Source organism: Amaranthus tricolor, chromosome 11 (genome assembly GCF_026212465.1).
Source record: "Amaranthus tricolor cultivar Red isolate AtriRed21 chromosome 11, ASM2621246v1, whole genome shotgun sequence".
Taxonomy (NCBI): Eukaryota; Viridiplantae; Streptophyta; class Magnoliopsida; order Caryophyllales; family Amaranthaceae; genus Amaranthus; species Amaranthus tricolor.
In genome coordinates this window covers 25,560,347-25,703,812 of record NC_080057.1, presented here as the reverse complement: position 1 = coordinate 25,703,812, position 143,466 = coordinate 25,560,347, and the positions used below count along the sequence as shown (strand labels likewise).

The following is a 143,466-nucleotide window of genomic DNA, read 5'->3' as shown; positions in this document are numbered from 1 at the left end:
ATTAAATTGTGTGAATAAGATTAAAAATAAAATTTTTTTAAAAAAATATATAGATAAGAATTCAAGAAAGTGATGAGATTATTAATCTCGTAAGGAAAGAGAGATACAATTTTTGCTAATAAAAATGTAATTTTATCAAATTATTTAAAGTGAAATATTTAAACTATTTCTTTGGACTTTGGTGTCTTATCTTTTCAAATGGATTTTATAAAATGTGGTGGAAATGGAATTCATGGTAATCAGCCTACTAAATCCCGCTTATAGGAATGATCAGGGAAGGGTGGATAAAAGTTAAATCAATACCCTTATTAGAATTTTATATTATGACAATTTTACGATGCTAAGTTTATTTTCATTTTCATCCGATTAAAGATAAATATTATATTAATTACTCTAATTTTTTTAAGGGATATTCTATACGGTAAGTATCAATTATTGCAAAAGGCGAGGAGTAATAATTCTTAAAATTTTTTCCACTAAATAGTACTCAACTCTTAGAAAATTAAATACAGTAACATTATAGAGGTAAAACGTTCAATTTTCTATAAGTTTCGGTAAAAGTCATAAATGCCTCTAATAAATTCCAAATGTAAAGCCCAACTTAGCGGAAATTAAACTTGACGAAGATGTTATTGTAGTTAATTTCAAGAGTTGAGTAATATTTTGTGAAAAAAATTTGAGATTTATTAGGGCATTTATGACTTTTACGAAAATTTAACGGAAATTAAATATTTTTACTTTCATAATATTACTGTAGTTAATTTTTCAATTGTTAAATACTATTTTATGGAAAAAACTCTGAATTGTTAACGCTCGCCTCTTGCCAGAAGCTTACCATATAAAATATTTTTTTTATTTGGCTTCGTTTCTCTTCAAAAAATCAAAAATCCAACCTCTTGTACCCAAATGAGAAAAAAAAAATTTAAAACTTATGTACCCATTTGAATACCAATTCCCTCACTACATTTGATGAAATTTGATCATTGCACTAATAATCTCAAACTAGGGATCGAATTTCTGAGCTTTTGTTCAGTGAGTAGCCTGGAAATTCTTGAAATTCTCTATTTTTGAAAGTGATTTTGCTTCAACAATGGCAGGCAATTTTAGGATTAGTGAGATTAACCCCATCAAAGAAGAAAACCCTCAAGATACTCCAAGATGTCAGTGGAATTGTGAAGCCTTCCAGGTATTGAAATCTTACTTAAAATTGTATCTTTTTTCTGGGTTTGATTTCTATTATCCTGCTTAATGTGCTTAATATTTAGCATTTTTTGGACTTTTTTTTGAAAACGATGCTATATTAGAGTTCGAACAACGTGTTTCAAACTCCAATATTGCCAAGATCAAATGTATGAGGTTTTGTGACAAACAAATTAACCTATGAATGATCGATGTTTGTAGGAGAAAGAAATGCAATAAAACGACACAAAAACTTTAACGAGTTTCACCCAACTTAGGCTACATCCTCCGGTGTGTAGTATCTCTTATATTATCAAAGGAGTTCAAAGAAGAACTCTCAAATATGGAGAATTACAATAGAGAAGAGATATAGGCTAGTGATTTTGTGGATAATTACAATGTGTGAGTGATAGCTCTCTATTTATAGGAGAGATCTCACTAAGTAACATTAAGTACATTAAAACTATGAATAAATGATAATGAAACATCCCCAAGAACTTGAAGAGTCAAAAGCAACATCCTAGGAGCATCAGAGACATCGCTCGACCAAAGGACCTGGTCGAGCGGGCTACAGGAAGTTTCTGGTTACATTCTGTCTGCTCGCTCGACCCATTCTGAAGCTCGCTCGATCGAGCGAGCTGGTCAAGCGGCACTTCAGTGAGCTTCTGACAGTTTTGCTCGACTTTGCATTGTAGAGCATCTTGAATTAAACCTTTACACTTCTTCATTAAGTCCCATAACTCTCATGATTAACTCATTAATTCATTCTTTAATCATCATCATGAACCACAAATATTAAGACAAATCTTAATACACCCTATCATGACATACTTATGGGATTCCATCCCAAGAGTCACCTCATGAATGCACCCATCAAATGTGCACTCAAGTCACACCATTCATAACATTTTTTTATAATTTAATTAAAGGATTTGCTGGACAATATGAAAAAAACTCTAATTTTGATCTGGATTATGTAGTAAATTCAAAGGAACGAATAATGATGCATCCTGTATTGGGCTGCCCTTTTATGTGTTCTCTTTTTCTTGTAATCACGTATGATGAACATAGGGATCATGACATTATCTCATTAATCATTAGTCGCAATTGGTGTAATATACTTTGCTAGCTAATCACTCTTTGTATTTTGTAATTCGCTCAAATTTGCCTAAGAATAGCCCATAACCGACTATAATTCGCTTTTTTGATTTGCAATTTGCGGGGAGATTAGCGAATCACGTGACATTGGTCAATATACTCCAGGAGTATTAAACATCAAAGCTATATTGATGTTGATTAGGAATGTGTTTGATGCTTAGAGCTAGTATTGTTAAGGTAGGGACATTAATACTCAATCACAACAATGCTTTGGTTAATCATAAAAGCTCTTCCAATCATAAATTGGTATGTATGGAAAGTCATAACATTGAACATCAAACTACAATCTATTAATACATGCTACACTCAATTAATCATCTTGTCGAGTCAATTTATTGGCATAGTCCTAAGTTTTTCTATGTAACCTTTCTATGTGAGAGAGTTTTGAATGTAAAAGCTTTACTCTAGGGGACAAAGTGAGCATGTAGTATTCCAATGGTCTATTTTATACTTGTAATATTTCTCACAAGTTAGTGAGTTTTTTAATGAATATTCGTACTAGAATGTCGATTAGCTTTGCAACTAGAAAATGAGGCGTAAGGCACAATATCATGTTTTCAAATATGACGCAAGTGTATATAATTTTCAAACATATTTAATGGTACAACAAACGATTTTGTTTCATGTATAAATTGTTTTGTCAAAGAAAACTTGAGTTCATATTGGTTAAATGATTTGAAGTGGCCGTTATAGAACAAAAACATTGAATTTCATGTATGTTGATAGCAAGCTGATCAACAATGCATATTGTGTGTGCGTGTGTTTGAAGGAATGTGTAATAAATATATTGTTATTGAACAATTACCGCTCTGCTGTTAAGTGATATGTTCAATGTCAGGATGACATTACTTTTGGGGCCTCCAGGTGCAGGAAAAACAACATTGTTACTGGCACTTGCAGGAAAGTTGGATAAAGACTTGAAGGTAATCTTTATATAGAAGTATTATTTATCAGAAAAACTACGTCTATTTTGATTAATATTTATTAATAAGTTGCAAGAAAACGTAAATATTTAAGCTTCGAGGTCACATTTACTTCGTATATTTCATTTGAACTAGTTTATAATTCAGTGGCTTTTCAGCGTATTGTAATTTTCCCGTTGCGTTTGGAGACCACAAATTACCATCTCTTAGGAGAAAACTGAATATAAGCAGAAGAGAAGGTTAATGTGTCCTTGGTGATTGTAAATAAACAGGTCAGTGGGAAGATAACATATTGTGGCCATGAGTTGACCGAATTTGTTCCCCAAAGAACATGTGCGTATATTAGTCAAAATGATCTTCATAACGGAGAAATGACTGTAAGAGAGACGCTAGATTTTTCAGGACGATGTTTAGGCGTTGGGACTCGTTATGAGTTGTTGGCAGAGCTTTCTAGAAGAGAGAAACAAGCAGGAATCAAGCCAGATCCCGAGATTGACGCCTTCATGAAGGCCACAGCAATGCCAGGCCAAGAAGCTAGTCTGGTCACGGATTATGTTCTCAAGGTTTGTGATGTACAAAATGGGTTATTATTTTGCCGAATTATAACCAATGAAGGAAGAACTAACATAGTTAAATTTCCATAGATACTTGGCTTGGATATATGCGCTGATATCATAGTTGGCAATGAAATGGCTAGGGGTATCTCCGGTGGCCAAAAGAAACGTGTAACTACCGGTATTTCCCTTGCATTAGCTCATTTTAATGAATTCGAAAAAAACTTGCTATTCTTTTGTTTTTAGTGATATTTTGTTATTTTTGTCGTAATTCAGGTGAAATGTTGGTTGGTCCGGCAAAAGTTCTATTAATGGACGAAATCTCGACAGGGTTGGATAGTTCAACCACCTTCCAGATATGCAAGTATATGAGGCAGATGGTTCACATAATGGACGTAACAATGATTGTCTCACTCTTACAGCCAGCTCCTGAGACGTATGAACTCTTTGACGATGTTATCCTTCTCTCGGAAGGCAAAATTGTTTATCAAGGTCCACGTGAAGAGGTCGTTGAATTTTTTGAATTTATGGGGTTTAAATGCCCCGAGAGGAAAGGAATAGCCGATTTTCTCCAAGAGGTTACTTCTAAGAAAGATCAAGAACAGTACTGGTATAGGAAGGACCAGCCTTATAGCTATGTTTCGGTTTCTGATTTCACTTGGGGGTTCCGATCTTTCCAAACGGGACAAAAGCTAGCATCCGATCTTGTTATTCCTTTTGATAAATTCAAAGCTCACCCAGCGGCTTTGGTGAAGCAAAAATATGGTATTTCCAAGTGGGAGCTCTTTAAGGCATGTTTTTGGAGGGAATGGTTGTTAATGAAGCGGAGCTCTTTTGTATACATTTTTAAGACGACACAAATAACCATTATGTCGTTAATTACAATGACCGTATTTCTAAGAACAACGATGCATCATAAATCAGTAACTGACGGTGGAAAATACTTGGGGGCCTTATTTTTCAGTCTCATAAATATTATGTTTAATGGTTTTGCTGAACTCTCCATGACTGTTGTTCGCCTTCCGATGTTCTACAAACAGAGGGACTTTTTGTTCTACCCTGCATGGGCTTATGCACTACCCGTTTGGGTTCTAAGGATTCCGCTATCGTTCATGGAATCAGCAATATGGACTATTCTAACATACTACACTGTTGGTTTTGCTCCAGCTGCAAGTAGGTGAGACTGGCATTCGATTTTTTAATGTTATGATTGACTATGTTACTTGGACTCGGGTACTGATGTCGGATAATGGTACATGTTCAAGTGTCAGATACGTCTAAATATTCAATTTTACGCCTAAAATGAAGTGTCTAAGTGCCATACCAATGTCCGAGCATCAAGGATCAAATACGGGTACGTGAAGCAAAATGAAGAGTTGGAGTAACATAGATGATAGACGTCTTGAAAGTATACACATTACTGAAATTGCGAACATTTATATTAACTATTGCGCCTATTCTTATCTCAATAAAATTTTCCATTCAATTAGGTTTTTCTGTCAGTTACTTGCGTACTTCTCAATTCACAATATGGCGTTATCCCTCTTTCGGTTCCTTGGAGCTGCGGGAAGAACCATTGTGGTTGCTAACAATGTTGGTATTTTCGCATTGTTGATATTCTTTGTCCTCGGTGGTTTTATCATTGCAAAAGGTTCGTTTATTTACCTCCCGACATAATTTGAAGATTTCAACCATTTGTATCTTGTGCTTAAACATTTTCTAATTACCTCTTATCGTTTTGATTTTGTATAGATGATATTGGTCCATGGATGATTTGGGGTTATTACCTTTCACCAATGATGTACGGACAAAATGCTCTAGTTATTAACGAGTTTCTCGATCAACGATGGAGCACTGTAATTCTATTACTCTTTCCGCCTCTCATGTGACCCTAAATTTTTTTCGATATTCATGTTTATATTGTAGTCATGTTTGTTATTACGAATATTTATGATGCTATATACTAATGCAGCCTAATACAGACCCCAGAATTGATGAACCTACCGTTGGAAAAGTCATCCTTGCTTCGAGAGGCTTCTTTAAACAAGAGTCATGGTTTTGGATCAGTATTGGAGCTCTTATGGGGTTTTCTCTCCTCTTCAACCTGTTATATATCCTGTCCTTGACGTGTTTGAATCGTAAGGCATCCACTTAGTTCGTTTTAGTGCTGGGATTTACGAACTCGATGGAAGCTGATATATCTCTTAAAAAAATATTTTTACAGCTTATAGTGATTTGAGAACTGTAGTAATGGATGATGAAGATGATGATGATGAAAAGAAAAAGAAGACGTCTGAGAAGAGACTTAAAGATTTAGGTACGGCGCTAAATTTGCATTCAAGGAGTAGTAATTCGGATGTCAATGCTCCCAGGAAGGGAATGGTTTTGCCTTTCCAACCGCTTTCACTTGCATTCAACCATGTTAGTTACTATGTGGATATGCCCGCTGTAAGCTTTCTGTCCTTCAAAAACATCTTATAACTTCACAATAAAAAGTAGTTAAAAACAACCTGCTGTTACCCCCCGTGCCAAGTGGCTCCCGCATAGGCTTGGTTTGGGGTAGTGAAACATAATTTGCTAGTTGGTTTGCCTTTTGAATTTCGCAGTTCGCTCAAAATGGTTAAAAAAATAGCCTAATACCGACCATAATTTGCTTATTTCGATTCGCGATTTGGGAGGTAGTTAGTGAATCATGTGACATTGGTTTTGGGGCGGGGGGTGTTTGGTGTGCAGAATCTTACCCTCATAATAACATAGAGCCATAGAGGTTTTTTTTTATTGACCCTTGGTTGCAACATTATTTGCCGCGTCAAATAAATAAGAAGTGCAAATGATTTAATGACCCTTTTTAATATAGCCTTTTGAAATTGTAAACCAAAGAATTATAAATCTTTGGGTACATGAAGAATGGCTATTAAAAAATACTCCATTTGTCCTTTTGCATTCCTACAACATAAAAATCAAAATGAATGCTTTTTGTATGTGTTAGAGCAAATCCTAAGGGGCAGAGGGAGTAGATAATACGGTTAAATTTGTATTTTTAATATTGATGACTTGGCTCTTCACCAGGAAATGAAAACCCAAGGTTACGAGGATCGCCTTCAACTGCTACAAGATGTCAGTGGTGCTTTTAGGCCTGGCATATTGACAGCCCTAGTGGGTGTTAGTGGTGCTGGAAAGACCACACTAATGGATGTCCTGGCTGGACGAAAGACCGGTGGCTATATCGAAGGCAGCATAAACATATCTGGGTACCCAAAAAACCAATCGACCTTTGCTCGTATTAGTGGTTATTGTGAACAAACTGACATTCATTCACCACATGTAACTGTCTATGAGTCTCTCATGTACTCAGCCTGGCTTCGTCTTTCTTCTGATATCGACACTAGCACACGAAAGGTTTGAATTGTTATGTTCCTACTGAATCCCTCGAATGTGTTTAGTTTCTTATGAATCTTTATTCAACTATATAATAGATGTTTATCGAAGAAGTAATGGAGTTGATCGAGCTTAAACCACTAAAAGATGCTTTGGTTGGCCTTCCTGGCATTCACGGTCTTTCAACCGAACAAAGGAAGAGATTGACAATCGCAGTAGAATTAGTCGCTAATCCTTTCATTATCTTTATGGATGAGCCTACTTCAGGGCTAGACGCTAGAGCCGCTGCCATTGTCATGCGCACCGTGAGAAACACAGTCGACACTGGTCGAACAGTTGTCTGCACCATTCATCAGCCAAGCATAGATATCTTTGAGGCTTTTGATGAGGTAAAGCAAAAAGATATATTTTCCATATTATCATTTTTTTTTAAGCTGTGAATCTTTTCTCTTCATATAAATAGTATGGCAATTCGCAATATATATGTTTCAGCTTCTGCTAATGAAGAGAGGAGGTCAAGTTATATATGCAGGTCCCCTTGGTGACCATTCCAATGAACTGATTGAATACTTTGAAGTAAGTCATTTCTTATATTTCAATTTTTATGTTTTAAATACGTACATAAAATTTAAATAGTTGCATGTATCAGTAAAGACCGCCCACTTTCCGAAGTAGGCCATGTATGTTGGCATAAGTTTATACAAGTTCGAGGGTTAAGTATTTAGAACTTTTGCGTATTTTGACGAAGAAAAAAAAACCCTATGCAAAGTTTATCAATATTAAGTTCAAGCCTTCTACTTTGAATCAGAAGGGGCTCTCAGAATTGTATTGTAATATTGTTTATCTTCGACTTTGTTATCCAAACATAGTGTTAGTGCAAAAGGAAACAGAAAGCCGAAAGATATGCCATCTAGAATCTAGACGTTTGCTAGTTATGAGAAATGTTATCAATGTTGGATTCTACTGAGATTGCCGAAAACAGTTTTTTCTCTGTTCGAGTCCTGTTTTTTAATCTGTTAAAGTTTGCAGGCCATTCCTGGAGTGCCAAAAATCAAGGACGGTTATAATCCTGCTACATGGATGCTCGATATTAGTACGTCTCAAGCAGAATCTCAATTGAATATGGATTTCGCAGAATATTATGCTAATTCCTCTCTTTACCAGTATGTGCAATTTTGTTCACAAACTCTCATTCTTCATTCAAAATTGCTCGAATTGTTTTCGCTTGTTTACCGAGACATTTTTCATGACACATTAGGAGGAATCAAGATCTCATTAAAGAGCTCAGCACTCCAACACTTGGCTGTAGTGATCTCCACTTTCCAACTAAATACTCGCAGCCGTTCCATGTTCAATTTCGAGCTTGCTTTTGGAAGCAGTATTGGTCTTACTGGCGGAATCCACAATACAATGTTGTCCGTTTCATTTTGACCATAGCCATCGGCATTATCTTTGGTGTTATATTCTGGAACAAGGGACATAAAATGTAAGTTTTGATCGTCGCTCTCTCTAGCAATTCTAATACGAAAAGGAACTAACTTTGTCGAGGCTTGATTCTTAAGTGAAACTTGTTGCTCGTCTACGACCCATTTTTCGTTTCGACTTTTATTTTCGTTCTATGGAATTTAATCTTTGTATAGTTTCAGGTTTGGCCATACAAGATATATCTCTTTGTCTATCGCCAGTGTCACATGATTCACTAATTTGATTGCGAATTGCGAATCAATAAAGCGAATTATGGTCATTTTTAGGCTATTTTTGGGTCATTTTGAGTGAATCACGAATTCAAAAAGCAACTTAATTGGCAAATTTTGTTACACTGGTCTATCGATATCTTACTTAAATCACTTTGTCAAACAGATCGAAAGAACAAGACCTAATGAACTTTTTAGGAGCTATGTATTCCGCTGTACTTTTCCTTGGAGCAACCAATGCTTCAGCTGTCCAAGCTGTTGTTGCCATCGAAAGAACTGTATTCTACCGCGAAAAAGCAGCAGGGATGTACTCAGCGTTACCCTATGCCTTAGCTCAGGTAACCAAACCTGAAAGTTACACAAAATTTTTGATTATGTTTTTTTTACTTGTTCTAAACGACTTAAATCTGTTTCTTTTCTATTCTACAGGTGGCTATAGAATCGATCTATACTGTGATTCAGACATTGGTTTATGCTGTTATCCTCTATTCCATGATCGGATTTGAGTGGGAGATTGGGAAATTCGTATATTTTTGCTACTTCATAACGGCTTGCTTCATCTACTTTGTGATGTATGGAATGATGCTCGTCTCACTTACACCAGGCCATGAAGTTGCCGGAATTTTGATGGGCTTCTTTCTCAGCTTGTGGAATTTATTCGCCGGTTTTTTGATTCCTCGACCGGTATGCTATCTACAACGCAGTATAAGCTCTACTTTCCCCTTTCGCTTTCTAAATTCTTATACAGAGTAGTTGTTTTATCAATTTTCACCAATCTAAACTTTTTATATTTTTGGCTTGCGGCCAATTATGTGTCCTTTTTATTTATGTGAAATTGTAGATGATGTTTGCAGCTATGGGTCAATTGGAAACAACCTCTTTGTATCACAAGCAAGGGTAAGGTTGTGTACATCTGATCCTGCGATGAATCCTACCTAGGTAGAAGCTAATGGCATTAGGGTAATGGGATGCTGTTGTAGATTGTCATTTTATTTTCGTGGTCCATGGTGTACTATCATGTGTCACATGACACGTATTTGATATACTTGTAAATTAACGATATAACACAGCAATGTCAAATAACCAACTTAACTAAAAGTGTGGATGCAACGCAAACCCTCTTCACACTGGAGCTAAATACTCTAATTAAATGATAGGTGGATGAAATTTGAACTACACCTTTCGCCACATTGGCTCTAATACCATATTAAGAAACCAACGCAACTAAAAGCTGAAGCCAATGGTTGTAGCTCCTTGATATGTTATACTCTATCAAACAATTCATTACCCTTGTGTCACGTACTCACGTGGGGGTTATTTTCCTTTGTAACGATATGTTAGGAACCTAGATAGTATGTGATTGATGCACAAACATGTAACTATTCTGGTATTTGTTGCAGCAAATACCAATATGGTGGAGATGGTACTTTTGGGCTTCACCAGTTTCTTGGACATTGTACGGCCTCGTGACTTCGCAAGTAGGCGATAAGAACACGCTTTTGGAAATACCAGGCGCTAACAGTCAATCCGTGAAGGATTACCTCAAAGAATACTTGGGTTATGACCACGACTTCCTCCCTATCGTTGTCGTTGGACATCTTGGTTGGATCTTCTTCTTCTTCTTTATCTTTGCCTACGGAATCAAATTCCTTAACTTCCAAAAGAGATGAAGATAAAACTCGAAAGCTTTTCGATATTCTTTTGTCATCCATAATGTTCATGTTGTAAGAAAGGTAGAATGTATAGGAAGTAAATTGTGTGATTAATCAAATTAAAGGTAACAAATACAGTTGATATGTGATATTCTTTTGTTTTGGTTATCAAAAAGTTTTGCATATTGCAGTAATGCAGTTCATGTATACATCAATTGGTAGAATTCCACTTTCTATCTTTTGTTTTGCACTTTAAAATGTTCGAAACGACACTATCTTTCGCCTTATAAAACTTCCACCATCGATGTCAAATATTGTGATTGCTCTGTGTTTTCAGTGAAACTGAGCTAAACTGCTATCTAATGATCGGAAAATCTGATTATTTGATCCAACATCCGATTATCGGATATTGGATATCACTTTTGAAATTTCGGGTATTTGAATATTCGACCTTTTGCGTAGTTGGATAGTATGAAAAAGAATCATTTTGACAAAATTTGGATATTTTGAATATTCGAGTCGGATTGGATTAAATATCAAATATTTGATCAGGCTGCATGTTTCGAATCGAATATCCGATTTTGCTCACCCCTCTTTTTACATATCATTATACAATCTAGTATGTCTTCTCGGTTTATTTGCACAAGAATTAAGAAATATTAAAACCCTTAAAAAGATAGAGTAAAAGATAATGGGTATGAGTTAGGAAAAAATTAGAGGCAAAATAGATGTTTACATATTTATTTTTTACCAAAGATAATAATATAGCAAATAATTAAAAATGGTTGAATAAGTCAAATATAGCAAAGAAAAATTTTTAAAAAAAATTCGTTAATTGATTTATTTTCCATATGAGAGCCCTAGATTTTGGAGCTAGTGTTGTGTCACAATCCCACACATGCTACTCAGCATGGATATCAGTAATCGATGTAAAAGCCTTGATTGTTGGATCTACATTTGCCAAGGGAAGCATAAATGAAAATGATCCATATTTTGGATTTGATCTTTTTATTTGATATTCTCTGTTACAAATTTTACAATTACTATAATTTGTTACCTTTCAAATTTTTTTTATTGAAAATAAATAAGAAAAAACGATTTTATTGCATAGGAAAAGACATAGTAGTAGGTATAATTGTGCATTATTATCATCATTTAAATACATAGTATTATTTTTGACACTATATAAAAGAAATTTCCATATCAAAATTCTTGTTTTCATAAATATTATCATATTCTATATATTAATAGAAATGGGATTTGATACATATTGCAAGTCTCAAGGAATTTGATATATTTCTATTTTCGAACATGATTAATAACCCTTTTTTAATTTATATTCAAATATTTCTTTTACTTTTTCGTAAGTCACATTTTTTTTAATTCACTTTCATCCATTTTTTTGGTTTGTTCATATTTAATACTTCCTCTGCTTTGAAATTCTCAATACATTAGGTTTATTGGCATTGCTCTATCATTCAAACTTTGTTATTTATTGTTGTGGCTAATAATATTTTATAATAAATATAGTAGTTGAATTTTGTCTAAATGGTTTGTGCATAATATTTTTTTTTATAATTTTTAGTCGTAATAGTTTAAGATATGTGTATTATTAAAAATACGCATTGAATTGCATAAAAAGTAAAATGTAACAACCATTATTAGAGGTAGAGGTGTTCATTCGGGTCATCGGGTCGATTTTGAGTCATATTTAAAATTAGGTCTTGTATCCACATTAATTTTTACATATTTGTAAATTTAAATTTTAAGTCGGTCAAATAGGGTTTGTTTACAAGTTTGGGCGCAGATTGGGTCATCAGCTAATTTCAGGTTGATTTAAAATTGAGTCTTGTGTACATATTGATTTTTGTATAATTTTTAATTTATTTTAAAATCGAATCAAGTCGAATTAGGTTATAAAAGCGGTAAATATCATATTGTTGATTTGTCAAGATCTCTAGCTATAATGAAATGGAGAGAGTGGTTGTAGCAAAATGTTACGAGACAGAGAAAGCATTGGAGAAGGTGCAGTGCAGAAGAAAGCCGGGTCCATATGAGAAGAGTAGCAGCACCTGATCAGCGTCGATTCTGGGCCGCTCGTGCAGTAAACACTACATCGTCGAGACAACACACTAAGAACCAACAAACAACGTAAAATTACTCGTTATAATTACTACCTATAAAACAACAAAAACAATTTCAATTTGTTTGTATGATGAATCTGTACGTCATGATATACTATCCATCCTTTTTAAATTAGCATAAAAAAATATAATTAAATTTTAAGTAAAAATAAAATATTTGATAATAAATAAAAAGAATGATGCAATTGTTTGGATGAAATCAAAAGACATAAACGAATCGATTTGACCATGGTTTACAAAAAGGTAAAGGTAAAGGATGATCTCAATATCTCGCACAAGATAGGGTCCGGGTAAGGGTTTTTTCATGAAAGATGCGGACAAACATTATATGTTCCCCTCAATGAGGAGTATAAAGAGGATGTGCGCAGTCAAGAAACTTTCCAGCTGATACGTGCGCCCAATAGGGATCGAACCCTAAACTTTCTGCTCAACATGCATATGCTCTATCCATTGAGCCACAAGCGCATTTGGCGATTTGACCGTGGTTTACATTAACGTAATAATCAATATGGACACAATACTCGAATTTGAATCAGCCCGAAATACTTAACCAGAAATCGATCCTAATAAATACCTCTAATTTAAATATATAAATAAGATTAAAAAAACATGAAATTATTATAAAAATAAAAATAATAGAGAATAAATAAAATGAATGTTACAGAATGAGCATAAGCGATTGCATGGATGTAACATTAGGTTGGCAGTTAGTTACATAAAACTTGAGAAAATTACAAAGTAACACTAATTACTTCTCACAATACAAGCTATCAGAATCCTTCCTTTTTGGCTTTTTAATTTGTTGTCATCTGTCTGATGACCTTTTTTTTTTTATAGAGTATAGACCCACCTCTTATTATACTTGCATCTTCTTTGACTATCTTCATCATTTTATATATTCATACAATATATATCTGTCTTGCCTTCATATTTCTAATTTAAAGGACTTTCCTGTGACGTAGATGAAATAATATAATACAATTACTTGTTAGATATATTTCCAAAATTAATATAGCTAAATTATGTATGAAAATGCTGATTTTCTACTTTGATTATTAGAAAGTAGTATATACTACATTAAGATAATAGAATATTGTCATTTAATCTATTGAAATAAATTTAGTTTTTAGGTATATGTTTGTAAATGAGTGTTAATTTTAGCTAATAGAGGAGAACTAATTTTGAGTCCACACAAATGAAAAAAAAAGTACATTTAAATTTTCTAATTTTTGTTTAAGAATTTTTTTTTCAGTTGAATTAAAAGTTATTTACAAAACAATTTTTTTGACGTAGCAAATATAATATTTCACTAAGAGAGTTTAATTTGGTTACAACACTACATCATGGGGCATAAACTTAAAGGATATCAATGGTAAATTAAAGAGCCATATTTTTTTTGCCATTTATTTTATATCATTTTGAATTACGGTTTGAGAAAATGAGACATTTAATTAGAAACGGGCTACAAAACAAAGTAGTATGATGTTGATTCCTACAGAAGGGTTGGAAGATACAATTACAAAAGTGGTATGGCCATGCACTCAGACTGGAATATGCAGAGACATATGAAGTATATCATATGCTGATATGATGCATATGCCCCAGCAGCTGATTTCTGAACCAGTTTCCTAAAGATATATATGTTCCATTGATGCATATGGATGATATTTGAAATATAAAGGTATATATGTATTAATTTTAATGGAACAAAATAAATATAATTAGCAACAAGTTTTGGATATTAACCATCAGCTTAAGTTTTGGTTAAGTTGGTTTTTTGATATGATATCACAAGCCAAGTACAAGGAAGGCGTGTGCTGCATTATCTATACTTCAGCTCATAGGGTTCTCATATGAGGGACGTGTTAGAGTATCCAACATACCTGAGCGTGTTTTTCTTGCATAACCTTCATAATTATATAATTTTTCTAATTGAGGTCTTTTTGTTATATACTCTAACACACGTCTTGTATGTACACGAGCTAGCTCTTTGGGTAGCATAGACTCTTCATATATCTGTCGCTGAATATTTCACTCTAGGGGTTGCTTGGATTGAGATCAAATATTTAAGGGGTAATCAAAGTCAAATTAAGAAAACAAAGTTAGTTAGAAAGATGATTAAAAAAATTGATTGTTAGAGAGGTGGAAGAATGAATTAGAAGGTAATCAAACTCTTTTTCTATTCATCTTTTTTAATTTACTCATAGTCGACCTCTATCAAAATTAATTCAATAACTTCATTTGCATCTCTACTTACCTTTATTATATTAGTTTGATTTTTTTTTACTTCCTTAAATATTTACTCTCAATCCAAGCGACCCCTAGATGAGGGTGATTGAGATTCGAACCCATCACTTTTTATCATATTGACTTCTGATATCATATTAAGAAACCAACTCAACTAAAATATTATGTTTATGCTCTTAACATTAAGTAACAAAGTGTTAAGAGCTAGAGAAGTATTAAAATGATGGTCATTTAGAAATGTTGCAAATCCGTTGGACATAGTTGAAAACATATTACTTTAGAGTTTAGACCTCAGCTTGATGCATTTATAAGTTAAAACGTACATCGTACTGCTAGCAATTAACTAATACAACGCTGCTCCAGTTTGTATATAGTACTCTTGTTTCTTACTCTATTCTTTTTGTTCCACTATCTTAACCCCATCCCACCTTCACTTATTTGAACCTTTCATTACGATTGTATCAGTCTGTTTGGTTATTGAAATATAAATTGTTTTTTGAAATATACTGTCATTTACATGGTAATGAAATATTGAACGTAATGCTGATAATATATTAAAATAAATTTTATTAAAAAAATGTGATGATTAAAAGTAGTATAAATATGTCCATTAAACTTGTTATAAATGATTTTCTTATTAATATTATACTAAATTTTTATTGACATTTTCACCATTTAATACTGACTATTAAAGGCCTATTGATCTCTTTGCAATGTCATACTTTGTTTGAGGGTGGCCCAAATAATTCAAGTCAACATGAACTATTAAAAGACCTCTTGGTCTCTTGTTGTTGTCATTAGGCCTCTTGGTCTTTGTTCGAGGGTGGCAAAAATAAACTAAGACAACATGAACTATAAAGATTTACTACTCAATACTAGTTATTATATATATTAAAAAATTAAGAAAAAAAATAGATCGTGAGAGTAGGTCACAAGTTTAGGACCCCTGCTGATCCTATTTGGCTTCATCATTGTGAATGATAATGATATGCAAAACTTTTTTTTTATGTGAGAGATTTTTTTAGAAAATTGTAGCAATTAAAAAAATAAATGATCATATTATATTTATAATGTGGTTAATCCGAGCTAAATTTTTGTTACAAAACTTCGCAAAATAGAGCAATGCATGTGCAAATCATATGCTAGTTCGAGCAACTTATGCTTTGCAACTATGCCTCATGCTGCCTTTTAAGCTTGTTCGACCATATCTCCTTTTAAGTTTTGACGCTATTTTTAGAACTTTTCCCACGTATAAAAATATAAAAATTTTTAATTAATCACCATAATTTGTAAATCACTACAAACAACAAAAAAAAAAACAAAAAAGGTAAATTAAAATTACAAAACTCCGACTCTATTAAATCCTACCACATAAAAATGATTTATTAACTTTACAAATTACCGATATTTACTATGACTTTCTGCATGACAATATGAGATTTGGATACAAGTTGGATCATACTTCTACTACCAAGTTAGACCACTTTATGTGCTTCTTATTGCATCTAAAACTACTAATTGAGGTTAATAATAGTGAATACTTGAACTTATGCTCTTTATATGAACTTAATTATTAGACCTTTTCAATTTATTGGTTCTATTCTAAAATAATTTGAAAGAAAAAGTCATGATTATTTAAAAAAAAATCCTTTAAATGAGAAATAAATGATGATGATCAAGAAGTTTAAATAATGATTATCAAAGAAGAAAGAAAGTGCACTTAAAAAAAAGAAGAAGAAAGAAAGTGAGAGGAGGCATCATAATTCATAAATGTGGGAGAGGAGACAGTGGAAGTTGGAAGAGACTGGAGAGAGATACTCCTATATCTCTTTTAATTATTATTTATGTCCATAAATATTATCATGTGTTATAAGGATAAAATATGAACAAGTTAAGAAAAAAATGAGTAAAAATATTGGATTTACGGGGAAGTGACTAATATGTATAGATGAGATAAAAAATATAAATTAAATATATAAATGATAATTAGAGAAAAAAATATGTGATATTATTAAAAAAAGTTGTAAATTTAATGAGACGGATAAAATGAAAAATATAGCATAAAATGTAAAGCAGAAAGTATCATCAAACATAAAATACGATGTTTTTTTAAGAAATAAGGTGAATATTTAAATTAAAACAAAAAAGATTGAGTGTTAAAATATGAAGTAAATAAACAAGGTTAAAAAAATTAATGAACAATTTTTTAAAAATAAAAATTATGCAAAATGACTAATAAGTGAAATAAATAATACTTTCCTTCGTTTCAAAATATTTTAATTAGCCTAATGCAATAATTCAATCCTTAATAGAGTAAATTTAATTATGTGTGATAAAAAATTATAAAAGTTTGATATTCATAATTTTTATGTTGAGACGAATCTAATAAAATCTCACTAAAGTATACTCCTAATTTAGTTGTTCCATTTGGTTTGGGCATAAATATTAAGAAAATGGGGGGACCATCTGAAATAGTAGATTCATGTGTAATATTGAGTGTTTTTAATATTAAAAATTAGAGGAAACCACATAAAATAGTAGATCATATGCAATATTAGGCATTTTTAATATTAAAAAAATAAAGAAACCACCTATAAATATAGGTCTTAAAATAAAAATGAAATAACTAAAATAAATTTATTCAATAAAAAAATAAGACAAGTAAAAAGGATGGAAGGGAGTATTTTTAATATTATGAATAATTTGGGATTATAACGTTTTGTAAAAGTTGTCTGTGTACGGGTCAAAAAGACAGGATCCTAAGCACTGTACACGCGTCACTTCTCCACTTACTTACTGTTTCTACTTATTCGTCTTTTTCACGCCATTTGTCATCCACTCATTCGCTCCTTCTTTTCTCGCCTACTTGTAGCTTTTTTAAAAAAAATAGCAGAATAAATAAATTTGTTAATTTTTTTAACAATAATACCAAATTTTGATTAACTATAAATAATAGTAATTTAAGGGTGTGTTTTTTAGAATAATACAAATATTTGTTTATAGTAGATAAAAAACAAAGGTAAAATTAATTGTTAAACATAAGTTTGTACTACCTCCATTTTTATATGTTTTTTTAAAATAGAATTTACGAATTTAGTTTAAACTTTGATTATGATTTCTTACAGATCTATATGAAAAAACTTATTCATATGGGATTTTCATAGAGTCGTCTCAATATGTATTTTCTAAATATCAAACTTTTTAGAATTTTAAAAACTCATATTAAAAATTAATATTATTGTTTGAAAATCAACAAAAGTTTCTATTCTTAAAGGATAATTTTTTTAATGAGACTTCTTGTTTATTAATGCTCCCAAGTCCCAATCCCATTTAGCTTTATTAGTTTTGGTATGTAAACTAAAAAATTGAATAATTTTTTTGTTCTTTTTAGATTTTTATTTTGAATTATATTTTTAATAAATTAAATTTTCTCTCTGCTACAGAGAAGTAATGTGTTAAAATAGTAAAGTATTTTTAGGAATAAGAGAAAGAATACAAATATTTATATCTGGAACTAAATACAATTAATTTATTGATTTAAGTATAGTTAATCTTTAAGGTTTTATCTTAAGAAAGATTAATGCTGGTCGCATAAAAGTATGTTTATGATATTTAGCCAACCTTAGAATAAGATCACTCCAAATACCAATATGTCTTGCACAAATAATACTGGTTAGAAGGCCCGGAATGGTTTTCCAGGAACCTTCTCCGTTGCTTAAGTCATTAAATGTCCCAAATGTGTGTCTAATAAACCCTTATACAAACACACAATAGTTTTTAGCTTGAAGGATTGATATTAAGGCTTATTTGTAGCGTGAGGACTAAGTTATTAAAATAAACCCTTACCCAAGGTGCACTAGCTACTCTGGACACACCGAGTGTCTACCCATTGAGGCTGTAGTTGTCCTCACAAATTAACAAGTCTTTGTAATGAACTTTAGCCTCATTCGTGCATACCTAGCTAGTTAGAAAACTTTCAAAGAGATCATACATTATGATCGCTCCCAACTAAGCACGTTTAACTATGAGTTTTTTAGTTAATAGACTTATTTGAAAAGAATATGCATCTTATTGATATGATCATTTTATCAATTCTTTTAAAGTTAAACTCAAAGTATTACTTTCTATCCCATAAAAACGCACCGTATAATTCAAAAAAAAAACGTAACACATTTAAGTCTTAGGGTGCTTTGTAGCAGTGACGGAGTGACTATTTCTCACTATTCTTCCCTTTTAAGTCCCACCACCATATCCTCCCTTCACTCTCCCTTATCTATCACTACACTAATCACCACCTTTGTTATAAAAAAGAACACGATCCGCCATTTTCGCTCATTTTATCTTCATTCTCCTTCTTCATCCACCATGGAAATGGAAGACCAATACACCATATCAGATCTACGCCACTTTATAAGCATCCCAACAACCCTATCCCACTTACAACAACCTTATCCCCAACAACAACTTCTTCCTCCTTCTTCATCCGACTTATTCTCATCCTCCCATTACAACCACCGTGGGATCTTACCCTCTGATGTATGTGTGCGTGGTGAATGCAATGGAATGGATTGGACACGAAGATATATGGAGGATATTCCAAGACTGAACACAGTGCTTTGTCAAGGGTTGGACTGCCAAGCCCCTTTTCAACGCAACAATGACAAATTCCTTTGATTAATCAAGGGAATGTTCAATGTTCTTGGATAGGTTGAAGTGCAATCTTGAAGACTGATCAAGAGGATGCACAATCAACGGAGGGCAAACTGGCCCAAGTAACCCAATTGCAAGCAATTGAAGAAAAACTCAAACACTTGAAGTTTTCTGAAATTTGGAAATTTATTCAATGATCAACGTCCCTTTACAATGCATGAATCATCTATATATAAGCCTAGACACTAAGAATAATTGAAGTTACATGAAGGAGCAACGGTCATAACGGTAATATACATCACGTGCACATACATGTGTTTATTAAAGCCAAAACAGAAACATCAGCAGCTGTGTGAAAGTCCTCCTGCTGGTCGTTGACTAAGCAACCTTGTGCTCTGATTTCAATGCCTTTCCGTTGACTTTCAAGAGGGTTCTTGGGTCATGGTGGCTAGGTCCTAGTGCAGAGATTCCAACCCTATGCTCCACGTCATCCAATGGATTCGGGTCACGCCTGGGTGAGCTTGCCAAGGTGGCCTGCTCAATGGTCAGAAACTGATGCATGTTTGAGCTTGCTGTCCAGGTTGACTGTGCGACCTTTGCCTCAAGTTTCCATGAGTTTCCAATGATCATGCGTGGAACCCTTGGACTATGATGGCTAGTTCCTAGTGTGGAGATTCCAATTATGCCCTCCACGTCATCACTTGGGCTCGGGTTACATCTGGGCGGGCTTGTCAAGGTAGCCTGGTCGCTGGTCGGTGTCAGACCTTGCTGTTGGTCAGACTTAGCTTGTTTTGTCCTTGTTGTTGGCTTTGCTTGTGTGTTCCTTGTTGCTTGGTTTGCCATAATTAAGTCATTGTCTTGGTCTGAATCCTGATCATCATTATTCAATGATGATGTCCTTAAAACAGGGCCAAGTGCAGCTTGATCCAAATTTTCAACAGAAACATTCATGTGTTCTTTGTTGTTTTTGATTGTATTGTTCCTTAGGTTGTTATTGCTTGCTGGTTCCCTTGGATCTTTATTTGAGCCTAGCTGATATGGCTCAATCCCCCCTTCTTGAAAAAGAATTGTCCTCAATTCTAAGCTCGTGTGGTAGGGTGAAACATGGCTGCTGGCTGCATCAGCAGTGTGTGCATCCGCTGCTGTCTGAATCTGAGCTGTGTCTAATTGCTTCCTTGTGTTCCATGTACTTTTGTCCTGCACAAGTAAATAAACTAAGGTAGTAGTATTCCAATGATTAAGGCCATACATGCATGCAAATGGAAAGTATTTAGAATGCAGATTAGGATATCTACTATGTGCAAATCCTCCATGAATATCAACACAGAATACATGTATGAAGGTTAGCTTGGAGTCCATGCCTTGAGGTATTTCATGTAATGTAATGGTCTCATAGAAGGGTAGCTTGGTTATGTGTCTATCACTATCATCTTTATCATCATACTCCTTCCTTCCTAATAAATGCGTAGGTGTTTGCGTGGTCGTTGTAGGAGGTATGACATCCTTAGGGTTCACTTCCTTTTCCTTTGCTGTGAGTTGTCTCGCTATGTAAGGACTAATTGATGCAAGGTGGGGTTGTGCACTCCTATTGTTAGAAAGTTGTGTAATCTCATCTTCTATGAAATAAAACCCATTCATCTCAACATTATCAACACATGTAGATGAAACTTGCAAGGGCGGGCTGTTTATTTCAACATGTATAGTCTTAACAATGGGTGCATGCTGCTGTGTTTCCCCAACTTTAGAGGAGTGTTGTGCAGTTTGCCTAAGGTCTTTGCTCTTATTACATGTGTGTGCAGGTCTTTGCTCTAATTTCAGAGGTGTAGCTTTCCTCTTTGCTGACTTCTCAGATGTTAGGGCACTAATGCATGCTCCTTCATAGGTAAGGTTCTGCATCACCTCAATTTTGTCTTTCAAATCCTCCCTTAACCCACTTAGAAACCTCCCAACCTTCATTTCTGCTGGCTCATCTATCCCACATAAGGCTATCAACCTTTCACCTTTTTGGCTATAGCTTGAAACTGACCTAGATCCTTGTTTTAAGTGGCTCCAGCTGGTGTATAACTGAGGTCTATAGTTGTGGGGAATGTACTTCCTCCTAAGGTGCTTCCTTAGTTTCTCCCAAGTGTTGATTTTTGAGCTATTCTCTCGTTGCCTTTGCCTTTGTAAACCTTCCAGCCATGTTGCAGCTAACATGGTCAGTTTTACCTTGGCTACTTTATATTGTTGGCCTGGGGGTGTATCCTTAAATTTAAAGTAACGTTCTACCCCTTTCTCCCATTTAATGTACACCTCCGGATCATGAGATGTGCCATCAAATTCATGTATATCAATTCTCATGGTTTTATCCTCTTTTGCATGTTCATGGTTAGGGTTAGGTTGTGGAGTTGATGGGTACTGTGGTGTGGTGTTCTTCAACTCATTAACAGTTAAACTCAACTGAGTGACCATATTTACTAATGCATCAAATTTTTCTTCTAAATTCATGATGATCTATATGAATGCAAACACACAAGGCTATGCAATATGCAAATATGCAATGATGAACTGAATGCAGCAAGCTGGTTCTGTGCACAACAAGCAACTGTTGTGATCTGGCTTCTGAATTTTTTACACGAATTTTCTTTAAATGAAATAGCAGTAAGTATCTTGTAATTATGATGAATTTTTGACTTAAACCCAAATATGCAAAGGAAAGAAATAGTGCAGCAACTGATGTATGTAAATGGGGTGAAAATGAATGCAGTAGCTTGTTCTGTTTTGTAACAGAACTCAGATTGAACAATTGTGTCTGTGCACAGTTTTGCTTTGAAATGAACAATAATAGTCACCTTGTACTTTAAATGAATTTTGCTAATTTTCAATTTGGTTATTTTACTATGTATTACAACAAAATATGCAAGAATTAGAAATGAATGCACAATGGTTCTGTTTTACAACAGAAAATCAGATTTTAACAATTGTGTTCTGTGCAGCCTTCCTTGCAATGAATTAACAGCAATTACTTAGTTCTTTATATGGTTTGTTAAATGCAAACTGTTTAGTTATTGTTAACTAAAGCCAATTATGCACGAGATGGTGTGAAAATCAAAGATGACTATCAATATCACACAAATCAGAACAACAATGTGATTTCTGTAATGGTATGCAATGTGCAGTCACAATCACAAACAATTTAAAATCAAAGATGCAATGATAATGTAAATGCAAATCTATTTTAACTAATTCAGAATGAAATTTAGACAAATATGCAAAATAAAATCACAAATTGCAATGTTACACAAATCAGAATTGCAGAAGTGTTCTTCTGTGATGGTTTGCAGTATACAGCCACAATTACAATCAAATTGCACGCAAAATACAATGAAACGTGAATGCAATCTTTTATTTACCAAATGAAATTTAATCAATTGAATTTTTATACAGAAATCACGAATGAAATCACCAAAATGCAGAAACTCCTTCAAGAACTGGGTTCTTTAGGGTTTCAGAACATTTTTCGTGAATGTCAGACTATGTATGCACGAATCACCAATCAAATTCAATTCAAATGCTTCGAATTACATCTAGGAACATTAATTCATGAAGTAATTAAACAAAAAGAAGAAAAACAACCGAAATTTGTAGAGATTCGCCACTGAAATCGAACACGAACAAAAATCGCCCTAGTTCTCTGAATTCTTGATTCCTCTGATTGTTCAAGCAAAGAATTCGTCTTCACCAATGAATGAGGATGAAATTCAAGCCCTACACGTCCTTGCTCTGATACCAATTGATGTATGTGTGCGTGGTGAATGCAATGGAATGGATTGGACACGAAGATATATGGAGGATATTCCAAGACTGAACACAGTGCTTTGTCAAGGGTTGGACTGCCAAGCCCCTTTTCAACGCAACAATGACAAATTCCTTTGATTAATCAAGGGAATGTTCAATGTTCTTGGATAGGTTGAAGTGCAATCTTGAAGACTGATCAAGAGGATGCACAATCAACGGAGGGCAAACTGGCCCAAGTAACCCAATTGCAAGCAATTGAAGAAAAACTCAAACACTTGAAGTTTTCTGAAATTTGGAAATTTATTCAATGATCAACGTCCCTTTACAATGCATGAATCATCTATATATAAGCCTAGACACTAAGAATAATTGAAGTTACATGAAGGAGCAACGGTCATAACGGTAATATACATCACGTGCACATACATGTGTTTATTAAAGCCAAAACAGAAACATCAGCAGCTGTGTGAAAGTCCTCCTGCTGGTCGTTGACTAAGCAACCTTGTGCTCTGATTTCAATGCCTTTCCGTTGACTTTCAAGAGGGTTCTTGGGTCATGGTGGCTAGGTCCTAGTGCAGAGATTCCAACCCTATGCTCCACGTCATCCAATGGATTCGGGTCACGCCTGGGTGAGCTTGCCAAGGTGGCCTGCTCAATGGTCAGAAACTGATGCATGTTTGAGCTTGCTGTCCAGGTTGACTGTGCGACCTTTGCCTCAAGTTTCCATGAGTTTCCAATGATCATGCGTGGAACCCTTGGACTATGATGGCTAGTTCCTAGTGTGGAGATTCCAATTATGCCCTCCACGTCATCACTTGGGCTCGGGTTACATCTGGGCGGGCTTGTCAAGGTAGCCTGGTCGCTGGTCGGTGTCAGACCTTGCTGTTGGTCAGACTTAGCTTGTTTTGTCCTTGTTGTTGGCTTTGCTTGTGTGTTCCTTGTTGCTTGGTTTGCCATAATTAAGTCATTGTCTTGGTCTGAATCCTGATCATCATTATTCAATGATGATGTCCTTAAAACAGGGCCAAGTGCAGCTTGATCCAAATTTTCAACAGAAACATTCATGTGTTCTTTGTTGTTTTTGATTGTATTGTTCCTTAGGTTGTTATTGCTTGCTGGTTCCCTTGGATCTTTATTTGAGCCTAGCTGATATGGCTCACCCTCCGCCGTAGAAACCACCCATCAACAACCACAAAATGGGTATGAAACCATGGTGTTGGCCCGGAACATGGGTTTAGGAGTAGATCATCATATGTTGCTTCATAATTCAACAAAGATTCTATCCACTAATAATATCATAGATGTTGTCCCTAATTCTAGTGGGTCCCATGGTGGTGATGGTGGTGTTGTTAGGTGGCCAAGACAAGAAACTCTTTGTCTTCTTGAAGTTAGATCTAAACTTGACCATAAGTTTAAAGAAGCTAATCAAAAAGCTCCTCTTTGGGATGAAGTTGCTAGGTATAGTCAAACTACCCTTTTACATTACTTAATTTTATACTTTTTATTTACATAAAATTATACTAAAATGGATTATTAACAAATATATATTATTATACTTCACAGGAACAACTTTCGGTGTCGTTAAATGACTTCCATTTTAGATGGGGTTGGGTCGGATGTATGTAATTTTGCCCTTGTTAATTAATAATAAAATTAAAAAATATAATGTTTTTGATTGACCCTCTATAGCAAACTTCATGTGCAACTTCACATGATATATAAGAATTCCAAATGATTTAGTGAGTAATGTTTTTATTAGTATAATGTATTATAATTGAAATACAAATTAAGAACTATATAGGAGTATAATTCTATAGTTTTATTTATGCAAAGAGGTTGGCTTTAATTTCTATACTATCATATTATACTCAACTTTTTGAACTTAATTAGAGGAGTTATTCTCTTTGTCTCTATAAATTTACTAAGAAATGGTATTTATAATATAATTGTGTTTTGGTTTGAAAGTCATAATTACTAATTTGGACAAAGAATTTTCAAAAGTTTGTTCTCAATAGTTAATTTTGAACTATTGAATATCATTTTGAAATCAAACAACATTGCTATGAGTTTAATTTCTATATTTTCAATTTTTTACACTAAACAAAACTAGGGTTTTCAACATTCCTAAAATTATACTCAAGTAGATGATTAGCTACTATACTATGTAAATATGGAAGTATGCTTATATATATATTTCCATCTATGAAAGGAGCTGACTTTTTCCATAGTGATATACTCATAATACATATCAACTCTCATCTTAATCGGATTACTCTCTCTTTCCTATGAATTTGTTAATAATACTTCTAATTATATACTTGTTTTTGAAACAAACATTACTATTGGGTTCATTTCCAATATTTCTAAACTATTCTTTCTAGTTTTTGAAGCCTATTAGTCAATTTTACACAAAATTCAATCTAGGGTTTTTTACATACTTATATGAATGACATTGCTAAGTCTTTTTTTTCCATCATAAACTACACATCTCACTGCAGATAATTACACATGTTATTCCTCCATTCTTGACAAATAGATATAGAGCTACTAAAAAATCGTCGATAACCTCAAAATAATGCAAGTAGCTATATGCTTACCATATGCTAATAATTGTATTAATTGAGTTATTTACGGTGAGATGGTCTCATATAATAATTTATAAGAGACATAATTCAATTGCTTACAATGTAAACTATGGCTATTTTTTGCTCTCTTTGAACATAAAAAAATGCATTGAGAATCTATGCCAGAATCTAGCTAGGCCATAACCAATATTGTTATATGATTAAAAACTCTATTAATTTTAAATTGAGTAACATATAACACATACAAACGACAGCTAGACAAGACCTTTCTATTTGCTTGCAAATATGAGTGTTTGACCCATTCTTTACGGGCAAATTTTAATCAATTTGGTGATTGAATTAATGTTGTAGGGTAATGTTGGAGGAGCATGGATATCAAAGAACAGGCAAAAAATGCAGGGAAAAGTTCGAAAATTTGTACAAATACTACAAGAAAACTAAGGAAGGTAAAGCAGGAAGACAAGATGGAAAACACTATAGATTTTTCAAACAACTTGATGCACTCTTTGGAGAAAATCACCCATTAAATTCAGATAATACCCACCAAATTTCTGAAATTATTACTTCTTTTAACAAAAACCCAACAATCCCAACTAATTTGGGAACATTTGAAAACCATCCCTTAAGCTGTCCTCCAAGTGTAAGCCTCTCAAATTCATCAAATTATGATACATCCTCTTTAGATGATATTATAAGAGAAAAGAAGAAAAAGAGAGGAAAGGGTAGTTGGAAGGCTAAGATAAAAGAGTTTTTAGATCATCAAATGAGGAAAATAATGGAAAAACAAGAAGATTGGGTTGAGAAAATGATGAAAATAATGGAAAATAGAGAAAAAGAAAGGATTGAAAGGGAAGAACAATGGAGGAAACAAGAAATTGAAAGAATGGAAAAAGAATATAAGTTTTGGGCCAATGAACGGGCTTGGATTGAAGCCCGAGATTTAGTCATCAAATCTGCATTAGAAAAGATAAGCAATGATCATCATCATCATGGTTTTGATCATGATCATGATGAGAATCAATGGTTGGAAAGTGAGGTCACACGGCTTATCCAACTCCGGAGTAGTATGGAATCAAGGTTTCAACAATGTGGGTTTTTAGAGGATGTTTTGTGGGAAGATATTGGTGCAAAAATGTCATTTGTTGGGTATGATAGAAGTGGGATAGTGTGCAAAGGGAAATGGGATAGTATTATTAATAATAAGTATTTTCAAGAGAAAGATAATAATCTTATTATTAGGGATATTAATGAGGTTAAGAAGAAGAGAAAGGAGAATTATGGAGAGGTTAGTAATACTAATAATGATTATAATAATAATAATAATAATAATAATAATAATAATAATAATAATAATAATAATAATAATAGTGATCATAATAATGAAGGTTGTGGTGGAATCGAAGGATTATACATGAATCATCATTTGGGAAGTTTAAGTACTAATTGTGAGTTTAATAATAATAATAATAATCCAAGGCTTCAACTTAATGAAGGTTCATCTTCCCTATCTTCTCACAATTCAAACGTTAATCAGAGAATTATGGGTTGACATAGTGGTTGAAAGACGGGTTTGATTCTGACTACTTAAAAAATGATTAATTTTTTTTGTTTGTAGGGGATTCTCTAGGCTTACCTCTATAAATAGAATGTTGATCATGTTATTGTTACTATTAATGCTAATATTAATGCTAACGCTAATGCTAATGTTGGTATTGGTAGTGATAGTAGTAGTAGACTAATGCTAATGTTGGTATTGGATGAACCTCAACAATGGAAGAAATCAATTTTCTTAATTATATTTTTATGGTGTAATTAAATGAATAACTAGTCAGCTAATATTGGTGGTTCTGAATATGTGTAGGATGTTTGATTGTATAGGCCCTGAATATCAGTTTACATTAGTTTTTCTTTAATTTACTTACAAGTTTTTAGGCTCCAAAATTGCAAAAAATAATGTAAGATGATTAGGACTTTAAAAATTATTGTGTATTTTTGCTCCGCTCCTGTCAGTTAACTAAGCTAGGTAGAGTTTGATGATGATTGTTTCTCTTGTTTAGCTGTGATTAATTTTTTTTTATTATTATTTTGAAATGACATGATGATCATCAAGGATAATCTATGTGTCCAATTAATTAGTCTAACTTTTTGTATCTTAATTGTCATAATTAGTGTAAATTATTTGTTTCTATCTTGCTGGTTGTTTATTTAAAAGGTAGAATTGTATAAATTCGATGTTTAAAATCTCGTTTAATTAAGTTAACAAATGTGATATTTAGTAATGATGTTGAGTTGATGGATGTTTTATTTAGTTTGTTAGTTATATTCATAATGTGCTTAATGATTATTAAGAGGTCATCATTATTAGCAAGAAAATTAATGGAAAATTAAGACTTTTTTCCTTGTGATTATATAATGTTACATTCATACTTCCCTCAAACATGGCTATGATTTAGGTCTAGGATTGATCATTTAAATAGGGAATTTTGATTAGCTATTGTTTTCTTGCCTAGATATATATTTTAATACTACATCTGGAAAACTATTGAATGTTTTAGAGGAACAAAAAGGTTGTATTGTACTTTCTCGGTTGTTAGATTGTTAGCTGATTTGATCAATAAAAAATATTACCTAGAAAGCTACTTTCTCCATTTCATAATAGTTACTACTAAGTGTAATATATTGTGTGGGAAAATGTCACTATCAGTAGCAAGTATTATGGAACGTAGGAAGTAATTGTTATGAGGTAGTTATGAAGTTTTTTTGGTAAAGTTATTTGCTAGTTGTTTATTAGTAGAAAAGATAGGCAAACAGCTGTACTTACGAGTAACTTTTTTGTTTTAGCTTATAAGTTAGCTTTTCAAGTGACTTAAAAATATTTTATCATATACTTCCTTTGTGGGAAAAAAAATTAAAACTACAATTAAAAAAAAGCAGATGGAAGATGTTCAAGGTGAAGCAGATGAAGTTATTAATCCAAATATTTATTTCTTACTTTGAAAACCTCAACATAGATTTTGAATTTGACATTAATGAGGAGTATACAAGTGAAATTTATGGAAACATTGATGTCAGTTTGACTTTAGAGGATGCCATTAGCCAAAGTCAATCAAACTCACAAGAGGAAACAGTAACACAACCAAACCAACAACCAATAGGTCAGAAGAAGGAATTGCCCACACAAACTAGAAAATTAATTGTACAACAATTAACTTGTTTGTCTAAGGAACCAGATAGACGTTTGCCATGGGGTACAATCAAAAGAATTGCATTGCAACATAACACATCTAGGTGGATAGTAGCAAGGCTTTGGGAATCAGCCAAAACAGCAATGCAAAATGACATTGTAATTGATGTTAATAGTAGAAAAAGGGAAAGGGTTGGTAGGAAACCAAGAGTCTTTGATATGACTCTCCTTAATGTTGTTCCAATTGAAAAGAGGACCACAATTAGAGCAATAGCAAGTACATTGGGCATTGGGCATTGGGCATTGGGTATTCACAAGTTTATTCTATCCCAAATAAGAAGAATGATGAAGTCCGGTAATATTAGAGCTCATACAAATTCAATTAAACCAAAATTGTCTCATGACCACAAAATAAGAAGAATTAACTTTATTCTTTCCCAAATAATACCACCTACTATAAACAACCCACCAAAGTTCAGTTTGATATATAATGTTGTACACATCGATGAAAAATGGTTCTACATGAGTAGGGAAACACAAAGGTATTATTTATTCCCTTAGGAAGAGGAAGAACCATATAGGTGTGTGCAAAACAAAAATTTCATAGGTAAAGTAATGTTTATAGCAGCTGTTGCAAGACCTTGAATTAGTTCTACTAAAGAAGTGTTGTGGGATGGAAAAATAGGAATTTTTCCATTCACAGAGACTTATTATGCAATGAGGAGGTCAGAAAACAGACCAACAGGTACACCACAATTAAGAGCAATAACAAAAGTTACACGAGATGATCTTCGAGACAAACTAATCAATGAAGTCCTACCAGCAATCAGATCGAAATGGCCAACAAATGGGGTCAAAGATATTTGGATTCAACAAGATAACACCAAGCCACATATTTTAACAAATGATCAAGCATTCAATAAAGAAGCCAACAAAGATGGATTTAACATAAGACTAGTTTGTCAACCGGCATCCATGTATGAACATCTTAGAATTGGGTTTGTTTAGTGCACTACAATCAATTCAATTTAAGTCATTCCCGAAAGACCTCAATGATTTGATCAAGGCGGTCAATGATGCATACGACACTTTTGAACCAAAACTTTTGAACTACATGTGGATACAATATCAACTATGCATGATAGAGGTGTTGAAAGCTAGAGGTGGTAACAATTACAAGAATCCACACATTGGAAAACATAGATTGGACATGTTGGGTATGTTGCCTAGACAATTAGAAATTCCGCAAGAACTTATAGATGCAGCACGTCAATTTTTATCTCATGGTAAAATTAATCTCAATGATCTTCCACAAGATGATTGAAATTAATTATCAATATGTAGACATGGATTAACACCCTTACATTTTTGGGTCACAAGGGTTGTCTAACTATAGTTAAGTAGACATTTTGTAAATCATTACAATGTTATGTAGACATGGATCAACATTTTGTAAAGGAAAGAATATTAATGACAATATTTTGTAACTATGAAATTATGCACACCTCTCCATTTAGTCATTAAGGTGGTTATTACACACAAAAAACTAAGCAAGTTAAATATCATTCATCAATCCAAGTTTCACTCGTGTATGTTCATTTAACTCTCAGATTTTATGTTTAACATCATTTGAAATTGTGCAAATGTAAGTATTTCAGCCTCATCTTAGGGCTTGAAACGACATTGAGACAAAAAACATTAACAATTGCCAAATCAGTAACTTTATTAAGTTTCAGCCTCATACCAAGATATTGGTGTGGCAATGAATGGCAAGTTATAAATATGTTAATATCTCATGCTCATATCAAGTAATCTAAGGTGGCAATGAAACATATTACAATAAACACATTTCATCAAACAAATAACAATCATCATTGAGAAAGCATTTAAGTATGAGACACACTGCATAGCATAGCCAACAAGACAACATTTTCCATAAGCATAAACATCATCATAAATAATTAAATAAAAGTTAGAATGCTCATGTGTTAAGACCATGGATTGTCGTCTTGCGTGGCCGCTTTGGCTTAGGTTCCACCTTGTCAAGTAGTACATAATCCTCCTCATCTAGTAAACCATAGTACCAAGGTGGGGGTTCTTGTTCAGGATCATCAAGAGAATTTAATTCCCAACAATTCAAATAATAATGATCATACCACGAACCAAAGATATTGTCATATTTCATATATTCTCTTTGGACATCAGATAATGAGTCGAGCGAATTTTCCTTTGTTTCCATCTCCAAAGTCAACGTATTCTTATGTAGCAACAAAAACTAAACAGATGAAGTAGACATAATAAAAATCTAATCAATATTAATAGACATGATAAAAAAACTGATCAAAACTCAACCATTTACATTAGTTTAACATAACTAAAAACTACAGCAAAACAGATCACACTCAATAAATAAAGAAAAACTTCAAACATTTTAACCTCAAAAGGATAGGAAAAATCTGATCAATATTAGTAAACTTAATAAAAATCAGAATTTTATTAACAGACATAAAAAAACTGATCATAAAATAGACGTAATAAAAACTGATCAACATTAGCATACATGATAAAAAAACTGATCAAAACTCAACCATTTACATTAGTTTAACATAACTACAAACTACGGCAAAACAAATCAAACTCAATAAACCAAGAAAAAAAACATTTTAGCCTCAAAAGGATAGGAAAAATCTGATCAATATTAGTAAACTTAATAAAAATCAGAATTTCATTAACAGGCATAAAAAAACTGATCATTATTAAAATAAACGTAATAAAAACTAATCAACATTACCATACATGTTAAAAAAAAACTGATCAAAACTCAACCATTTACATTAGTTTAACATAATTACAAACTAGAGCAAAACAGATCAAACTCAATAAACCAAGAAAAACAACATTTTAGCCTCAAAAGGATAGGAAAAAGCTGATCAATATTAGTAAACTTAATAAAAATCAGAATTTCATTAGTAGACATAAAAAAAATTGATCATTATTAAAATAGACGTAATAAAAACTGATCAACATTACCATACATGATAAAAAAAACTGATCAAAACTCAACCATTTACATTAGTTTAACATAACTGATCAATATTAAAATAGACATAAGACTACAACAGAGCAGATTGAAATCAAAAAAAAAATCAACATAAAAATAACATGCAAGATTATCATAAATAAAGTAAAAATTACAAAAAGTGAGTTAAAGTAATAAAAAAGTTTATTTGCAGAAAATTGAATAAAGTATGTAGATATATAAATTAAATATGTAGATAAAAAATAAAAAATAAATATAGATCATGATGAAAAATATAGCAAAATCGAGAGATGGAGTACCTCTGGTTAAAAGTTGTTTTCAATTAGTGTAGCAATGCATTCCACTGAAAAAAGGTAACTAAGTTTTACGTGAGACCGTTTCATCATGATACGAGTCTATAGAATTAATAAATTTATGTAATTAATCATTTTAAAATTATAAGTAATGTCATGTCTTTAAGATATAAGTGCGCATTAGACTAGCCCCATAAAAACGGTCTAACAAAAAGACCGTCTTATTTGAAAATTGGTGATATTTAAAATAGTCACTTTTATAAATATATATAATACTTAATATGTCATCTTCAACGTTAAAATTAACGCTTTAAATATTAAAACACAAATACTTTAGTTATTTAAACGATATAATTTAGACATGTCTCACTTTCAATATTAAAATCAATATCAAGACTTCTTGTTTGATGGGTCTCGCTACAATGCCATAGCCTTAAAAAACGTTGTATTTTAAAAGAAATAGTGTATATTTTAATCATCATTATTATAAAAGGAATTTTGTAATTATAGGCCCTATTAATCACTTTTGAGATGGGTAGTCTACTTTAGCTAATGACTAGATTTAACATTAACGTTCCATTTGGTTAATGGTACTAAATAGCGGTAATAGAAATAATTTATAGTGTAAAATTTTATCAAAAGTTTCATATCATTCCCATGATAATGAAACTTTAACCAAAAAAAGTTTTTTTGTTTACAAATTTCCATTACTACCTAATACCACCTATCCCAATGATAATGCATTAAAATGAATTTTATGAAGAAAAATGAGATGATTGAAGTTGCACAAGTATGACTATCAAGGTAACCAAGAGAGTTTTCAACCAAAATTACACTTATTTTTCATTCTAATTACTACCGTTTATTACCGCCTATTAAACGGGCGGTAAGGGTAATAAGCTATGCTCATCATGGAGTTAAGTTTTTTAAAAAAATCAACCCAAAATCTCCAATTAGTGTTTTTTGGTTGTTAATCCTAATCACATAAATATTGATGATGGTAAATTTGATGATATATAAAATAAAATTAATTTTGACAATTTTTTGTTATTTGGTGTGTTGAGACTTGGGACTTAAAGAGAAATTTTGATTTAGCCTGGCTAGGTTTTTCACGTTGTTCTTAAAAATGAAATTTATACGTGTTTATTCAGGTTATCAAGTGGATTTTGAGTCAGGTTTTCCAGCCGGTTTAAAATTGAATTTTGAATCCACATTGATTTTCACATAATTTTAAATTCATTTTAAAGTAAGATTAATTTCAAATTTAATTACAAAGTCGGGTAAATATTGAATCGTGAAATATATACTAACACTAATTACTTATAAGTAATAGCTTTTTGTCATACTTTTGCACAAGAACCATATATCAATGATCCTGAAATCAATTATATTTCTCATATTTCTAACTCACCCTTTGAAATATTTGTATGTAATTGGATAAATGATAAAAAAAAAAAAAAAGAAAAATTCTTATGATCAGTTCTTGTTCTTGTTAATATGATGAAAAGGCAAAAGTGGAAAAGTAACAATGTATGAGTAAGGAGTAGATGAAAATGAAATCACAAGGTATCCTTAGACCATGTTTTTTTACTATCAGATAGGACGAGAAAGAAAGACTATTAATTACGTAAAAATTAAATTTATAATATTATCCATAAATTAAACCTTTAAGTCTTTTTTAATTTTATTTATATAATTTTTTATTTATTACTCCCTCCTATTCATCTTAAATGTCTCATTTATTTTATGCACTTTATCCAATGCACTTATTCAATCCTTAATATATCGAGTTATGTATAATTAAAAATTATAAAAAGTTGATATTTATAATCTTTACATCAAAACAAATCAAATAAGATCTCACATGACTATATTTTAACTTATAGATTAATAATAAAATGCAATTTAAGAGTGATAAATGAATAGTGTCTCAAAAGTAAATGAGACACCTAAGATGAATAGGAGGGAGTATTAAATTCTACAATTTTTTCTAAAAAATAATATTTTCTTTTGATGTTGATGCAAAGGGACAAATAGTAAAAAATACCCTAGCTAAGGTGTAAATGTTGTAAACATCATCATAATGGAATAGCATTAACTCGACTGAGATATCAAAGTAGGTAATTTCTCTGGGTTGTAAGAGTATATAAGTGATCAAATTTTCCATCTTCATAATTAGTTTCGCAAATTCTCATATGAGATGATTATATAATAATACTGTTTTTATTAAACTGGCTTAATATATATTTATTATCTTAAAATAATTCCTTATAATTTTATAATTATTACTTTTTAAAATTTTAAAATGATTACTTATAGCTTTAAAATGATCATTTACGATATTAAAGTGAGCACTTAAAAAATTAGATTAATTATATGCATATGTCTCATGATAAGACAGTCTCATACAAGAAGAGCTGAGTTAGTTTATTAGTTTATTTACTCTTAATTTACATTATTTTCTATTTAAAATTATTTTGCATAATTTTCTTATTTAAACAGAATAATACTCATTTCGTGCCTTAAAATTTATACTACATGACTCAAAAATTTGTATGGGGAACCATTTGATCCGAAAACAAAGAATGGGGAGATTAAAGAAAAGTGCAGGTTTTGGATGAAATACTGAAATTGGAGTATTGATTAGACACAACATTCAGAAACCCAAATCCCAACTAACCCTACAACTAGAAGCTACACACACTACAGTTTCGACTGATTGATTTTAAGTAACAAAAGAGCAATAAAAAAATTGCATCAGTAATAATATTTATATATTTTTTGCTGTCATTCGAATTGACAACGGTAGCTAACTACTAGTCATTACACTCGCTTCTTCTTCCTCCTTATGATTTTTCGTTGGTCTATCTCTACTTCTTTTTGGCGTGGTATGTACCTATAGTGGCCTGTTTACATGTAAAAGGGTGTTGTCAACGAAAAATATAAAAAAAATGGAATATTCAGAAATAATCAATAGCACGGATTATTCAATGTAAATAAGCAATAGGTCGGATTAGTCAGGATAATTTTTTTAACAAAAATAACTCTTTAAATCCAAAATCATACTGCTTTAAAATTATTGATCACCAAAACTTGGCCGAGACCGTCTCAAATTGAGATTAAGAGTGGGCCGGCCCAATTCACGCGTGTAACAACATCACACGTTTTCTTTTGTTTTTTCCATTTTCCGGGCATTTATCAATTTTGACCTTAAAGGTATCAATTTCAACGTAAAGTAATACTTAAAATATCAATTAAAGTAAAAAATTTCAATTTGAACCTATAAGTGATCAATTCTAACGTTAAACTAATCAAATTCTACCTAAATATGGTTCTGTTTCCCAATTTTAGGACGAAGTTATATAAAATAGTATTATTCTATCATTCTATGGATGAATTTCAAACAACAAATTAATAGTCAATAAAATTATCAATAATAGTGTTAAAACTATTAACATATTAAATTTGAACTAAATGCTATACAATATATCTATACAATTTGAATACTTATTTTTAAAACGATAAATGAAGATTAGAAGTTCAAAATTGAGTTAGATTATAAAATATCATTGTCAAATTATATGTCATAATTTAACTATTAACATATTCAATTTGAACTAAAACCTAAACAATATTTTTATAGACTTTGAAATACTTATTTTGAAAACGATAATTGAAGCTTATACGTTCAAATTGAGTTAGATAATAAAACATCAATTGTCTATTTATGTGTCATAATTTAACTATTTACATATTTAATTTTAAACTATTTACAAATATGTATAAACACGTTGAGGAAGGAGTAATATCACTATTATTAATCGATGATTAAAGAATACAAGTACTCTTAAGTTCCATTAGAGCTATCATGTTGCATTGAATAAAAGTACTTGTATTGTACAATGTTTTAACACTATTATTGATAGTGTTATTGATCATTCATTTGTTGTTTAAAATTCATCCATAGAATGATAAATAATACCATTTTATTAACTTTGTTCTCAAAATTGTGAAACAAAACCATATTTAGGTAGAAATTGATCAGTTTAACATTAAAATTGATCACAAATAAGTCAAAATTGAAATTTTTTATGTTAATTGATCTGTTTAAAGTTTACTTTAAGTTGAAATTGATACCCTTTAAAGTCAAAAAAGATATCTTTAAGATTAAAATTGAAAAATGCCCAGAAAGTGCAAAACACAAGAGAAAGCATGTAAAATTGATACACGCGCAAATTAGGTCGGTCCACTTTTGGTCTCAATTTGAGACGATCTCAACCAAGACCAACTGATTATTAATTTTCAAATACTAATATATTGTAAGGAAAGTTATTTCTATTAATAAGAAAGTGCAAAACACAAGAGAAAGCATGTAAAATTGATACACGCGCAAATTAGGCCGGTCCACTTTTGGTCTCAATTTGAGACGATCTCAACCAAGACCAACTGATTATTAATTTTCAAATACTAATATATTGTAAGGAAAGTTATTTCTATTAATAACAAAATCAAATAAATGAAGGAATAGACACTACTACATAATATGAACTTTTGAGCAACATTAATCACCCCCGGGCTCAATGTACAAAGAGATACGAAGATTAAGTAATTAATTTAGGGTTTCAACAATGCTAGTATAGTCTTGTAATATTCTTGGGGAAATTTGCAAAGAAACACCTTTTAAAACCCTTTTTTTGTAAAGAAACACCTATTATAATTTTTTTTTGTAAAAAAATACCTTTTAAGATACTTTTTTAAAAAAAAAAAACACCTTAAATCAGTTTCCGGTGACTTTTGTCAACTTTCCGGCGTTGACTATGCCAGTCAACGCCGGAAAGTTGACAAAAATCACCGGAAACTTATTTAAGGTGTTTTTTTTTAAAAAAAGTCTCTTAAAAGGTGTTTTTTTACAAAAAAAATTATAAAAGGTGTTTCTTTACAAAAAAGGGGTTTTAAATGATGTTTCTTTTAAATAATAAAAAAAAAATTTTAAAAATTATTATTTTTTTTATTTTTGTTTTTATTATTATTATTATTATTATTATTAATTTTTTTAAAAAAAATTTTTTTTTATATAATAATAAAAATAAAAATTTTTTTCAAAAAATAATATTAATAATAAAAATATAAATAAAAATAAAAACAAAAATTTTAAAAAAAGTTAAAAAAAATTTAAAACAAAATTAATAATAATAAAAAAAATAAAAAGTATAAAAAAATATAAAATAACAATAATAATAATTAAAATAATAATAATAATAATAAAATTAAAAAGAAAAATAAAATTAAAATTTTTTTTTTAAAAAAAAAGAATTATAATAATAATAATAATAATAATAATAATAATAATAATAATATTAATAATAATAATAATAATAAATATTATCATTCTTTTTTTTAAAAAAAAATATTTTTAAAATTTTATATTTATTTTTAATATTATTATTATTATTATTATTTTAATTATTATTATTGTTATTTTATATTTTTTTATACTTTTTATTTTTTTTATTATTATTAATTTTTTTTATTTTTTTTAAACTATTTTTAAAATTTTTGTTTTTATTTTTATTTTTATTTTTATTATTATTATTATTTTTTAAAAAAAATTTTATTTTTATTATTATATAAAAAAAATTTTAAAAAAAATTTTTTTTAAAAAATTAACAATAATAATAATAATAATAATAATAATAATAATAATAAAAACAAAATAAAAAAAATAATAATTTAAAAACACCTTTTATAATTTTTTGTAAAAAAACACATTTTAAGATACTTTTTTTAAAAAAAAAACACCTTAAATCAGTTGCCGGTGACTTTTGTCAACTTTCCGGCGTTGACTGGCATAGTCAACGCCGGAAAGTTGACAAAAGTCACCGGAAACTGATTTAAAGTGTTTTTTTTTTTAAAAAAAGTATCTTAAAAGGTGTTTTTTTACAAAAAAAATTATAAAAGGTGTTTTTGTGCAAATTTCCCATATTCTTATTTACAAGATTGACATTGGCGAAGTAAAAAAATTAAGGAGACTATTAAATTTGGTCAAATTTCTAAATATTTCACAAGACTAAAGTATGTTGAGTTTGAAGGAAATCTAATAATATATAAAGTGAGGTAAAAAATTCTTGTATGTGTCTTAACAACAAATTAAATAATATTAAGAGTAAGTGAAAATTCTAATTTGGTAGAGTATGATTGGAGGTTTGAGTATGAGGATATTCATACTTAAGTGTTAGGTTATGTTTATCATTTAACTTTTTAGTTGGTTTGACTTTTTTGGCATTTGAGACTGTCATTAAATAGGTTTTAAGTCAAAATCAAAATTACAATATTATATGAGTAGCTACTTATTGAAATTTTATTTTTAGTCTGTTTTTTCTATTAAATAGCAAACAGCCAACAACAGATTTTCACCGAATATCTTCATAATAACTGATTGAAACAATTAGGAAATGAACCAATAATGCAAACTAAGCTCCCTTTGTCACTCTGAGTTTGTACCTTAAATCTCAAATAAATAAGACCTTTTTGAGTTACACAAAAACTTGGACGAGACGGCCTCATTATGAGACCACCAATTTGGGCCGGCCCAATTCACGCGTGTAACAATATTTTAATATTCTGGGCGTTTATCAATTTTGACCTTACGGCCCGTTTGGTTAGTGGTATTAAATGGTAGTAATAGGAAGGATTTATAGTATAAAATTTCATTAAAAGTTTCATATCATTCCTATGACAATGAAACTTTGATCACAAAAAGTTTTTTTGTTCACAAATTTTCATTACCACCTCTCCCAATGGTAATGTATTGGAATGAATTTCATGAAGCAAATGAAATGATTGAAGTTAGACAAACATGACCATCAAGGTAACAAAGAGAATTTTCAACTAAAATTACACTAGTTTTTCATTCTTATTATCACCGTTTATTACCACCTACCAAAAAAGCCGTTAAAGGTATCAATTTTGAAAATTGTTAACTTTAAAGTCAAAATTGATACCTTTAAGATCAAAATTAAAAAATGCTCCGAAAATGAAAAAATACCTAGGTTGTTACACGCACAAATTGGGCTGACTTAAATTGACGGTCTTATTATAAGGCCGTCTCGTCCAAAACCAACTATTTAAGTTATAGAGTGCAAACTCAAAAATACTGAAAAAATATATAGTCAACAAGCCAATAGCTAAACCAAATGCAATATGCCAAACAACCCTCAAGTTTGTAGTAAAACACTAGCTCTCTGTGCTTATGTCTGATGATTTAGTAATCTTAGAAAACATTTAATAGAAAGCATGCATGTATAAATAGATTCATAAAAGTGTTTATTCAAGTCATCGGATAGATTTCAAGTGGATTGATTTCAAGTTAGTTATTTTGGTTGGTTTAAAATCGAGTTTTGCTTCCATAATCGATTTTGCATAACTCTAAAGACATTTTTTTGGCGGGTCATCAAACCAATTACAAGGCCAGATGTATATTGTCGATTCGTCGGATCTGTTTTGAACTCCTCTAAATGAAGTGATGGATGATGGCACCCATGATATAATCAGCATTAATACTGAAAAGTAAGAAAAAGGAAGGTAATAAACTAAGAGTTGAGACTGGATTCTGAAGCTTTCTTAGACTTTAATGGTGAATGAAGCTGAGAATGGAAAAATAATGTCATGCTTATGACATTGTTTATCTGTATCATCATCTGATCTTCTGAATTCTGACCATAAAAACAAAATAATATATGAGTCTAAGTATCAGTTTCAGTCTGTCTTGAGTCCCTCTTGGGAAGCAACTCAAGAGTGAAAATTTAAACTTATGAGTTTTACTCTGCCTATTTCATTTTTTATGAGACATCAACAGTATGTACACACACATTCCTAGGACCTTTTGGGAATAAATTAAGGCTGAGTTTATTATTAATGTCAATATATTATCGTGAAAATACGAGGTACGTACTTTATGAGCTAAAAAATATCATCCCAAAATAATATGGTAACGGGAGGGAGGACTTCAATGACTTATAAAATATTTGCACTATCTTTAATTCGAATCATCTCATCACTTTTTTTAGAGAAATGTTAAGAGAAGGAGTAAGGGCAGTGAGAATTGAACGTCGAAATCTTATTTAGAGAAAGCGGGGTATTATGCTTTCTGAAAGAATTAGATGTTCTTTTATTAAGTGTGAACATAGTTGAACTATAAAGATATATTACATTAAATTATTTTAGGTAATTGTACTAAAAACCAATTTTGATTTGTATGATAATTAAATTAGTTTACTACTAATATAATCTGGTACTATGAGGTCACACTTATAAGTACTTGGATAAAATTATACTAAATATCATAAAATGCTTATTGGTATTATGGTGGTAGTATATTGCATCTAAGACATGAAAAAATATTCATTTTCATTATATAATTTGGAACTTAAATAAAGCATATGAAGGTATATGTATCTTAAAAGTGTAGTTTACTAAAGTAACACAAATGAATTATAACATAGCTTTGTGTATATAAGATACATTTGCTCATAAAATCATATGTATGTTATTTTTTACATTTGTCTTTTCTTTTCAACACCTTTTCTACTTCTTAAAAGTAATAAGAAAGTAGTTTTCTTTTATTTCAATCTAGTATGCCTGTTGATTTGGTCGGTTCTTGTGAACCAACGTTAGAGAAACGACATATGACGTTCTATTCTTGATTTTGGTATATTTAATACTCAATCATGTAACACGGAATTCACGCATCAATGGCATCATGATATTCTACTATATTGGATCATTGATATTATGATATGCATGTGATCATGTTTAGATGCTAAGAAATAGTCATCAATATTCCAACACTTTCAACTGAGACAAGAGTGGATGTTGTTTTTGGATTTGTGCTTTTGATTCATAAAACAAAAACAATCTTCGATGCCTAAGTCAGTACTTTGTAACAATAGATTATACATATAAAGTCTCGATGTGTGCGGTGTATTCTACTCATGTCAAAGTCTTGAAGTCAAAATATTAAGATCAACACATATCCTGTGATCGTCCATATGACTTTTTTCTTCTCGATTCATTTCAATGTTCAACCATCTCACCCTATAATCTCATGTCCACTTTTAAAGATTTTTGAGTTTTCACATTTTAATTTTTTTTAATCAGTTCGTTAATATCCATCTTTTTAAAGATTAATTAATGCATAAATTTGTCCAAGAACATGTTTACTACTACACTTGATGAGCATAACATGAGTTAAGAATAATAATTGTTCTACTATCCTCTAAATTTCTAAACACGATTGCACTGTACTCACCAGAAAAGCTATTGCACTTAAGCCCACGTCTAGTGGACCTGGAAAATTTGAATAAAATAAAATGATTTAACAATTTAATTTCAAAAATAAGTTTTGTGAAAACTTAATTCCCAAAATAAGCGTCTGTACATCCAAAACCTAGCCTCGAGATCATTTGCTATTACTAACAGCGACTTAAATAATAATAATAATAATAATAATAAAATAAAAAATAATAATTTTTTTTAAGTCGCTGTTAGTAACAGCGACTTAATGCATTTTAAGTTTTCAATTCTCACTTACTTCCTTATTCCAGCCGATGAGATTAAGGATTTACCAAAACCTTAAAGTCGTTGTTACTAATAGCGACTAATCCTTTTTTTTTTTTTTTTTTTATGTTTCGCTGTTAGTAACAACGAATGTTCCCGAGGCTAGGCTTGGATGTGCGGATGCTTATTTTGGAAAATAAATTTTCACGAAACTTACTTTTGGAATTAAATTATTAAATAATTTTATTTTATTTAAATCTTCGTGGACCTGCAGTGCAGAAATGATCCAATATGGACTTGGCCCTAACAGCTAATTCTTGCAACACAACATAGATAAGGCCCCAAATTTCAGAAAATGGTTGGGAACACAAGCCTATTATTCGCTCACTAACATCCACATTTTCTTCCCAAACTGTTGTACAGACAATTTAACCATGAAACGCACATTATATATGTAAAAGTGACTTGATTCAAACGATTTTTTTTGGACTTACAGGTGTAACAATTTATGGAGCGATAAAATGTTCATGTCAAAGGCTAAAGCCTAAGAACATCGAGCACAAAGTGATTAAAGAGGAGCAAAATCGTAATGCTTTTATGGAGCAACACTTTCCATATATCTTAAAAGAAAAAAATAATAATGCCCTCACTTCCCAAGGACAAATTTATCTTATAAATCCTTTAATTAACATTATTAATCATCAAAACTAAGAAATCAAGTAAAAAGAAAAGAAGTCTCTAATAACACACACCTCTACTACTCAGATTAGAGCGCACTTCCCAGGGAAAGAACTTGCAGATTTCCTGCAGTTTCGAAGGTGGGAAGACGAACAAAACGCGGCTTAGTACTTGTAGTCCTTGACATGAAGGCTTTCGGACGCATCAGCTCCTCCAGCTCCACCTTGGTATTTTCCAAGAGTAGCTTCAGAGTTGGCCTTAGCCCTATTAAGGAAGACCTCCTGAGCCTTGGCAACATTCTCCTCTTTACCTTGCCATGCCTTAAGGGTACTTTGCTGAAGGGCACGACCATATGAGAAGGACAAAGTCCATGGCTTCTTGGTCTGGAGCTTGTTCATGGTGTTGAGGTTAAGGGTAGCCTCCTCCTCACTCTGCCCACCGGACAAGAACATGATGCCAGGAACAGCTGGAGGAACGGTTCTCTGCAGAGTACGAACGGTGTACTCAGCAATCACCTCGGGGGAAACTTTCTTAGCTTCTGACCCGGGGGTAACCATGTTTGGCTTCAAGAGGGTACCCTCAAGGAGAACATGGTGGTCATTGAGGGCCTTGTAGCAAGCTGCGAGCACACGCTCAGTCACCTCAGCACACCTGTCAATGTCATGAGGACCATCAACCAAGATTTCGGGTTCAACAATGGGGACCAAACCATTCTCTTGGCAGATGATGGCGTAGCGAGCAAGACCGTTGGCGTTCTCCAAGATAGAGAGAGGGGATGGCTCATTTGGACCAATCTTAAGGACAGCACGCCATTTGGCAAAACGAGCTCCAGCAGCGTAGTACTGGGCACAGCGTTTACCAAGATCATCAAGACCTTGAGTAGTTGTCTCACCATCGGTTCCAGCAAGTGCTACGACACCCTTGTCAACCTTGATTCCAGGAAGAACATTGCCTTCCTTCATGACATCGACAAAAGGTTTACCTGGGTCACAAATATTTGACAGCATTAATGAACAAATGAGGAAATTTGTTTAACAGCAATTCTAAAACACATCAAAATAAATGAAACCAAAAATTACCTGAGGCGGTTTTCTGGTAAAGAGTTTCCTCAAAGAGGATTACCCCACTGAGGTACTGAAGAGCACCGGGAGTGGTGAAGAGAAGCTCACGAAGAGCCCTCCTGTTAGGCTCTACATTCTCAACATTGATGCTAGCAAAACGCTTTCCAATGGTTCCAGTTGACTCGTCAGCAGCAAGGATACCCTTGCCTGGGGTAGCAATATGGGCAGCATTGGCAATGAGCTCATCTGAAAATGATTCAATTTGCTCAGATTACAGCTTTCATGAGATTTTTGTTCTAGCTTTCTTCGATAAACAGAGCTCAATGCACGCAACAGGCAATTAAACAAAAAGAAGCATCAAACGGGAGATGAAAGACTTTAAATGATCATAGAAGTTTCAAAAACAAAAATACAATCTAATATTGCACAAACATAAAAAGAGTGAGCACATATACTGTAATTAACTTCTGTTAGGCTGCTAGCACTCACTTCAACATTACCAAATACAAATGACCTCAAAAATCTAATTCCTACAACCACTTGTCTTCCTTGTTTGGCAACCCTCCATTATTGACAATCAATATGCACTGCTCACGAGATCAAATAAACACGTATTCAATCACATCCTTACTCGAACACTGCCAATTACATTCAATCAAACTGGTAGCACTAGTACTTCACAAAGAATAAAAAAACTCTGGCCTCCAAATCCTTAATAAGAGAACACCAATTTCACACACGAGACTTAAATTTTCAATATTCACAACTATAATGCACATAATTCCACCTGAACTCCCACTAAAGCCAGATTCAAAAAATCACAAGTACAAAACCATAAAGAATAAAGATTTTTTTTCATGCACTTGCATAGCAAACATAATCTTACGAAATTCACATGATTTGAGTTATTTATAATCCATTATGACCCAAACCAGAAAAATATACTTTTTCACTCCAACAAGAATGGACAAAGATCAATCAAAATGCTAACACTTATCTTCATACGATACCAATCAATCAACCTATAGAAAAGTAAAACATATAATTCGTTTTTCAAACTTCGCATGCACATAACAGTGCTTCACTTCTTATTTTCAAGCTAGAAGTTTATATACGAAACTAGAGTCAATATAGTGATGCTGAATAGAATAATTAAACTTCTAGAGACAATCATTGCTTACAAACTCTAAAGAATTATCGAGTAAAAATTAACACTAATAAGCACAATCTCACAGAAGCTCAAGCAATGGCATACCAAACAATTACAATAAAATGATTATAATTAATCACGATAATTTTTTTTTTTTTTAAAAAGATAATTCACAATGATTAAATACAATCTATATGTTGAATAATTAACACTAATTAGCAAAAAAAAAAAAAAAACGGAAGCTCAAACAATGAAACACCAAACAATTACAATCAGATGATTATAATCTCGCTGATTAATACAACCTATATGCCGAAAAACTACCAGTAATAAGCAAAATCTTAACACAATCAAAAAATTACAGGGGTGTTTGGCAAACAGCTTATTGCTGATAGCTACTCAAATAACTGATTTGACTAGCTAATATTAGCTAATTTTATTAATTTATTTGACCAATTAATTTAATTGGCTGGTTATTTAAGAGGGTTTGGTAAAATTTAGTTGATGGAGTAAGCAAATTAGTGTAAAAAGAAATGTAAGGACATGATAAACTTATAATTTTAGTTTAAATTATGTCCTGATTTATTTATGATAATTAGTGAGAAGTATCTTACTTTAGAAATAAAATGAACTTTTTTTCATGTTCATAAAAATAAATAGAAGTAAACAAAGATTGCAAAGTTATTTGAAAATCAATACATATGCAACCAAGTAAAATTGAGAATAAAATTGTAAAGCTTATTTATTGGTATTAGAAAAATTACCATAAATAATACAACCATTTACTTAGTACAATACCAACTTTTGGTTATAAATAAATAATATAATACTACAACTTAGATACGTGTTTGCATAAAAAATCCCTAACATGTTTAAAAAAGTTAAATTGGTGAATAATCAAAAGCATGTATTATTCTAAGAAAAACACTCCTTAATTTGTATTATTTATTAATCTAAAGTTGGCATGATAGTAAATAAACATTTATGATAAATTTTTCTTAGTTTTAAACTCTAACTTAGAATTAATACACACAAAGTACTAAATAAACATTCAACACTCATTAGTAGAAAAAAATGAGGGTAATATTGTCAATAATATTTGCATGTTGAATAAGCTCGTTGAACATGCTCATTTTAGTAGCTTCTTGTAAATTAGCTTATTGAGGTAAATAAGCCGTTTGAACAAGCTATTTTACCCAATATTATTTTAGCTTGTTTGACCAAACAACAAGCTAATTCACCCAACCCACTAATTTTTCCCCAATAAACTCTCTCACCAAACACCCCCGCAATCTATACCTGAATAATCAAAAACATAAAAGTATCAATCTTTTAGTATCTATCAGCATTCCGGCAATAATTGTAGAGGTTACGTAAATCATCATAATTATAGCGTCGATCTGAGCTGGAAACAACACAAATTCCAAATTTGATAACAGAAAACAAATCTAACCTAATTTCAAACAAGAACAGATCTAACTCAGAGAAAAACAAACGATGATCGTAAAACCAAAAAATACAACGAAGACATCTAATAAGAGCAGATCTGAAAAGGAAGAACAGAAACAGAGGAAGAAGAGAAAAAATTACTACCGGCGTACTTTCCTCTGTAGGCAGTCATGGTTGCGAGAAATTCGAATGAGAGAGAAAATGGTAAAGTTGGAGAGCGTGAGAACGATGGAGAAAGGGGAGTTATATAAGAGAGAAAATTTCCGGTAGACCCGGTTTTTGATCCGTATTTGGGTTTTTCACCACGGGCCACGGTAGCCCTTTTCTAAGGGGCTTTTACTTTACCAACCCATTACCCAAATATCTTTTCCACTAAACAAATTCTTGTAGAGGATGGTGAGACCGTAACATATATTTCATACTTAGATTAAAGTGTCTAATAATAAAAATTTTTAGCTAATAAATCTATTATTTTGAGGTCTTATTATTACACGGTCGAATAAGATGGGTTGTTTCCACTAACATTTTGAGTTATTCTTGTGAGAGACTGTTTCTCAGTGAGATTATCTCAAATAAAAAATATATATACTGATAATTTGTATAATTAAATTTTTTAATTTATGTATGAGGCGTGTCTTATGGTAAGACCATCTTATACAATAATTTGTGTTAAGGTTTTCAAAAGGAAAATGATAAATATTTGGTTAAAAGAAATATTAATTATATTGTTATTCATGTAATTACCATTTAAAATTATACGACAATTTTATAAAATAAAATAAATATAATTCTTATTTATAATTCTAAAAATAGTGTCTTTGCGCGTCGTACATGTGTATATCTTTTTTTTATTTATTTTTGTAATTTTATTTTGTTTTAAAAAAAGTGGATATAAGAGAGTAACTATATTTAGGGTTTTGGTGACATTAGTATTAGTATTAGTATTAGATTGGATTCTATTTGAATCTTTTTTTTAAGATATTTGAATCTTTGATCATTTACAAAATTTAGAATTCTAGATTTTGTCCTATAATTTAGTTATAACACCCTTCTAAACGTTTATGAATATTGTATTAAAATAAAAAAAATTATAACAAACATCTATATTAATGAAAAATAAACGTATCTTAATTTATTTAATCCTCACTAGAATACAAAAATATTACCACTAGGCACCAATCAAAAAAATGTCAAAATAAAATCCAAAGTTGATATTTTACATTAGTGGATAGTTGAATCCAAATTCTTTGGAGCCCCAATTGAAATATCGGAAAATTTTGTAATCTAGTAATTGAAAGTTTTGCATCAAAATGCTTGTGGCTCAATAAATAGAATATTTGCATATGGATTAGAAGTTTTGGGGTTCAATTCCTACTGGACGCATGTATCTATTGGAGGCTTCTTGACTGCGCGTATCTCTCTTTACTCCCTTCTTGGGAGAACAGGTATGATTTGCCCGCATTTTTCAAGAAAAATAAAAACTCCCTATCCGAACCCTACCTTGTACGAGATAGTAGAAGTGTCCTTTATCTTTACCTTTAATTGAAAGTTCTCCGATGGACACCACTAACGTAGGACTTAAGGATATCCCTTCAAATTTGGGACTTCAAGTGTTTCGAGTCAGCCAGGCAGCCTCATATGTGTAATCTGTTGTTAGTGGTTAGCAAATATAGGAAAATAAAATTATCAAAATGGTGGGTTTTAATGGTATTTTGATTTTTTGAATTATCTTCACCATATTTATTGGGTGTGCCTTAGCTTTCCAAATGTTTTTAGTGGATTGGTTCATCCTTTACATTAGGTAAGTGACAACTAGATCTCTGTAATGGGTCGGATACGGATCGAGTGGGCTCAAATAAAAATAAAACACTAATTCTCAAATGAGATGATCTTACAGACACAGTGAGGTCATTTTTATTGGGCTGATCTGAAGTACATATATTATCTTAAAGTGATTACTTATAACCTTATAGTGAACACTTAGAATTTTAAAGTGACCATTTTTTATAATTTTAAAGTGATCATTTACAATCTTAAAATGAAGCATTAGAGAATTGGGCTAATAGTAATAGACTAAATTTACTTATGTCACCTAATAAAAATAATTTTACTATGAGACCGTCTCATTTAAAAATTTGTGTAACTTTAATGAGTTGGTTTGTTGGGAAAGTAGTGGCCAAAACCCCATTTGATCAACTAATAAAATGGGCATGTAGCATAGCAATTTCGGGCTGTACGAACGAGAAGCGCCGCCCAGGGTTTGTTGGGCCCACAGCAATACTGGGTTTTAAAGCAAGTAAGTAGCCCATGTTCAAGAGTGAAGAAGAAAAGACTATCAATCAATTGATCTTCACAAATTTTTAGTTAAAGATGGTTTCAATATAAGACAGCCTTAGTTTGAGCTAAATAGTCCAATTAGATAAAAATATTCACATTGATTATTAAAATATTCATTTTCTTTTTTAATTTTGATTTCTTGTATGAACAGTCTCACAGTAAGACGGTTTCATATAGGATTAGAAAATAACTAAAATCCCTAACTTATTCGGTCAATCCAAACTTACTTAAACGGAAAATGACCTAATCTTAGTCAAACCAAAAACAACGAACCAATAAATAACTCAACTTAAAAATCCAACAAAAAAATGACACAATCTGATCAAACCACCCAAATAATGATTTAGATTTTAAAATGTAAGTATTGTATGGTAGTGAAGAAAAAGAATTTTGATAGAAAAAGAAAAACTTTCTTATCTTAAACATAGTATAACTTGACTAGAAAATTATTCTCCATGGTGATCCAATCCAACCCTTATCATATAGTGTAATTTATGGAATATGATGCTTCCAATACTTACTTTCCAACCAAACATACCCTTAAATAAACAAAAAAGTGTTACAAATGCTCATGAAAAAGTCATGGGGAGGGAGCAGGAAACCTATACGTTAAAAGATGCTCATGCTTGGCGGTAGCTTGTGCCCAACTTCCCCAATGTTAGTCTTGTTATGAAGTTAGAATATTCCTTGATGTCGTATTGTTGTTAGACACAACTTCTAAGCATTTATCTGTTCAGCGTAAGATAGTTGTAAATATTGCAGTTTGTGATTGTAATTATACAGTTGTTATTGTTATATATTTAAACATCTAATTAATGTATAAATTTATGTCCATTGCTTGGTAAAAAGCTAGTAGTTTGTGATAGATACTAAAATGTAATTTGTTGAGAAATATGTCGATAAATTCTTAAATCACTATATTAGTTTACAAGTTTTAAAGTCTTATTAGTTATTTAATCGAATAGTGATGTTTTTATAAAGTAGTATTTCAACCTCATTAAACCACTAACAACTACTTAAATCGTGACTTACACCAAACACACCCTAGTATAAATTTGAGGAATTTTGTACACTGACTCAATAAAATGTGAAGCACAAATTTCTCCCATACACGATAGTACTTTGGGTTATAAGTGCGGATGCAGCACAAGCTCTCTATTTCACTTGAATTTGATGTGTAGTTGATATTTAAACCTGTAACTTTTTTTGTCACGTACACTTCTGATAATGTCAAAAAATTAATTCCACCAAAACTTAAGCTGATATTCAAGATCCTTAAATTAATTACATGCTCTATCAATTTCGTTTCCTCGAATTCAATTCCTTAATAAACATAAAGCTAGATATGAAAGGGGATGTTTACGCCTCAAATTAGGAATTTTAGCTTATATTAAACTTTAATTCATCAAAAATACCAGTGGACAAGTATCATGAATACATCAAACTTTGATCAATGAAAAAAATAGAAAAAGAAATGCAAATAAACTTTGCAAAAAACGGAATTTTAAATTTTAATATTAAAAAAACGATAGATTCGTCAATCGACTTTGTTTACAATAACAATGATATCTTCCTGGCTTCATTACTTGATATCCTGTCAGAATGGAAAGTTCTATGAAATCTTCCGTCGTGCTTAAACTTACTAACAATACAAGAGCTTTTGAGATGATACTACCTCAATTCCGTAGAAAATGATTTCATTTACTTTTTATACTATTCAATTATTATTTTTAATTTTTATTTTATTTTTAATCTATAAATTAAAATATAGATAAATGAGATTTTGTTTGATTCATCTCAATGCAAAGATTATTAATATCCATTTTTTTAATATTTCGTTATGTATAATAAAATATATTAAACATTAAATAAATGTATTGGATAGCACGAAAAGTAAATAAGACATTTTCAGTGAAATGGAGGGAGTATGTTACAACATAGGGTGGAGAAGTACCAAACTGCATTTTTGTTTGACATAAGGTTGTTTTTGACTCTATATGAGGTAGGTATTTGCCTAGGATTCAAAGATATAGAAGAGGGCTCAATATCTGAATATTCAGGTTAATTAAGTAGACATTTAATAAATTTGCAATTTATGGTTAGTTTTTAGTCAAATATAAGGGTCCGTCTCTATTATTTTGCCATACACTCGTTAAAAATCAAAATCAAAGTCAAAACTGTAACATATTTGCTTAAGGCCATAATACGCTAGGAACAACACTGTTTGACATGATCTTAAATATTAAATATACTCTCACTGTCTTTTTGAATTTGCATTATAAGTAAAAACTGTAACATATTTGAATTATATGGTATAAAATTAAAAAAGACAGAACAATTATATATTATGTCAACTTGTAAAATAACCATACTATACTAGCTAGTATTGACCTGGCAAAGTCAATGGATCTATTTGAGAAAAATTCAAATTTAGAAACCAAGCAGGAGGCCAATTAGTTTTTTTTTTTTTTTTTTTTTTTTAAAAAAAAAAACATAGGTTATAACGACTTACAAAAATACACAATAAATAGATAGAAAGAAATAACATCCAATGACAAACAAGTAAAATAAGTAATACATATAATTAAAACGGGTAAAAAAGTGTCACTTGTGCCACAAAATTGTCCAAATGTTCTTATAGTTGAAGACGACATTTTTGGATGATTAAATAAAGGGAAATTTGCAAAAAAAACACCTTTTAAAACCCCTTTTTTGCAAAGAAACACCTTTTATAATTTTTTTTGTAAAAAAACACCTTTTAAGAGACTTTTTTTTAAAAAAAGACACCTTAAATCAGTTTCCGGTGACTTTTGTCAACTTTCCGGCGTTGACTATGCCAGTCAACGCCGGAAAGTTGACAAAAGTCACCGGAAACTGATTTAAGGTGTTTTTTTTTAAAAAAAAGTCTCTTAAAATGTGTTTTTTTACAAAGAAAATTATAAAAGGTGTTTCTTTACAAAAAAGTGGTTTTAAAAGGTGTTTCTTTGCAAATTTCCCTTAAATAAAATATAATCTCTAGCATCCTTAAGAGCATAAATTTTTAAAAAGTAAATTTTTAAAAGTAAATTTTTAAAAGCCAATTATGCAAATCAACACATTTTAAGAAAAAATTTGGTTCACCTGGTCAATTAACTATTTACTATTAATAGATAAATAAAATATGTTTTTTATTGATTATGAATACTTTATCTGGTGGATAAATCTTGTTAAACTTTATTTTAAAGGGTATTGGGTTTGTTTCTTCAAAAAAAAGTCTGTTCAAGTTTAAAAACATCATTTAAGATTGTCTGAATGTGTATTCATTTTGATAATTAAGTCGTTTTGGATAAAGTATTTAGAATCAAGTTAAAATAGAATTTTGTACTCATATTAGTTTTGACATTATTATAAATCTACTTTTAAAATCAAATTAAAATCGATCAGTTATTATGAATGACTCTTGAATACCTTTATATAAAAAATTAACACATAAATGGAATAATTATTGTTTAATGATCGTTTTCATCTCCTTAATTAGGGCGAACAAGATCACCATTAAAATACGAAACTGATCAATTTATGGGCTTCTCGTCTCTCTCATAAGGTTTCAATGGGTTAACGACATTACCATTAAAATAATTTTTTGTATAATTCAAGTATTTGTCGTATTCGATTCCTAAAGAAAATTTATTTTGTCCTTCTAAATTTGGCCTATAATTCCGTATTTGGCTCATTCCTATATTTATTGCCTATAAATATGAAACACATTATACTTATTATTATTATTATTATTATTATTATTATTATTATTATTATTATTTATATATAATAATAATTTCAATTAACAACTTTACCAAGTTAAGCCCAAAACCAAGGATAATATACGTAGCATTCACGCCAGCAATACTAGAAGTTATTGATCGAAAGCAACTCAAAAGGAACAAGTCAACATACAAAATGGATAGCTCTCCACTTTATGATCAAAGTGCAGAATTATAGATTGACTTAGTGATTAAAAATTTAAATGCTTTTTTTCGTAGGCTTATAATTATGTGACATAGATTCAATTTTCACTATTTATAGACCGCAATAAGATCAATTTTATTTCCTTTTTTTATCTATAATTAATTGTTCTTACCTTAAAATAAATTGACAAAAGTTTTTATTTCACAATTTCGATTGTTTTAAAGATGATCAATGTTTGAAAAAAGAAAATTAGTATGAACCTGAGTTATAGGAATCTGAATATCTAATAAAAGTATTAAGCTAACTGAACTCAAGCTGAATCGATCAAACACCAACTTAAAAATTAAAATTAACATTTTCAATCTCTAATCGAATTATAACCAACTCAACTACTAATCGACTTAGAGTAACACTAATCCACTAAAAAACAAATAAAATGAAACTTAAATCCGATGTTAATTAAAATGACACTGTGTCTATAACATATATGAAAATACAATTTTTTTACTTTTTGAATTTAGAACATGAGTGTTTATACTTAACGGCCCACATTTAACTTGAATAAAAAGGTAAGAGCCTGACATTAAACCTTTTATCAAATGCTTTATAAACTTGCATGTAAGCAAAACTTCTATCATTACGGCACTCAGTTGATTACCAATCGAGCTCATTTTTAATCGAATTAAATTTAAATTGATATTGAACCCAATTTAAACAAGAAATGTAAACCCCAAGTCAAATCTTACCCGACTATGACTTGCAAAGTTGTAATGGTAATCGACTTTTAATGCAACTTACTCCAAATTGAACTAAAAGTTTCGTCGATTTAAATATCAATCAAATCGAAAAAAATAAAAGCTAATCGGCTTTACAAACAAAAGCTAAAAGTAATTGATATCATTTACAATTTTCCATTCAAAAAAAAATTCAACTAAAAATTGTTCCTTAAAAACACCAAACCAAACAACCTCCGAACCAAATCTTCCTTGAAATCCAAAAACTGTAATTCACAAATAATTACTTCATTCATTATATTATGGTAATTGGTATATAATTTACAAAGAAAAAATCATCTTAAAAACTAAAAAAAAAATACTAAAAAAAAAAAAAAAAGAAACAGAGTATGATCAACATTCAACTAGGATTCTTATTAGATGCACAGATAATCAAAGAAAAATAAGATTTTTCATAATTTTTATCAACTAAATTTCTTTCTTCTTCTTCTAACCAAAGTCTACTATCCAACCCACTTCTTGTTCTAAACATGAAAATCCCATTTCCACCATTATTAAACCTACCAACTGTTTGATCAAAATCCCACATTACATCTACCAACAACCCATCCACAAATATCACCTGATTTCCTCTAAAGTTCCATTGTAATCTCTTAATCTTAATTACCCTTTTTTTATCAATCAATATTGATACAATCGGGCTTCTTGGCCCGTCTTCTTCCGGCCCGGATTTGATCATGATTTCATGTTCTTCACCTGCATCACTAAATCTTGCTTTGGTTGATATTTGATTCGACAAATCCCCATTAAAATTCTCACATTGAGAGATTAATCTAAGTTTAGGAGAAATTAAACCTTTGATCATGTTTTTTACTATTGGATCATCTTCCATATCTCCTATTACAACAGAAAATTTTGAATCTACCATGATTAGTATGTAAAATCCTTTGATGGGTTTCGGGCCGGCTTCAAAAATTGCTGAAGAAACATCCCAATGAACCCTAAATTCTTCAAAGTATTTGGTTCCTTTCATTTTGGGAAATTCATGAAAATCATTTGGATTTTGCCCTGAATTTTTTTCACTGATTTTGATGAAAAAGCCCTGACAAATTAGCTTATTACACCATGAAATTGTGATGTAAAGACATTTTTGGTTAGAAATCTGGGTTTTGTATGTACATGAGACAACATTTTGGATTGAAAATGATGATTTTGGAGATATATAAGACTTGTTTAATGGTCCTGAACAATAAGAATCTGAAACTTTTACAGCATGTTCACTGTAACAAGTTGCTATATTTCTCATTTTTTATCAAAACCCAGAAAAATTAAACCCTAAAAAATTAATGGGTTTGATTGATTTTGAGCAATTTTAATAGAAAACAATAGGATTTGATTATGGAAAAAGAGGGAAAAAAAATAGGTTTTTTGGGCTTGAGTAAGGATAGAGGGGAGAATAAGGGCTAATTGGAAGGTTTGAGCAAAAGGAAGAACATGGGCATCTATGGAGGAAAATGAAAGGAAAACAAATCTTGTAGTTAGACAAGCCCACTACATTAAATAGAATAAAAAATTCACCTGATCAGTTTTTAAAAATCTCGTATTTTATTAATTTAAGAAAAATTAAATTTTTATTTCATATTTTCTTTTAAATGATTGACCAGCTTTTAAGAATTTTGTATTTTATTAACTGAAAATTAATTAAATTTTTGTATCATATTTTCTTTTAAATGGCTAAATGACCTTAAAATTTGTCAATAGATGACTTTAAATTGGTTTTCTAAAAGATGAGTAATAAGGATAATAAAAGGGAGAATAAGGGTAAATTAAAAGATTTATTAAATTGGGTTTTCTTATTAAATAAATAAATTATGTTTATTAAAAAAATATTTCAAAAAGGAAAGAATATCTATGGAGGAAAATGAAAGGAAAACGAACCTTGTAGTTAGACCAGCCCACTGCATTAAATAGAAATCAGTTACACAGAGAATTATTTATTTCTTTATTAAGAAGATTGAGAGAATAAAATTAATAAAATTCATACACAAGGATGGAATAATAAAGGAGTTAATCCTTCTCTGACACGGGTTTTTTTTAAGTTTTTTTATTTTAGTTTGTTTAATGAGAATTTTTAATTTTCCATTTTTGTTTATAACACATATTTTTACTTCAATTTTCTTTATTATATATTTTTTTATCTCATCAACAAATTTATCTTACTTTTATATTTAACTTAATTTTTCTCATTCTCATTAATATTCAAAATATGTACTTGAAATATTATAGAACGAAAAAAATATTATAAAAAAATATTGCCATATTTTTGTTATTAATACAATCATGTGATAGCATTTGTACTTGTATAATACAGCAAACACCATGCGATCCCAAATTAATATTGCAGTTCATAATTTGTACAAATTCAACACTATTACAAGGTACATATATTCTCTTTCAATTTTCAAATATTTGTTTGTTAGTGGCTAAGCTAGAAGTGAAGTTGAGATAAGCTAAAAGATTAAATTATAATTATTTAAAAGTCAAAATTTAAATAAATAAAAGTTTTATATAGTGTTGCCTTCGTTTCAAATCACTTGTAATATTTACTTTTTTACGAAGTCTAACACACTGATTCAATCATTAATATCTCAAATTATATATAATAAAAAATTATTAAAAAAATAATTAATAATCTTTACATTGAGACGAATCAAAAAAGATTTCACTTGACTATGTTTTAACTTATAGATTAAAAATTAATCACGTATTAAAAGTGATGAATAAATAATGTGAAATCTCTAATATTGCAAGTAAATTAAAACGAAGGTAGTATAATATAAAAAGAAGAATTTTTAAAATAAAAAGTTGTAGGGAATCCTAACACCCTCTAATTGTATCTTAAAAGATTTAAAAGTTAAAAGTCAAATTTCTAATCAACAAAAAGAAACACCCCAATGTAGTATAGCAAGTAGGGCCATTTTGTAATCAAGCAAATTAAATTATAACTTTTCAAAATATGAGTGCCTAAATAATGACACTATGAGAAGACAAAGCTTAAAAGGGCGAATTGACCAAATAAAAATAGTACAATAGCTTAGGATACTAATTTTGTCTCTTTAGAACTGCACTAAATTATAGTTGCACGTATCCCTCAACTAGCCAAATAAATATTTCTTTTATCCTTTTAAATTTACATTATAATATTTAAATATAAATTTTTTTTTTTATTTTTATAATGCAAACTAAATAAGATAAAATAATAAATTAAATTTATTCTAAATTTAAATATTAAAATAAAATTTTTATATTATTATATATATTGTGTAGCAAAATCAAACAAATAAATATAGATACTAAGTTAAGAATTGGACAAGAATGGGTCCCTAGAAGTAGTAGTTGTTAATAGTATTATTTAAAGTAAGTGATGGGCATGTTTGTGGAGAAAGGAATCAAATAGTTTTTTTAGTAAAAATAGTTTCTTTTAGTTATTGAGTTTGCTGTCATTAATATTTTTTATTGGAGATTTATAGCAAAGCAAGAGAGTATACAAAATACTTGTCCGTCATATTTGATTTTCAATTTATCATAGAGATTTAAATATTAATTTATAATTAATGAATAAGATAAATAATAAGTGGAATAAAAATTAAGTAGATGAATTTTAATATAATAGGCAACTGTTCTCTTTTCTCTCCTTTTTTCTCTCAAAATATCCTAACTCGTGTTGTGAACAGTTGACAATATAGTCAACAACTCTTATTAAAAATAGATTTATTTCAACGTTTCTTACTATATTGCATGAGTAGTAATTAGTTAGAACCAATAATACAGTTTCTAAAAATTACATTAGGTGATTCCCAAAAAAAGTAAAATAATCAATAATATCAATAATTTTATAGTAGAATTTTTTTTAAAAAAAAAAACTCATACAAATTCAATAAAAATTCAAAGAAGCGTGATAGTAAGAATTTAGGTTATCTATAAAACATTAGTTGAAATAAAAATTCAAATAAGATTGAATTCAATCACCAAGTCCCATGCATATAGCATGAACGTGATCCAAGCAGGAGCGCACGATTGATTGTTACTTCCTCTACTCCAATTTACACACGATTCATTGTTCCTCTATTCCAATTTACATGTTGCTTTTTTACACAGTTTAATGCACTAATTTAATTTTTAATATCTTTAATTATGTATAATAAAAAATTATAAAAATCAGATATTAATAATCTTTGCAATGAGACGAGTTAATCAAGATCTCACATGACTATATTTTAACCTATAGATTAAAAACTAATTACAATTTAAGAGTGATGAATGAATAGTGTCATTTTTACCAATGTTGTAACTAATTTGAAATGGAGAAAATATTAAAGAATAAAAGATACTCTTACATGGAATAGACCCTCCCTTTTATAGTTTTTAGATTCATTTATATTTTGAGTTCTGTCTTACATAATTTACTTCATTTATATTTATGACTATTACTCATATCAGCGGTGGATACAAAACAAAATCAAATATCATTTATGTATTAAGTATTATTTTTAAAAAATATTAATAATAAGATTTGAACTTTGAAAATTATTATTCCCCTAATATTTAAACCAATTTAATCAGTGTACTTTTTAGCATATTAATAAAATAACTTGTTAAATATTTTTAGTTGACAGCATTAATAAGGGCTATATCCACCCTTGACTCACACTCTTTTCGTTGATTTTTATTCACACATTTAATTTGTCATTTTATCTTATTCATATATTTATCCTACTTTCCTATGATATACTCCTTTTTAAGAGCTTTAACTAATGTCTAATGAATGAAAATGACACCCACTTTCAATTTAACTCATTTTCTATTTTATTTTGTTCTAATAATTTTACTCCATTTTCATTTTGGGACATAATCCTAACATTTTTACTATTTTGTAAATCCCAACATCACATTGACCTAAAAACTAAACTCTTTAATCTTCCTTTGGAGGGTTCATCAAGATTATGATAGCATAGAAATTTGAAGTTGGACACCACTTGGATCCCATTTTATCTGTTATTCAATGAGAGGAGAGGAATGTTTATCTATTATCTTTCTTGAGCCGGGAGACTCTTTTGGCTGCGCACTTCTTTATGAGTATGAGTTGCCGCCGTCTTTTCCTCTTCAGACCCTGATCTTAGTTTTCTATAAGCGGGATATACTGGGTAGGATGATGATGACTACTCTTCAATTTAGCCGCTCCTTTTCTTTTTAAATTGAGGCTCCTAGTGATTACTAATTTTTTTTGTCTTGCTAAAATTGTTTTATTTATACTTGGATGTGCACTATATTATATTTTTGTGTACTTTTGAATTTGAAATAAAGAAAGATATATGAAACAAAGATTAATGAATACGAGATAGTAATTATGTTGTTGGTACTAAAATAAAAAAATATAAAGGTTAAACTCTTAAAAAGTGATGGTCCTATTTCATAAAATGAAAATATGGCAAAATAAAAAAGATGAGATTATGGACAAAGACATTAATAATATAAAAAAGTAAATGTGAGAAAAATTATAAGCAATACAAATAGCAAAGAAAAATATGCAAATGATATTATCAATAAGAGAGTGTATATATTTAAAAAGAAAAAAAAGAGTGTGTGTATATATAGATGAAATGCAAAACAAAAATATAATCTCATTGTTAATTTAGAAATGTAGGAACAGAAATGTAACAAAATGAATATGATATTTACCCTAAATTTCCTTTGGTTGAACTAAAATGCCCTTCTTAAATTACACTTCATTTGTAGCAAAGGTCAATAACAAGTTGAGAAGCATTGTAAATAATGTCTTTGTTTGTCAAATGCTGTTTTTTTTTTCTTGTTCGCTGTTAGTAACAATGAACAAATTTGACCTTAAACTTGTATATAAAGACATTTATTTTGAAAAATTGAATTTTCGAAGCTTATTTTGGAAATTTTTATTATAAAAAAGCTTATGACCTAATACCATATTCTAAGCAGCAAGTCTTGTACCAGACTGTGTCATTGTAAGACGAGTCTATATAAAAAATCCATTAGTATTAAAAAGCAACTGTTTTTTAAATAGTTTAGGCTGACGCAGTTAAAATAGTCGTCTCACGATGAGATCACCTCAATAAAGAATTAGCTTACTGTAAGACCCGGTCATTTCCTAGACCTAACAATAGAATGGTTGGTTCAGGTACCTATTATGTGTCATTTTTTAAGCCCAAAGTTGCTATGTTTAGGTCTCATATAATTAGACGGATTGTTTTTCATTCATGTTCTCGATAAACTATAACATCAAAAGATATTGAGTAAAAATTTATACATGTATTGGAATCTTGTTATACTATTCTTGATGTATAAAATTATGATATGTAATTTTTATAATATTATAAGAAACGTATTCAAAAAAATATTTTTTGTTTTTTTTATTACGCATAGGTTGAGTAGGAAAATGAGGACTAAATGAAAATCGAGCCACGATCCTATCTGAAAAAAGTAATATGTATTTTAACTAAGATAAAACCCGAATCTCATAGTTATAGATATTGTTGATCGAAATGCATTTTAAAAATTATGCAAAAGACAAACTTTTAGAGACTCAATAAATTATTGAACAAATAATTAATGATTGACATTAGATTTAGTAACAACGAGTATTTTTTTTGTAAACAAAAAATTATTATAAATAACAATATCAAAAAGTCAATTTTCTCCCATCAATTCCAATCCAAAACCCTAACTCAAAATCTCTTACTCCAATAAAACCCACCAAAATTATGGAAAATCAAGGATAAAACAATCAAGAAACAAGCAAATTATGCAAAGAAGATTTATTATCTTCATTATTTGGGCAAGAAATTGCATTAGGACTTCTCAATAACAATTCAATCAATCAAGAAAGCATCACACAAACATGCCCACATCCTGTTTTTTAGAAAAAATATGCACAAAATGTGGCCAAGAAAATAATGGTATGATTTAAATTTACCCTAATTTAAATCTTAGTTCAAATGAATTATTTGTATTCGATATTTGAATTTTCAAACCCTAATAACTCAAAACTATTACACTTTATTATCGATTTGTATCAGAGAAAGTTTTATAAATTAAGTCCGGAAGATATGATTTTTCTTAGGTACAAAAAATTTAAAGTTGATTATAATGTACATGGGGATTTGTGTAATTTATATAAGATGTTCTGGTGAATGGACAAAATTAAGACCATTTGTTAGAACTTTTCTTCTAGAAGCAAGCAAAATGTTTGAAATGACAATTTATACTTTAGGGTGTAAAACCCATGCATGGAATTGTGTTAAATTGCTTGATCCTTATAGGAAATATTTTGATAATTGGAGGGTTATTTCTAGGGATGATTGTGTATTGTTGGATAAGCATAAGAAGTTTCTAGATGTTGTTTTGGAACATGAAGAAGTTGTTTTTGGTAATGGATGACAATAGAGAAATTTGGGGTGATTATAAGTCGAATTTGTTGAAAATACAGCCTTATAATTTCTTTTTGTATTTTATCCCTGAAGATAAAGTTCGCAATGCTTCTCCTCCGAAGGATTCATGGTCTCAAATGGATGGGGATGAAAGTGAGGAAATTGGGGTTTTAGCTAGGGTTTTAGAGATTGTAAAGAATGTTCATGCTGAATTTTATGATGATGATGGGAAAGGGGATTATGCAAGCAAAGATGTGTGGCAAATACTTCAAAGGGTATTGGTGAATCATAAGTCATTGAGTAAGAAGCAAAAGAAGAGAATTGATAAGAAGGTTAGCTAGTGTTCAAAAAGTACCTTTGAATTGCAAAGACCAACTCGAAAAGAGCTATTCTTGTGCTAGACCGTCTCTCGGTGAAACAACCTAAAACAAAAGGCAAAATGCTTATAATTGTATTTATTAGGCTATTCAACCCATGGATGAGAAATGTCGTCTCACGTTGAGACCGTCTTACACAAAATTTTGTGACATGGAAAGGAAGATATTTTTGCAATCAATTTACTTTTGCATACCCATTAAAGCCTAGAACTCTTTTTTTTTTAATAATTTTTATCAATACCCTTATTAAATTGGTTTTTACACCATTAAAATCTAAAAAAGAATGTTAGAAACAAGATCTAGTACCACCCCACACATGGCAGCCCATATTACATGGAAATAACCTCCTGCAAGCAAGCACATAATTGGGAATTTTGCTCAAGCCTTGATCATGAATATGAAATTGTCATTTTCTATTTTTTTTTTTCCCTTCTATGATTGTATTTTAGATTTATGATTTCAAATCAAATATTAATATATGAGAAAATTTTATTACGCGACGTGCACGCACCTCAGTCCTCACATAGTTAAATAGTCAATCTAATACATAGTATGATAATATGAGCTTTTTATTTTGAGGTCGTTTGAGAGTGATAAAGACGATTTTTTTGCAGAGTAGCTATTTCTAAATTTTTATATCCTTATTTTGTTAGGATTGTGTCAAAATTTCATCATCAATTTCCATTTTATAGGAAATAAATATTTTAAACTATTAGAGACCAATTATATTAGTTAGACTCTAAATTTAGAATGTATAGCTTAACCCTTAAAATTTAAAAATGCATGAATTATTAAGAATTTTATTATATTAATTTTTCAATTTCTTATACAATACTTAATGTTGGACTTAAATCCTTAGCATCGAGTCAACTTGCTTACAAAATGAATATCTTCTTTGGAACCAACGTGAAGAGAAGTTGGGCAGCAAGAAGCAACTTTCCACAATCTCAAATTATTGCCGTCATTCTTTGCGTCACCAAACGCACGGGGATCAAACTTTTGCTTGTGCTCATGATTGTTAAGCCTTATAAAATTTTACATGAGACGATCTTAAAGTAAAATATGTATCTCGCTGTGAGATGCATCTCATTATAGATCAGATAACTCATTAATAAACCTTTTGTTGAGATCAGTTAACTGAAAGACAATCTTTTACATAAGATCAAAGACACAAATTAGCAAAATATTTTACCCCTAATGCAAATTAGTTATTACATTTGCATAGTGACTATTAGTCATTAATCGATAAACAAAATTAGTTGTTCCACTTGTATAGTGTATTGTATAGTTTATTGAATAACGTAAGAACAAGAACAGCGTCCACTAAATTGAACTAGATGCTAAAGCATTCATCAATAAGCAAATTTCATCTCTTAAGTCAAGGAGCTTTTTTCTCCACTTCTCTTTTAGCTTTTTTTTAATTTTTTTTTTAATTTTTTAATTTTTTTATTTTGCATTTCTATCTTTTTTTCACCCTTTTAAGGGGATATGAGAACCGAGACCCATTGTTAAGTAGTTCTACAAAAGAGTAGCCTACACTATCCAGAAGAAAATCCTCTTTAAAGCTCGGAATACAAAACATACTGAGATGCCAAACCAACAGCAAACCATCCCCCAATTCCCAACACCCCTAAAAGGAAAGAACGGAAAACAAAAACAAAAAATCGAAAAATAAAAACTTCAGGGCCGGAGGACCTCAGGGGCATGCTGGCAAAATTTAGCTCATCAACGACTGAAATGTTTCACGCAAGCTCCCTTGAACGGTGCAGAGAAGATGCCTTCTAATAGCTTTGCAAGTGCACGACTCTGTGGCCGGTACTCAAGATAGCAAATTCATTCACTTCATCCGTGCCGAAATATCCTAGCGAATAAGTCAATCCAAATTGATGAGATGCAATCTAACTTCAATTTTACTATTATAGAACTCTCAACCAAAAAATATGCAGAGGGGCAAGGCAGTAGAAGGTCTAACAAGCCCTGTATCGAATGACCTCTAGTTTCCTCTGCAATAATACAGAATGAAGATACATTGAGCAAAGGACACTAAGAAGTAGCACCGGCTTCGAGAAACCATAACGGCTGCCTCAATCTCAGCCCAGCAGGATTTCCAGTAGTTTGTGTGGGTAATATTCTCTCGCTAAATCATGTATCCTTTTCCTGTAAAATGAATATCGCAGACAATTCATCAGAGTAGAAAATCATTAAAAGGTACTATAAACACAAGCCTAACCATTTTGATGACAGTTTACTGATCCCTGAAGACATACAAAAAGATGCTTGCTGTTGAACAATTTCTACTTAGACAACTATGCAAATAGACTTGGCTAAACGACTAAAACTAGATAAACCCGAGCAAAAGAACATAATTATCCACGATCAACCTAGTAAAAGATAAGCAAAGCCCTCTTAGAGAGCACATCTAAGATATAAAATGTACGTAACTCACAACGTCGAAAGTAATCATCAAAGAAATCTTTGTTCAACATTCTAGAGATAGAAACTTACCTTTTTAATACCCCTTATAATTCTCAAGTCATGACCCGAGTAGCCTGACATACAGTTGGCATGCACAATCAAATTATGTGAGCTGCTGTCACTGCAAGATCCTGCTCCCGTACTTTCGGATGTTGTAGAAAAGTAAACCACTCCTTTGAACATCCACTCATTCCTTTCTTGACTATAGAAATCTTCAAAAACTTCACCACATAAAAGACATACACATTGACTTTCATCTGCAGGAACCATTTTCTCATTCTCTTCTCTCGTCTCACTGGTATCATCCATGATACAGGCAGAGCTGTAGCCAAAAGGAAATCCAACCTTCCCAGAAATCCAGTCAGAAGACGTTGAATACCATCTCCTGGTTGGCTTATTCAAGCAATTTCGTATCGAATTTTTTAAAGCATGCCACTCTGAATGTCTAGCTAGCCTTTCTTGCAATTTAAAATGAAGACCACATTCAGTGCACCTATGTGGCAGATTATCAGAGAGTTTATCAATCACAGCAGGATGCAAATCCCGCAGTACACGCGGCCTAAATTCAAATCCTATGAGATCTTCAACTTCTTCTTTTGTACTTTCAACCGTCTTTAATGTCTTTCCTTTAGAATCCAAGGAAGAAATCATCTTAGTAGATGATTCAGGTAAAGCATCAGACGCTACAGAAACTGATGAATCTGTAACAATAGTTGTAGTTTCAACAGTCGGGCTTTGCTCTAGTAGCTGATCCTCGGATTTCGCAGAAACAGAAGGAGCAGCTTCAGTTTTTGGTGCAGTTATCAACCCCTTTGATAACAATGTGCTCAAGATTGAAAGTGGGTTTGACTTGGCAGCCGCAGCATTCAGTGTTGGTGCCAATGAATTGCTCATAGGAGAAGAGACATGAGGCACCAAAGTGGGCTTTTCTACTTTACTCTGAGAGATAGTAGCTGTTGAATCACTAGGACCTGATGAAATTAAAGTAGTCGAAGGAGATTGAACCCCAATCTGTTCCGGAACAGAATTACCAGCAAGAAGCCCGCTTTTCATAACAGCAGCCAATAAACTGCTCACATTCGACTGACCTTGCAGATTACCAGTAATGGGATTTGGACTATCTAATGAAGTAATTCCCTTCAAAGAGGAACCAAGCAGCTGCTGAGCTTTCTGAGAAACACCTGAAAGCTCAGTCTCTGAATTAGAGAGCTGCTCAGACGAAGAGATATGACTTTGCGGAAAAGAAGGTGAAGGTGGTTTCTGCAAAGCCTTTCCTTGAGATTTTGGCAAATTAAGATTCTGATTCTGAGCAAGTATAGTGTCCTGAAAACCTTTATCACGAACCCCTGTGCTTAACTGCCCTGGGAGTGAAGCTAACCTGGGATCAGATCGATTGAAGGGATGAGATCTCATATGTTCCTTCTCAATGAGATTTTGACGAGGATCCCTTTTCGATATAGATGGAGAAGGTAGAGGCTGGTTTACAACAGATTTCCCAGGAGAAGGATGACGAACGGTAGATGCTGAAACAGAAGTTGGGAATTTATAACTAGAGCCACCAGCTGGAGATGGAAGAGAAGACCTCAAAAGTCCAAATGGCACTTGTTCTTTCTGTTCAGATGAGAGAGTATCGACAGAAAGTTCTCTCTCAATGTTGGACCTGACTTCAGTCTGGCTTTGCCATTTAGGAAGGTGGCTACCTAGTTCCTACATATTTGTAATGCACAATCAATTAGCAGGATGAATGCATATCTTGCACAAAAAAGACCTGGAACACGGAACAATTACAAGAGAAATAGCACAATTCACAGAAAATCATAGATAAGGGGTAGAAAATGAAAAGTTGTACAGCAAAGTTTTGCTCAATTGGCCATTCATGCATAATGAAGAGATAAGACTAAAGTCTCCTTCAAACTCAAATGATAATATCAAAAGGCCATTTCATTCAAAATCAAAGATACCGCACAATCATAGTGAGGCATACACATCTATAAAAAGACATGGTCAAACCAGAATATTAGGCTTCACAAGCGAGACATAATATATAAAACAGTTTTTTAATCATTTTGGAAGCAGACCAATAAGCACGAAAAATGTAAGATCATTGCAGCTACCAAAAGTATACACCCCTTTTAGGAATCCAAAATTTTCAAAAAGCCTAAAAAAATTAAATTAGTTGATAAAAAAATGTCCAATTTCTGTGAAAAAACATTATCTGATGATGTCAACCTTCTGCCTCATCTGTTCTCCAAACAGTCAGTACATAGCTCATTCGGTAAAAACAATGAATGTAATATAGCTATATCAACATTTAAATAATGGAAATCTTACCACTCTCTCTAAATCATCAGACCAAATTTCTTTCTTTGTGATAGCTGTAGCTCCGGGATCTGTTGCCTTTGTTCCCAAATCATCCCACATGTACTCCTCTTCTTCAGAGTTCCGCCAGCTCCTAGACATCACAGCAACATTTCTTGGCTGATTCTGCAAAGAAGGAATACTACTTGCCACATAGTTTGGAATCCCACGCTTAATATCATATCCATTCCTTTGGACAGAAATTGACTCTTCCCCCTCACTGTCATCACCAAGTCTTCTTTGCCCAATAATCCTCTCACTAGGTTTAGCACCTGAGGTGCCTACAGGTCTTGAAAGTCCAGGCACAAACTCATAATCTCCATATGACACACCTCCCTCCTTATGTAAACCGTCTTCTCTCAGTGGTTCCCTTTGTGGACGAATATTCTAAAATTGAAAATGCAGTCAATTAAACAAGGGAATTAAAAGGTCGACTATCAAAGCAAATATGGCAATCAAATAATTGAATATCTAGAAAGAAAATAAGACGAGTAGTATCCCTTACATGCAACTTCAAAGAAGGATTCATCCACGACCTTTCCGTTCCTACACCTGTAGTTCTATCTGGCTTCTCCACATCTTCCGTATAATCAACATCTGTGAGACCAGCATCTGTACTTTTCATCTACACGCATTGAAACATAGAGATGAAGTCAGTCCCTATTCCAAATACCCTCCAAAGAGAATTTTTGAGCAAAAAAATAGGATTTATAAAGTTGCAGAGGGTATCAAGTGAATCAAAAAAAAGCATATGCTCATCAGATTAAAAAGCTTGGGCAACAACATTACAAATGATATTGTGGCGCAAGTTTAAACAATAATGATTATTAAAGTCCAAACTGTTTATCATGTCAAAAGGCAACTCAACTTAAAGGGTTTCCAGCCCAGCAGACTAAAAGCAGCCATCAGATACCAAAAAATACAAGCATCTACCTAAGACCCAACTACTAATGAAATTACAACTTGAACATTGCCTTTTGCAACATAGTGTAAAAACAAAGCCGCATCACATCGCGTCGGCCACGTCGTAAAGGTTTTAAAAAACAACGAACTGGTATTTCCCGTGTTGTAAAGGTGTAAAAAAACAACATTTTTGGTCGTATAAAGGGATAGCTTATGGTTACAACTAATATTTAGGCGTTAGGATAACTGCATCAGTTGTTACCGCATTTTTACTCTATGTTATGTAATGGGTACATACATCTAAGATAAGCAACATTGTCCAATTTCACACAACAAGTACATACATTTGTTTTCGGAATCACTCCATTTTCAAAATACACATATATAATCAAAAAACTAAATTGTATAAGAACCAGCTGTAGATATTACCTTACTAGACTGCTGAAGACGCTGTCTTGCTTCCAAGTATTTGGGATTCACATGAATACTATGTGACTGACGCTGAGACTGTGAATCAGACTTAGACATAATAGTCCCAGATGAGGGACCATTGGCAGATGTTGGGAACCCGAGTTCCTTCTCAATAATTTGCAATGACTGAGCAGGAAAAACACCTTTCCAGGTCCCAAAAAGATGTCGCATACCAGCATGTATTGAAGGATCAACTAGCCTGTATGCCTTGCAAAAAACCTACGTATTCCAGTGGGAGGAATTGAAAAGCTTAAAGAATATTGACAAGGAAATAATTGATGGTATGATGATAATAGCACACATCACAAAAAAATATAAGGTTTCTCATGTCATGTCATTTTTGTTGGGAGGAAGGCAGTATACATGAAAATACATTGATACTGCAGTAGCCAATATGCGAATTGCAGATGATGGCCATATATTTGATAAAAAGGTTCAAAACAGTATTTTTTTAAGAATATATGGAATTCTTACAAGAAGCGAACTTTTCAATAAAGATTTTTACAGGGGTTTGCGTGGCGGTTAATGGTTTTCTGAACTGCAGATGTAACTTCAGAGAAATTAGACACACTGGTCAGATTAACCTAAGAGCCTAAAGGAATTGATACCAATACTTTACCAGACCAGCACAAGACTGTTGAACTTGAAGCAGTTAGGGGAGATGACAGTAACTAACAGAAGTAATTAGAGTATTCAAATTCTAACCTCAGGTAATCTTGCTGCAAAATGCTTGATGTAATCTCTACCAATATTCTTCACAATGCTATCCAACAGATAAAGAGACGGCAGCTTCTGGTCACGAGGAACCTGCAATTAGATATCAATAACAATCAAATCCAAATTTTATCAAGATAAGAAAAGTGAGACAGATAAAATGAAATAACCAAATAAGTTGACTACTAGTCTACTACGGACAGAGACAAATCCATCTAATAATATAGCAAGCTCTTAAGGAATATAGCACAAATGTAAATCCACACGTCACCGAAATGCTCAAAAGTTCCTCAAGGATTTCTAACCCCCAATAATTTATGAAACAGTTCATGTTAAGAAGATATGAGAAAACAGACATTGGCCTGCAAAGAAACTTCCTTGGCAATGAGAACATCATAAAATACAATAAGGCAACCATTTCCTAGTTATCATACTATTGCCCAGTTTATACAAACATTAAATCCCAGGAGCTTCTTACTAAATCTAAATGAGTACTCTTCTACCATGGGTTTTTTCTTGCTTCCAAGAAAGAGCTAAGAGTTTAATATATATAAAGGCATTGATACATCTATTCTAAACTCCAAATGACACTTGTCCTTCGAAGCAAACCAGAGGCAACTCATCTAGAAATCCAAAAATCAAGATCGAACTCAAAGCAGTCTTGATTTTAAGGTCTATGCTTAGAAAATAATTACTATTATATCAATGAAAAAACAACGGACTCCATACAAAACACTTAAGGAAGCAAACTGACAAAATTTCAGCAGCAATTCTTGTGGAACTTTAAACCATGGTGAGATGCACGAAATGTCTCCTAAAAAATCCATGTAACATTACATCCAGCATTGATCTTTGATATGCAGCTATGAAGATGACAAACTACTTTATGTTAGGATTTCCAGCTTAAACTTTTTAGTTCTGAACAACAGTTGCATCTCAAACTTCCATCGTCACTACAACAAATACAAGACAGAAGCAATACCACCATCATTATTAGTAGAACCTTTGATGTCCTGTCAAATTGAGCATTCTAAATGTACTAGATAGCCTGATAGGAGTTAACAGCCTTCATTACTCCGGATGTTAGAGCAAAATTAAACAAATACATAGAAACATTTTGTAATCAAGTTTACCTTATACCAAACTGTAGGCAACAAAGTAGACACAACTAAGTTCATCAGCACCAATGTTTGCATTCAACCAGTTATATATAAAATATTATCGAAGACAAAAATTTGACAGTGCCCCAAATCAACCATTTGAACAGTACAAAATAAGAATCATTCCTCATAGACTATTTACGAAACTAACAATGTATGTGTTTGATTGATATAGTTTCACGCTCTAGATACCAAAATCGTAATAAAATCCACATTCGCACATATAAAACGAACTTTGAAGTCTTGAAACTATCTTATATAATCAAGATAACAACTAGTGCACAAACGAATTTCCAATAATCTAAATCAGCTGCTTGTAATTGAACTGCGCTTGTGTATTTAAAGGGTACCAAGGTAAACCAGAAATACTTCCAATTCATTAATCCCATCTTTATTTTTACAAAAACGATTGAACTGAATCGGCAAGAACATGAATGGCTCGTGATGATTACCCCAACAGTACAATGAAATTAACTAGCAGCAGCAATTTTAATTTTCAAAACTACCTTATACATACAAATAATTACAACTAAAGTAATACAACTAAACTAAACCATTGATAATAAGCCGAATGCAAATTCACCTCAATAATGTTAGCACAAATGGTGGCCGCAATGGCCTTGGCAGCCTGCAAATTCTCCCCCGCAATAATTGTCAAATTCGTAATAATTGGCTTTGAATTGAATGTTAGTTCAGCTAAAGCATTCTTATACTGGTTGACCAGCTCCTGATGCTGCTGAAACTGCTGTAAAGACCCTCGACTTGAATCACGACTCGAATCATCCGAATCTCTATCTCTTTCATTGGTATTAGTCCGAAATCGAGACGCACCCGAACCAGAACCAATCACTGATCTTTGTTGGGGCAAAGGCTGCTGAAATTGTCTGCCACTAAGCGCTGCTGATTCCTCTGTTAATCGCGGCTTTTTTGCAATCAAATCTCTCGATCTATCAAACTGTGGTCTACGAGAACTCTCCATCTCCATTTACAGTACTATATCAATTGATGTATCAAAATTCAAAACCCTAACCCTAATTTTACATACATACAATCTTTTTCATTACAGTAATACAATATCGAATCTTGGTCAAAATTTGAAAATTCAAATAATTACAACAAAATCAAATTGCAATCCAAAAGAAAATTAAAAAAAAATTGTTACACCGAGAAATTAACCCCAAACCCTAACCCTAAACCGATTGACGTAACCCGAAAACAGCTTCAAGCATGTAAAAGCAGATCCACGAAGCAGGAGAAGGTAGAGAGAATCGAGCGAAAGACGGAAGTGAGAAGATTGAGATCAAGATGGAAAGAAGCAGCTCGACTTTTTAAATTTACTACAAGTATCTTTGATTTTCCTTCAAACAATTTGGGGCATTTTAAATTTATTTAAGCTCACTTTCTCCTACTAATTTTGCCTCAAACGAATTAGTGGATGCATCGAGAAAAAAATAACTTTTCATAAAAAAAAAATGAAGTATTATTTTATGAAAAGATAGGAGAAATATATAAATACGATAGAATAATAAGTCAGAGTGTTTATGAGAATTCAAAAAAAAATTGACTCGTGAGTTAAAGTAGAAATTGGACAGATTTTATGAAACAGAAAGTCAGAAAGTACTAAATAAAAAACATTACATGATGAAATCATGGTTCTCATAGAAATGTCTTTATCCCATCAAATTAGGTTTATGTAAATATTTTGTATAATTCAAATGAGTAAAATTTTTTGTATTAAGTTCTACAAGTATAGTCTTTATAAAGTTTTACTAAAAAAAAAATTATTGATAAAGTAATCCTAATATTTTTATGGTATAAATTCTAAATTTAAGTTTTTTTTTTTCTTTAAATAGTATTTTAGAAAATAAGTAAATTTTTTGTGTTATTTTAACTAAAATTATAAAATTTACAAGAATTATAAACTTTGAAACTCTCTAACTTTTTCTCGATTTGCTATTGTAAAAGTTAATACAAAGATAAATTTTAATTGTAAGTAATAATGATTCCAATTGTATATTATATATTTTTATATTTAATAAAATTTTAAATTACATTGACAGTGGATGTGCTTGGGGTGACTTGTGAGCCTAATGGCCATTGTCTTGCATATAGAAAGATTCAATTTTTCACATCTTACATTAATAAATAATATTAATGATCCAAACAAGGTATAGTACTTTTAAGTTTTAACCACTAAAATATATTTTTAAATTCTAAAATTCATGTGATATTTAATTTTATAAAATAACGCTGAAAACTCAAATCTCTTCCTTGGGCAACTACCAAGTATTGCTCTTCTCAATTTTGAGCAAATTAATCTTCTTTGTTGTTTTTTCTAATTGACTCCAATTTAATAGACATGTCTTGTTGAAAGCAAAGTGTTGTCTCTCATCTAGGGAAGCAAGTCTATGTAAAAGAGATTGTTATAATTCTTAATGATTGAATTTCATTAACTAAAGAACACTTGAAAACCTCCTCAAACCCAAAACCTTTACATTCTCAAACTTAGTTTTAAATCTAAGCTTTTTCTTGATGATATGCATTAATTCTACTTTACCAACGAGTCAATGCGAAATAATTAGTTGTGGGTCAAACCTAAAATCATATTTGACAAGTCACTTATTTGGAGAGTATCTGAATGAAGTTGTCAAAACACGACTCTAACACAAAATACACAAAGAGTCAATGCTAAACAATTAGCTGTGGGTCAAGATTTTTCTACATATGATAAGATCCAATAAGTTAAGTCTTTTATCTTAATCCTATACTCCCATTTCTTCAAGCTAACGCCACAATTAGATACCTACTTCTCCCAATCTTAGCCAAGAAATCGAGAAGCATTTGTTTACACTTTCGTCATGATATCTTTAAATTTTTTTAATTATGCAACCATTTGGCTTCAGAACGAAAGATTTTTCACATCAAATAATCCAACAATATAATGCAGTGATTATGTGGTTACACAAAGTTAGATGAGCATTATAAAATGGTTTAAACCATCCCTAATCATCTTTTCACGTTTGAAGAAGGATAGAGATATAACCAAGCGTCATTCCAACACTCCATCAAATTGTTCTTCAATGAAACTTGTGAATCCACAAATTATCATTAAGTAGTTGATTAGACTATTAATATTAAATAACTATAATTATATAACTACAAGTCTACTAACTAGTAGCTACTTAGACTCAAGTGCAGTACACAAGGATCAAACAACAAATACAATTGCTCCACCCATTAAGTATCATATACTCTAGCCTGATAAATCCTTCAAGTGAAAAGACCTCAAAATAAAACATTATAAAAGGTGTTTGAAAATTAGTTGCTTTATTGGCTTTTCACTATTGTTTTTTTGTTTGTCTAACGACTAAAAGTGTTTGATTAAATATTTTTAAACTAGTTAAGCAAATTACTCGTTAAGCGAAAATCAAAAAACTATTCATAGTAGTTTTTTTATTGATTGTTGGCTTTTGACATACTATTCTATAACAAACAATCAACAATTAATAACTAATTTTTCGATAAACATCTTTACAATTGACTCAAACAGTTAGCTTAAACAACTACCTTATCAACTAATACTTTCAACTCGTTAACCATCTAAAGTTTTCAACTAATAATTCTATCTGATACTGAGTATTTGCCAAACAAATCTAAAATCTCAAAACTAATAAATCTATTAATTAAACTATTATATATATATATATATATATATATATATATATATATATATATATATAAAGACAAAAGACGTGGGTTCCGGTATGAAAGCAGTAACACCAGGGTTGAACGAAAAAAATCCATCAGAGGAAAAAATAAGGGTGATGTTATTTTTCGCCACCCCCTGTAAAATTACATTTTTGCCCCTGTATTTAAAAAAATTACAAAATTGCCACTATACTTAAAAATTAATTAATAAATGTAAATCACGCTTAATAACACTAATAAGAATTTAATGCGTAAGATTTGTCTATATATATATGGAATTCTGAAATGCGTATGAAGTACGAATTCAAACATGGTACTATCTCTCTAAAAATTGGTATTATCTCTCTAAAAAGTGTTAAAGAAGTGGTAACCCGTAATTGGTTAAATATGGCTAACGAAAGCGACTATGAGTCGGATGCGGTACGTAAAGTTGTCGTTGGAAAATTAAAAAAAAAAAAAAAAAAGGCGCACAAATCTGGGCGGCTGAACCATGGTTCAGGCGCACAGATCTGTGCGCCTGTGAATTTTTTTTTTTTCCGTATTAATTTTTTTTAAATTATTATTATTATTATTGTTAGTACTATTTTTTATTTTCCGTATTAATTTTTTTTTATTTTCCGTATAAATTTTTATTGTTGATAAATTTAAATTTTTAAGATTTTTTTATTTACGTAATGTTTTTAATTTGTTGTTGTTGTTGTCATTATTATTATTATTATTATTATTATTATTATTGTAGTCATTAATGTATTTAATTTATATTATTTATATTTCAAATTTGGGCGCCTCGTTTTGAATTTTTTTTTTTTTTTTGCAACTAATTAATTTAAAAATAACTTACCTCGATTAATAATTTGGGGATTGTACTTAATTTTTGCTCCGAGATTTAGCTTTAGTGAGTTGTATTTAGTTGTAGTGAGAATAATTTTAGGTGGAGTGTGGTATTTATAGGAATTTCACCCTTAATGGCAATATTGTTAATTTTTTATAAAGTAAGGGTAAAATGGTAATTTACTCAGGGGGTGGCGATAAAATGAAAAGGGCGGCGGAATATAAGGATTGGAAAAAATAAAAAGAAAACGGTACGCATCCGTTACTAGTACTACTACCGTTGACGGTGACAATAATTTGTTCCCCAATCTCTTTAATTAAAAAATAAAATAAATAAATTAGATTTCGGTGGGGAAGATGGTCGCATGAGACGTGGACCCCACTGCTGGATCTACCTCAATTTTTTGTTTAAATTTTGTAAAGTAAATAACCATAATTTACAATTTCATTAAATTATAATAAGTATTCTTTTTATTTTTGGATATTATTTATTTGTAATTCTTAAATTATATTGTATTTTATTATATATAAGTTAAAAGATAGTTATGTAGAATTTTATTTGATTCGTTTTAATGTAAATTTTATTAGTATTAACTTTTTATAATTTTTTTTAAAGGCAACTTTTCATAATTTTTGATTATACATAATTAGATATATTAAAGATTGAACAAATGCATTGGATAAAGTGCATAAAATAAATAGAACACTTAAAATGAATATAAAAAGGTATCATTTTTGCTTGGAAAACATATGAATTTAATTATACTTTATTGGTTTTGTTGGGATGAGTTATCCCACATCGATAAATTGAAAATGGTGTGCACGCTTTATAAACTATTAGAGACCTTCTTCCCATAGCCATATGGTTTTGGGATGGTATATATCTCCTTGGTTTATAAAGTGTGTGCACTTGTGTCCCCCCGTTAATATGCTGGCATTCACAATAAGTCCAGCCTAATTTAACAAGTTTATTATTTATTCATTCTTAAAAATTTAAAATAATTATATAAAATATTAATTATTTTTCAATTTCCAATTACTCCCCTAAAAAATTTAAATTATTATAATAAAAAAATTTGTTAATTCTATATACAGCCTTAAAGATGGTAAATAACATTATCCATCAAACAATGAATTTCTTATTATCAAAGGTTACCATACCCACAAACTAGGGATGACAGCGGGTTGAATCTGGACCGAGTTCATCTGGACTCAGATCCAAATCCGTTTTCATTGGTAAGACCCAGATCTAGATCCACAGGTCTAAATTTTCAGGATCCATATCTAAATCCATGAATACTATGGATTCAATATCGGATCCAGGTCCAAAACGGATCCATCTTATTTAGATCTAGGTCAGTTAGCAAATAAAAAATGAATGGCTCAAAACGAGATGATATGAAGATCAACTACATTAGGACTTTTCCTCACATTTCGTGGAGCAGATGCTTTCAAATTTCTCCCAAAGAAGCTTTTTATGAGCGAGGATTGAGGAAAGTTGCAACAAAAGTCAAAAATTTTAAATATGGAGTGACACTCAAAAGAGCATACTTGTCAATCATATTTGGTAAAATCATCTATTTATATATTACAAAAACATAAAAAAATAAATCCATTAGAAAAAAAAAAAACTACTTCAATCATACTAACCTGAATAAATATCAAAAGAAAGAAAAAAAAAATTATGTCAAAAACTTAGATCGTCAAATGGAATACACAATTGACAACTAACTTTGGTAATGCCAGATATGATTTTGGCTTTCAATTGTTGCATTATGGAAAACTAAGTTCTTTCAATGTAGATCAGTAGGCAAGAATGAGGAGTGGGATTTGCGAGTTGAGTAGTTTAAAGCTGTCTGGGCAGTGAGCTTTGGGTATACATTCATATAATAAAATAGGTCCTTGAGATCTACGGGTCTGAATCTGGGTATTTTTAAAACCCAGACCCAGATCCGTCAATGTAAAACGGATCCAAACCTAAAATGAATCTGAATCCACGAATTCGAACCGGATCTAGTATTTATTGCCATCCCTACCCACATATTACACTTTTTACTTACTTTTATAGCATTTTCTTGATTATCCTTATGAGACAAATGGAGTAAATAAGATTTTTCTTTAATAACTTTCTCAAAAGAACTTAAAGACCATTAATTGCAATTATGAAAATCAAACTTAAAAAAGTAAGAAATTCATAAACTTCAACATCAAGACAAGAAGAAGAAGAGAAGGCAAACAAATTGTAAAAAAAAAAAAAAAAAAACAAAAAAAAACAGCTAGCAATTATAATAGAGTGAGTAGAAAGGAAAGGAAGCCTCACACCTACCTTCCCACTGCATCACTTCATCTTCTTCTCCCCTTTCTTTAATTTTCTTATTAAGCTAACTTTTTCTCCTCTCTCTCTCTCTCTCTCCTCACTCTCTAACTGTTAACTACTCTTCCTCCATCTTTCTCTCTCATCTTTGCAGTACCAGAATAAGGTCAGTGCATGACGATAAATTGATTACTGATTTGTTTTGTTATTTGGATTTTTCAGTATTTTTTTCAATTTTAATGCTAATTTTTGGATTCAATTGCGAATTTAAAAGGTCGGTGATGATAATTGATTTGATTAATTATTCGGATTTTTCAGTATTTTTCTTCAATTTTTACATTGGGCTTATTCAATTGAAATGCGAATTTAATGCGAAATTTGGAAATAGAGGTGAAATTTCGTCATTTTTGGCGCCCATTGTTTTGTAATCTTCAATTTTTGTCGAAGTTTGAGCCATTTTGTCGGTTTTTGTGGAATTTTCAAAGTTATTCTCAAATTTGGGGAAATGTTTCCAGAAAGCGTGTAAAATTTACTAATCAACGTTCATTTCACATTATTACAGCTCTCTATTTTTAGCTGCTATTCATGAGATTATTGCTGTATTTTTTTGCAGATATACTTAATTTAGCTGCAATTTTGCTGAGAAGAATATAGCGAAGGTTAGCTCAATTTCTCATCTATCGTTCCAATTTTAATACGGAAAAAATATGATAGAATATAATTATAATTATTTCAATATTTCTTACATTTATTATAAAAAACTCTAATATTAAAATTGTAAATACACAAATGTTACATTCGAAAGGGTAATTATATGAACCAGCCTGCAATTAGCTTGCAGTTTCTCTGTTTCGACATATTCTTATTTTACTAAAAAGTATTCATTTCAATTATTTTTTTAATATAATTATAATTATTTTAGTTGGTAGCTTTGTCTTTTTTGAAATAAAATTGAAATTAAAACTGATGAATTACTTTTTTTTAATCTTTTTTCTAAGTCATCAATCCTTGAATTTTAACAAAAATCTAAAAACTGTTGCAAAATGGTTACGTTTCTAAACTTTAAATAAAATATAAAAATTCACAAATTTTGAAAACCTATAATTACATTAATTAACGGGTTAAATTTCGGTCAAATGTTTATATTTAAAGAAATTTTAGGGAACTTTCTCTGATTTATAAAGTATTTATCTTCTCATTTAAAAAGGAATTTCTAAAGTTAGTAACGTGCTCCACTATCCTGTACACGCTGGACTACGTGATTGAGTACTGCTACGTCACAGTATCCAATCATAATGCTTCTCTAGTGCCCTTTTAATGCGAACGGTGCATATTTGCGTCATTCCTCTTTAAAACTTATAAATTAAATACACCATTTTCTTTGCATTTCTCACTTCAGTTTCAGAATTCTAATTTTCGTGAGGAAATATTTCCTTTATAATGTCAGTAATAACGTAAAAAATAATATATTTTCCGTTTTTAATTTTTTTCTTGAATTGACAGAGACAACAGAGGTAATAGTTTAATTGATTGAGAAGAATAATAATGAGTGGTACAAAAATGGAGGAGATTGATTGCTGCAATTTCTTCGAACAAATTGATGACCTGCTTGAATGCCCGAACGACGACGTTGAGAAAGGATTGGTTAATAATGGAATTGACGTGGAATACAATGATTTTCCGCCGGTTTATTGGTCAGAAAGTTCACCCGTTTTTTCTGCCGCCACCAGTAAGAGCGCTTCAGACCTCTCTACTGAACTCTTTGTTCCTGTGAGTTTCTACACCTTTAAGGCTTTACCACGAGTCGTCAATTTTGTAATTTTTGAAAATTACTAATATTACTTAGGTTTGAACAAAATTCTTGAAGGGGAAGGCAGGGGAAAGGGAAAGGGAGTGTAAGAGAAACTAATTAGCCTTATTATTAGTAAGTTTGGGGAAAAAGTTAATAGTTTGGTATTCTTTGTTAATTAGTGATTAGTGATATTGCTCAACCCTTGACCAGTTAGCATGTTGCCTAAGGTTTTAAGAAATGAATGGAATTTTTTTCTTAAAGTTTAATTTTAAAAAATATATATTGAGAAAATTTTGCCATTTCATAAGTAAACAAGAGCATATACTACCATGTAAAAAAACATTTTTAACAGTTTATAATAATCTATATTTCTAATTTCTAATTCCTTTGTTATTGCTTCTTAAATATTTATAGCCCTATATTTTCAAAAGTCAAAAATTATAAAACGTCCTATTTTTTTAAATTTCTCCAGCTAGCATGTTGCCTAGGGCTTGATTATTAAATTCCAATAGAATATTAGTGACAAATAAATGAAATCAAATGATATCATTTGAATTTAAAATGGAAATATTAATATTATTTACTTTGATACTGTTTTTGTTAATATTATCAATTAACAATGTTTATACAAATCTATTTTTTATTTGCTATTTAAAATTGATTTATATTTGAAATATTCATTGGTAAAACAAAAAATTAAAGAGCTATTCTTTAAAAGAAATATTTTACCAATAAATTAAAGAGCTATTCTTTAAAAGAAATATTTCTGTCTTTGAAATGATTTCAAAATAAGAATTTATATGACAATTATTTTTATTATTACGTTATTTAACTTATATTGATTATTGGACCTTGAGCTTATACAAAAATTTATGTAAAATTAAATGGTGAATTAAATTAAATGCTTTGCTTATGAAAGTATGAAAGTATATTCAATTTTAAGGTAGAAATTGGTTTATTATCAAGAAGTGTATTTAAAACCAGAGTATAATTTTATATAATTGTATACATTTTTTTATTTACTACATTTTAAATCCATAACATAAAATTCCTGGCATCACCATTAAGAAATAATCCAATTAAGAGGATTGAGCTTCGTTTTTGTTAGTGAATAACTACTCCTTTTTTTTATGAAAATACTGATCTATGTCTAATCAAAAAGAGTAATAATTAGAGTATTAAGGGAAGTCACGTGGTAGGAAGATATTATTAGTCCTATCATGTGAGGATGTTAATCCACCGACGGAATTATTTGCAACATTGCTGTCATGTTGTGGTGCTGTTTTTGTTCAAACCTTTAAGAATTTAGATCAATGCCATACATTGCCAGCTGGCATATATTATTTTTTTTAAAATAATGTACTATGACGTCGCTCTTGCCGCATCTTTGCCGCTAGGACATTGGTAAAATCATGGGGATTATATATTTAATTGTTTTAATTTTTTAATGCGGGATATTTGACAAATAAATGATAGTTAGTAGCAGATAATCGATTATTGATTTGATCAGTTGATTTCATTAATTGATTTGACCAGCTAATTTTAAACGGTTGTTATGAGCATCTAGTTCAAAAACAACTTATTTATATCAATAAATTGTTTAAATCAATTAGTTTACCAAATATTAAAATTGACTGGTTTGATCGTATAATCCTTTATTAGTATTAAAATAAGCTAAAATTGCTCAATAAGTCATTTTACATAACTCCCCAATATCTCTATAAATTTTATAAAAATTATAATAATAAAAATAGTATATTAAATTTTATAGATGAAGAATCTAATAAAATCTTAAATGAATCTATTTTTGCTTTTTATATAAATGAAAAATTATGTTTAATTTTACTTTATATATGAAAATTTTAAACATAATCAACAATATAATAAAGTAGTTCAATAGTTTGAGTATAATTAAGAACTTTGTGCCTCTAATTTATGGACTAAGATTCAACAACGGATCAAATCAGTGAGAAAAGGTAGCATACTAGTCTAGTAATCTTCGTGCGAAATTACTTAAAGATAAGAATATAAATAGTCAATCTGCATTCTGTTTTGTCTGACAAAGTTCTTATACAGGTGCAGGAACTGTACCTTATAACCTTAATTTATCTTTCAGATTGAGAATGTACTATTTACGTTACCTTTACTTGATTTTTTTATTGTCTAACTTTGAAGGATGACCCCCCACCCTAATTTTATGTCTATATTTGAGCGATGACCCTTTTGACCCTGATTGGTGTGGAATACTGAGTTTCTAACTCTGACCTTGACTCTTTGATGAATGATAAAATTGCTTTGACATTCCTGATGAATGAATTTTGTTGTGGTTGCAGTATGAGGATATCGTTCCAATCGAGTGGGTAACGATGTTTATGAATGATTCATTTGCCGGTGGTAGCTTGACGCTTAAGGAAGGTCAGTCGACGTCTTCCACCAAGGACTCACCGCGAAATCAGTTTCAAACTTCCAGTCCTATTTCAGTCCTTGAGAGTAGCAGCGACTTTTATAAAGGAAATACTCTTTCCACCGGTTATGAAAAACGAGCACGCAGCAAGCGAACTCGTCCAGCTACATTCAACCCTCTTGCTCACTTCATTTCTCCAACATCTTCCATACCAAATGCTTCATTCTCCGACACGAAAATTTTTGCTGAGTCTCGCCCCAAGAAGAAAACGAAGATCAAGGTTCTACCTCCCACTCGTGGAATAAGCCAGAATCAGAACGAGAATCCAAATGCAACCCCCACATCCCAATCATTACGGAGGTGCTTGCACTGCGAGATTACGAAGACCCCACAATGGAGGGCGGGTCCAATGGGTCCAAAAACCCTTTGCAATGCGTGTGGTGTCCGATACAAATCAGGCCGTCTTTTTCCAGAGTATCGGCCTGCAGCAAGTCCAACGTTCGTTCCATCATTACACTCGAATTCTCACAAGAAAGTCCTTGAGATGAGAACCAAGAACACTGTGGAACAACCCTTAGTAACCTCATCAGCACCACAAAGCTGCCAACAACCCGAGCTCACCCCAAAACCCGGTGTTGTCCCAGCATTTATGTGATCCTGAAGAGCAGCCTTCTCTCGGAATGTATCTGATCGTTGTGGCGGAGCCCAGTGGTTCCGTTCTTCGGTCAGCCTCGAGTTTTAGTGTCATTTGTTATTGTTTCTCCATGATTGTGGATTTGTGGCTTAGATATATCTTGGTTCATTGGTTTTTTTGTACAGAGAGGGGGCAATGCGATAAAATAGCAGCTTTAGGTGACAATACTATTTTTAGCTTAAGTAGAGGAGTTATTAAGGAATGGAGATTGATAAAATCAGGAAGAGTTGAGGGAGCAAAATACAAACTTTGTAGAACCTAAGGATTTAGGCTAGGTAAAATTTTATTTCTTATGAGCGGAATACGATGATGATGATGATTAAGGTTGTTAGGTATGGATCTTTTTTATGGTATTCTTTTTGCAGTTAAAAGTGTCGGTCTGAATATTTGTTTTATGATGTTTACCATAATATTTTTATTAATCAGTTTAACTTTCCAATATATTTTTTTAATTTGTGTATTTTAGCAAATTTAAATTTAAATTTTGTAGTTTTAGGTTATAGTTCAATTTTAATTTATTTTGGCACACAAAAGTGATTGAGGGGTCCAACCAACTTAAGTTAATGTTTGATAAATTAACTCTTCGAAACAATTTAGGAATATGGATAAACTATTCTTGAACAAATTAGCTGATCATCAAATCAACTGTTCTATTTTAATAAGCTATTTATTATAAACTATCAGCCGTTTGACCAAACAATTTTGTAATGTATGATGAAGCATTACTTTTGAATTTAGGTATGATTTTCCTTTTCAATGCAAGTTATTGACAAAAAGGTGCAAATAAAGAAAAGAAAACTCCACTATATTGTGATTGATTTTGAACTTAAAGAGTGTCGGTTATGTTGGCCTAATCTTTGATGACATTGCATCTTCTTCAAATGTTGCTTTCCTTTACCGGCACTTCACGTTCTGCTTCCCTGCTCATTATGATCTTAAATGTTCATGATTTGAGGGTCCAAGTTCACCATCATCATCCAAAAATACTTCATATTTATCGATCAATTAATTATTTTAGTTTTAATTTAAAAGTTAATGTGTAATTAAGTATAATTTGTTTGATCCTTTTATTAGAAATATTATTACGATTAAAATAATATATTGACATGAGTGAAAAAACAAAATAAAAATTGACAGGGAAATCAAAGGCGTACTAAATATGTATAGAGGTTTTTGGCAAAAGATTTTTAATTGGTGATTGTTAGCTTTTTAGTTGGCTTGTTTTACTAGTTGAAAGTGTTAAATATTTTTGTTGGCTTTTAAGTTAGATGAATAAATTAATTATTTGTAGAAATGTTTGATGAAATTAGTTAATACTTGTTTATTTATTAAAGACTACATGTCAATAAATTAAAAATTAACAAAAAATAAACTAATTAGGAAAAATTACCCTGAATAATACGAACTTTCACTGATTTTCCTACAATAATACGAACTTTCAATTAACCATGAATAATACGAACTTTAATACATATTTCCCGCTAGCATACCTGACCGGTTCTTTACCTGGAGAAACGGTTATTCCCCATTTCTTCATTATGCTAGCGGGAAATATGTATCAAAGTTCGTATTTTATTCATAGTTAATTGAAAGTTCGTATTATTTTAGAAAAATCAGTGAAAGTTCGTATTATTCAGGGTAATTTTTCTTACTTAGTTTTATCAGCCAAAAAATTTTTTTTAAAGGAATGAGTAAGTTTACCGGTAACAGGTAAAATGGTATGCCAGCGGGAAATATGTATCAAAGTTCGTATCATTCATGGTTAATTAAAAGTTCGTATTATTGTAGGAAAATCAGTGAAAGTTCGTATTATTCAGGGTAGTTTTTCCAACTAATTAAACTACCTTTTTATTTTGTACAAAAAAGCAAAGTTTCCGGCTGGTTAAAAAACAACTTTGCAAACATATTTTTTTGTTTTATTAACAAACTAATATGCCAAAAGTCTAAAGTAAATCAAAAATCTAAATAAAAAGTTAGGAGGGTGTATTAATCATGATGGCATCAATAATAAAAAGGAATTAATAACCGAGGATCATGCAATCAAGCCATTCTTAGGCACACTCACACAGTTATAACACTGTCGGTGATGTACAACTACATATAACAATTAACATGCCTTCTATTTGACTCTAGATTTTAAATTAGACCCGACAATTCAGTAAAAGAATTTGACTTTGATTCAACTGTAAAATTAATTTAGAATTGTGTAAAAATAAATATTGATCCAAAATCTAATTTTAACTGACCTGAAATAATTAATCTAAAATTGATTAATGACCCAAGTGAACACCTCTTACTCCCTCTAAAAAGTTGTAGTAGTTTGTTGCCAATTGTATTCAACATCTTTGACACAATTTGGTCACTTCCCATCCTTGCATCTAGTCATTTTATCTCATTTTATATAGAAATTAAAAGATTATGAAAATAAAAAGTGTAAAAGTGATATGATCATATAAATATTAAAAATGAGATAAATTTATTATGAGATATTGAAATAAAAAATTGGGTAAATTGTGTATAACAAGGAGTAATAATGTCTAATAGCAATGGCCAACTACTTATTAAGGGACATTATTATTATTATTATTATTGTTATTGTTATTATTATTATTATTATATTTCACTAATTGCAAATGAGAAAGAAATATTTTGTTTCTACTTCACCTAACAATAATTTAATAACTAAATTTTTTTTAGTAAATATAAATTCAGTTTGGTAAAGTTCACCATGCATAGAGAAAGTAATACAATTATTGGTAAAACAATTCTAATTTCATAGAAATAATTTAAATTATAAAAATTATGTTAAATGGAAATTTATTAGCCATGCATACTTACTTTAATTTATGGATTTTTATTTTGATTAATTGATTTTTATTTTAATTTATTTTCACTAGCATAAACAATGATGAACTACACAATACAAAGCATTAGAGATAATACGAGATAAAAGATTGTCCAAAATAATCCAACTTTTTGTTATTAGGTGCGCATAATTTCAACTTTATCTAACATTTATTATGTATTTGCTTTTAGCATACCCTGTGATTTGAACCATTATAACACCACACTCCGAACTACCATAGCCCCACCCTACCCCTTCCTTCCCACACCGGGTCTGCTGGGACCAAATACATATTATAAATGAGATTATTAGAAAAGAAAAATAAGTGGAAATTATTCGATGACACTCCTACTGACTCAACAGTTCGAGCCCCACCTTCCACAAAAACCAACTTACCCGACTTGAGCAACATCATTGGTGCGTGAAATATCTTGATATTTTCGGTATTTATACAAAGAACCAATGTATAATAACCAAAGTTCAAAAATACTCCATCGTTAGAGGAAACAAAAGACAATCTGAGGCTTTCAAAGTCCTGAAGTTTGAAGTAAACCTTGAATTATGATACAGATTAGTTAGCATGTTTTTTCATAGTTAAGAGTTCAGTGATTCAATTAGAAGCTCATATAGTCATATCTATTGCTTTACTTATTATTCGAGTTATCTGGTGCGTACGCTATCAAATACAAGGAGTTGAAAGCGTACATCCTCATCGGTTTGATCCTCCCGACATGATCAATTATATACTATTCTAAGCTTAGAATTTACTCAAGGGCCGCACTTGATTTTAGCTAAGAAAGTGCGGCCTATCATTGGACTCAGGGTTGCCACCAGTAGAACCATAGCCCGTCCAGTGTATAAGACTCGTGCATGAAGACTGAAGAGCGCCTAAGTCTAGCACAACTGAAAACTCGGCTGAGCAGGAAATTCCTATCTCTGATGGCCCGTAACTGCTCAGATCAGAACCCATATTTTAAACTTTTACCCGCATAATCATATCTTTGATTACAGAAGAGAACCCGGCCCCAAAACTTGAAGCTTTTACTAGTCTCAAAATCTCCATGTATTCCTGACTCGGGGAAAATGCAGCCGAGTTGATTCCGTACACGTGCAAAGATGAATAATTGATTCATTCTAGGATTCTGAATTCACCCATTTGCTACTAATTCATCTATATAATATCTCCGATTTCAGTTTGTGCATTAGTCTTCACCTTTCTTAACACATCTGGCAACACATAATCTATAGGGCAAATGGTATTGAGATTTCTAAAGATGGAAAATCCAAGACCTCAAAATCCGATCTGTATCTCGCTAGTTCTTCGTCCATATTTGTTCACGTTCTTGCTCCGGAGCCTGGAGCCTGTTGTTCATCCATTCTACTCATATTCTAAAACAGGAAAGTAGATAATTCATTACAACGATAGCCGAGAAACATCGTAAGCTAATTAACAGAAGCCGCTTACCAGATTGTGTTTGTTATATCGAGTATACACCATATATAGTCTGTTTTTGATGCTGCACCTGCACACGCTAACCTGTAGGAGTGACATTCAAAACTCAAAATCATAGTCTTTTAGCTGTTAGCAAAATGATCTGCAACAAAAAGATCGCCGTCAAAAATTAAATTGTTAGAAATCAATCGAGCAAGCAGCGAAACGCCTCCTATTTTCACTCGATAGCTGATAAAACGATGAGATTAGGAACATATATTGAAGAAATGAAAGCTCAAATCAATCAAAAAATATACGTAAATTCAATGATCAAGCCAATAGTTCGATCAATTATATACTAATCTAAGCTTAGAAACCATATAAAGGCTGCACTTATTTTAGCTAAGAAAGTGCAGCCTATGAATTATTTGTTCTTGGGAACATCGTCTTTGGACTCGGGGCGGCCAAGTTGAGATTCATCACCCGACCAATTCTCGACTCCGGGAATTCCCACTTGAAGAGCACCTAAGTCCAACACATCTGAAAACTCGCCTGGACAGGATGTTCCGATCTCTGGAAGCCCGTAGTCAGCAATATCACCCCATAATGCAGGGCTTGAGCTCGAGATATCAGTGCTAAGATCAAAACCCATACTCCAAACTTCCTCTTGCTTGATCATGTTTCCGATTCCAGAAGAAAATGCAGGGAAAGTTCTTTCTCTCAACAACTCCTCAGGGAATGAGACGAGATAATCAGGATTAGGTTCGGGTTGAGAGGTTAACACCTGTTTACCCTTCGAGAAGGGATCCCCGACCCCAGAACTTGAAGCTCCAATGGGTCCCGGAATCTTCATGTACACCATTGGAATATCTCCGATTTGAGAAGGCGTAATTTGCGCACCGCTACTCTTTCCTACCACATCTTGCAAGAGATCATCTGGGCAACTTGACATTGGGATTTCGGACGATGGAAAATCCTTCAAGTCCTCGAAATCCGATCTGTATCTCACAATTTCGCCCTCAACTGAAGTATCTCCTTCATGCTGTTTTTGCTTTAGAAACTTCTTCTTCGTTCGAGGAGAAACAAGCGTCTTCTGTTCTTTCATTTCCTTCAAACGATCGACAAACACAGGGTTTTGAACCACTTTCGCCAAGAACGACACCATTTGTTTTTGTCGTTGCTCGGACACCTGTAGTCTATCCTTCACCCTTTCTACGCGTTGAGCAGTTCCACGCTGCTGTTGCTGCAGTTCGATTACTTCTTGCATCAACTCACTTTTCTCTTTCTTTAACTTCTCTATCTCACTCCCGATTTCAGACTCAGAACTAGACCCTCCTAACAAAGTAAGCTGTTGAGAATGATGCGATTTCCGCCTGTGAATGTTCTTCAGCAAATGTTTGTTTCCACGTAAAAAACCCTCGTTCGCAAACTCCCACTTATCGGGATCCACCTTACGAAAACCCTAAATCGAATACCAAACAGTCCACAATTAATGGTAGCTCAGAATATCTCTCATAACTTATACAAAGGCAAACATCTAAATACTAAAATCAACAAAATAAGAACATGCACATAATCATCATCATCATCATCATCATACTCAATATATCACACTCATGCACATATTTTCAGCATACAACACAAAATTATAGCAGGAGTACAAATTAAAAACTTCTAATGATAAAAACAAGTAGAGAAGAACCTGATTAAGTGATTACCAACGAATGTATGTAGGAGTAGAACAAGAACAACCTGGTATTTTGCAATAATCTGAATTCTGACATACCCAGAAATTATATTGCTAAAATATAAATTATCAAGCAAACAATACAACAGATGATTCAAAGCTGAAAAAAATGAATCAATTTAATAAAAAAGCAACAAAATTTTCATAAGAACACAAAATTCTACCTTGTTAAGTGATGAAACTTCCAGAAAATTCATTGATTTATCTGCAAATGTGAAGAACAAGGTCCAATCCCAATCATGGCAGAAGCATTCCTCTTCATCATACATACAAATTTTTTTGGTGGTAACAAAAAAAAAATAAAAAATACATGTATACAATTATACATCATGTGAATATGTACAACATCAAAATCCCATTTCCTAGTCTTGTGTTTACATCAAAATTAATCCATTTTACAACCGAAATTACAATTTTTTGATTCTACATACATGATCATAGATACATAGAGAAAAAGAGCAGAATATAAAAGAAATTAAAAGCAGCAAAATGATAATGTACCCACATAAGTATTGAGCTGACGAACAAAACTGGAAAAGTTATTATGCTTGAAATTCCTTGGAAGAACAAGACGAGCAAATTCCACAGGATCCCAAACTACAAAGCTTTGTCCATTAGAACCCCAAGAAATTATAGGGTCTAAATTTGAGTCTTCAACAAGATCATAAGTTTTGGATAAAAATGGGGGGATTGGGTTTCCTTGTAAACAATCTAATGGTTGAGGAATTGGGTCATTTCCATGGAATTCTCCACTAAAATTCTCAGAAAAAATAGGGAAATTCAAGGGAGGGGAAGACCCAGATGGGTAAAATTGATCAGGAAATTGGTTAACTGAGAAAGACTCAGGTGGATTTGGAGTAGAAGATGAAGTGGGTATTGGTGGAAAAGACAATTTATCATCAGAATCCATAATTTAGAACAAATATGAAAAAAATAAGGTAAGAAAATGGAGGGAAAATGAGGGAGAAAAGAGAATTTATAGATGATCATTGTAACTTAGAAATTAAGAAATTAATGAAAAATATCTGGATAAAGTAAGGCGGTGGAGGAAAAGAAGGAAGATTTTATCTGCGTAATTCAAATTAGGGTTTTCTTGTTCAATTTGATTCAATTCAATTATACAAAAACAAAAAGGAATGAATTTCTGCTTCTGGGAAAATTCCTGGACTAATATACAAACAAAAAAATTGAAGGGTGGGATCAAATTTAAGAATCAAGCTGTATTTAGTTGCTGGTTTGCTGGGATTTTTTGTGGTTTATGGGGTTTATGTGAGGGAAATTGTTGCACAAAGATGAAGGTGGGACCCAGTGACCCACTGTTCTGTTGTACTCCAAATATCTGAATTTTACTGTGAAAAAAATACACTTTGTCTCTGGTACATTGTCACAACTCAGTGAACTCACGATCACTCTTTTTAGCTTGCTTTTTCCCTACAATTTCCTTATATTAAAATATTATTATTGTTTTATTATTTTTATCCACATATTTTAATTGTTTTTAATAACAGTTTTATCTACATAATTCAAATAATCTCATTATTTGCCGTTTATATTTCTTGAGGTTGGGATGAGTATTGTTAGAGGCAATGTGGTTTTGGAGACTACTCGTGTTGGAGTTTTGATGGGATGCTGACGAACATAAGATATCTAATGGTGTTTTTCCACGAATGAAAATGTAGGGTGTTTTACCTTTACACTACTAGGCTGTCACTATTTGTCACCTAATTTCACGTGGCCCACTCGTGTGGACATGGAAAGCCCGTGGGCTCAGTCCCACAAACCCATGGGTCAAAAGCGTTGACTTGCGTATACACTTGGTGAGGTTCATTATTTCCCAAAACCATATGGTATTAGAAAAATTAGTCTACCCAATATATATGCAAGTCTACAACCCACTATTTTATCGATATAAGATCTTGTCTCACATGTGAAGTATTTTTAACATACACTTCAATGTTAATGACTGTTTAGACTTGCAAGTTGCGAGCCCATAAGTTTGGCAGTCACATGAACATTTTTAGATTCGGAGCAAAAGTTTTATATGGGTCGTCTTGTGCAGAAGTATATGAATATATACTTTTTCTTACGTTTATATATAGGACAAATAAAATAAAATAAGGTCTAACTATAAATAGGTGTAATACATAGGAATGATAATTGAATTATTAAGAGTCTGAAATCAATTGGAAAAGAAAGAAATTTGAAGAAGATTAGCAAGGTAGTTACAAGTAAATTAGCTAATCATAAAAGTTTAACAATTCGTAGATAAAGCATAACAGTTATATTGGCTAAACTTTTTAGATGTGGATATTAGTCACAACAGTTATATTGGCTAAACTTTTTACATGTGGATATTAGCCTCAAGATAAAGGTCCTTATAAATAGGAGTATGGGACTTTAGCGATTGCTGATTGTGTTTTCCTGTTGAGTCTCTTTAATTTTTATTTTGGATAAAAATATCATTTTTCATTCACATATTTTAAATTTATTCAATTATAAATTTTTTAATCCTTTTTTCCAATTCAACCAACGAATATTGATTTTGTACGGTAATATCAATCTCTATGGATTTAGGAGTATTAATACTACTATAGAAAATCTAATTTCCCAAATACCATTTATTTAAGTACGAAGTATTTATAGCACAAAGAGAACCGCTAATGTTAGTAGTTCTCCCTATATAAAACAAATGATGAACAATTATGTTCCTAGTGTGTTTTTCTTGAGGTTTTTTAGTGCATTAGTGAGATTCTTATGTGTCAGTGTAATCTCTTGTAAGTTGTACCGCTAACATTCTTGAGTACAATAGAATATTATATCAAATTTATTATTGATTACTACCAGGCTATTAAATTGTGATAAAATTTCATAATTATTAAAGCCCTTTGGTATTTTCAATAATTTATTTTTTAAAATATTTAGAACAAAAAATAATTGTACATTCATAATTAACTCCTTAACTTTAGTGATTGTAGTGGTTTTGCTCTAAAATTAACCACCACTCCCTTCAATCCCTTTGATTTGCACCTTTTTTGTCATGTCATGGTGTAAATATTAATTTATAGTTGATGAACAAGAAAAATATCAAACAAGAAAAGAAATGAAAAGATAAAATTAAAAGAGAGTATATTTATGTATGAGATTAAAAGAGAATTATGAAAACTGAAGACAAGTTTCCCATTACAACATCGCTCTTCGAATCATCTTCCTCTTCCATGGTTTGCGATACATCAACTGTAAATAATAAAAGTAGAATCATTCATTTTCCTCATTTCTGCTTGACAAATTTGTTTTCCTTTCAAAATCCTTATGACATTTTACAGAGAACATTAATGTACAGTTCTTCACAGTAACGGACCAGAACATTTTCTACCCTCAAGGATTGCCATGGAACCGGTGAATGGAATTTCATCAGTAACACACTCCCAAGCAGCAGTTCAATAGCCATGTTTACTGCTGTATTGTAATCTGCTTCAGAACTTTGATAAGATGTAACGCCAATTATACAATAAAACAAAAAATTACTTGCTTCCAATTGATTACAGAAACAAAATACACATGGAGTCTCAGACAATCAGAGGCTACTCTTATATCATATTTTAGGAATGCTCAGCCGATTTCCATTGGGAAATTGATACGGACTGGAACATGATTTACATCGACACTCCCACTATCCAGAGTCTTTGAAAGAGTGAGTGAGAGCTAATACAACGTTAGCGATTAGAAAAATCGGCTGAGAATGAAAGAGAAAGAATGTTTTATCCATCTAGTTCCTATGTCAACATATGCACATTTTCAATTTTCAGAAACTGATCTGCATCTGTTCTTACAATTACATTCAAAATCATGATAATGACATGACTAGAATAGATGGGCACCGGAAGACTATTTGGTATCTGTATATATCATCTAGTATAGTAGTATGAGTATATATAATTTCATGTCGAAAAATCATTTCTCGATTGGGAAGGTAACAGAGATGTACAACGTTTGACCTGCATCAACAAAGGCAGTTTAGGACTTTAAGAACATTAGTAATCTTCATCTTCGAATTACAATAAAGTAATAAACAATTTACACTAAAAAGTAAGAGCTCTCTTTTCCGCTGAAGCTCAGTTTTATGTCACTACGACGACCAAGGTTCATCTAGCCGACCCCATATGCTAAGATTAAGCCGAATAAAGTAGTCATTCTTGAATCTCAGCTTGAGTTGGAATAAAATTTAGAATAAAGTAGGGAAGAACCTGAGTTATATAAGAAGCACTGATCCCCATCTCCAAGGATCTTCCCAGGAAAAGAATCTTGCAAATTGAAAGGAGACAAAACAGCAGATTCCATTCCCAAGAAACACGTATTGCGGTGTGTGTATCTCCATGAACTATTGAGGTGTAGGAGACTTAAGAAGTGACCTCAAAGAATCCATAATGTCGGCAAAAGACGGACGCTTCCAAGGCTCACTGCAAACACCAAAAAATCAAATAAGCAGTAGAATAGTTTGAACTCTGGTAGATTTACAGTAGAATTGGATTCTAATTTCTACTCACTTTGCCCAGCATGCCTCTATAATAGCAGCTACTTGAGGATTTACATCACGTGGAATTTCAAGTCTCTTGCCCTTGAAACCAACGGCTGCAACAACCTGTAGAAGAGTAGAACATAAACTTAAAACCAAAAGCACGCATTATTTATAAAGCCAAAGCAAGTATAATATGTATTTGGTACCAGTGTACTACTACTAAGTATAAAACAAAAGGTCATAAAAGCTTGACACGGTAAGTGGTTTACTTTAACATATGTGATTTGTGAACCACTATAAAGTTAGGACTTGGTTTGTTTGTTGATGAACCAAGCTTGATCAAAAATTTTACTTCGACTATTAAAAGAATCAAAGGTAAACTCTATAGCATTAAGCTCAAAAGCTTGGTAGCCTGACACGTCTTTTATGAGGTACTAACATATCCTTATCTTTGAGATCTAAAGTATAAATTGAATACTTAGTTTTAAAAAGTGAAAGGAGCAGGCAAAAGGGGTCGCGCCCGAGCCTCTCAGACGCCTTGGTGCGCTTTTGAAAAAAAAATAAAAGTGCACGCCAAAACAAGTAACATTTTTGGGAATTTTGCGCCTCACCCAGACAGCTTCTGCGCCTCATGTGCCTTGCCTTGACTTGAAAAACACAAAGATTGAGTACCAATATAAGGGATTTTTAACATGATTTTCAAAACCATAAGAGCCTATCATCAACAAATACTTTATTTAATATCATGTTTTATTGAACCCAGCTCAAGTTTGAGCCTAGAGATCGAAGCAAGCTCGAATCAGTGTGAACTTGATAGAATTTTATGAAACAAAGCCAAGCCGAGCCATGTTAACGTTTGGCTCTGCTTGGTTCCTGGCCAGCCCTACAAGCAACAATATATGACGGTAATGGTAATGAAATCGTATTAAAATTTACAAATGTAAAAAGTAATTCATGTTAATAAAATATTCATGGGGCCACATAATTCTCAATCATGTTTTCACGATATCAACGAGTGGAATTAAAAATGCACAAACAAATACATATTTGGACTTGAGAATAAAATTCCTTGACTATGAACATTGCATAGGATATCTGTCATGCATGAAAAATTACCTATGAGCACAATAGACTTTAAAAGAGCCTTGGAAAATGCCAGATATCGTAGGGAATAATATATATTATTTTGTTAGAAACTTTGTTAGGGAAGCTGCTAAGTTTGTTAGAGGTATAATCATGCTCTAGAATATAAGAAGGGAGGTAATGAAGAAAATTATGCATTGTATTGACTATAGACTAGTAATGTGTTTACAGATTTGAGAGCCTTGAGCAGCTAGAATAGCTCACTACAAATCTCTATTATGAACTCCATATTCTGCTATACACTACAAATATGTGCAATGTTATCTTCACAAACCCGCACCCCAGCCCATATAAACACTCTATCACAGCCAACTACCATGGAAAATACCAGTTCATTACATGCCTTCTTTGCAAAAAATGCATGTGAATGCATTAAAGTTATATGCAATTTAAGGGAATACTTGTCCACGGAAATGCTTGTTCACCGTGAAATTACCTTTTCCACATAACTTCTATTCCCACTATAGAGGTTGTACACTCGTATTGAGAGTTACAGCAAACAGTATTTCATAACCCCAATGCCAAGCTCCCATCTAGGGTGGGGTTTGGGCCTTGGGGACGGATATACGCAACCTTACCCTTTATAATGATAACAAAGAGGTTGTTTCCGATGGAGTGATCATGGAAATTTATGAAGAAAAGCACACATTAAAAGATGGAGTTCCATTACAAAAACACCATGAACATTCACACTTTACAGCTACCGCAATTTTGACGGCCCATCAATGGCCAAAAACAAGTAGTAGTAGTCTGCAATTCTGCATCAAAAATGATGCTTGAGCGACCTATCAACAAACTTTTTGGATTTTAGGATGGTAAAAGTTCTAATCAAATTATTCGTATATTTCCTTGTTGCGCAGAAGGGGAGGATAAACAACAGCAAAAAGGAAGTGGTGTATCGGGCAGCAAGTGGGAGACAGGGCAGAATGGAAGAAGCTGGTTGAAATTTGATAGTAATATGAGGCTTATATTAGAAAATCAGTATTTTGAATGCACAAGTTTTTGAGGAAAGGGGTGGCCAGGGTAGTACTACTACTGACACTGGCACAAAGAGGAGAGCTGCGGATCTGCAGGCAGATATAAATACAAGCAAGCACTGACTATATGCCTTTGAATAATTCTGAGCCCGATACCTGAAATAAGATGTACCAAACATTGCCTTCAATAATCTCAGAGAATATTTCATCTCCATTGATTCAGTAATGGAGGAACAATTTAAAAATGAAAAACAAGATTATAAAGCAAAGAAACCCATCAGAAGATACACGAACCTGAGGTGGATTCAAACTGCTCCATGGTTGTTGCAATGTTGCAAGCTCCCACAATATCACACCAAAGCTGTAGAGATCTGACTTCTCATTTGAAGGCTCATCACGAAGAACTTCAGGTGCCATCCATTCAGGCTGTTCAATTCACTTTCACATTTATTTAGTTCATTCCAAAACAAAGCAACTGGCGAACAGAGGATAAATTCAGGTTCTGTGCCACTCATTTAAAGAACTTACTGTTCCAGCTGCTGATTTTGATGACAAAAATGTATTTGCCTTTAGACGGGAAAGACCAAAATCACAAACCTAAATGAGTAAAAGAAATTGTAAGCGAATCAATGTGGTTAATAAAAGAACATGACCTTACAATGTCCAACGGATCACACAGCGAAATGAGAATGCAAGACAAACAAATAGTACAAAGAAGACAATTGTGCATCGTCGCCATATTGATGGAAGCAACCTGTAGATTTCTTAGTGCATGAACTAAAGGTGATACAGGCAACAAATAGATAACTTAAAAGCGATTGACAAAATTAGAAGAGGGAACCAAGACATTGGTGTAGAGTCACCCATTAAGAATAACATTATTAGCAAACACCCTAAGATGACTTCCAAAACCTAATCAAAATCAACCTGAGAGTGGAAGTCACATTGGAAACCCTTAACTGCCAAGTCGGCACATGAAGATGGTTATTATCTGCATGTTATTATCTGCTTACAATCCAGAAAAATGAACACCTTACCTTTACAGTGTACTTTTTATCCACCAAAAGGTTAGGAGACTTGAGATCCCGATGAACGATTGGAGGATTACGCTTATGAAGATAATTCATTCCTTTTGCCTGCACATCATAGGTTGCTTGATTAATCAACAGAATTTCAGCAACAAGAAAGACTATTTAGCATGTTTAAAGTTTTCATGTGTCTGATAAAAGTCCATGTTTAGGAAGCAAGGAAAATTAAGCATAAGTACCACATCATAGGCCATACTAAGACGCCGCCTCTCATCCAACACTTCCTTGCCACCTGATTTATGTAAAAGCCAGTACAGGCTTCCTCTGCAGTTAAAACAAATTATATCATTATTCACTAATGTACAAAGAGGGGAAAAGGCAAAACAACACAGAAAAAAGACTCCACACAAATTTCATGTGATGTTCAAGGATGCAGACCTGCATAAGTATTCAGTCACTATGGCTAGATTAGGTGGCTCAGTCACTGCCCCCATGAAGAGAACTATATTTGGATGCCGTAACCTTTTCATTATTGCCACCTGATTAACGAAATAAATTTCATTTAAAAGGAGGCACAAACACGAGAAGTGTCAAATAGTTGATAATGTTGTGGACCAATAGATGCTTCCTCCTTGATTCTTACCTCCCTCAAGAATTCATTACAGCGCTCTGGATGGAAATCATGTTCCATGAGGATCTTGACGGCAACCTCCTACAAAATAAACGATTTTATAGTGTTGATGATCAGTGCTCCATCTAAAGCAAATATATCAAATGTAGATCTAGCAATGCACATAGTCAACATTGAAGTAAGGCAAAAAAGGTGAAAACAGACAGATCATTCAACACAGGGAGTTTTCTCAACAATAGACAAAGATGGGAGAAAGAGAACGGGGTATGCAATATGGCAGTCACCATATTCTTCTTGTAGAAGTAGAAGGGAAAACTTCAAAACCTGGACAAACCCATCCAACGTAAACCTACAACCATTTTTTGGATTACAATATCCAAAATCTGGACTAACAATCAATTCTTTATTTGCTAAAGGTTTGCAGGATGGAGCATTTCAATCAAGAACTCACTTTTCAGATCTTAAGATGTGAAAGAAAAAAAAAGAAGAGGAACATGATAGAGTAGAATATTGAGACAATTTTAGATGGGTACTGAGCAAGTAATTTGGTAGTGAGAGGTAACCACAGACAAATTCTTGACAGGAAATGACTGAATTGACAAGAATCTCAGCAACAGGGGAGAGGGAGTATCTTTAAAAGAAGGGATGAGATTAAAGGTGATGGCGACAAGAAGGTTTTACAAAAGGGACAATGCATTAACCAAGGAAAAATCATGTTTCCAAGCCATCCTCCCTCCTTTAATGTGCAAAACGTTTCAGAATTTGTTGAAACACAAAACCTTTAATAGCTTAAATGTTTGTTTAGTGCATCCAAACTAAAAAAATAAGAACAGAAACATATATCTATGAAGTTTCCTAGTAGTCATAATAGGACCATTTAGGATCAAAATCAAACACAACGTCAAAAAATTTAAATTCTTCAGCCTGGAGCATCATCACAATAAGGCAATTTATAGAAGTAGAAAATACTGAGATCTGAGATGATTACCGATCCATTCCATTCAGCTCGATGGACGGTTCCAAAAGAACCTGCAGATAAGAGTGTACTTTAACGACAATGATAGCAAAGACCAGAGAGCGAAAGAATAAATTGCTGAAGACATAAATTTAACTGTCAAGCTAATTAATCAAATTTGTATATGATAAACTAAATCTATAACATGGATGTATTATTATGGAAAACCTGCTCCAATCCTGTCCCTCAGAACAAGATCACTCCATGGAATGACCAAATCTTCCAAGTCCAGAGAAGCTTCACTTTTGCTTGATATTAGCTGACTAGATTCAAAACGCATATCACTCGGTGCAACTCTCAATGGATCAGTAAACATTTGGTTCCCCCTTTGCCTAATAGATGGTAAGAATCTAGATGGAAGGAACTCTCTTATGGGATTAGGTGCTCTTCCAATATTTTGGGGAGGACTATTAGATTCAGAAAACTGAGAGTCTCTATCATGACCAACAAGCTGAGGATGCTCTTGTTCATTTGATATAGGATTATTGTCTGTCAGTTTCAGAATATATTGCTTATGATACATCAAATCCTCTGCATCTTGTTCATTCACAGATGTACCTGCCAAGAAAGTGTTAAGTATCAAGTATTAGTAAAGCAAGAACAAGAACAAAAAAGAAAGAAAAGATTAGAGAAAAGTATGCAGAAAGAATAGAAAGAAGAAGAACAGATTAGGGAAAGGTTATTGTATTACTATAGAGCTCTTCAAGTGGCTCATTACTTCATTACACCATACTCGGTGATTGCAATATTTTCTGAATGATCTCATTACCCTTTACCCTTTCGTTTATATACTTCTAAGAGGGGAAATAACAACTTTGGCCACCTCATAACAAACTAGTAGAATCCCATATCAAACTATTATAAAATGCATAACCAACTGGACACCTCAGCATAACAACTTTGAGTAGTATTTTCAAGAAGCTTCTGGACCCTTCCTCCTACTGTAGGTAAAATGAATAGGAGGAGCCATACGAGTCGTATCAGAAAGTTCAACACCTATGATGTTTGCATAAACCAAATAGCACCTAACATATATAAGGTAATATCGACACTAATAAAGATAGCAGCAATACTAAAGATGGATCAACCAGTCAGACGTACTCAGAAGTATTCTCTATTAGAAAAACTAATACCATCATTTGAATAAAGTAGAACAAGCATGTTAATGCAAAAAGAAAGCATAGATAAGTGTTAAATCATATCTAATACAAACCAGAATCTCAACCTAAGTCGGATTTTTAGTTGTTTGGTTTGCACCTGTATAAACATTTAAGACAACATACCAGCTTACTGCAAGCATTACCTAAAAAAAAGATTACCTGTAGAGGGCCTGTCAAATACAAGATTCAGAGATTGACAATCTGAAAAATATTGCTTAGCCAGTGAGCTGAAATCAATGGCAGGTTCAACTGATCTATATCGTGGAAAGTGCAGTGGTGAACAAATTGAGATGGAAGATGGACCATTAAGTATGGAATCAGGCTCACATAAGCACCCTGGCTTCCCAACCAAATCAACCAAATACTCCCTGAAACCATAAAAAATAAATTCATCATAAAAATACAAGATGTACAAACATTTGGAATAAATCTATCATAACTGACTGAATTAATCAAAAAAAAGAGACTCCATCGGCTCCAGAAACAGAGAAGGCACATTTGCATATACTAGACAGATTATATGTCCTACGCATTCAGAGAAAATAAGGCCTAAAACACCCTAAAGTTTTATAATTACATTAAATAGGTCATTTCCAACTCAAGGTTGCACCTGTTTGTTTGCTAAAAAAATTTCTCAAAAAATTTCAATGCATGATAGAATGATAGAAACAGCCTGTGAGTGTGTGTACGCCAATCTTTACACACATCATGGTCATGCTAGGCAGTAATGCATAGAGGTTTTGCTCACTGCTTCTCCTGCCAAATATAGCCACCAAAATTTGTCTCCTTTAAAGTTACCACAAGTACCATTTTCTTTAAACTACAGCCATCAACAACCCTCAAGGCTCAAACACACACATGCAGACAAGAGATACAGAAAAAAGTAGAATTTGTGTTCTTTACCCCAACCTAGGCTACTAACTATGCTACCAGATACTTTCTAAGATTAGTAACTAGCAACAACAACAATTCATTAGCTCAGTGCCATCAAATAGTGCCCAACTAGGCTACGGCTACCCCACAAAAGGCATTCATTAAGTACACAAAAACAACATGATAAGAGTTCGTCACAAATACTATCATATTAAGAACAGTTGTGTAGAATTTTCAGAACAGCTCTCCGTTGGAATGGTCAACAGCACCGTGTTGAGACAATTTGTTTTGTATGGATGAGATTTCGTTATTTGGAAAAGGACACCATCGATCTCTGAAGAGATGACTGTTTTAAATTTTTGAGAGCTAATTATAAGAAATATTTTTAAGAGAAATGTGATGCCCCTGATACGGAAGCTTCCAGTGAGTTGTTTGACTATGAAGACAGTTGCCTATACTCCTTCTGACTACAGCTACTTAGGAATTCCAATCTACTGCTGAATACTTAGAATGTACATCCATTCAACAGCTCATTACCAAATTTTAGAGAAATTTTTGCAGAAATGAAGGAGGATTCTGTTTATACATATGGGATTTTTTTTTTAATGATGAAGTATTAATTGGAAATTTGTCATCTGCAATAGGTAGTCAAGTCTTGAGCTAACATGAGCAACAATGACATCACAAAGTAAATAAATAAATTAATGATGATGAGGACTATATAAATTAAGTACAAAACCAATATACCACTTGGCAATTAAGTAAATCAATTCTACTGATTTTCAGAGAAAACAAAGACGTCATAACTCTTGGCAATTACTAGTAGGAAAAGCATTTAAATATTTAGTAGTTTACCAATAATTTGAAATGCCACGTTGACAAAATTGGAAAATAAGAAAGTTCCCTAGACTTTAATTGCTGTTCACAACAACGTTTACCAAACAGGGTCCATGGTTCTGGTTCATTTGAAAGAAAACCTTAATTACAAATGTAATTTATATCCCTTGACTAGCTCAAGAATGTAAGCTTACCCCTGTGAAAAAACGGGGCTGTTTCTAAAAGACCCTAGAGCCATATGCAACAACAATTGCCAACTAATTCAAAGTTCATACAACATAAGAAGAGCAGAATGCTTAAGACTCGCAAATGTGTGACTCTATTACAAATGAATTTTGAAGTTCGTTCCACCCAAAAATAAGCACACCTGTCCAAACCAAATGGTACTAGGCAAGAGGCAGCATCATTTCTATTGCAATATTTACAGCCCTTGGCAATTCGACATGGCAATTCAATTGAATCAGCAAGGACCTGTAAACAAGGACGTAAAATATTTTAAAGCACCTCAGCTGAACGGTTTCCATTAGTTAAAAATTCATATAACTGGACATGATATTAATAGAAATGAAGACTTTTACATGTCACTGGAATGACAATATACAAAAGAACATGCAAGTAGCATGCCACAAGCGGAAAGTTACTAGTGATCGTACAGGGAAAATTAGCATAAAGTTTGATGTATCCGCAACATTAACATATACTACATAAATTCAGAAAGAACTGCATCAAGTAGCATGTTAAGTTGATTCGATGAAACAGAGCGGAACTAGATATGGAATAACAACTGCCATAGAGAATGTCATCGGATAAAAATAGCATGAATCTCAGTTTCTCACAACCATGGGGACCGAGAAGAAAATTTACTTTCAAGAAAAAAATATGTATGCTACAGGAAAGCAGATGACAAGCAGCATAGATTCATTGAAAGAAACACCATCCCACCCACCCCCTGTATGTTTGACAGGTAAAAAAAAGTGCCTCGTAACAGCGGACTAAGAAAAGCAAAATTGTTGCCACATGATTAACAGAAGAAGGAAGAAAAAAAAGTTACAGCTATTTCCACACCACATTCTATTATTTAGATCAAACATAACAATATTAGTTTGACATCAAGACATACTTTGAATAGCAAAGCACGATGCCTGCAAAGACCAATAGATAAGCTACCAATAGGAAGCACGACAGACCCTAGACAGCCCTTAAGACCATTGCTGAACTCCTTCCAGATGGGAACCAATTCCTCCTCTTTGTTTAAAACTGCACCCCTAGTGACGGACCATAAAATGTCACAAAACGAGTAAGATTACAAGACTATGGACAATATTCGAGCATCAAGTAAAGGACAGAATGACAACTCACCCCATGCGGTTACATGCCAACTTTGCCAGCTGGTCAACAACATCATCAGGGTTCATACATAAATGGAATATTTCGAGAGCCCGGTTCAGAAATTCCTTCAAGTTAGAATCACTGCAACGATCAATCAAAACTACCTCAAGTAAAGATTCATTTACAGGATCTACCAACTTCAGTGATTCAATTGAAGGAATACGGCCATTTTCTTGTAAATCAGCACACACCGTCCAAACATAAGGATCCATTCCATGTATGAAATAAAATCCATCAGGAATTTTATCTGAATACGAGAGGCAGCCATTCACCTGATGAAAATTAAATTGCTGAGTCTATGACAATCAAAAAAAGTATGTCAATATAAGTAGAAATAATTTTAAAAGTCTCAATTGCTACAAGTAGCAACTGCTAAATACTAGCATCATATCCTATTGCCAACCAAAAGCAATTTTAAAATAAATTATGTTAATGAATGATCCCATGGAATGTACATAGTGTCAGGCTCTCTTTGAAATTCTCAAGGAGTTGGGAAGTGACTTAAAAGAACAATCAATGAAAGTCAAGAGAGTGGAATTTCAGTAACCATAGGATACCAAAGTGGAAACTTTCCAATGTCAATCAACAAGCACGACTTCATTTGATTATAACATATACAAGTTCAACATTGAGGTTCACTAAGGAATGTAGTGATCTTCATAAAGGCAAATGGGAAACCAAATAATGAATTTATGATAGAGTAGATCTAACTCAAGTGGTGAGTTTATAATGTTTCAAGCTAGGCTTGAAGTTAAGGGAGATAAATGGTGATACGAATTTCAAATTAGATAGCTCCCAAGGAATCTTCATTATCCAAAGAAGTAATAATAACACTGCTTATCAAAATGGATATAATAAAAACAAAGGTAAACAAAGTGAATTTTAACTAAAGCACAAGACACCAAAGTGGAAATATCAACACAAAACTTAAAAAGGTTGCAAAAAAATATAAACTCAATATTGAATGTTACAAATGATTACAATGATAATATTCGGGATGTATTGTACAGAGCTTAGTCGAAGGAGGTTTGGACAAAAAAATTAATTTGGGGTGGCATAGAGGTTTGCGTGGTCAAATCATATATTTAAACATAGTGTTTGGTAAAATAAGTTTGAAAGCTTATTGGTTCCAAATCTCCAAAACCAAAAGGTTGAAAAGGCATTTTGGTTAGAATGCAATTATCTTTTTGCCCCAAAGTTCAACAAAATCGACCATTTTTTACCGCTGTTTGAAAACATTGTATACTTACTAGAAAATGGTATGTGCCTTCAACAGTCATTTACATATCAACTATGACATAAATTTTGCCACATACTTTTCAAAATAGTGGTTACGAAAATTAGTTATCATTATAGTAAGTTTATAAAACAAGTTGGTCAGACTAGTTATATAATCAGATCGCGGCCATTAAAAGTACTAGAAAAAATAATCAAGGTGCATAACTTCTAAAAATCTTCATCTACCTTCGTACACATCCTTTAGAAATATTTGTGAATGTTCATTCTCTAATCACTAGGGCCACCAAAATTGGGATCCATATTACTATATAGATTCTTGATTATTTTCTACTCAAAACAATGAGGTAAGGTTTCCATTGTGATGGCTAGCTTCAAGAAAAGGAAAACATTGTCAAGGGAAGATTGTTATAAGTTGAGTAATGTGGATAAACAAGTGCAGAGAGCAAAATCATCACCAGAACCTGTCCACAACATGAATTAACATATATTTCTTAATTTGACATTTTTTTGAAAATAGTAGTAGTAAACTACCTGCAAATCACATGTCAATTAGAAAAAAGCTTCTATAATGCATACATCTTTGGACCTCTCCACCTCTTCTAACCCACCAAGGAGCCAAGGAATATTTTTGAAATTAACAAATCATAATACTAGTTCTCATGATGACAAGCTGAAATTAAGAACATTCTAAAAAAAGGATTTGAGTTCATCGGTGCATGAGATACCACAAGGGTTGTGATTAACCACATAGGAGATCGAAGCAAGAGATTCCTTTTAACATCCGCAATGCTCAACCCACACGATATTTCATATCAACAAATAAAATAGGCAGGAAAGCCACATACTTCTTAAATGCTACTCCCTTTGTCCCTCTTATCCAATTGCTTTTTGGTAACCAAAAATTAGTAAAAAGAAAAATTGAATTGAAGTATAAGACACAAAATAGGTGGATGAAAGAAATTAGTGGTTAAGACAGAGAGAGAATAAATTTGTGAATGAAATTAAACGGAGAGTGAAACCATTACCCAAAACAAAAAGGAAAGAGTGCAAAAACAAATGGGATATGCTAAAATGCAAGGTGGTAAAAATCGAGAGGGAGAGAGTACAACATCAATACTGATTTCTGTGCAGGATAGAAAATCCCCAATATCAAATCAACCCAACAAGCATGCTCGTATAGAGACCAAACAAACTTTAGTACTTTACTAACTATAATAACGGAATCCAGTCAACTCAAGCAAAAAGAAGTACATGAGGCATCCTAAGAAAAAACATAAAAATGGAAGATAACTCTAATGGCCATAACCAGACCAATGGAGTTCGTGCTACTTTTTTATAAACTAAGTCCGTGCTACCTTTAAATACACCTTAAGGTTATCTCTGAAAACTATCCGTAAACAGAAATCTACGAGACTTAATTCCCATTCCCTTATTTCTCAAGCGCTTGAAATCTTTCAATTCTAATAACAATTCCACACAGAACAAACATCAACTCCCCTCGAGTGGTGGTGAATTCAGAATATTATCATAGTGTGTGCCAAACACTCACATTTGCATGTCTAACTGGCCAGTGGCTACCGTTCTTTTGTGCGACACTGTTCAATAACAATAGGCTTTAAACTCATAGCATAATCAAGCCCGGCCTCGAGTCTCTGCCCTCATTTTCGATCACATATTCACATTCTAAGTGCAAGCAAAACGGAAAATCACCACTCACAAATCACCAATCACCAAAAAAAATCAAAAAAAAAGAAGTAAGACATGCAAAAGATTACCCAAAATCGATGAGAAATGGATTCAGCAGAAGCAGAGGAAGAGAGCCTAGAAAGAGATTCATCAGGCACTGGATCCAAGAAATTAGGATCATCAACACAAGCAGCTTCTGATGATAACCTCAAAGCCAAAGCCAATTGTAATTGATAGCTCTCTTCCGTTTGCTGCGCCCAACTCTTCGACGAAGACCCTCCGCCACCGCCAGGAGCTCCATCAATAGCTGCTACTCGCATCCTCGAATCTCTCTCCTCTTGCAAGTAACCAAAACCGTCGTGATCACTAGCCAGCATAGAGATCGACGGTACGTAATGATCCGACAACGAACTTTCCCCAAAACTACTCCCACTACTTTGCCTTTGCAATCCGATCGAAGATGGATACAAGCTTCTATCTCCACCTCCACTGCCGGAAAATTTCACCGGCGTAGCAATTTGATCATCTACTTGACTAAGAAGTGTATAATTTGATCTTCTACCAGGCATTTCCATGGAAATTTAACTCAAAATAGTTTGAATTTGAATATTTTCAATGAACTGTACAAAAGTAGGTGAAGAAAGTCAGACACTAACCCTAGAAAATCGCTATTTTCGTCACTCTCATCCTCTTTAGATTTTCCCTCTCAAATATTGTCTCACTCACTTTCTCTCTCTGATTAACAGAGTGATCATAATTCATAAGTAAGCAGGTGTATGGAGAAAAAATTGGATCCGATTATTCAATCTTCCCTATGCTAACTATTCTGTGTTTCCTTGATTTTGGTAAAGTAGTAATTTTAGTTAGGTTGTTAAAAATGTTACAAATCCCATTATGAATTTGTTGTTTATTTCAGTTGGAGTGTATATCACTTTATTTTCTGTAAAAAAGAGTTACAGTTTATAAATCGTTGAAGTCTTAGAAGCACTTTGTATAAGACCAATAAATACTTATTACATTTGATTTTTTGAACAACCTAATATATTACTTTGATCATTTATATATTGAACTATGCACATTTAAAAATTATAAAAAATTTAATTTTATGAAAGTATGCGATTAAACAATTCAAACAAGATCTCACTTGACTAAATTCTTTCTTACAGATTAGCTGCAATACATAAAATAAACTTAAACAATGAATAATGCTAATAACCTTAATGTAACAAGTATTTCAAAAGGGAAATATTAACTTAAACATCAAAGACGAATTTCCTCAAAGACATCATTGGACATATTGTGTGTTTTCAGTTTTGAAGGCACTAAATATTAATCGGTCTCTTTTGAATTTGCTATCATATTTAAGTCATAAACGAGCCATGAGAGTAATATCAATCACCCCTCATGAACATAGCCATCAAATTCATGATATGACAAATGCTTTGAAAGTGATGGTTTAACATCCTTCTCCAACCAACATATCATCAAAGTACAATGTCAATGTTATTTGCAAAAAGACTATGAAAGTGACTTGACTATCAAATTAGAAAGCAAAAGAATCAGAAGAATAAGCCTGATGTGAAGTTTAAAGGTGCGATACCATATTCGGTATTTCATTGAAGCAAATCGAGTACATTACAAGAGGCAACGTAACAATAATATCTTCGTAAAGAAGCTCAACTTTCCTAATTGGAGTGATAATCCTTGGTTTTCCGAAAAGATGTCTAATGTCGGGAATATTTGCTACCCGGATTTACAATCTTCATAAGACTTTATCGTAGATGTTAAGGTTTTGCTAGTAATGTACGCACGTCTCAGGCACAGCATCACAGACCAAACTAATCAACCCAGAAGCGCAAAAAAGAGAGCATGTGCATAGAATAATCGTAACATGTTTGCATCTACCATTACTCGACTGAATTAGAATTTGAGAGATGATATGTCGATAGTCAAAAACGATTACAGAAGGAAGGGTGTTGACGGTATAAATAAACCACTAGTAAATATATGGCATTATTCTCCAGGGCACAACTTTACAGTATTCAGCCCAAATGTCTTTATACTTCTCCGCACATCGAGCTTCATCCCTTCGCTCTCTCCATATCAGCAAAATAAGAAGATAGATGGGGTAAAAGTAAGGAATCGGAGAGCTGCAAGCACGAGGAACCAGGTGAAAAGCGGTGTCAGATGCAAGCACATTTGCATTACCACAAAAATTAAGAACATGGCGCTCACCTTATTCCACACGGTAGACTAAATGACAGTGCCAATAACAAGTCTCCTAAATAGTTACAATGCCGAGCAATTCCCCTGGCATTGTACATATAACAATGAATCAAATAGTCCAGGATGACACAAGCAGCATAAGCAACAAGTAGGTGTTCAACGGGCCGGGCCCCATTTTGAGCCCTTATCCGACTCGTTTTTAGAAGGGTTTTTGTAAGGACCGGGTTAAAAAATGGGTGAGGCCAAAACGGCTGTACTATAATTAAAATAAAGTGGGCCAAAAAAAAGAGCTTAATAAGGGTCGGATCGGGCCTTTTAAATAGCATAATTGATGGAAAATTTAATTATTAAAAATGACAATGCCAATAGGAATTATTAACGTTTCTACTATTTAATTATTAATAAATTAATCAATGGAGATAATATTAATTTTAAGTAATAAAAACGGGCCGGATCGTGTCGGGTAAAGCTTTCAAAGCCCAGCCCATATTTACTTAATCCCGTCCCGGCCCTTATCGGCCCCATTCATCACCCCTATCAACAAGCTATCGATAACAGGAAATGTTTGGATCTTTCTAGATTCGGTATTCAACTAAGATGAGAAGATTCGGTTCACGGAAACTTACCAATATCCAGAAACGAGCAATTTGCCCCCAATGACCTTTGGAGCTTTGCCCCATATGGGTGCTTTAGGATTTTTCTTAAACACGTGTTTCTGCTTGTTAGAACCCCTGAATATGACATACCTGTCCAGATTGGAACATACAAGTACTGAGGAAACATAAGGATAAAGATACAGACAACAAGCAATTGGTTGCCGGTCGCAACAAAGCAAAAACAAAAAAAACTTGTGCCCAGAGTGTCGAGAAGATCCAATGTAATTACCCCATTACGAAGGTAATACAGTTTGCCACTACTGCGGCTGTCGTTAGCTCAACCTTATTTCTCAAAAGCCACCATCCCTGCGACAAATTGCACATTCACGAATCAACAATCTAAAGTCTTTATGAACGGTGAAAATTGCATTTACTACTAACTCAATTTCAATACCATTGTAAATAACACACTTCTCTTGGGCATGTATTTGTAAATTAATGTTATGATTGTATAGTGTTTTAACTCATCAAAGTTAGACTCATATATGCATATTTCCTGAACATTTGACAATGGCATGGAGGAAAAAATTAACAGCCAAAATTCAAGTATATATTAGATGGATGAGTGTGCATATCTTAAAGGATAAAATTTGAAATGAATATGTAAAAAGGGTCTAGGAGCCGTAGAGGCGAAATGAGTAAACCCATTAAGTTGCTCTTGTCATATGCAATGAAGACCTATAATAGCTCCGGTTGGAAAAATGAAATGTGAGACTTTGAGGAGATTAGAAGAGGGGGAGGTACGACAAGATGACTTGGATAACTATGAAGAATCGGGATTTTGAAGAGTACAATGAGAATAGATAGAAAGTAATGGAGGATGAGAATATATGTAGGTGATCATTGAAATTGTTTTTTTTTTATATTTTTAGATCAATATTAGATAAGACCGAATAAAGTAAAGTATAGTTGTGTTGTTGTGGGTCGATTTTTGGGTTGGCTTGTTGGGTTCAACATTTTTCAAAGTGAACTTTTAGCAAATTTAAGTTAATTATCGTATGAAGTTTAGAAACCAAAAAAAAGAAGGGATAAGTGTCACAAGATTTCACAAAACCAAACCAACAATAAATTCCAAAGCAGTTCTTAACAGTATACCTGGATGCTAAATGTAAATGGAATCCACACTAAATCACCAAAAACCAACATAAAGCCCAATCTCTCAGCAATTATGTCCCACCTATAAATCAATAAAGATACATAGTTTAAAACTTGTACTCTAATTATTTACGGCTCACAATTGATCAAAATAAGCAACATAAGCAGTCGAGTCCATGTTTCAAGTTCCATTGCCAAAAAAACAATTGGAAGAATAACACATCACATAAACAAAGAAATTAATTAGACCAGCGCATTATACTCAAAATTAATTGACGCTTAAGACAATGCCCGTTTTCAAGAACTTTAATAAGCTTATATTAGCAAAAAGGTCACTCTTATTTTCTTTTCATTTAAGCGCAAGGTCCTAGGAAAAAAAGAAAAATAAAGCATTAATAGTCAATAGGAAAAATAACATTATGAAAATTGAGAGAAATCATGTCATGTTCCTAAATATTGGTAAAAACAACAAAGTTGTTCAGAAAAAGCTTATGTGGGATCAAATGAACTTCATTTACTAACCCTAGCTAAAGGAGGAGAAGTTGGGTAGGAAGTTTGGACTAGACATTCCTCATCTCATAAGATTAATTAACACGGTAATCACAAGGCATCCAACCTTGGTGGCTCAAAAGTATCAATGGGACTTTAAAGCGGAAATAGAAGAAATTGTACTCACGTGGAAGTCATGTATTCCTCATGAAAGAAGTAGTCAAGGATGTAAAACTGAAACAGCATATGAGATATTGTATTAGTATATTATTTAAGAGTGAAAATACCATTAATCCCAGATATTTTGTTAGAGGGTACGAAAATGTCATACAGTACAGAATAGCTGGTAAAGAACCATAGATCGATGCAATTCGCCATCTTGGATACTTTTACCCAGAACTGAAAGATTAATAATCAACCATCCTAGCATTCCAGCTCTCACAAAGAAAAATCTGCATATGAAAAATGTCAAAAGCATAAAAGCTTTGCTTTTAGCAATAATGCTTATTGCATGAAAAGTAATATGTATAAATTCAAGAGTCAATATCGTAAATACCATAATGTTTGCCTTAAGATTAAGGATGACAAACTTCTAATTAAACTATGTTCAATAAGTTAATGAATAGAAAAAGAAGGTCACAAAATCACGGAAAGTAGACTAGACAATATACCAAGATGAGAAGCTGAGAAGGGCTTTAAGTGTGCAAGTTTTGTGGTCACAAACAATTGAACCAAAGAAAATCCAACAACATTACAAGTGTTGGGTAGCATGTTAAAGTGTTCATAATGACATGAAAACATTACAAATATAAAAAGTGCAAATCATGACTTAATCCAAAGAGCGTTAGCAAGTGAAAATTGTGAGACATACTTGAGATCAATGCCCATAAATTGAGGATTTAGCTGTATTCCAAACCACCTATTGGAGAGCACAGAAACCAATAGCATGCATAAGTGGGCCGAATCAGACACTCCATATTTGAAATTGACATATTAAGTCTAATTTTTAAAAAAACCCATCTTAATTTCAAATATATGATCAATCTTGAAAATTTTCGATCTTAACTCTAATGATCCAAGCACACGGAGCACTAAATATTGTTCCTAAAGACAAAGCTTAACATCACGAAAAGATGCATCCATCCAGTACTTAAAGGTGCAAAGTTTGCCTAATTCCAATGCACTATTCTTGAAGTTTTTGCTTTAAATTATAGAGGAATGAATGAAGGGCATATTGCATAGTCAATCTTCTCATGCAGTTGTCTTTTGTTGGATGAAAAATCAAAATAGAACATCCTCCGTAACTTAGTTTATAAAAGGAAGCTTATAAAGCTAGTGTACCCCTTACCACAACCTATGAAGAAATAATTAATCTAAATTTTATAATAGTCGGATATGCTGATAGAGAGATACTAATAAGTGAGGGTAAAATGAATGCTGATGTTGGAAACATAAATCTATATATAATATAAATCTATGAGTTCTGGATGGTCATAAACAAACCCAAAAGATTGATACTCCTGAATTTAGGCGTTCATGCCTAAAAATGCCATGAATAGAAGCCACTTCATTCTCTCTCTATTACATACTTGGCTACTTCAACTACCATAACATAGACGTAAGAGAGAATCAGAATAATTTTCAGGTTGCAACTTATTAGCATCGCTTTATAGTCATCACATCACCAGATTCCACAATTCATTTTTCCTTCAAGTTAATAGTGAAGGAAAATAGTTTATAGAATAACCGAACTCAAAAGTGCATTAATGTTGACTATCAAAATTACCAGTCATGAATAATGTTTCCGGCAATATGCGGCTTCAAAGAAGAACTTTGGTCACGGGAAGTGCTACCCACTATGTAAAGATACAAAGTGACCTGACATTTACAACTATAGAATGTGAGTAGACTATGTGATATGTCCAAGCAAGAACATTTGCAAGCAGTGTGTAGAGCAAACAATACGAAAGCATGAGTAATTGAAGAAAATTATATGAACGGTAGCAATTTTGTAATTAACAAACAAATCAACAAAGAAAGCATGATGTACAGGAGCAATGCCATGTGTTCTGAATAAACTAGCAAACTTGACAAAATAAATAAAAAAAAAAAAACTAGACATTAATTGATACACATGATTGCCAAACTAGTTTTGCATGTAACCATAAGAACATTGACTACCATAGTATCACATTGTAACTAGCACTATGTTTGGATAATATTATTTGGAAGAAAAGGAAGGGGGAGGGAAGGGTAGGGAAACTGGTGTGTTTTGCTTCCAAATCTTTCCAATGTTGAAAAGATTTGTTTTGATTAAAATGTAAAGGAGTTCTTGATTCCAATTCTCTTTCCTTCATTTCTCTCCTTTCCCTTATTGGTATCCGAATGAGGGAAATTCAATCTCTCCATTTCCCTCCCCTTTCTTGCATCAATGAGTAAACATTAAACTTACAGGACAAAACAATGAGGGAAGGGTGAGAACCACAACAGAAGAAATGATAGGAAAAGTTATTACAAGGAAAGATATATAATTGTGCACATGAAGAAGGCTTTAATACTAGTTCAGTTTAACAAATAAAAGGAGCACTTACAAGAAAACTGAAAATGAATGTTGCAGAGAGAAGCTCAAGTCCTCTGTCTGCAATGGCCTGCATACGAGCACATGTTAAAGTTACTACATACAAGTTAAACAGAACTACACAACAATAAAACCGACCATGGCCTGATTGATGAGTATGTAAGCAAGTGAGGATTACCCCTCGTCCGATAACTAATTATTTAAATCTAGGTCCATTATAGACGATGAATGAAAAAAACCAATGGAGTTGTAAAGTCCAGTCCTCCTCCCTCATGTTCCTCCTACGACCTCATTTATTCTCTTTTTGTTTGTTGCTGTGCTAAAAGGTCAGAATCCGTTGAATTGCTTACACTTCATTATTTCTACTTGGATACTCAAGATTCAAAGCAAATATAGTTGCTATAAGCCTATAACCATTTCCTACTATTGTTCAATGTTACGTAGAGGAAGTTTTGGGCACGTGTAAGGTGCCCCACCGCACAAAGCCCCGAAATTGACGGCCCCAAATATTAGTTCACATTAGTTAAATTACTTGATTTGGGTCCCGAAATTACAATATATATATATATATATATATATATATATATATATATATAAAAATAGGGGCTTAAAATTATTGTTCATTTTTGCTCCACACCTCCTCCCTGCTCAAAACAGTTACAGCTAAGGTTTTTGAGAAAATGACCCAATGAATTCAGTAAGTTTCAATTGAACAAAAGTACACAGCAGCACATTGACTGAAACAGCCCAAACCAGCGTAAACAATATAATAATATTGTCTACAAAGCATAGCGGAAGACTTATTGAAGTCTGAGCTGAATCCAACCTGTGGCTCAATAGCCGCAGCAAACCAATATCAGAGTATTTAAAAATTTTTACATAATTAAGTGAATATTATTTACAAAACATTATAAAATTATTACAATTTAATTTACAAATATCTAATTAACATTTTTATTTCAAAAAGAAGTCCTCGCCTCGTACATAACACACAATACAAATAGGCATCGTCTCCACATCAGAGCTAACCTAAAAATGGATCTATCCCCCATAAAGGATAGGCCCCATCAAAGATTGTCAACAATTGAATTGTTGAGTAATCCGACAAACTATCACATTTATATACAAGTCATTAACAAAATCTCCAATCAAATTCTTTGCTCAATTGGTAACTAACTAAAACATTATTATATCCAAATCCAAACTCTTTTAAAAACACCGATTGGTATCGACATAAACACGACTATGAACCTTTAGTTCATAACGAATCAAAATACGGCTATAACTGTACAAGTTAATAGCAAAATCAAAATACGGCTATTACTTTATAAGTCAATAGCGAAACAATATGGCAAATGAAACATATGCTTTCATTGCGAAACAAACAAAACTTTATATACCAAACATATTTATTCAAAACTCATTAAAAACAATAATGTAACAACAGTTTAAAATGTGGGAATATATGGACCGTCAGGAGGCTTGATCTAAATCCTAAGAAGACGAGTGATAGTCATCACCGAAAATACATTCTTGCAAGAACGAAACGGGATCATAGGCTCGAGACCGATCAGAATAACCATTACCTATTATCAAGCTATGGGATTTCCCAATAATCCAGATATAAATATTCGTTGCCAATTCCCAAAAACGAAAATTTTTCAATGTCGAACATTTCAATATAAAACGAATCAATAAATCTCTTGATTTTCTTTGAAATCAATAACCATAACTCATTTTCATAGTACAATATATTTAAAAGCTCATATTTATAAAGTTGTGAACATACAAAACATAATTTTGATCAAGAACTAGAAGCAAGGTCAAACGAAGTCAAAATCTAAAATTTCGAACACCAAAAATTATACAATTTTACTCAAATAACAGCAGCAGTAATACCACACCTTATAAAACATAACTTGAACATTAAAATACATAAATTAAATTTAAAAGAAAGTAGTAGGTTACCTTTATGAATAAATTCTTCAACCAAAAATCAAATTAGAAAATCAAAGAACTTCATTGATGCATTTGAACAAACACCTTGTGTACATCAACTTATAACGCCAAAAGATAACAATCCAAGCTCCCTTTTTTCATCACTATCAATAATACTCAACAAACTCATACTATCCATAATTACCCAATAAAGAAACATAAAATAATCTTAAATACTTGATTAAAATACCCAATTGAAATCTTACTTCAAACAATTGATCTCATGATTGGTTATTCTCGATTTTCATGACAATATGTTAGTATTTTGGTCATAACTCTCTCATACGAACTCATTTGGGGGCGATTCAAGTACCCGCGTGACCGCGTTTCGAAGCTCTACAATTCTTATGTAGACACCAGAACTCAACTCATTTGGGGGCGATTCAAGTACCCGTGCGACCGCGACTCGAAGGTCGAAGCTCTATAATTCTTATGTAGACACCAGAACTCAGAAACGCCCAGAAGAGGCTCGAAATCAGCCGAGAACAGAGAGGACAGAATCTGATTTTTAAGAACTAAAAGTGAACTTTTCTCTTAAACTTTGAAGATGAATCAAAACCACAAAAAGTACAACAATAAAATACTAAACCACATAAATTAGAACTCAAAGAGAACTCAAATGAACCCAACTTCAACACTTGAACTAATTACCTAAATAATACTAGAATCAATTACCCATTTGAAACACAATACCCAAATATTAATCAATTAATACCGACAAGAAACTTCAATTGAATCCTTCTTCAATATCCCAATTAACAGCTATAACTTGAATCAGTCAACTCCTTAATCTTGATTTCAATAACCCAAATTAATAAATAAGAATCATAATTTCAGAATTATAATGAAGATATATAAAATCCCCAATTCTACTTGATGATGAACCCTAGCTTTGCTTCATTCTTCAATAACCTAACTTGAAATCCTTGACTTAACTTTGATTGATGAATACTTAATTCACAAATCCTAACTCTAAATTTGATCAATCATACTTAAAATACTCACTTTAGTTTTTAACATTTAACACGTCATTTTGAATGTTAAAATTGACACTTTAGATGTAAAAACACTTAATTTGATTGTTTAATTGATTGACAGAATCCCAAAAGAGGTAGAACCAAAATAGAATGATAAGATAAACCACATACTGTAGGTGAAAGCAATCCAGCAGCAACTCCACCACCAAGAAGCAAAACCAACAAAATCAATGACAATAAACCTAAAAACCCAACAAAAAAAAATTAAAAATCATTAAATTTCAACGTCGAAAACAATAACCTCCTAAAAAGTCCATTATGGAAATTTGATTATGAAACAAAAAGAAAATAATTAAACCATTGCAGCGGTAATGGAGGCGACTTCCATCAGCTAAAGTGACACCAGGAATGATTTTTCCAGGAAGAAAAGACCCAAATATTGCTAAGTACCCAAAATATGATAGCAATAAACCCACCTAAAATCTCAGCAGAAAACAGTGAAATAAGATTGAAGTACATTAACCCACAAAATTAAGCATAAAGATTAAGTGACGATTGGTTAATCAGAAAAAGCTTACAGAAGACCAAGAAGGAATGGAGGAGTAGAGAAGAGGATGAAGATCCATTTTTTGAATCTGACTCTCTTTCTTGATCTTCACGTCAATATCTCAACACTTGCTCAATGTTTGGGATATTTTATCAATCTTTTTTAATTGTTAATACAATTGAATTTTGAAAAAATTAACGTGAACAATACAAACTTTTAGCTATTTTTATAATAAAGATGAAGGCTCTGTTAAAACAACAGCAAATCTGGCGTCCGTTGGCTTCAAAGAGTACTACTGCGGGGTCGAAAGACGGACTAACTGACGAGCAATTAGCAATAATGGAGGAAAATGCTCATTCTACCATTTTGCTATGTTTGGATGATCATATCATCACGGAGGTCGCTGATCAAGCTACAGCGGCGGAACTTTGGATGAAGTTGGAGTCATTGTATATGACTAAGTCGCTGACCAACAAATTATTGCTGAAGCAGCGGTTGTTCAGCCTCCAAATGCAGTCAGGTACTCCCTTACGGGAACATCTTAAAAAACTTAACTCTATTTTACTGGATTTGCGTAACTTAGATGTTAAAATAGATGATGAGGATGCTGCGCTGATTTTACTTGTGTCTCTACCATCTAACTATGAGAATTTTGTGTAGTCTTTTGTTGTTGGTAAAGACGCACTTCATACTAGGGAACTTCGTCAGAAAGCTATAGGTGATAACGGGGAGAGTGGCAGTGGGTTCTTTGTTAAGTCCGAAAAATCTAAAAAGAAGAAGGGGCTAACAAGGGTAACAATACTGGATCGGGTGCTGGAAACGACAATGAGGGATCTGGTAAGACTGCGGGGAAGACCTGTTATTACTGCAAAGAACCGAGTCACTTTTGGGCTAATTGTCCGATGAGGAAGGGCAAGTCCCAAGCTGCTGTAGTTGAGGAAAAACCGAAGGAGAACTATAATTCGGAGGAAGATTTGACATTAGTGAGTTCTGCTAAGTCTGGGGATCTTTCTGATGATTGGGTTCTAGATTCGGGGTGTTCGTTCCATATGAGTCCGCGTCGAGATTGGTTTGACACGTATGAGTCTTGCAATTGGGGTAATGTTATTGTACGTAACAACACACCTTGTAAGGTTATGGGTATTGGGTCCATGAGATTGAGGGCTAGAGATGGGCGAAAGTTGACATTGACTAGCGTGCAGCATGTCCCTGCTTTGGGGAAGAATCTGATTTCATTAGGTGTCTTGGATGATTTGGGGTACAATGGAGCGTTTTCAGATGGGGAGCTGTCCATTTATCGAGGTTCGGAGTTGGTACTTAAGGGTACCAAGAGGAACACCCTCTATGTCTTTAAGGGTGTCACACTGTCTAGTTTTGCGGTTTGCGCATCGGTGTCTCACCATGAGATGAACAAGATTTGGCATATGAGGCTTGGTCATATGGGGGAGAAGGGGATGCAGCTATTGTCTAAGAGGGGTCTACTATCCGGGATCAAGGTTGCCAACCTTGGATTTTGTGAGCATATTGTGTTTGGGAAGAAACACAGGTCAAAGTTCAGCAAGGGTGCTCACATTACTGATAAAGTGCTCGATTATATCCATTCAGATTGCTGGGGTCCATTTAGGGTTGAAGGTATGGGAGGTTTCCGCTATTTTGTGTCATTTATAGATGACAAATCACGATATACATGGCTTAGGTTGCTTAAGTCAAAGGATGAGGCCTTAAAAGCTTTTAAGCAATGGAAAGCTTTGGTAGAGAATCGACAGGGTAGAAAGATCAAGAAGCTACGAATAAACAATGGGCGAGAGTTTTGCAAAGAGGAGTTTAATCAATTCTGTGCAGATGAGGGTATTGGTCGGCATCATACCGTCAGGATGACACCATAGTAGATCGGTGTTGCAGAGCGGGTTAATCAGACACTGCTTAAGAGAGTTCGATGCATGCTCTCTAATGCAGGGCTTGGGAGGAGGTATTGGAGTGAAGCTGTGATGACAGCTTGTTATATCATCAATAGGGGTCCTCACTCGGGAATTGACATCAAAATCCCGTTTGAGATCTAGAGTGGTAAGTTGCCTAGTTTCTCTAATTTGAAGATCTTTGGTTGTGTTGCTTATTATCATGTTAGTGAGGGTAAGCTGGATCCATGAGCCAAGACGGGGTGTTTTGTTGGGTACGGTGATGGTGTGAAGGGGTTTAGAATCTATTCACCTTTAGAGGGTCGGGTCATTCTTAGTAGGGATGTCACTTTTGATGAGAGCATCATATATTATAAGAAACGCTTGGAGTCTTCCAATTTAGGGAAGGAAGAGGAGAACATACTACAGACAGATGGGATACTTGAGGTACATCAGTCATCCATTGCTGATTTACCTCGAGTGCAATTTATTGATGATGATGTTGAGGTTCTAGTGCCGAGTACTTATGAACCTGAGGTTGTTCCAACTTCTCCTAACTTTGGGGAGGAGGTGGAGTAGTCTAATCAGGGGTAATGTAGTCAATCTAACACTACTCTTGAGAAGCCTAGACGAGTTATCAAGAAGCCTATTAGATTGATTGAAGAGATGCAAGGAAGAAATTGCTTTGTTGAGAATTTGACAAGTTATGAATTGAGTGTAGCTCATGATGTAAAGTCATATGAACCTGCTACGTATAAACAAGCAATTAGTTTTAGCGAGTCGGCACAATGGCTTGCTGCAATGGGAGAAGAGATGCAGTCTCTTTATAAGAATAGAGTGTGGGAACTTGTGAAGGTACCAGAGGGGGAGAAAGCTTGTAGGGTGTAAGTGGATTTTTAAGAAGAAAGAAGGGTCATCTGAATCTGAGAAAGTTCGTTTTAAGGCCAAGCTAGTTGCAAAGGGGTTCAGTCAGGTAGAAGGGGTTGACTTTGTGGAGATATTCTCACCGGTGGTTCGACATACTTCTATTCGTGTGTTATAGTCAATTGTAGCACATTATGACCTTGAGCTGGAGCAGCTGGATGTTAAGACGGCTTTCCTCCATGGTGATTTGGAGGAGGAGATTTTGATTAAGCAGCCCGAGGGATTCGAGATCGCAGGGAAAGAGCACTATGCATGCAGATTGCTAAAGTCATTGTATGGAATTAAGCAATCCCCTCGGCAGTGGTACAAGAGGTTTGATTCTTTTATGGTTTCGCATGGTTTTGATAGGAACTCGTATGATTGTTGTGTGTATCATAGTAAGTTGGATAACGGTTCCATGATTTATTTGTTGTTATATGTTGATGACATGCTTGTTGCCACAAAGAATAAATCGGATATTGCTAGACTTAAAGAGTTGCTTAACTCGGAATTTGACATGAAAGATTTGATTCCAGCTAAAAAGATTTTGGGTATGGAGATCTATAGGGATTGCACTAGGGGTAAGCTTTTCTTGACTCAGAAAAGATACATCAAAAAGATTTTGTCTCGTTTTAGGATGGAGAAATCGAAGCATATAAGTACACCAACATCTATGAGCTGCAAATTGTCTTTGTCTATGTCACCTCAAACTGAGGAGGAGTTGGCATATTTGTCTAGGGTCTCTTATGCCAACGCAGTTGGTTGTTTGATGTATGCTATGGTATGTACTAGGCCGGATATTGCGCACGCTATCAGTGTTGTGAGTAGGTTCATGGCTCGACCTGGGAGAGAGCACTGGCAGGGGGTGAAAAGGTTTTTTCGCTATTTGAGAGGGACAGCTGACATTGTTCTTGTGTATGGGAATGGTAAGGAGTGTTTGGTAACTGGATATAACGATTCTGATTATGCAGTTAATGTGGATACCAGGAGGTCGGTGACCGAGTATGTGTTTACTTGGGTGGTTCTGTGGTTAGTTAGAAGTCTACATTGCAGTCTTCGGTTACGTTGTCTATTACTGAAGTCTGAAGCTGAGTACATGGCTTTAACTTCTGCAGCTTAGGAGTTCATATGGCTCAAAGGCCTTGTAGGTGAACTGGGTATCGCACAGAATTTTGCTACGGTGTATTGTGATAGTCTAAGTGCCATTTGCTTAGCTAAAGACCAAGTACACCATGATCGGACCAAGCACATTGATGTTAGGTATCATTTCTTGCGTACTGACAAGAGGGTAAAGGTAAAGAAGATCGGGACCGCTGACAACCCAGCTGATTTCTTTACTAAGCCTGTTCCATTTAGTAAGTTTAAACATTGCTTAGACTTGCTAAATATTGATTCTTATGTGAAGTAGTAGGCCCTTAAGGGCGGTGTTGGGGAGCTCCTGTTGTAGGCATGTTGGCCTTAAGGTGGAGCTTGTCCGGGGCTTGTGATGCAGATGGAGCATTATGAGTTGTTATACTTGGTGACAAGTATGTGATAGGTCTTGGTTGAGACTTGTCGGGATGAGTCTTGGTTGAAGACTTATCGGAATGTACGGCTTATGCGTGAGCTTTACATCGTGTTTTGGCTTGAGATATGTTCACTTTGTGTTGATGAGATCGTTTGCTGAACACGAGTTTTCTTCAAGGTGGAGATTGTTGTTAATGGTGACTCAAACTAGCTAGCACCATTGAAGAAGATGAGTGTGGGTCAAAGAGGACCTCCGCGGGGTGCGGAGTCGTTCTGTTTCCATTTCGCGGCTCGCGTAGTTTTTACACGGCTCGCCTAATTGCGGTTTTCTTTCACGGGAGATGTCTTTCGGGACGGTTACCTTTATTTGTGGTCGGTTATTTGTGGTTACTTAGACCCCAAGTTGTCTTTCAAGATGGTTTTATTATATATACCCCCTCTTGTTAGTACTAGGGATCTCATGATTCACAAATTAAGACAGATCACAAGAGAATCATTATAATTTGTAAGTGTGATTGTAATTCATCTTGTAAATTATTTGCGATCATAGTGAAATTATTTGTTCTCGGTGCCGGTGGACGTAGCTATCACATTGATAGTGAACCACGTTAAATCTCTTGTGTTATTTTCTTATTGTTTGCATTGAATTTCTTATTGTTTCATTATTGTTTATCGACCTTGCTTCCGCTGTCGCACAACATATAATAATACCAATTTTTAATTAACCAAAAAATAAAATCAACCATTACACCTACTTCAATTACTACCATCACGGTGACCCACCCACTACAGGCCACCATCACCTTCATCGACATCCACTACCTTGCGCGCCTCACCCACCCCCTCCTATTCCCCTCCCTTGGATGGATTGGCCCTCAATTCCTAAGCCACCCAACTACCAACCACCATCCCAGAACGGTCCACCCACAAAACCAGATCGAGCCACCCATTTTCCTTTTTCAGACGAATGTCTCCTTTCCGTCTCCTAGACGCCAACCACTAGATGGAAGACCTTAAGGGAAGCTACCAGTCCTCCCTCCAATTAGCACAACATCCCTATCCACAATCTTATGCGAAAAGACCACCATTAGAAGTTGGACCACCATTTCTGTGATTTTCTAGGTGGAAATGGGTTAGGGAAGAGATAAATGGTTGCGCAGGGGTTAGGCTGGAGGAGTCGCCGGTGCTAAGGTGGTGATAGTGTTGGTAGTGAAGGTTCACTAGGGTGGAGGGTGGGGATCGGTGGTGCACAGCTACGTTGGAGGAGTTGAGATTTTTTTAATTTAAATTTAATTTTTTTTGAAATCACCTGTTATACAGGTAATCGGTAAAATTGAATCTCGTGAGAAAACATGTTTCAAAGGTCGTATTATTCATGATTAATCAATAGTTTATATTATTGTAGAAAAAAAGTTAAAAGGGTGTATTATTTACGGTAATTTTTCCTTGAATTTTTTATATATTGCAATTTAATGATGCATAATTTTTACATTAGTGGGTTGTGACGTGAGAATCGGATTTTATATCAGACTATTATTTGTTAAGTATTATTTTTAAAAAAATTCCTAGCCTCAAGGTTAAATTCTCTTTTTCTAACCACGACCAATGAATACAATTAGAAAACATAAAGTATGTTATAAACTTGTTCACAATTTGTTGATAGGAATTTTTTTGGTTTTAGTAGTTGGTATAGTGCGTGCTTATTTTGCTAGCAGTTTAGTAATTGTTAATGATTTAATAATATAAAATATTTTTTTTAAATATCTATATTTGGTAAAGAAATGGTCAAAAAGTTGAAAATAGCGTTAAGTGATACATATAACAATTTTCAAAACCTTAATAGTGTTTCAAAATTAAAATAGTTAGTATTTATAAAATAATTTAATTTAATGGCTTGGTGAACCTATTGCTCAAGCAATACTCTTATAGGAATATATTTGTCTTCATTGATGAGAAACACACCAATTATTTCTTCACAAATTATCATTTAAGAAAGTTTCTACCGTGGAACGATTTTAAATTATGCTAAATATGCAAACTATATTAATTTTTTTAAAAAATCATACTTAAAATACTCACTTTAGTATTTAATATTTAACACGTCGTTTTGAATGTTAAAATTGACACTTTAGATGTACAAACGTTTAATTTGATTGTTTAAAAAAACTACTTTAGATGTAAATAATAATCACTTTAAGTGGTTTTATAGGCTTTAGGATCTGCTTAAAAACCAACAGTGAATATATAAACTACAAAGTGATAATTTAGCAAGGAAAAAACAAGGTTGTGGCAATTTATAATCCAGAATATAACTATTTTACATAAAATGAAGGTTTACATAACAATTGTTGAGAATGTGACCTTATAAAACCAAAGTGGTTATTTTAACTACAAAAATAAATTGTTAGGCTGACATCGTCATTTGGGGGCGATTCAAGTACCCGTGCGACTGCGACTCGAAGGTCGAAGCTCTACAATTCTTATGTAGACACCAGAACTCAGAAACGCCCAGAAGAGGCTCGAAATCAGCCGAGAACAGAGAGGACAGAATCTGATTTTTAAGAACTAAAAGTGAACTTTTCTCTTAAACTTTGAAGATGAATCAAAATCACAAAAAGTACAAAAATAAAATACTAAACCACATAAATTAGAACTCAAAGAGAACTCAAATGAACCCAACTTCAATACTTAAACTAATTACCTAAATAATGCTAGAATCAATTACCCATTTGAAACACAATACCCAAATATTAATCAATTAATACCGACAAGAAACTTCAATTGAATCCTTCTTTAATATCCCAATTAACAGCTATAACTTGAATCAGTCAACTCCTTAATCTTGATTTCAATAACCCAAATTGATAAATAAGAACCATAATTTCAAAATTATAATGAAGATATATAAAATCCCCAATTCTACTTTATGATGAACCCTAGCTTTGCTTCATTTTTCAATAACCTACTTGAAATCCTTGACTTAACTTTGATTGATGAATACTTAATTCACAAATCCTAACTCTAAACTTGATCAATCATACTTAAAATACTCACTTTAGTATTTAATATTTAACACGTCGTTTTGAATGTTAAAATTGACACTTTAGATGTACAAACACTTAATTTGATTGTTTAAAAAAACTACTTTAGAAGTAAATAATAATCACTTTAAGTGGTTTTATAGGCTTTAGGATCTGCTTAAAAACCAACAGTGAATATATAAACTACAAAGTGATAATTTAGCAAGGAAAAAACAAGGTTGTGGCAATTTATAATCCAAAATATAACTATTTTACATAATATGAAGGTTTACATAACAATTGTTGAGAATGTGACCTTATAAAACCAAAGTGGTTATTTTAACTACAAAAATAAATTGTTAGGCTGACATCTTCATTTTACAATAGAGAATGTTTGATGTTCACTGATAGTTGATTGAAGTGATTATTATAACCATTTAATTTTATCAGTTGTATGACCAATAGATTTTAAACATGTAGGTAAAAGAATCTTGTTCAAATTAAGTTGATTTATAATACTAACATGTTTTAAAGTGTTAATTTATTTATCAACACGAAGGGTGTTTCACAAGTGAGTTTTTACTTTTTTGTTGATTTATTTGATCGACTGGAAGTTTAAGTCAGCTAGAAAAATCAGTTATTTATGAAAAAATTATGACTATTTATTCTTAGAAAAATAATTCAACAAGACAAAAAGTCAAGAAAAAAACTACACAAACTAAATTTTGACTTTAAAATTAATTTTTTATTAATCAAAAAGACCAAATAAATTTTATAACTCTAACCTATTTGACCTATTAACATGAAAAATAAATCAACAAAAATTAAATTAATAAGCCATCTACTACCCAACACACCGAAACTAGATAATTTGACCGTTTAATTATTTATTTGTTTAAATCATTTATTTGTTTCAAAATAAATAACGGTTAGTCTCTTGAGAGACCGTCTATTTGAGAAACGTATCTCAAACCCAACTCATTAAAGATTAATGTCTACTTACCGTATTCTTAATACCTTTTTACATTATTCTTAATGCTTACTTACCGTATCCTTAATGTCTACTTTCAATATATTAAATGTTTTCTTACCTTATTCTTAAAATAAACTTACAATATTTTAATAACTATATAATTGGGCAGATCCACTTAAAGTTGTTCTCCAACAATTTGTGAATAAACTAAAATAAATTTCTTCCTTCGCATTTATTTACGCACCTTTCTATGAACACAGTAACCGTTTTCATTTGCTCTATCGGTAATCTTCACTCCATCAATTGATCATCTTCCCCGCAAGACTCAGTGGCCTACTCGAGAAACAATGATGGAATTCTGGGGTAAATTTATTTATTTTTCTCTTATTTTTTCACCTGCATGTTTTCATTTGAATTCCACATTTATTTTCTTGCATTTGATTGGATTTTTTAGAGCTGACACAGATTAATTTTCCGATTATATGTCCATTTTCTTAGATGTCTACTTTTATAAATATATTTGTTTGATCAGGGTTCGTTCTTCGATTTTTCCTGTTGCTGAATTTAATTTTGTGCATAATCTAATCTCGCATTTTGTTGATTATCTGCGTTTATTTATTATTGAAATGAGGGAAAAATGCTTGCTCCGAGCCTCCATGGGTGAAAATTTGAATTGGAAATAAAAATATGGGGTTTTGGTGAACTTAATTATCGGACTGTGGGCTTTTGAGGTTGTTAATTGGAATGCCGATCTAATCCAAGAGTGTGGAGTAAATACTCACCAATTCATGCTTTGTGGAGCATTACTAAGAGATATATAGTTGAGTATGCATATGTCGTTAGGAGTTGCGATTTGCAACAACGTGGGTGATGTGAATGGTAGCTGTGAAACTCTCTAGGTTGCTTTTGCTACATTATCCTGCTTCTTTGGTAGAGTTTCATGTCTGTTATTGTGTTAAGTTATGCACTTAGGAGTTTGCTGTTTTAACTGTGTTTCCTTCAATAAGAAAAGTTTTCCAATGCTTAAGAAAATAAAAATGTTTTTGAGAAGCTTTTGGTTCAGTAATCTATAAGCATTTTACTAGTTAAGAATATAGGACTGTAGTCCTATCGACAAACAGTAATTATCCTAGAAACCTAGACTTCTTTTATTCCTTGGCTCCTGATACTAGTGTCTGTTGTAAATCGCATAGATGAGAGTTAGGATGAACAAAAGTTGCATATGTCTGGCTAAGTTGATGTGAGTGAAAAATAGTGCAATGACGTATTCTTTGAGGGAGTTTGTTTGTTGTCAAATTATTTATGATCGTTGCCAAGAAGTTGTACTATGACGCTACTCCCTTATGTTTATTGTGCTTGTAAGTCACTTCTTTATTGTTCCATGTATAGGTGCTGAGATAAAGAATGGAGGGTCTTTAAAGGTGCAACCTGGTGAAGGGAAGGTTTTGCACCTCTCCCAGGTAAAATAGATTCTTGATGAGTTTAATTTATTTCCTTTCTATTATATATCTTTTCATGATATCTTGTTTGACCTTTTGTCAGGCCTGTCTTGGGGAGATTAAGAAGGACAAAGGAAATGAATTTGTCCGTGTTTATGTTCAGATAAATGGTCAGAAATTCGTTATAGGGATGCTTTCTCTTGAAAGATTGCCTCATTTAAATCTCGATCTCGTATTTGAAGATGAATTTGAATTGTCTCATGATCTGAAGCAAGGAAGTGTACACTTTGCTGGATATAAAGCTGATGATCCAGTGTCATATCCTTTTGCTGTTTTACAGTTCAGCATCAGACTCCTTTTTCATTTCTTTCCCATGAATCTTTCTATTTTAATTCTTATGAGTTCTGATACCTGTGATGAAATAGCCGTCAATTACTAGTCTTGTTTTCTTTTTCCTTGACCTTCTCTGTCATTTACGGCTGTTGATGAGGATGAAACAGGTAAGCATTTCCTTGTAGTATGATTTTTTATGCTTTTTATTCATTTTTGTCTTACGTTTTTTTTTTCAGATGACGATGAGGAGCTTGTACCAATTGATAGCTTGAACAGTGGTAATATAGGAAAATTAGTTTTAAAAGTTTCAACTTTACCTGATTGTCAGCTCGTCTAAAAAGAAAAATCCCCCTTTCATCTGTTGATTGTAGTTTTAATGTTAGATGGTATCCATTTGAAAATGAAACAATAGGAGGGATTTTTCTTAGTTAGGTGAAAGTTCTGATATTTTTTAGAAGATTAGTTAAAGGTGGAAACTTCTAAAATATATTTTAAGTTCACCCATTATATTTTATAATCGGATTCTTCTGAATCTCTCAGGGAAGCCTGAAGACAAAGATGTAAAGCCTTCTAGTTCCGTGGCCAATTCTGTAGTGAGACCCGAAAAGGCTGAAAGCAAGTCGAAGGTGAAGATCGTGGAACCTGGAAAAGATGCCAAGAAGAACTTAGAGGACGATGAATCCGAGGATGATGAAGATGACAATGAGGACGATGATGACGATGATGAGGATGGAGAGGTAATCGTTTTCTTTTTTTTTTTTTTGAATTATTTTGCAAGTTCTCATATATTTTGTTACGTTAATGGGCAACTGATCAACTTTAGTTTGCAAGTCCAGGATGATGATTGATACTCAAAAAAATTTAAAAGGTTTTTGGACCTTAAGCCTGCACCAAAACATAATTTAAATAGAGTAATACAAACACCGTGTTGTTACTCTTTAATGTTTGTTTCGCGAAAATTGTATGTTATACCCCCTCCTATTCTAATCAAATGTCCCATTTGTTTTTTGGCACTATTAACCAATCACTCTTAGTTTGTATTTTATTCTCAATCTTTAAGTTAAAATGTAGTCAATTGAGATTTTGTTTGATTCGTCTCAATGTAAATATTATTAATATAAACTTATTACAATTGTTAACCAAGCACAATTAGAGATATGTAGGATTGAAATAGCAGTAGCAAGTATGCATAACCAAATGGGACATTTGATTAAAATAGTCCTCTACAGTTCTATGGCAGTAGCCAACTTTTTAAGGTATTCTTTGTAAAGTATCTTATTCTTGTTTTTATTCTGCTAATGCATTTATCAAATATTAATAATAAATGATGCATATTATTCACGAAGAGCAGCAATCAATTTGAAGAGCTTTTATTAAGATAATGACCATTTGGCCAATGCAAAAGTTTAAGTGTCGATTTTATTGGATGATCTCTTTTATTGTAGGGCATGGAGATTCATGATGCTGGAAGTGAAGATGAAGATGAAGATGAAGATGAAGATGAAGATGAAGATGAAGATGAAGATGACGAGGAAGAGGACAGTGGTGAGGAGACACCAACAAAGGTAATGCTGCTCTTTGCTGAATGTTTTAATAGAAATATATTGTTATGAAGTTTTTGGAATGTGATTCTTATTGGATGCCCTGTTTCAGGTGGTACGAGTCAAAAAGAGACCTGTAGGATCTACATCAAAGACCCCTGTTCCTGAAAAGAAGGCAAAGTTTTCTACTCCTCAAGAGAAAGCTGGTATGTATGTGTGTCTGATAATCATATTCTACGGCTATGCCGATCTTTAAAAATTGGGGCGAAGAGGGGCGGGTGGTGGTGGTGGTGGTGGTGGTGAAAAGCAACTTAGTGCATATATTCTGTCTTTACTTGATTTTAGTGTTGAGATTTCCCTATTTGTTTTATTGAGTCTATTGTGCTCTATTGTATCATAATGTTTCCTACTTTCCTTTTTATATTTGAGTATTCAACTACTGCATAGGCTTACTAAGTATAGCTGCTGAAAAAAATAGTTGATTGATCTTATTGACATGACATGGTTTGGATTGAGTTCACAATTTTATTTTATTGAAATATAGGATAAATTTGGTGTAAGTGAAAGAACCTAGAAATCCATATTGATAACTTTAATACACAATCTTAATTTATATGCAATGTTGGCTTTACGTAACGATAGATGAGTTGATTTTTAAGATCTACACAACATTTCATTTCTCAAATGTCCATAAGTGCCTAGGCAGGGTTTGGAGGATTACATGTATGTACGTCACCTAACCCACATAATAGGTTGTTGCCGATTGACCATTATTGAAAACAGAAGCCGCAACTCCACATAAATAAGAAGCACAACTTTAGATCTAGAGTTGAGTTAAATCTCTTGATCAGTTAAATGCAGATGAAATCTACCGGTTAAGCGAGTCGAATTATTTTCTTTGCTGGATTCGTTCATTGGTTTTCTCTTTGATGTTTCACAACTTCTAATTGAATAGATATTGGTGGAGCTTTGGTTTGGAAGCATCAATTTGTTAACTTAGCGTAACCATTTTTGGTTCCGTTGAGTCATCTTTGTACTACTTTTGTAGATAGGGAAGAGAATGGTGAGACATCCTATTCTTTCACTTGTTTTAAAATGTTGGTGAAGTATTATTAATGAAAGTGGTTTTTCTTATAAGTTCAAAACTGAATTTTAATGAACAAAATTGATTTTGGAATTTTTCTGTTTTTATAAATGTATTATCTCACTCGAATGTCGCAACGAAACCTCGTGAAGGCTTTTTCCCCTTTATCCTAATATTGAGAACCCAATGGAACTTCAATTAGGTGTTTGTTAGGTTTTGTCTTTCGATTGAGTGGTCATCATTGATTTCAGTTTTCATTTCAATTGTAGATGGTGTTGTGGGTTTCCAAGTTGTTGAGGCAGTGACATCGGTGGATGTTGATGGCAATGGCATGGTATGTGGTATGTAGTGGGACAACTGTAGGTTTGTAGCCTACGATTGTGAGTACGAGGTCACGAGGGTGTGAGTTTGTTTAATTGAGAGATGTAAATAGTGGCCTATGGTGCTAGGATTATGGATCATTGTGAGGTTGGCGGCAAGGGTTGTGCAATGTTGGTCAACTGTGGTCAACACTTGGCCAATGTGTAGAATGGTTTATGGGAATTTTCAAGTCCCAGCTCACTAAAGGAAATGGGGTTATGAATTGCCTTTCTCTCATCTACTTCTTCCTTTCCATACGCTCCCAAGTTCCTTCGTATGAGCCATGATCTTTGGAACAACAAAGTGACCTTCTAATATCTCTTCTTAAGTTATCCAAATTCCAAACCATTTGACCCTCTTTAACATATTTTTTGAAATAAAGAATTAATTTTAGAAATTGAATGACATCCTTGCTTAGGCGGAAGCCACTTAGTGGAATTGGGTAATGGAATATTGTTGTTGATTCTATTGATTTAATTTTTCCTTTTTCACACATCGCAATTTCAGGTAGGTTTCTTCATTTTTTCTTTTTCGTTTCCCTTTTTCTGTATGGCATAGATGTAGTCCACAGAATATATCGAGTTGCCATGTTTTAAAACTTTGAGCTTTGAGGAGTTGGGCTCTTGGATATGTATGTCTTCATTCTAGACATTTGTACTCAAATCCAGGTGACATAGAATATTCGATAAACTTGTCAGTCATGTATTCTAACGCATTAGAGTATTTGTGTGGACTGTGGTAAGTCGGGCATTTCATGTGAAAGCTCTTACAGCTCGTGGAGTAGGAGCTCTTTTCTGGAATCAATGCATGATTCCACCTGAATTGTAGTTTTGCTAACTTATACTGTGTGCATAACAGAGGGTAAGAAGGTTAGCGGTCATGTTGCAACGCCACATCCCGCAAAACATGCTGGAAAAACACCTGCTAATGCTGACAAGACTAACAAGCAGACTCCCTCGAAAGCATTCACTTGCTCTTCTTGCAACAAGTGGGGATTGTTTACTCTTTTCGTTTACTTGTCAATGAATACGTGATACTTCCCTGAAGTTGATCGACTTGATGCTAACATGACAAGATTTTTGTGTCAGGTCCTTTGGCTCTGAACAAGCTGTGCAGTCTCACTCGAAGGCTAAGCATGGTGGCTGATGAGCTTGTGCATTCGTGACGCCTAAAGTTTTCTTTTATGGATCTATGCACGTGTATTGTGATGCTCTGATTCTTGTTGAGTGTGTTACCGGGGTTAGATTTAGCTCTTAGCTTGTAGAAATGCTGTAGACATCACTGTCAAATGCTATCTTTTGATCCATATTGATGTGTTATTGTTATTGTTATTGAACTTGCTAGTTTCTTGAAGAATAGGCTCATGTTGTCCAACTTAACATTATCATTTGTAAGATGTGTTTTGGTGTGGTTTTATTTTGTTTGAGTCAAAGTTTCAGAATGTTGAGCATAGCAGAGACAGGCATGCGTTTTTTTATATTACAGGATAGGCTGAGGGTAGGGAAGGGCTATGTGAAAATCTAACTCATGATCTTATCGGGAGAAAGTGATACTTGCTCTAACTGAGATAAGATCTAATTCTCAGCCTTTTGCGTTTATAATTGGTTTTGCTGAGGTGATCTCACGATTTATTGCCTCAAGTAGTAAGCAACATTGATAGAGTAGGCTAAAGGTATGAAAGGGCTAGTTTCGATAAGCAAGTACATGCTTTTGCCATTCTTAAACGACATCTTTACGGTTCTTTTTGCACTTATACGTTGAGATAAATACAATCTTGATTACATTTATTTTGCATATTTTTTTTCATGCAATTGTAGGTCTTTTTATTAAATATAATATAATATAATATATTGATAAAAACAAATGATGAAAAAGTTGGATTTGTGTGGTTTTATAAACTGATAAAATATTGATGAAAATACAAAATAACTAAAAAGGAATGTACTTAGATTGATTTCTTTTCTATAAAAGGGAAGTGAAATTTATATAATAGCTCAGATAAGAGAGTGAAACATAATAGTGGGATAAAGGGAGTGGGTATAAATTTTAAGTAGGGACAACTCAAATTGTTTAAAAAGTTAGGTTATCACTCTAAACATTTAGACTAGCGATTGAAATTTTAATAAATTACATCAGTATTGTTGTTTTTGCATAAAAAGGGAACATTGATTTCACAACTTTCTAATATGAAATTAATTTTTTTTATCAACTAAGTCAATTAATTTTAGGGTCATTGAAATTTTAGTGATATTTAGAGTTTATATGATTAAAGATTATTTCATGAAAACGAAAAATGAGAATACCAAAAAAAAAAAGAAATTCTTATTAAGCGTAAGAGTTTAGTAACCATGCTATCTTTAGTAATTGCAACATGAAGTATGTCAATTGATAACTCATGATTAACCAAATAGTATACTCTTCTATTCTACTCACTTTATATTATTTAGGTGAAAAAACTTACATTATTTAAAAAATTATGAAAACTGAAGAAGATAGAAAAGTTATTCACTTTCTACGAAATTAAGTAAGAGAAGTAATATCCTATTAATTACTCTCTTCTTAATTTAAATAATCAATGCATAATTTTAATTCTAATTTCTTTAATCATCTATACTTAAAAATTTTAAAAAATTATATATTAATTAAATATATATTAAAACGAATAAATCAATACTAATGACGATAGCCTAGGCGTAAGAATACTTTCTTTTTCCTTTATTTTTTTTCTCCAGCTCTTAACATTTCTCCAGGGTTTTCGTTAATTCTTCATCAATTTGGTGGATGAACCCTAATCTCGAATCTCAACTGTAAACAACAACCGGTGATTTCGTAGTTTGATTATTTAAATCGACATGGGTTCCGGTGAGGATAATTTCTCGATTTTGATTTCTTGCTGTTCAAGTGATATTTTCTTTTGTTTTAACTCATTGATTTATTGAGTTGCAGATGCTGATATGGAAGATTACGGATTTGAGTACTCGGACGACGATGGAGATGAGCAGGATGTGGACATTGAGAATCAGTATTATAATTCTAAAGGTTGCTTATATCTAGTCGATTCTTGAATCTTTTTTGATATTTTAATTTTTTTATTCAGTTATTGATTGGTGCAGCGGAACTTGGATTAGATAATTGTGGCTTGAATCTTTTCTTGATATTATTCTAAATTTTATGTTTTTTTCTTGATATTCTTTATGCATTTGAAGGGGAGTTAAGAACTGGGATTCTTTGGAGGAGAAAATATGTCTGGCAACCTTTTTGATACCCAGAAAGGGGGAAGAGGGTTAACCTTCCTAGTTCCTACTCCCTTTATGCTTGTCCAAGTATTTTGTTCTTGTTGATTTGCCAGAGATGAGTTTCTCACTGTAGTTTAGTCCCTTGGTAACTTGTAGGAAGTATATTCTGTCTCATTGTTGTGAAATCAATCAAGGGACTAAGAAAAAGAATATTTGATGAACATAGAAGTATTTGAATAAATAACTCAACAGGGCTTACAACATCATCAAGCAACAATTTGACTTGAGCAAAAATTGCAAACCAAAGTAAATAGACAAATTCACTCAAACACTGCGTCTTCCTCATTAAATTCAAACAGATGGTGTTTGCTTGTACTATGGGTTACAAACTACTACACTCAATTTTGAAATAGTGCTTGGATTACCTTGAGAAGTTGAGATGACTCATGTGGAGATTTGCATTACTAGAGCTTTGGTTCTTATGCAGGATAATTTGTGTTGTTTCCCAGTATACAAATGAGTGTCATGTTAAGAGTGGATAATAATGCTACATAAAAAGGAATTTAGCTACTTAAGGCTCAATTCCTCCCTTATATTCTGATGAGGGATATTTGTGTACATAGGGTATGAAGTCGTTAGGCAACTATCTCATATGTGGTTAGAGGATGCACACAATATGTAGGATTATGTATGAATATTTGTCACTTAAGAAAGTACGAAGGTTGGGTGATAGTTAGCATGAGAAGATGCATAATCAGAGACTAATTAGGTTATGTAACTATGAATCTTCTACAAGGTAAAGAATAGAATTTGTCGATGATTTATATTGATCCGAATAAAGCGTATGACAAAGTATTAAGGGGCGTACTTTGATGAATTTTCGTGAACAAAGATGTGGCATATAAGTATTTAAGTATAGTCCATGAACGTATGAGGGAGTGCAAGCATTGTTAGGGCATGTGTGGGAACAATTGAAGATGTCTATTTACAATTGAGCCATTTTTTGTTGCTTAATAAGTAAAAATAAGACAGATTATATGGAATATTATTTTGACACTAAGGATTATGGTAAAGGTGTTGTTAAGTTAGAAATGAATAAGCTCATTTTAAATGAGTGTTTCTAGTAATTAATCTTTAATATCTGCTAGAATGAAGATAGCTCAAATGGAGAGTTGTAATCAGAATATGTGTGCCACTAAGATTATAGGATATATTCTACCAAGCTTCCATAGATCAACACTACTATACAAGGCTTGGTCTTGAGAAATGATTATTGCCGGAAGATAGGGATAGCTAAGATGCGTATTTGAATATGTGGACAATAATTTAAAAGATAGAATTTAATAAAGCATAAGAAAGGATCTAGGATTCAAATCATGTTTAAAAATGACTGAAAAATAAATGATTGCTATTTTAAGGTGCTTAGAAGAGGAAGAGGTAGCCCAAAGGCTCAAATATTACCTAGAATAACAAAAATGAATGGTGACATGGATTTTTGATTTGGATGAACAATAGATATATATATGATTGTATGTTATTGCTGAAATGAATTTTCTTTTGTAGCAAAGTATTAGATGGGGCTCAATAAAATATGATTATTTAAGCAGTGAGTTTGAGTTTTTTTTTGTGGTTCATGTAGTGCAGCCTAGGATTAAGACTTTGACATTATTGTTGTTTTTTCCATATATGAAGTTTGTCTCAATTGAAGTAGCTAGTATGATTGGAAATATTTGATTGTGTAATAGTGATATTGAGTGAGAGCTTTGAGATTTTTCTTCATCAATTATGGCTCATTTATGTGCATCTTGAAGAACCTTGAATATAGCTAAACCTTATGAATTAGTTGGAGATGAAAGAACATATTTAGTACTATTATATTTCTTCCTGTAACCACTTATGTGATTAACGTTTTGAGTATTGGTACTCATTTCCTTTTGCTTCTTCCTTGCTCTTGTATTGGGTTAAAGTTTGCACATGTATATTTTTTTCTATTGATGCAATAAATTAATAAGACATGGCCGCCTAAATCTATATTAGTCTCGGGCACGATATATGAAGTCCACATGTTTAAAGCTGCCAGTTCCAGGTGTCCTGCAGTTTTTCTTCTATTGTCTAATTACAACAGACTCAATGTAGATAGTTGTGTATAATTTGTGAATGTATATTGCGCATCCCACTCTTTCCATTTTTCAACCATTTCAGTTTCAATTGAGGTGAGTTGCTGATTATTTAACTATCTGTTGTCCAGTCATCTTATCCGTATGCTTGAAGACGATTAAGAATGTGGTGATATTTTTCTAGCTATGCCGTTGATATGTCGGAATATATTCGTCAGTAAATTTAACTGTATTGCCAATAAAAGAGATCTTTAATGTTTCTGGAACGTTTTTTGTCGTCTGATTTTCATTTCTTCTTCCAGGATTGGTTGAAACTGACCCTGAAGGTGCTCTTGCTGGTTTTTCTGAGGTTGTTGGCATGGAATCAGAAAAGGCAGAATGGTGAGCTACACACTTTCGGTTTATAGGAGACAAGCTTCTGTATAGTTTGCACAGGTCCTGCTTTTGAAAAAGTAAAAATACTTCATGCGACTTTTATTGTATACTGTGTGTCTTGATGGCCAAAACTTTAGAGAGATGCATATGAGATGCTGTGAAGGTACATTATTGAGAACCACGAGTTCCCATTTTCTTCGTAGGGTGAACGCACGTATGTGGAATCTAAATGGGCTATTCTGGACTTATTTTTAGTTAACTTCTTGGATATAGATTAATAATTAGATAGCCTGAAATCTCACTTTTTAGGCTGATACAGGCTTGTTCATTTGTGGTAACTTGCATGCATATCAGTTTTCCACATTAAATGACTTGTGACTCTCCTAACGGATACACGGAGGCCCTCAATATATATGATGTTATTTCTGACATTTGATCCATTTTTTTAGGGGGTTCAAGGCTTTAAAGCAAACAGTGAAGCTTTATTATCGGCTGGGGAAGTATAAAGAGATGATGGAAGCATATAGGGAAATGTTGACTTACATTAAATCAGCCGTGACAAGGAATTATAGTGAGAAATGTATAAACAACATTATGGATTTTGTTTCCGGTTCAGCTGGCCACAATTTTGATCTCCTCCAAGAGTTCTACCAAACGACGCTTAAAGCTCTTGAAGAGGCTAAAAACGAGGTTTGAAGTTATTTCATTATTAGTCTAGCTTTTTAGGCATTTGTCTGGTGGGGAATGTCATTGTCTTGTGCATTGTTTTTTCTTGCAGAGACTATGGTTTAAAACAAATCTGAAGCTTTGCAAGATCTGGTTTGACATTGGTGAATATGGGCGAATGAACAAGGTTTCTTGAATCAATTTACATTCTTTTGGGAAATTCTCGCAAATGAGGTTTTTGATTTTACCTTTTTATATGAATTTGACAGATATTGAAGGAACTTCATAAATCATGCCAAAAGGAAGATGGTACAGATGATCAGAAGAAAGGAACACAATTGTTGGAAGTGTATGCAATTGAGATTCAGATGTACACTGAAACAAAGAACAACAAGAAACTTAAGGTGATGATTTATCCCGTAGGACTTTTATGACTTTGTTTTGTATCATCCTTGTATGACTTCAATTAGGTCAGTTTTTGTGGTGCGATGTCTGTTAAGTGTTGATAAAAGTTGGTTTTATTACTTCATTATTTGACAGAAAAGCCTTTAAATGGTACAAGCCTGATGCTTTTTGTAAATTCCATCGCTCATAAATCTCATTGTAATCAGGGCCTGAAAATGAGGAGTTTGAAAGGGAGAGTGAACTGGCTTGATCACTTCCTTTGTGAAATATTTACTGTTTGAAGTTGTAATATTTCATATGGATTATCTTCTCTACATGTGATTGTTCCTGGTTTTATTTAGGTTTGTTATCAATATATTCTTAACTTTATAGTGTGATACTAAGTTGGTTGAATTCATAATTTGTACAGTTTGCTTTATGCATTCAATCAATAAGTTAACTCAATTCTTACTTTGCAATCTGAAAATACACAGTATCAAAAGTGTCTTATCACTCCCCAGTATCAGAACTGTCATGTCACTTAACAACACAAACAGTATATATTTATAAAACGTGTGATATGACTATTTTAGCTGATCATCGTTGTCATTTGTCACCGTTTATCTATTGCATATACAATCCACATTTTATGATGTGAGCGCTTTGTCTGCCCATGTTTGCTCATGCTACATTTTTCTTTGTGTTTGGTTTATAAACTCCTAATTGATATAAAGAGATCTTCAGTAAGTTACCCTTTTTTGTTATGAATTTTGTTCTTATTGATGTGTGCTCTTCTGTATTATAATTCTTGGTATTTGAATGCATCTATGTTTTAATATTCATTGTGGATTAAATTGCAGCAACTATACCAGAAGGCACTCACTGTGAAGTCAGCAATACCACATCCAAGAATAATGGGAATAATTCATGAATGTGGTGGGAAAATGCATATGGCTGAGCGTCAGTGGGCAGAAGCAGCCACTGACTTTTTTGAAGCATTCAAGAATTATGATGAGGCTGGAAACCAAAGGCGTATCCAATGTTTGAAGTACGTAACGATGCATTTTATCTTTCATTCATTGATTTTAGATGTGAAAATTTTAGTTGCATTGTTTTGCAGACTAAAATAAGCCTATTGATTACGTTACTGTTTGTGCCAAGATTAGCTTTGACATGGTGATCAGACTTGAGGATCTCTTGACAAATAACAATATCCTTCTGTACTGAGTCATTGCATCATTAGTGGATTCTAAACCCTGGTTTTGATCCATTTCTGTGCAACATAAGTTTTTGACTCTCATATCTGTCTTGAATTTGTACGGAATATTTTTCCTGTCTAAAACATTTCTTTCCATTTCAAATGTTAAAAATTTTGAGGAATTTATAGTAACTCGTATATTTCTAGGAAACTGAAGCAGAGAAAAGCATTACTTTTGTCCTAGGCGTCTAGCTTTCAGCCTTTAGATTAGGTCTATTTGTTGTTAAACTCCCAGGTTAGGGATTTATAATATTATTAGTTATACATGAGACCTTGTCGCAAGTACAATCATGTTGGGTCTGATAAGTGGTTATTTATTAACATGATTTGTGCCCGTTATCTCACAATCACGTTTTTCGTTGCTAGCAGATACTTGGTTCTTGCAAACATGTTAATGGAATCTGAGGTGAATCCATTTGATGGACAAGAGGCAAAGCCGTATGCTTTTGAACTCTATCTTTTACCATTAAAGCTATGACCTTGTGAGCTGCATGATCAACATTTGTTTTTTTTGTCGCAGTTACAAAAACGATCCTGAAATTTTGGCAATGACCAATTTAATAGCAGCTTATCAGCGCAATGAGATTCTTGAGTTTGAGAAAATTTTGAAGGTTTGGATAAATTCCTATTATCTTTCCGAAATAAGCAGGTTTCTCTTGTATGATGCTCTACGAAATAATTGATGAATGTTGCAGAGTAACAGGAGAACAATCATGGATGATCCTTTCATTAGGAATTACATTGAAGATCTATTGAAAAATATAAGGACACAAGTTTTACTGAAGCTAATCAAGCCTTACACAAGAATCAGGATACCTTTTATTTCTAAGGTATACCAAGCATTTCCTCAACTTAGCTCATCTATGTGGTGTTACACTTCATCTCTGTTGTTTCCTTCCTCTTGTTTATGATTTTACCTTGGTGGTGTATTTGTGTATTGAATCTGCCTTAGCTTTTCAAAGGGTGGCAGAGTATTGGTGTTGGGGGGGGGGGCATGAAGTTCTTTAGTTTGGTCTATTGTCGGTCAAGCACCACTAAGTGATTCGCCTCCTCAAATTTGAACAAATAGAGAGATCTTTATCATTCTCATAAACATGCAACATTTGGAAGTGATTTCATATGGTTGGAACTGTGAAGGTATGGAACCTTGACTATTGTCGACGTCCTTGGGAGGAGAATGTCCCATGTCTAAATTTGTTGGACATGCTTCTCAGGCAGTACCATGCTATTTTACTTCCATTACTATCTTTTGAAACAAATTTTCAAGTCTGGCGATTGTTCACTTCCTTTTTTGGCCTTCTGATTCAAATCACTGGCCATTATCTATCCCACCTTTCTTTCCTTTTCTTTTTAGTTTTTGAATTCGGGAGTTCCTTTCTGAAGTGGGACCAGAAAGAGGTCAAGGAGGATAGCAGTTATGCTATTGTTGGAAGTTAAGAGGCATCTAGTGGCTCAGATATGCGAGGATATGATGGTAGTTATATTGGGAAGATGTTAGTGGTGTTGGAGATTGATGAAATTTTGTCAGCTTATGGATGTGTGTTTGGGAATATTGGGCAACGGAAGGGTATTATTCAGTCAATCCGTTTAATTTTCTTGATTCCTGCATGTATAATGTTGCCTTTCATCCTTCTCTTTTATATGTAGAGAGCTAATTTCTAAATCTGATATTCCTCAGGAGCTTAATGTTCCAGAAGCAGACGTTGAGCAGCTGTTAGTGTCGCTAATTTTGGACAACCGAGTTCAAGGCCACATCGACCAAGTGAATAGACTGTTGGAGCGCAGTGACAGGTAAACAGCAGTGCTCCTTGTTGAGATGCATTATTACATTCCCGATCCTTATTGCAAACTGAACTATCATGAATTCGTACACATTACAGGTCTAAGGGAATGAAGAAGTATACAGCTATCGACAAGTGGAACACACAGCTGAAGTCTTTATATCAAACAGTTAACAACAGAGTTGGTTGATATTTGTTCTTCCAAACTAAATGGGTGATTTTCGTCTCATCTAATTTTGTGGTATCTCCATTTTTCTAGAATGGGGACATAGTCGGACAAATGGGTCTCGAGATGGATTAGTCGCGGCAACGGCAGTGTTCTGCCAATAATTCTCTTTTCTGCCCCTTTTTTTGGTCCTTCAAGCTGTAAATTGGAGCTTTTTAGTAGCTTAAAACATTTTATACATTGTCTGGATCTTCTTGATGTTGATTTTGTCGAAATTACAGTCCACTTAGCCTTTTGTTTTGTTGTTGCAAATTCTTGAATACGTGTTTGTTGGAGAGTGAATGTGCCTCGAGGGCGGATATAGATGATAGGGTGTGTCATGTTGCATGATATGGAAGATGCATTACCAAGATTCCAGAATCCTCCGTTGATCTAACATTCATTAGTTCCGGATCAATCTCACATTAAAAGATTAAATGTAAAAATTTTGATAGGACATGTATTTGTTCTTGATTGCTATTGTGCACATCTGAGTCTTGATAATGAAACGAATTTGGGCAATAATATTTGTGAGATGGATCCCTCAATTTATAAACATCTAGGGAAGTTTGAACCTATTTATGAACAATTGTAGTTTAAAATATGAATAATAATCTTAGTTGTGAATTAGATTCTATTTTACCAAGTAAGGTCTTGAGTTCAATTTTGGATGTGTCCATCTTCTTTCCTTATATATTCCACCTTTCATTCATAAATATTATTAAGTTCAATCAAGAAAAAAAATGTCACTAAAACAAAGAGAGTATGTTTTGGGTAAATGATTAATAAAACAAATAATGTCATTCGAATCATCGATTTAGTTAAAACAGATAAAAACCATGTTTAATAAATATACCGAAAATAGAAAAATTTAAGTGTTTCAGAGTAACAATCTAATGCCAAGGAGAGGTGGAAATGGAAGGGAAAATTGTGTAATTTCCTTGCTTTAATTCAGAAGAGATTATTTTATTAAATTGTTAAGGAATTTCTCTTTCCAATTCTTTCTTCCACTTCTCTCTTTTCCCTTGATTGGTATATAAATAAGAAATACAATCCCTTCATTTCTTCCTATCCAAACATAGTGTAAGTCACCCATCAAAAAAAAAAAGGAAAAAGTGCAAGTCAATTTGCTATTTATCATAAGTTCGAGTCTAATTCAGAAAAAGTATGTAAATGCTTTCACTCAAACAAATACTTTTCCAAATTTCTAGTAATCAGTTCTAGCAAGTCTTTGAGCAAACATAAATGTCAAAATAGTCCATCAATAGACCAAAAAACCATAAACCATAAACCATAAACCATAAACCATAAACTTTTTGACATAGAAAATATGGATATTGGCACACAAGAATCAGCACAGGAGCAAAAATTCTTCAACTTCCATTGATTTTTGAACGATCCTGCAAGAAAGTGTACTCTGATAACAGCCAACCTGTATAGAAATTTCACAATGAGATGTTATGAAAGCGACTCTGATACTCTCTCGCAGGGAAAAACTTGAACCTGCACACCTTGAGAAACTACGTAAGGAACTATCGGACAAACAAAACGATAATCCTACAAACAGCAAGAAAAACCTGCTCAACTTAGAAACACAATGACAACAAGGTCTAAGACAAAGAGAACAGATCAATTCGCTAGGTTATTTCTAGAATGCCTACAAGGCAACAACTTCTTATTTTCCGATCCCCCCAAAATAAGTCATGAAAAAACAGCAAAAGGCAGTACGTTGATGATGAAGAAAACTAAAATACAGCTAATATCATTGACGCAAAAAGACTAATGACAAGTATAAAAAATCCGCTTAAACAGTAGTCATCAGATAACCAAACTGTAATGCCCTGAATAAATGCATTGATTGACATTGACAAGAGCGCGGCTACAGCCTACAGGTTGACTGCATATGCTATAAAAGTTTATGAGATCAAACAGTGGGTTGTGAAATGAAGTGATGTGCCATGCCTGGGCCAGAAGATTGTCCATCCCACCTGGCGGGCAGGCACGGCAAACGGCTAGCTCTAACTACTCACAAAAATTCTAGAAGAGAGCGGGAAAGACAGGGGAACATGTGATGCACAGGTTTGACTCAAAACTCAGTTGAAGAATGGATGGTAGTCCTGCTTTTTGTTTGTTTTCAAATACATCTTTCCTCTACTATTTCAAAAGTTCAAAAAAAGATTTTACTTTCAATATCATTAGGCAGTGAACCTGTACTCCACCTGCACAGTGGAAAACGGGTGGTAAGATACAGTTTTGATGGGGCTGTGTTGAAGAGGGTGAAATAAATTTTCTCTAGTCCTTTGAAAAAAGAGATACTTTTATCATTCGAATCAGGGAAGATTACATACTGAAAGTAATGGTTTACGACGCGTCTGCCGGTTCACTTCGCCCATCTATTGGTTAGGATGACCATAATAATTCTCTTCATCCACTACAGATCCATTTCTAGGGTTGTCATCAGCATCATGACTAACATCATTATTTCCAGTTTCTCCCTGTTCTCTTTCCCTGTTCCACTGCTCAATTTTTGCTCTTCTCTCCTCACTGTTTTCCCGCACAGGACTCCTATCCCTCCTACCTGCAGGACTTCTACTTCGGCCTCTACGTCCTGGGCTCCGGCTTCTACCCCTCCTTTCCCTATCACCATATCGCCGACTTCTATCATCATCTCTCCCGCCACCATATCCACGACCACTGCGGGGTCGGTCTCCATGCCCATATTGTCTGTGAGGACTTGCACTTCTGCTACGGCTGCGCCTCCTCCTGTATCTTCCAAACAACTGTCGTCTGAGCTCCCTAAAATAGACATAAACAAGAAAGACAAGAAACATATTACAATGGATCTAACAACACAACATAATAAGCAGAAACGGTCATAAGAAGATAGCTTACCTGCTAATTTTTTTCAAATGCATAAAATTGCAGTAGCCTCCACGATTGCACACATTTTCCTCATACTGCCTACATGTTGCTTCTCTAAAATCCGTTACAGGAGAAAAATCGACAATGATTGGACGGCCTACAACATCAGATATACAGTGCTGTCAGAGTTTATTGTTCAATAAATATCGGATATGCTAAATAACCATGTCAAGTGTCGAAATACTATACATATAGACTTGAAGCAATACAATCCAATTAATACTCCACGCTACTCTAGGCTCTTCTCAAGCAAAATGAATCAAAACTACTAAACTACTTTTTTTGTGATTGGCCATACAATACTTCAAACCACAATCCCTTGTTCCATCGGCATAAAGCAATATCATACCTAGCAAAAATTTAGTGAAAACACCTATTCTAACCGATGCACGATCCATGATATTTAGAATTATCATATATAGCAGCCCGTCTTGTATGGACTGTCTCACAGTAGACGACTTCAAAACAAAGAAACCCATAAGCTAAAAGTTTCTATTATTGGACTGTTTAACCCGCGTAGTGAGATTCTCATTTCTCATACAAGAATTTGTGATAAAGTTATTGGTTGCTAAAGTATACAAAAATATAAAAGGATTGGTTATGGTGATAAACCAGCATAAAATCTTCCAGTCAAGTTTTTGAAAGCCTCAGCAGCGTGTTCTTCCTCTCTAAACTGCACATAAACATTGCCAACCTGTACATCCAATGGATAACCAAGATTAGAGCTCTCTTAGAAACGAAACAACATAGAGCTACCACAGTGTAACGGAAAAAAGTACCATGTGATCAGCCAAGTTGTCACAGATGTTGAGACTCTCAATCTCCCCATACTTGCTCAGTTCCTCAAATAAATCCTCATAGAAATCCTGCATACAAATACATATCAAACAATCAATCCTCTCATCCTGTAAAAACAATCCACAAATTGAAAAAGCAGCAATTAGCAAAATTCATTCTAACCCAAAAAACGCCCAAATTGAATCCCAAGATAACCAGAGAAGTCTCAAATTTGGAATTGAACCCTAATTAACAATAAAACAGCCTCTTTAAATTGAAAGCCCTAAACATCACATCACATATAGAGTAACTAAATAAATCCTGAGATAATTGAACCCAAAAAAAAAAAAAATAACAAATTGGATCTCAAGATACTGGAGAAGTCTTATAAAAATGAAATGAACCCAATTTCACAATAAATCAACATCTATAAAGGAAAACCCTAAATATCACACCACATATAACAAACTAAATCCACGAAAAATTAAACCCTAAATGACAACAAAACAAGATTTTAAATTAAAATACCCTAAGTATCACATCACATATATCTAATTAAATCCGAAAATCCAATAAACACTAAAAAAATAAAAGGAACCTCAAAGTGTTGTTGCGTTTTGCGAGGATCAGAAGGAGGCTGGACTTGCGGATCAACAGAAACAGCAGGAGCAATCATATCAGGGCGTTGATACATATTAGCGAGTACCAACGTAGGACTGATGCTGGGTTTAGTATGAAGCCTAGAACAACGATCGCCATGCCTGCAAGCTCCGATCTTAAAATAGAAAGGGCAATTAACTCTATCCTTCTCTGTTCCGAATATGGACGCCAAATGACCTGCTCCTGCTGTCTCGTTCTCCCTTTCTCTCTTTCTCTTATCCGCCATTGATATTGAAATTCCTAGGTCAATATTCAGTATCTGCAGACTGTAAGAACATACACCTTCGGCTTTCAATACCTAACTTTTATTCTATTGCTAACCTAGGTTTGATTTTTGGGTCGAGTTATTATCGTGACTCGTGAGACATTTTTTTTTTCTTAATCTCTCTTTAAAATTTTTTTTTTTAGAAAAAAAACTGTTGTTTTCTTCAAAAAGAAACTGCTCCTTTCTTCTCACGCGGGTGTATTATATTCGGAAATATGAAAAGTCGAATTATTAACTATCTCTTTTTCACATTAACTTATCCCTTGAAAATGAATAAATAAGTTTTTCATACTCCAATGGAAGATTTAGTGTTTGAATTTGATTGTGGGGTTTTTTCAAATAAAGCTTTATCAATGATGTAAAACAATGATGTTGAAGAAGATAATAAATCAGTTGTCCCATTTCTATTTTTGTCGATCTTTTTTTACCTAAATATCCTTAGTTCACACAAGTAATTACGAATATACCCCCATATACCTTACTTACCCAACTACCCTTCACTGCTTACCCAACTACCCTTCACTACTTACCCTTCACTATTTACCCTTTACTACTTATCCTTTTTAATGAACCCCACACTATCCTTAATAACCGTGCCCAAGCAAATGGGACATCTAAATTGGTTCTGAGGGAGTATTATTTGGGAAAGATAATAACAACTATTGTGATTCTTCTGATTTTTTTTTTAAAAAAAAAATTAAGGTTCATCAATAGTGGAAAATAGTGATGTTGAAAAAGACAACTGTGGTTAATTTTTGAAGGATTGTAATAAAAGCATTTGTGGTTATATATATATTCATATTTGGGGATATAACCAAAATATAAGTGGTATTATAATTGTGAACATTTGACATAGGTTGATGTAATTGGGAGTAAACATTGCATAGTAATAAAATATTTGGAGTTATAACATAATATATTTGTCGTTATAACATAATATATTTAGGGTTATAACATAGTATATTCGAGGTTATAATAACTTATATTTATGATTATATAACATAATATGATCGGTATTATAATTGTGAACATTTGGCATAGGTTGATGTAGTTGAGAGTATAACATAATATAGTTGGGAGTATAACATTTTTTGATGGGTGTTATAACATAGTTTAATTGGGATTACAACATAGTTTATTAAGGGTTATAACATAGTTTAATTGTGATTATAACATTGTTTAGTTGGGGTTATAACATTATTTAGTTGAGATTATTACATTACTTTATAAATCCAAAATATTATAAACTATGCACAATTATAAACACAAATATAATCTATTATAAACCCATATATACCGTATTATAAATCCAGATACACACTATTATACTTCCAACATAATCCCAAATATGAATACATAACAATACTACAAATACCACAATTATAAACCCAAATACACAATATTATAAATCCAAATACATAATATTATAATTCTAGCTACTATAAGCCCTTTGTTTGGGTACTTAATCAGCCACCTTTGATTGTTGAGGCTTTGAGGGTTGTCATTTGATCCTTAGAAGGAATCTTTATGATCTTTTTTGTGAATACAGAAGTCAGGACAGCACCATCACTTATTTTTCCCAAATTTTAAACCCTAAAATCAAGAACAAGTAAAATCAAAAAACAAACAAATTTAAAATTTTAAAATATTAAACTAC

General features: G+C 32.7%; 13 protein-coding genes and 1 pseudogene across 21 annotated transcripts in view; 7 read left to right on the top strand and 7 right to left on the bottom strand.

The window, feature by feature from the left end:
• The window catches only part of LOC130827222 (ABC transporter G family member 39-like), a 12,460-nt gene extending 1,700 nt beyond the window's left edge, over positions 1-10,760 (top strand). The window contains exons 3-19 of one of the 2 annotated variants that reach the window (XM_057692880.1): positions 1,098-1,186; positions 3,176-3,260; positions 3,533-3,823; positions 3,905-3,995; positions 4,091-4,991; positions 5,305-5,465; positions 5,567-5,670; positions 5,787-5,952; positions 6,039-6,262; positions 6,884-7,213; positions 7,291-7,581; positions 7,685-7,768; positions 8,222-8,355; positions 8,451-8,678; positions 9,053-9,224; positions 9,316-9,570; positions 10,287-10,760. In XM_057692880.1, coding sequence (XP_057548863.1) covers positions 1,098-1,186; positions 3,176-3,260; positions 3,533-3,823; positions 3,905-3,995; positions 4,091-4,991; positions 5,305-5,465; positions 5,567-5,670; positions 5,787-5,952; positions 6,039-6,262; positions 6,884-7,213; positions 7,291-7,581; positions 7,685-7,768; positions 8,222-8,355; positions 8,451-8,678; positions 9,053-9,224; positions 9,316-9,570; positions 10,287-10,556 — 3,876 coding nt within the window. In that variant the 3' untranslated portion in view covers positions 10,557-10,760. Of the gene's footprint in view, positions 1-880; positions 1,187-3,175; positions 3,261-3,532; positions 3,824-3,904; positions 3,996-4,090; positions 4,992-5,304; positions 5,466-5,566; positions 5,671-5,786; positions 5,953-6,038; positions 6,263-6,883; positions 7,214-7,290; positions 7,582-7,684; positions 7,769-8,221; positions 8,356-8,450; positions 8,679-9,052; positions 9,225-9,315; positions 9,571-10,286 lie in introns of those variants that run through there. The other variant, XM_057692881.1, reaches the window with a different exon arrangement.
• A 13,757-nt stretch (positions 10,761-24,517) lies between these two features.
• On the top strand, positions 24,518-27,938 carry LOC130827285 (trihelix transcription factor PTL-like). Of its 2 annotated transcripts, XM_057692952.1 has the most exons (3): positions 24,686-24,814; positions 24,920-24,974; positions 26,293-27,932. In XM_057692952.1, the coding sequence occupies exons 2-3, from the start codon at positions 24,958-24,960 to the stop codon at positions 27,488-27,490; spliced, it is 1,215 nt and encodes a 404-aa protein (XP_057548935.1). In that variant the 5' UTR covers positions 24,686-24,814; positions 24,920-24,957; the 3' UTR covers positions 27,491-27,932. The 2 variants fall into 2 exon arrangements, with proteins under 2 accessions (XP_057548934.1, XP_057548935.1); XM_057692951.1 differs by lacking the exon at positions 24,920-24,974 and having other exon boundaries at positions 24,518-24,814; positions 26,293-27,938.
• Positions 27,939-28,882: 944 nt separating this feature from the next.
• LOC130826702 (uncharacterized) lies at positions 28,883-30,449 on the top strand. The gene is made up of 3 exons (XM_057692270.1): positions 28,883-29,667; positions 29,776-30,082; positions 30,159-30,449. Exons 1-3 carry the CDS (start codon positions 28,883-28,885, stop codon positions 30,447-30,449), a joined length of 1,383 nt encoding a protein of 460 aa, XP_057548253.1.
• Positions 30,450-42,597: 12,148 nt separating this feature from the next.
• LOC130827193 (fructose-bisphosphate aldolase, cytoplasmic isozyme-like) lies at positions 42,598-46,735 on the bottom strand. Its single transcript, XM_057692847.1, has 3 exons — positions 46,496-46,735; positions 43,771-43,998; positions 42,598-43,673 (listed from the first exon to the last, which is right to left on the bottom strand). The coding sequence occupies exons 1-3, from the start codon at positions 46,521-46,523 to the stop codon at positions 42,856-42,858; spliced, it is 1,074 nt and encodes a 357-aa protein (XP_057548830.1). The 5' UTR covers positions 46,524-46,735; the 3' UTR covers positions 42,598-42,855.
• A 6,904-nt stretch (positions 46,736-53,639) lies between these two features.
• On the bottom strand, positions 53,640-55,081 carry LOC130827121 (uncharacterized). The gene has a single exon (XM_057692742.1). It carries the CDS (start codon positions 54,671-54,673, stop codon positions 53,768-53,770), a length of 906 nt encoding a protein of 301 aa, XP_057548725.1. The 5' UTR covers positions 54,674-55,081; the 3' UTR covers positions 53,640-53,767.
• Positions 55,082-59,562: 4,481 nt separating this feature from the next.
• LOC130826701 (RNA polymerase II C-terminal domain phosphatase-like 4) lies at positions 59,563-61,165 on the top strand (annotated as a pseudogene).
• A 1,381-nt stretch (positions 61,166-62,546) lies between these two features.
• Positions 62,547-70,736, bottom strand: LOC130826869 (polyadenylation and cleavage factor homolog 4). Its single transcript, XM_057692471.1, has 7 exons — positions 69,866-70,736; positions 68,114-68,215; positions 67,367-67,627; positions 66,540-66,659; positions 66,008-66,421; positions 63,707-65,383; positions 62,547-63,358 (listed from the first exon to the last, which is right to left on the bottom strand). Exons 1-7 carry the CDS (start codon positions 70,265-70,267, stop codon positions 63,344-63,346), a joined length of 2,991 nt encoding a protein of 996 aa, XP_057548454.1. The 5' UTR covers positions 70,268-70,736; the 3' UTR covers positions 62,547-63,343.
• A 5,340-nt stretch (positions 70,737-76,076) lies between these two features.
• Positions 76,077-81,466, top strand: LOC130827178 (GATA transcription factor 8-like). Its single transcript, XM_057692830.1, has 4 exons — positions 76,077-76,301; positions 76,749-76,794; positions 77,639-77,905; positions 80,261-81,466. Exons 3-4 carry the CDS (start codon positions 77,681-77,683, stop codon positions 80,984-80,986), a joined length of 951 nt encoding a protein of 316 aa, XP_057548813.1. The 5' UTR covers positions 76,077-76,301; positions 76,749-76,794; positions 77,639-77,680; the 3' UTR covers positions 80,987-81,466.
• Positions 81,467-85,550: 4,084 nt separating this feature from the next.
• LOC130827162 (heat stress transcription factor A-3-like) lies at positions 85,551-88,449 on the bottom strand. Its single transcript, XM_057692810.1, has 2 exons — positions 87,555-88,449; positions 85,551-86,764 (listed from the first exon to the last, which is right to left on the bottom strand). The coding sequence occupies exons 1-2, from the start codon at positions 87,957-87,959 to the stop codon at positions 85,727-85,729; spliced, it is 1,443 nt and encodes a 480-aa protein (XP_057548793.1). The 5' UTR covers positions 87,960-88,449; the 3' UTR covers positions 85,551-85,726.
• Positions 88,450-90,174: 1,725 nt separating this feature from the next.
• Positions 90,175-104,403, bottom strand: LOC130827350 (serine/threonine-protein kinase CTR1-like). 4 transcript variants are annotated; one of them, XM_057693038.1, is made up of 16 exons: positions 103,633-104,402; positions 100,589-100,914; positions 100,350-100,494; positions 99,597-99,700; positions 97,679-97,887; positions 96,528-96,917; positions 96,333-96,373; positions 95,357-95,425; positions 95,152-95,252; positions 94,953-95,037; positions 94,723-94,821; positions 94,214-94,282; positions 93,980-94,111; positions 91,594-91,688; positions 91,294-91,506; positions 90,175-91,044 (listed from the first exon to the last, which is right to left on the bottom strand). In XM_057693038.1, the coding sequence occupies exons 1-15, from the start codon at positions 104,116-104,118 to the stop codon at positions 91,428-91,430; spliced, it is 2,430 nt and encodes an 809-aa protein (XP_057549021.1). In that variant the 5' UTR covers positions 104,119-104,402; the 3' UTR covers positions 90,175-91,044; positions 91,294-91,427. The 4 variants fall into 4 exon arrangements, with proteins under 4 accessions (XP_057549021.1, XP_057549022.1, XP_057549023.1 ...); XM_057693039.1 differs by having other exon boundaries at positions 90,554-91,044; positions 100,589-100,890; positions 103,633-104,401; XM_057693041.1 differs by lacking the exon at positions 90,175-91,044 and adding an exon at positions 92,177-93,841 and having other exon boundaries at positions 91,478-91,506; positions 103,633-104,403.
• Positions 104,404-105,122: 719 nt separating this feature from the next.
• Positions 105,123-114,293, bottom strand: LOC130827352 (delta(14)-sterol reductase). 2 transcript variants are annotated; one of them, XM_057693042.1, is made up of 13 exons: positions 114,141-114,293; positions 113,921-114,038; positions 113,734-113,804; positions 110,601-110,657; positions 109,796-109,887; positions 108,881-108,928; positions 108,341-108,461; positions 108,197-108,243; positions 107,521-107,602; positions 106,655-106,731; positions 106,396-106,515; positions 105,779-105,853; positions 105,123-105,693 (listed from the first exon to the last, which is right to left on the bottom strand). In XM_057693042.1, exons 1-13 carry the CDS (start codon positions 114,186-114,188, stop codon positions 105,540-105,542), a joined length of 1,110 nt encoding a protein of 369 aa, XP_057549025.1. In that variant the 5' UTR covers positions 114,189-114,293; the 3' UTR covers positions 105,123-105,539. The 2 variants fall into 2 exon arrangements, with proteins under 2 accessions (XP_057549025.1, XP_057549026.1); XM_057693043.1 differs by lacking the exons at positions 113,734-113,804; positions 113,921-114,038 and having other exon boundaries at positions 114,141-114,232.
• Positions 114,294-122,604: 8,311 nt separating this feature from the next.
• LOC130827286 (histone deacetylase HDT1-like) lies at positions 122,605-128,595 on the top strand. Its single transcript, XM_057692954.1, has 10 exons — positions 122,605-122,769; positions 123,796-123,866; positions 123,949-124,163; positions 124,323-124,345; positions 124,415-124,456; positions 124,719-124,915; positions 125,624-125,743; positions 125,832-125,925; positions 128,022-128,151; positions 128,252-128,595. The coding sequence occupies exons 1-10, from the start codon at positions 122,754-122,756 to the stop codon at positions 128,307-128,309; spliced, it is 966 nt and encodes a 321-aa protein (XP_057548937.1). The 5' UTR covers positions 122,605-122,753; the 3' UTR covers positions 128,310-128,595.
• Positions 128,596-129,849: 1,254 nt separating this feature from the next.
• Positions 129,850-137,441, top strand: LOC130826740 (COP9 signalosome complex subunit 2). The gene is made up of 12 exons (XM_057692305.1): positions 129,850-130,025; positions 130,110-130,202; positions 132,819-132,897; positions 133,341-133,581; positions 133,670-133,744; positions 133,827-133,961; positions 134,802-134,989; positions 135,569-135,637; positions 135,720-135,810; positions 135,895-136,029; positions 136,878-136,990; positions 137,080-137,441. Exons 1-12 carry the CDS (start codon positions 130,016-130,018, stop codon positions 137,168-137,170), a joined length of 1,320 nt encoding a protein of 439 aa, XP_057548288.1. The 5' UTR covers positions 129,850-130,015; the 3' UTR covers positions 137,171-137,441.
• Positions 137,442-138,285: 844 nt separating this feature from the next.
• LOC130826742 (splicing factor U2af small subunit B-like) lies at positions 138,286-141,985 on the bottom strand. 3 transcript variants are annotated; one of them, XM_057692308.1, is made up of 6 exons: positions 141,483-141,985; positions 140,887-140,973; positions 140,720-140,801; positions 140,078-140,204; positions 139,534-139,981; positions 138,286-139,404 (listed from the first exon to the last, which is right to left on the bottom strand). In XM_057692308.1, the coding sequence occupies exons 1-5, from the start codon at positions 141,768-141,770 to the stop codon at positions 139,579-139,581; spliced, it is 987 nt and encodes a 328-aa protein (XP_057548291.1). In that variant the 5' UTR covers positions 141,771-141,985; the 3' UTR covers positions 138,286-139,404; positions 139,534-139,578. The 3 variants fall into 3 exon arrangements, with proteins under 3 accessions (XP_057548291.1, XP_057548290.1, XP_057548289.1); XM_057692307.1 differs by having other exon boundaries at positions 138,286-138,617; XM_057692306.1 differs by having other exon boundaries at positions 138,286-139,981; positions 141,483-141,965.
• Between the last annotated feature and the right edge of the window lie 1,481 nt (positions 141,986-143,466).

What these genes read in the sequence shown, in the direction of transcription:
- LOC130827285 (XM_057692951.1), top strand. Translation starts at nt 24,567, where the DNA reads ATGGTGTTGGCCCGGAACATGGGTTTAGGAGTAGATCATCATATGTTG. An exon ending in CTTTGGGATGAAGTTGCTAG is followed by an intron (nt 24,815 to 26,292) that starts GTATAGTCAAAC and finishes TTAATGTTGTAG; the next exon opens with GGTAATGTTGGAGGAGCATG.
- LOC130826702 (XM_057692270.1), top strand. Translation starts at nt 28,883, where the DNA reads ATGTTCAAGGTGAAGCAGATGAAGTTATTAATCCAAATATTTATTTCT. An exon ending in ATGAGTAGGGAAACACAAAG is followed by an intron (nt 29,668 to 29,775) that starts GTATTATTTATT and finishes ACCTTGAATTAG; the next exon opens with TTCTACTAAAGAAGTGTTGT. An exon ending in ATGGATTTAACATAAGACTA is followed by an intron (nt 30,083 to 30,158) that starts GTTTGTCAACCG and finishes ATTCAATTTAAG; the next exon opens with TCATTCCCGAAAGACCTCAA.
- LOC130827193 (XM_057692847.1), bottom strand. Translation starts at nt 46,523, where the DNA reads ATGACTGCCTACAGAGGAAAGTACGCCG. An exon ending in CTACAGAGGAAAGTACGCCG is followed by an intron (nt 43,999 to 46,495) that starts GTAGTAATTTTT and finishes AATCATTTTCAG; the next exon opens with ATGAGCTCATTGCCAATGCT. An exon ending in TTACCAGAAAACCGCCTCAG is followed by an intron (nt 43,674 to 43,770) that starts GTAATTTTTGGT and finishes TTTGTGACCCAG; the next exon opens with GTAAACCTTTTGTCGATGTC.
- LOC130827121 (XM_057692742.1), bottom strand. Translation starts at nt 54,673, where the DNA reads ATGAGAAATATAGCAACTTGTTACAGTGAACATGCTGTAAAAGTTTCA.
- LOC130826869 (XM_057692471.1), bottom strand. Translation starts at nt 70,267, where the DNA reads ATGGAGATGGAGAGTTCTCGTAGACCACAGTTTGATAGATCGAGAGAT. An exon ending in ATCCTTCTTTGAAGTTGCAT is followed by an intron (nt 66,422 to 66,539) that starts GTAAGGGATACT and finishes TTTCAATTTTAG; the next exon opens with AATATTCGTCCACAAAGGGA. An exon ending in CTGATGATTTAGAGAGAGTG is followed by an intron (nt 65,384 to 66,007) that starts GTAAGATTTCCA and finishes ACAAATATGTAG; the next exon opens with GAACTAGGTAGCCACCTTCC.
- LOC130827178 (XM_057692830.1), top strand. Translation starts at nt 77,681, where the DNA reads ATGAGTGGTACAAAAATGGAGGAGATTGATTGCTGCAATTTCTTCGAA. An exon ending in CTACTGAACTCTTTGTTCCT is followed by an intron (nt 77,906 to 80,260) that starts GTGAGTTTCTAC and finishes TTGTGGTTGCAG; the next exon opens with TATGAGGATATCGTTCCAAT.
- LOC130827162 (XM_057692810.1), bottom strand. Translation starts at nt 87,959, where the DNA reads ATGGATTCTGATGATAAATTGTCTTTTCCACCAATACCCACTTCATCT. An exon ending in TTCGTCAGCTCAATACTTAT is followed by an intron (nt 86,765 to 87,554) that starts GTGGGTACATTA and finishes TATTCGATTTAG; the next exon opens with GGTTTTCGTAAGGTGGATCC.
- LOC130827350 (XM_057693038.1), bottom strand. Translation starts at nt 104,118, where the DNA reads ATGGAAATGCCTGGTAGAAGATCAAATTATACACTTCTTAGTCAAGTA. An exon ending in ATTTGACAGGCCCTCTACAG is followed by an intron (nt 96,918 to 97,678) that starts GTAATCTTTTTT and finishes CTTTCTTGGCAG; the next exon opens with GTACATCTGTGAATGAACAA. An exon ending in ATAAAAAGTACACTGTAAAG is followed by an intron (nt 94,283 to 94,722) that starts GTAAGGTGTTCA and finishes TTACTCATTTAG; the next exon opens with GTTTGTGATTTTGGTCTTTC.
- LOC130827352 (XM_057693042.1), bottom strand. Translation starts at nt 114,188, where the DNA reads ATGGATCTTCATCCTCTTCTCTACTCCTCCATTCCTTCTTGGTCTTCT. An exon ending in TTTACCAGCTATTCTGTACT is followed by an intron (nt 108,244 to 108,340) that starts GTATGACATTTT and finishes ATGCTGTTTCAG; the next exon opens with TTTTACATCCTTGACTACTT. An exon ending in TTGCTCGTTTCTGGATATTG is followed by an intron (nt 105,854 to 106,395) that starts GTAAGTTTCCGT and finishes GTACAATGCCAG; the next exon opens with GGGAATTGCTCGGCATTGTA.
- LOC130827286 (XM_057692954.1), top strand. An exon ending in AGGTTTTGCACCTCTCCCAG is followed by an intron (nt 123,867 to 123,948) that starts GTAAAATAGATT and finishes ACCTTTTGTCAG; the next exon opens with GCCTGTCTTGGGGAGATTAA. An exon ending in ACTTGCTCTTCTTGCAACAA is followed by an intron (nt 128,152 to 128,251) that starts GTGGGGATTGTT and finishes TTTTTGTGTCAG; the next exon opens with GTCCTTTGGCTCTGAACAAG.
- LOC130826740 (XM_057692305.1), top strand. An exon ending in AGAACAACAAGAAACTTAAG is followed by an intron (nt 133,962 to 134,801) that starts GTGATGATTTAT and finishes ATTAAATTGCAG; the next exon opens with CAACTATACCAGAAGGCACT. An exon ending in CTGTTGGAGCGCAGTGACAG is followed by an intron (nt 136,991 to 137,079) that starts GTAAACAGCAGT and finishes TACACATTACAG; the next exon opens with GTCTAAGGGAATGAAGAAGT.
- LOC130826742 (XM_057692308.1), bottom strand. Translation starts at nt 141,770, where the DNA reads ATGGCGGATAAGAGAAAGAGAGAAAGGGAGAACGAGACAGCAGGAGCA. An exon ending in ACAACTTGGCTGATCACATG is followed by an intron (nt 140,802 to 140,886) that starts GTACTTTTTTCC and finishes TTGGATGTACAG; the next exon opens with GTTGGCAATGTTTATGTGCA. An exon ending in GACTGGAAGATTTTATGCTG is followed by an intron (nt 140,205 to 140,719) that starts GTTTATCACCAT and finishes CTGATGTTGTAG; the next exon opens with GCCGTCCAATCATTGTCGAT.